The 113,355-nt window shown below is 34.6% G+C and overlaps 13 protein-coding genes across 16 annotated transcripts; 6 read left to right on the plus strand and 7 right to left on the minus strand.

Moving 5' to 3' along the window:
- Positions 1–4,586: 4,586 nt before the first annotated feature.
- Positions 4,587–5,707, plus strand: LOC135141024 (small ribosomal subunit protein uS3A). The gene is made up of 4 exons (XM_064071818.1): positions 4,587–4,698; positions 4,876–5,242; positions 5,288–5,445; positions 5,494–5,707. The coding sequence occupies exons 1-4, from the start codon at positions 4,669–4,671 to the stop codon at positions 5,665–5,667; spliced, it is 729 nt and encodes a 242-aa protein (XP_063927888.1). The 5' UTR covers positions 4,587–4,668; the 3' UTR covers positions 5,668–5,707.
- Positions 5,708–11,521: 5,814 nt separating this feature from the next.
- On the minus strand, positions 11,522–13,373 carry Kr-h2 (Kruppel homolog 2). Its single transcript, XM_064071706.1, has 5 exons — positions 13,023–13,373; positions 12,544–12,725; positions 12,399–12,466; positions 12,215–12,348; positions 11,522–12,166 (listed from the first exon to the last, which is right to left on the minus strand). Exons 1-5 carry the CDS (start codon positions 13,187–13,189, stop codon positions 11,929–11,931), a joined length of 789 nt encoding a protein of 262 aa, XP_063927776.1. The 5' UTR covers positions 13,190–13,373; the 3' UTR covers positions 11,522–11,928.
- A 9,142-nt stretch (positions 13,374–22,515) lies between these two features.
- On the minus strand, positions 22,516–34,757 carry LOC135140809 (ras-related protein Rab-30-like). Its single transcript, XM_064071495.1, is given in 7 exon segments — positions 22,516–24,361; positions 29,938–30,028; positions 33,804–33,955; positions 34,007–34,190; positions 34,242–34,318; positions 34,321–34,475; positions 34,580–34,757. Coding segments are annotated over 6 exon segments (600 nt in total). The 5' UTR covers positions 34,412–34,475; positions 34,580–34,757; the 3' UTR covers positions 22,516–24,356.
- Positions 23,225–29,123, plus strand: LOC135140808 (retinol dehydrogenase 12). Its single transcript, XM_064071493.1, has 5 exons — positions 23,225–23,399; positions 23,454–23,561; positions 23,611–23,784; positions 23,831–24,240; positions 28,806–29,123. The coding sequence occupies exons 1-5, from the start codon at positions 23,225–23,227 to the stop codon at positions 29,010–29,012; spliced, it is 1,074 nt and encodes a 357-aa protein (XP_063927563.1). The 3' UTR covers positions 29,013–29,123.
- An 8,774-nt stretch (positions 34,758–43,531) lies between the features above and the next one.
- LOC135141017 (uncharacterized) lies at positions 43,532–64,145 on the plus strand. 3 transcript variants are annotated; one of them, XM_064071802.1, is made up of 11 exons: positions 43,532–43,722; positions 48,742–48,927; positions 49,344–49,469; positions 50,022–50,156; positions 51,651–52,061; positions 54,577–54,678; positions 54,729–55,669; positions 60,456–60,658; positions 60,708–62,114; positions 62,169–63,380; positions 63,468–64,145. In XM_064071802.1, the coding sequence occupies exons 2-11, from the start codon at positions 48,751–48,753 to the stop codon at positions 63,842–63,844; spliced, it is 5,091 nt and encodes a 1,696-aa protein (XP_063927872.1). In that variant the 5' UTR covers positions 43,532–43,722; positions 48,742–48,750; the 3' UTR covers positions 63,845–64,145. The 3 variants fall into 3 exon arrangements, with proteins under 3 accessions (XP_063927872.1, XP_063927873.1, XP_063927875.1); XM_064071803.1 differs by lacking the exon at positions 50,022–50,156 and having other exon boundaries at positions 51,612–52,061; XM_064071805.1 differs by lacking the exon at positions 50,022–50,156.
- On the plus strand, positions 52,088–54,558 carry LOC135141019 (kinesin-like protein KIF11-A). The gene has a single exon (XM_064071811.1). The coding sequence runs from the start codon at positions 52,100–52,102 to the stop codon at positions 54,506–54,508; it is 2,409 nt and encodes an 802-aa protein (XP_063927881.1). The 5' UTR covers positions 52,088–52,099; the 3' UTR covers positions 54,509–54,558.
- On the minus strand, positions 64,051–65,751 carry LOC135141022 (asparaginyl-tRNA synthetase). Its single transcript, XM_064071816.1, has 2 exons — positions 65,560–65,751; positions 64,051–65,508 (listed from the first exon to the last, which is right to left on the minus strand). The coding sequence occupies exons 1-2, from the start codon at positions 65,686–65,688 to the stop codon at positions 64,228–64,230; spliced, it is 1,410 nt and encodes a 469-aa protein (XP_063927886.1). The 5' UTR covers positions 65,689–65,751; the 3' UTR covers positions 64,051–64,227.
- A 179-nt stretch (positions 65,752–65,930) lies between these two features.
- On the plus strand, positions 65,931–68,089 carry LOC135141020 (nuclear pore complex protein Nup58-like). 2 transcript variants are annotated; one of them, XM_064071814.1, is made up of 5 exons: positions 65,931–66,042; positions 66,089–67,374; positions 67,424–67,765; positions 67,818–67,967; positions 68,067–68,089. In XM_064071814.1, the coding sequence occupies exons 1-5, from the start codon at positions 66,014–66,016 to the stop codon at positions 68,072–68,074; spliced, it is 1,815 nt and encodes a 604-aa protein (XP_063927884.1). In that variant the 5' UTR covers positions 65,931–66,013; the 3' UTR covers positions 68,075–68,089. The 2 variants fall into 2 exon arrangements, with proteins under 2 accessions (XP_063927884.1, XP_063927882.1); XM_064071812.1 differs by lacking the exon at positions 68,067–68,089 and having other exon boundaries at positions 67,818–68,059.
- Positions 68,090–72,333: 4,244 nt separating this feature from the next.
- LOC135141021 (protein FAM114A2) lies at positions 72,334–74,338 on the minus strand. Its single transcript, XM_064071815.1, has 3 exons — positions 72,771–74,338; positions 72,583–72,712; positions 72,334–72,531 (listed from the first exon to the last, which is right to left on the minus strand). The coding sequence occupies exons 1-3, from the start codon at positions 74,243–74,245 to the stop codon at positions 72,457–72,459; spliced, it is 1,680 nt and encodes a 559-aa protein (XP_063927885.1). The 5' UTR covers positions 74,246–74,338; the 3' UTR covers positions 72,334–72,456.
- A 6,685-nt stretch (positions 74,339–81,023) lies between these two features.
- Positions 81,024–82,210, minus strand: LOC135140842 (KRR1 small subunit processome component homolog). The gene is made up of 2 exons (XM_064071554.1): positions 81,347–82,210; positions 81,024–81,292 (listed from the first exon to the last, which is right to left on the minus strand). The coding sequence occupies exons 1-2, from the start codon at positions 82,121–82,123 to the stop codon at positions 81,029–81,031; spliced, it is 1,041 nt and encodes a 346-aa protein (XP_063927624.1). The 5' UTR covers positions 82,124–82,210; the 3' UTR covers positions 81,024–81,028.
- A 90-nt stretch (positions 82,211–82,300) lies between these two features.
- On the minus strand, positions 82,301–83,469 carry Pcmt (Protein-L-isoaspartate (D-aspartate) O-methyltransferase). The gene is made up of 4 exons (XM_064071555.1): positions 83,281–83,469; positions 82,978–83,233; positions 82,718–82,928; positions 82,301–82,644 (listed from the first exon to the last, which is right to left on the minus strand). Exons 1-4 carry the CDS (start codon positions 83,381–83,383, stop codon positions 82,483–82,485), a joined length of 732 nt encoding a protein of 243 aa, XP_063927625.1. The 5' UTR covers positions 83,384–83,469; the 3' UTR covers positions 82,301–82,482.
- A 205-nt stretch (positions 83,470–83,674) lies between these two features.
- LOC135140844 (phosphoserine phosphatase-like) lies at positions 83,675–84,812 on the minus strand. Its single transcript, XM_064071556.1, has 5 exons — positions 84,468–84,812; positions 84,282–84,416; positions 84,079–84,224; positions 83,865–84,026; positions 83,675–83,814 (listed from the first exon to the last, which is right to left on the minus strand). The coding sequence occupies exons 1-5, from the start codon at positions 84,599–84,601 to the stop codon at positions 83,720–83,722; spliced, it is 672 nt and encodes a 223-aa protein (XP_063927626.1). The 5' UTR covers positions 84,602–84,812; the 3' UTR covers positions 83,675–83,719.
- Positions 84,813–89,825: 5,013 nt separating this feature from the next.
- LOC135140855 (voltage-dependent calcium channel subunit alpha-2/delta-3-like) lies at positions 89,826–102,645 on the plus strand. Its single transcript, XM_064071570.1, has 18 exons — positions 89,826–90,142; positions 90,397–90,478; positions 90,527–90,637; positions 90,685–90,867; positions 90,914–91,157; positions 91,206–91,337; positions 91,388–92,256; positions 96,452–96,607; positions 96,657–96,731; positions 96,777–96,881; positions 96,933–97,013; positions 97,066–97,238; positions 97,292–97,510; positions 97,559–97,940; positions 101,659–101,931; positions 101,981–102,222; positions 102,277–102,493; positions 102,542–102,645. Exons 1-18 carry the CDS (start codon positions 90,021–90,023, stop codon positions 102,593–102,595), a joined length of 3,720 nt encoding a protein of 1,239 aa, XP_063927640.1. The 5' UTR covers positions 89,826–90,020; the 3' UTR covers positions 102,596–102,645.
- Positions 102,646–113,355: the final 10,710 nt, after the last annotated feature.

Genomic DNA, 113,355 nt, shown 5'->3' on the forward strand with positions numbered 1-113,355 from the left:
AATCCAGAAAGTGAAAATTAAAAAAACCGGGAAAGTGAAAAATAAAAATCGAGAACTTGAAAAATTGAGGAAACGAAAATTTGAAAATGACAAAAATTAAAAACTGAGAATGTGAAAAATCTAAAAATTGCAAAATTAAAAAATTGAAAAATTTAGAGGTGAAGAAACTAAAATTGAAAAATCAAAAATAAAAAAACGAAAAAGTATATAATGAAAACTTGAAAAATGTCGAAAGTGAAAATCAAACATGAAAATTTGAAGAAACGAAAAAATTCAAAACTGAAATCTTGAAAAACTGAAAAATGGAAAGAAAATTGAAGAATCGGAAAAGTGAAAAAATCCAAAACTGAAACATTGAAAAATCCAGAAATCGAAAAATTGAAAAATCACAATTGAAGAAAGAATTGAAAAATCAAGAAATACAGAAATGGGAAAATCAAAAAATCAGTTAATCGAAAAATTGGAAAATCGAAAAATTTAGAAACGTCAAAAATTGAAAACTGAAAAATAAAAAAAATTAAAAATCGTAAAACTGAAATATCGTAAAGTTAATAAATTGAAAAACTGAAAATTAAAAAAAAAAATCGTATCAAAAACTAAAAATTCAAAAAATCGAGAAATTGAACAATCAAAAAATCAAAACATTGAAATCCCAGTAAGTTGATAAATAGGAAAATTTAAAAAACAAAAATTTTAAAAATCCAAGAATTGAACAACAAAAAAAATCTAAGCCTGAAAACTCAGAAAATTGAAAATTAAAGAAACTGGAAAATCGGAAGACTGGAAATCCAAAAACTGCAAAGTGAAAAATTGAAAAATTGAAAATTGGAAAAATTGAGAAACTGAAAAATTGAAAAATTGAAAAATCGAAAGAAACAATAAGAAATAAAGGAATTGAAAAAATGAATATTTGTGACATAAAATCCAGAAAACGGAAATTAAAAAATTCGGGAAAATGAAAAATAAAAATCGAGAAGTTGAAAAATTGAGGAAACGAAAAATCAAAAATGACAAAAATGAAAAACTGAGAACGTGAAAAATCGAAAAATGAAAAACTGTAATATCGACAAATTGCAAAATTAAAAAATTGCAACTGGAAAAATTAAAAATTTAGAAGTCAAGAAACTGTGAAATTGAAAAATCAAAAAAAAACGAAAAAGTATATAATGAAAACTTGAAAAATGTCAAAAGTGAAAATCAAACTTGAAAATTTGAAGAAACGAAAATTTGAAAAATCGAAAGATTAAAAATTGAAAAACTTAAAATTCGAAAAAGTGAAAAATAAAAAAAAAGAAATATGTATTGTAAAATCAAAATATTGAAAATTAAAGAAATTGAAAAATTGGAAGACTGGAAATCCAAAAACTGCAAATTGAAAAATTTTAAACCTGAAAAATCAAAGCCTGAAAATTTGAAAAATTTAATAATTAAAAAACTGTAAATCGAAAGAAACAACAAAAAATAAAGGAACTGAAAAAATGAAAAATTGTGATATATAATCGAAAAAGTGAGACTTAAAAAATCGGGAAAATGAAAAATAAAAATCGGAAATAAAAACAATTGGAAAAGGGAAAAATTATAAGTTGGGAAACTGAAAAATAGAAAAATGAAAAACTGTAATATTCAAAAATTGCCAAATTGAAAAACTGATACAAACCGAAAAATTGAAAATTTTGGAAGTCGAGAAATTGTAAAATTGAAAAATCAAAAATAAAAAACGAAAAATTACAAAATGAAAACTTGAAAAATCTTAAGAATCGAAAAAATGAAAAATCAAAAAAAAAGGGAAACACGTATTATGAAATTGAAATATTGAAAATTAAAGAAACTCGAAAATCGGAAGACTGGAAATCCAAAAACTGCAAAGTGAAAAATTTAAAAATTGAAAAATGGAAAAATTGAAAAACTGAAAATTCCAAGAATTGAAAAATCGAAAGAAAGAACATGAAAATTTGTGACAAAATCCAGAAAGTGATAATTAAAAAAACCGGGAAAGTGAAAAATAAAAATCGAGAACTTGAAAAATTGAGGAAACGAAAATTTCAAAATGACAAAAATTAAAAACTGAGAATGTGAAAAATCGAAAAATTGCAAAATTAAAAAATTGAAAAATTTAGAGGTGAAGAAACTAAAATTGAAAAATCAAAAATAAAAAAACGAAAAAGTATATAATGAAAACTTGAAAAATGTCAAAAGTGAAAATCAAACATGAAAATTTGAAGAAACGAAAAAATTCAAAACTGAAATCTTGAAAAACTGAAAAATGGAAAGAAAATTGAAGAATCGGAAAAGTGAAAAAATCCAAAACTGAAACATTGAAAAATCCAGAAATCGAAAAATTGAAAAATCACAATTGAAGAAAGAATTGAAAAATCGTATCAAAAACTAAAAATTCAAAAAATTGAGAAATTGAACAATCAAAAAATCAAAACATTGAAATCCCAATAAGTTGATAAATAGGAAAATTTAAAAAACAAAAATTTTTTAAATCCAAGAATTGAACAACAAAAAAAATCTAAGCCTGAAAACTCAGAAAATTGAAAATTAAAGAAACTGGAAAATCGGAAGACTGGAAATCCAAAAACTGCAAAGTGAAAAATTCAAAAATTGAAAATTGAAAAAATTGAGAAACTGAAAATTTGAAAAATCGAAAGACACAACAAGAAATAAAGGAATTGAAAAAATGAATATTTGACATAAAATCCAGAAAATGAAAATTAAAAAATTCGGGAAAATGACAAATAAAAATCGAGAACTTGAAAAATTGAGGAAACGAAAAATTAAAAATGACAAAAATTAAAAACTGAGATTGTGAAAAATCGAAAAATGAAAAACTGTAATATCGAAAAATTGCAAAATTAAAAAATTGCAACTGGAAATATTTAAAAATTTAGAAGTCAAGAAACTGTAAAATTGAAAAACCAAAAAAAAAACGAAAAAGTATATAATGAAAACTTGAAAAATGTCAAAAGTGAAAATCAAACTTGAAAATTTGAAGAAACGAAAATTTGAAATATCGAAAGATTAAAAATTGAAAAACTTAAAATTCGAAAAAGTGAAAAATAAAAAAAAGAAATATGTATTGTAAAATCAAAATATTGAAAATTAAAGAAATTGAAAAATTGAAAGACCAGAAATCCAAAAACTGCAAATTGAAAAATTTTAAACGTGAAAAATCAAAGCCTGAAAATTTGAAAAATTTAATAACTAAAAAATTGTAAATCGAAAGAAACAACAAAAAATAAAGGAAATGAAAAAATGAAAAATTGTGATATAAAATCGAAAAAGTGAGACTTAAAAAATCGGGAAAATGAAAAATAAAAATCGGAAATACAAACAATTGGAAAAGGGAAAAATTATAAATTGGGAAACTGAAAAATAGAAAAACGAAAAACTGTAATATTCAAAAATTGCCAAATTGAAAAACTGATGCAAACCGAAAAATTGAAAATTTTGGAAGTCGAGAAATTGTAAAATTGAAAAATCAAAAATAAAAAACGAAAAATTACAAAATGAAAACTTGAAAAATCTTCAGAATCGAAAAAATGAAAAATCAAAAAAAAGGAAATACGTATTATGAAATTGAAATATTGAAAATTAAAGAAACTGGAAAATCGGAAGACTGGAAATCCAAAAACTGCAAAGTGAAAAATTCAAAAATGGAAAAATTGAGAAACTGAAAATTCGAAGAATTGAAAAATCGAAACAAAGAACATGAAAATTTGTGACAAAATCCAGAACGTGAAAATTAAAAAAACCGGGAAAGTGAAAAATAAAAATCGAGAACTTGAAAAATTGAGGAAACGAAAATTTGAAAATGACAAAAATTAAAAACTGAGAATGTGAAAAATCGAAAAATTGCAAAATTAAAAATTGAAAAATTTAGAGGTGAAGAAACTAAAATTGAAAAATCAAAAATAAAAAAACGAAAAAGTATATAATGAAAACTTGAAAAATGTCAAAAGTGAAAATCAAACATGAAAATTTGAAGAAAGGAAAAAATTCAAAACTGAAACCTTGAAAAATCCAGAAATCGAAAAATTGAAAAATCACAATTGAAGAAAGAATTGAAAAATCAAGAAATAGAGAAATGGGAAAATCGAAAAATCAGTTAATCGAAAAATTGAAAAATCGAAAAATTTAGAAACGTCAAAAATTGAAAACTGAAAAATTAAAAAATTTCAAAATCGTAAAGTTAATAAATTGAAAAACTGAAAATTTTTGAAAAAAAAAATCGTATCAAAAACTAAAAATTCAAAAAATCGAGAAATGAACAATCAAAAAATCAAAACATTGAAATCCCAGTAAGTTGATAAATAGGAAAATTAAAAAACAAAAATTTTAAAAATCCAAGAAATGAACAACAAAAAAAATCTAAGCCTGAAAACTCAGAAAATTGAATGATCGAGAACAAAAAATCTAAAATTTAAAAATTCGACAAATTGAAAAATCATGGAACTGAAAAATCGAAAAGTCGAGATTGTTTATTATGTATTGAGTGTTCTGTGTGTTTATAGTTAGAAAAAAGTACAAATGGACGAAGAATGACAACTGAATTGAATTTCGCGCGGTTCGGTTGAAGCGCCCTCTGCCACATCCGTCTGTCATTCGTACCTCTCTTTCGACCACAGCCACATGTCACAAACCTTTTCCGCTTAGAACGTCAAAATGGCTACTCCAATATCGAAAAAACGCAAGGTAAATACAGCATTTCCTCAATTAATGAAAACAATCCAGTCCCAACATATAATCCAGTCATTTTGTAACATTTTCAAGCTAAAATTCCACCCCAGTACCGTCTATTTACATCCCTCCGGTAACCATAACCTCATTTTCCGCCACACGTGCCCCCTTTTACTCTCGTGTTTGTTCCAGTTCGTAGGCGACGGCGTCTTCAAAGCCGAGTTGAACGAATTCCTGACTCGCGAGTTGTCTGAAGATGGCTACTCCGGAGTGGAAGTCCGAGTCACTCCCACCCGTACAGAAATCATTATTATGGCCACACGTACGGACCGAGTCCTGGGAGAAAAGAATCGCCGCATCCGCGAGTTGACCTCAGTTGTGCAAAAACGGTTCAACTTCCCGGAGAATTCCGTGGTTTTGTATGGAGAAAAGGTCGCCAATAGGGGCTTGTGCGCGATCGCACAAGCCGAGTCGCTTCGGTTCAAGCTGATCGGAGGGTTGGCGGTGCGTCGCGCCTGCTACGGCGTTTTGAGATACATTATGGAGTGCGGGGCTAAAGGTAACTAGTGGTGGGTGTTTGTAAGACGTTAATTGGTTTTTTTAGGGTGTGAAGTTGTGGTCTCCGGGAAACTCCGCGGTCAGAGAGCCAAGTCTATGAAGTTCGTGGATGGTTTGATGATCCATTCGGGAGATCCGTGTAACGATTATGTGGACACTGCCACCAGGCACGTGTTGTTGAGGCAGGGAGTCCTGGGGATTAAAGTGAGTGGGATTTTTGGTGATGAGTGGGGCTATAGTTTTTGTTTTTAGGTTAAGATCATGTTGCCTTGGGATCCTAGTGGCAAGACTGGACCCAAGAGGCCTCTGCCTGATAATGTTTCAGTCGTTGAACCTAAAGAAGAAGTTCTGCCGCTGTTCCCCAGCAGTGAAATTAAAGCAGTTAAACCGGATGCCGCACCAGCTATTCCGATAACTGTAGCTTAAATTTTTATCTATAATTTTCAATAAAAATCGGAAATTATAATTGGCTTTTCTTGGAGTATTTCTAGCGAGACACCAAATTCAGATTCATTAAATGTTTACAGTCGTAAAAGGTATTTAATTTTTTTGATGACGTCAGTGAATAAACGTATTCATTTTCCCGAAATATCGAGACAGAAAAAAAGCACTGAGTGAGATAAGAATGACAAAAAAGTGGTAAAAAATACGTAATTTTCAGACGATGTCATCAAATTGTCTGAAGGAAACGGGCGACCTATTTTTTCCTACTCTGGTTGTTAAGAAACGTCGTTACATATGAAATTTTCTGTTCACCGGACTCGGGAAGTTAAAAAATATATTAAAATCACGTTAATCTAAAATCGAGTTCTCAAAAAATTGAAAAATCGAAAAATAAACAAATTAAAATATACGAGAACTAAAAACTCGAAAAATTCAGAAATCGAAATGTATATAAAACAGTCGAAAATTGAAAAATCTTGAAGAACTGAAAAATCGAAACTTCGAATTCGATAAACGGGAAAATAAAAAAAATACATATATTAATTGAAAAATGGGAAAACTGAAAATTTAGCAACGTCAAAATTTGAAAAATCTGAAGAACTGGAAAATCAAAAAATCCAGAAATCGAAAAATCTAAAATTTAAAACATTGAACAATTGAAATATCGCAAAATTGAAAAATGGAGAAACCCAAACATCAAAGAATCAAAAAAGAAAAATTGGAAAATCTAAAACTTAAAATCGAAAAACTGAAAAATCGACAAATCGAAACTCCAGAATTTAAAAAAATTGAAAAATCGGATAACTAAAAAATCGAAACATCGAGAAATAGAAAAAAAATGAGAAATTGAACAATCAAAACATCCAAACATTTGAATTCGATAAATCGAGAAATAAAAAAAAATTAAAAAAGAAAAATTAAAACATCGAAAAGTTGAAAAAAAATTGAGAAATCGAAGTATAAAACTGTTGAAAATTTGAAAAATCTAAAGTTTAACGAAAAATTGAAAATCCAAAAAGTAAAAAAGGGGTGGAAACCCAAAAACTGCAAATTGAAAAATTGGAAAATCGACGAATTGGAATCGATTGGCCTGAAAATTTGAAAAATTGGAAAATCAAAAGAAACAACAAAAATTAAGGAAATGAAAAAAAAAAAAAAATTGTGATTTAAAATTCAGAAAATGAGAAAATAAAAAATCAGGAAAATGCAAAATAAAAATCGGGGAGTTGAAAAATTGGGGACGAAAAATTAAAAATCGAGAATGTGAAAAATGGAAAAATGAGAAATTGAAAATTCGAAAAATTGAACAATCGAAAGAAACAACAAGAAATGAAGGAATTGTAAAAATTGAAAATTTGTCACATAAAATCCAGAAAATGAAAATTAAAAAAATCGGGAAAATGAAAAATTGCAACTCGAAAAATTGAAAAATTTACAAATCAAGAAACTGTAAAATTGAAAATCAAAAATAAAAAAACGACAAAGTATATACTGAAAACTCGAAAAATGTCAAAAGTGAAAATCAAACATGAAAATTTGAAGAAACGAAAATTTTTAAAATCGAAAGATTAAAAATTGAAAAACTTAAAATCCGAAAAAGTGAAAAATAAAAAAAAAGTATTGTTAAATAAAAATACTGAAAATTAAAGAAATTGAAAAATTTTAAACGTGGAAAATCATGGAATTGAAAAATCAAAGCCTGAAAATTTGAAAAATTGAAGAAATAAAAAATTGTAAATCGAAAGAAACAACAAAAAAATAAAGGAAATGAAAAAACGAAAAATTGTGATGGAATAAAATCGAAAAAGTGAAAATTAAAAAATTTGGAAAATGAAAAATAAAAATCGGAAACAAAAAATTGAAATTGGAAAAGGGAAAAATTAAAAATTGAGAAACTGAAAAATCGAAAAATGAAAAACTGCAATATTGAAAAATTGCCGAATTGGAAAACTGATGCAAACCGAAAAATTGAAAATTATGAAAGTCCAGAAATTGTAAAATTGAAAAATCAAAAATAAAAAACGAAAAATTACAAAATGAAAACTTGAAAAATCTAAAGAATCGAAAACTAAAGAATTTAAAAAAATTAAAAAATCGGATAACTGAAAAATCGAAACATCGAAAAATTAGAAAATCGAAAAACCGAGAAATCCAAAAATCGAAACCGAGAAATAGAAAAAAAATTGAGAAACTGACAAATTGAGAAATTGAACAATCAAAAACCTCCAAACATCTGAATTCGATAAATCGAGAAATAAAAAAAAAATGAAAAATTTTAAAAAAGAAGTTTAACGAAAAATTTAGAATTGAAAAAGTAAAAAAGGGGTGGAAACTCAAAAACTGCAAACAGAAAAATTTAAAAATTGGAAAATCGACGATTGGCTTGAAAATTTGAAAAATTGAATAACGAAAAATTGGAAAATCGAAAGAAACAACAAAAATTAAGGAAATGAAAGAACAAAAAAAAATGTGATTTAAAATTCAGAAAATGAGAAAATAAAAATTCAGGAAAATGCAAAATAAAAATCGGGGAGTTGAAAAATTGGGGACGAAAAATTGAAAAAGGGAAAAATTAAAAATCGAGAATGTGAAAAATGGAAAAATGAGAAATTGTAATATTGAAAAATCAAAAATAAAAAAAAGAGAAAGTGTATAATAAAAACTTGAAAAATGTAAAAAGTGAAAATCAAACATGTAATTTGAAGAAAAATTGAAAAATCTTAAGACTCGAAAAAGTGAAAAATAAAAAAAAAAGGAAATATGTATTATGAAATAGAAATATTGAAAATTAAAGAAATTGGAACATCAGAAGACTGGAAATCCAAAAACTGCAAAGTGAAAAATTTAAAAATTGAAAAATGGAAAAGTCCAGAAAATGAAAATTCGAAAAATTGAACAATCGAAAGAAACTACAAGAAATGAAGGAATTGTAAAAATTGAAAATTTGTGACATAAAATCCAGAAAATGAAAATTAAAAAAATCGGGAAAATGAAAAATTGCAACTCGAAAAATTGAAAAATTTAGAAGTCAAGAAACTGTAAAATTGAAAATCAAAAATAAAAAAACGACAAAGTATATACTGAAAACTCGAAAAATGTCAAAAGTGAAAATCAAACATGAAAATTTGAAGAAACGAAAATTTTAAAAATCGAAAGATTAAAAATTGAAAAACTTCGAAAAAGTGAAAAATAAAAAAAAAGTATTGTAAAATAAAAATACTGAAAATTAAAGAAATTGAAAAATTTTAAACGTGGAAAATCATGGAATTGAAAAATCAAAGCCTGAAAATTTGAAAAATTGAATAAATAAAAAATTGTAAATCGAAAGAAACAACAAAAAAATAAAGGAAATGAGAAAACGAAAAATTGTGATGATATAAAATCGAAAAAGTGAGAATTAAAAAATCGGGAAAATGAAAAATAAAAATCGGAAACAAAAAATTGGAAAAGGGAAAAATTCAAAATTGAGAAACTGAAAAATCGGAAAATGAAAAACTAATATTGAAATCTTGCCAAATTGAAAAACTGATGCAAACCGAAAAATTGAAAATTTTGAAAGTCGAGAAATTGTAAAATTGAAAAATCAAAAAAAAAAAACGAAAAATTACAAAATGAAAACTTGAAAAATCTTAAAAATCGAAAAAGTGAAACATCAAAAAAAAAAAGAAATATGTATTATGAAAATGAAATATTGAAAATTAAAGAAATTGGAAAATCAGAAGACTGGAAATCCAAAAACCGCAAAGTAAAAAATTTAAAAATTGAAAAATGGAAAAATTGAGAAACTGAAAATTCGAAAAGTTGAAAAATGGAAAAAAACAACAAGAAATAAAGGAATTGAAAAAATGAAAATTTGTGACATAAAATCCAGAAAATGAAAATTTAAAAAATCGGGAAAATGAAAAATAAAAATCGAGAACTTGAAATTTTGAGGAAACGAAAAATTGAAAATGACAAAAATTAAAAACTGAGAACGTGAAAAATCGAAAAATAAGAAACTGTAATATCGAAAAATTGAAAAATTTAGAAGTCAAGAAACTGTAAAATTGAAAAATCAAAAATAAAAAAGTATATAATGAAAACTTGAAAAATGTCGAAAGTGAAAATCACACATGAAAATTTGAAGAAACGAAAAGTTGAAAAATCGAAAGATTAAAAATTAAAAAATTTAAAATTCGAAAAAGTAAAAAATAAAAAAAAAAGAAATTTGTATTGTAAAATCAAAATATTGAAAATTAAAGAAATTGAAAAATTGGAAGACTGGAAATTGAAAAATTGCAACGTGGAAAATCATGGAATTGAAAAATCAAAGCCTGAAAATTTGAAAAATTGAATAAATAAAAAATTGTAAATCGAAAGAAACAAGAAAAAAATAAAGGAAATGAAAAAACGAAAAATTATGATGACATAAAATTGAAAAAGTGAGAATTAAAAAATCGGGAAAATGAAAAATAAAAATCGGAAACAAAAAATTGGAAAAGGGAAAAATCAAAAATTGAAAAACTGAAAAAATGAAAAACTGAGATATTGAAAAATTGCCAAATTGAAAAACTGATGCAAACCGAAAAATTGAAAATTTTGGAAGTCGAGAAATTGTAAAATTGAAAAATCAAAAATAAAAAACGAAAAATTACAAAATGAAAACTTGAAAAATCTTAAGAATAGAAAAAATGAAAAATCAAAAAAAAAGAAATACGTATTATGAAATTGAAATATTGAAAATTAAAGAAACTGGAAAATCGGAAGACTGGAAATCCAAAAACTGCAAAGTGAAAAATTCAAAAATGGAAAAACTGAGAAACTGAAAATTCGAAGAATTGAAAAATCGAAACAAAGAACATGAAAATTTGTGACAAAATCCAGAACGTGAAAATTAAAAAAACCGGGAAAGTGAAAAATAAAAATTGAGAACTTGAAAAATTGAGGAAACGAAAATTTGAAAATGACAAAAATTAAAAACTGAGAATGTGAAAAATCGAAAAATTGCAAAATTAAAAAATTGAAAAATTTAGAGGTGAAGAAACTAAAATTGAAAAATCAAAAATAAAAAAACGAAAAAGTATATAATGAAAACTTGAAAAATGTCAAAAGTGAAAATCAAACATGAAAATTCGAAGAAACGAAAATTTGAATAAAAATTGAGAAACTTAAAATCCGAAAAAGTGAAAAATAAAAAAAAAGAAATATGTATTGTAAAATCAAAATATTGAAAATTAAAGAAATTGAAAAATTGGAAGACTGGAAATCCAAAAACTGCAACTTGAAAAATTTTAAACGTGGAAAATCATGAAATTGAAAAATCAAACCCTGAAAATTTAAAACATGCAATAAATAAAAAATTGTAAATCGAAAGAAACAACAAAAAATAAAGGAAATAAAGAAACCAAAAATTGTGATATAAAATCGTGAAACGGCGAGAAAACATTAAATTAGTCATTCGCCAGATCTCTTTACTGCGTTATCAGCAAAAAAATCTCTAAATCGAATCTTACATTTTTTTCCAATTATCTGACAAAACTGATTATGTTATACCAGACTGTTAAGAAAAAAAACTATCGTCCTAAGTCAATTTCTCTCGTTTTCAATTGGGACGAAAACTGTCCCAAACCAAGCCGAGTGATACTGCCTTAAAGTAAACGGTCCAGTAGTTAGAATACCCTTTATTCAATGTTCGTGAATTTACATGACTATAATAAAACATTTTTCTGTATCATGTTCGTCATGAAACGTTAAACTAGTTGCAAATATGTCAGACGCTTCTTACAATAATAGGGTTGGAATAGTTCTTTTAACCACCCCTGGGAAAGGAAGTGGATTTCTGCAAAAACTACACAACCTCTTTCCAGACTTATTTTTTTATTGTGAAATTACAAATTTTACTTACAACATAACAACATGACCACATGGGAAAATGTCTGTGTACAAGTAAAAAGTAACAACCATAGAACATCCATCACGGGTGATTAAAAAAAAAATAATAAAAACCAAAAAACAAAAATTCCCCATGTGCACAATGCTTTGTTACAATATAGAATGTATAACAAGTAACAGAACCATATAACACCACTACTGAATTAAACATAAAATTACTTCATAGTATATAAAAATAAAAAAGTTCATACCATACCTGAACAGTGCCAAAACTTGCATGAAATTTCTTCAACAAGGATGAAACGAGTGCGAAGAAACAATACTAGGCGTTAAAATTACCCATATCACGAACATTTAGGACACACGAAATCTTCACTGAGTACGCTGTTGCGCCTGCGCTATCTGCGGAGGAGCCAACTTCGTGGTGAAGCTAACAATACCCAAGAGAATATTTTTTACGAAGGATGGCATGCTCGGTTTAGCTGCCGTTCGCTCGAACAGGAGTTTGAGTTCATAGAACATGTTTCTGTTGTACGGGTTGCGTCTGGAAGTGTATCGCTGGGTCAAGAAATGATAGTAGATGAACGGAGTCAACAAGCTGGCGCGTCCCCTATAAAAAAACATTCATTATTGTGTCCAAATGCAACCTTTTCCTTACATCAAAACAAAGAATACGGTCAATGGCATCATGATGATTTCTGTGAATGCAATCAGTCGCAAAATATTCAGAGATTGGAATTCCACCAATGAGATTAAGAGACGGGCTCCCCACCACGAGTTCTGGCCAAGGGTCTACAAACAATCAATTTGTTTAGGAGGAACAAATAGTGATCAATATTTACGTCGAGGAGAGTTAGAGAGTAGCTGGCGGCGTGGAGGATGGCGAAGAGGACCACTGGCAGCAGCACCACTGACTCTAGTTAAGGACTTTTTTTTTTATTTTTATTACTGTTTTTTATTATTATCAGTAGTTGTGGTTAAGGATACAAGTTAAGGGCGCCACATACAGGAAAATCATGGAATAGAACAAGTAGTGGCAGCTATCTTCCATTAATAGTTCTGTGAGAAATTCTCGACTGAGTCTGACCCTTCCAAGCCTCTGGTGCAGTCGTAGGGCGTTAATAGCCGCATTCGCAATCAACGCTTTATAGTAGGCATTTTGAGCATTCCTGCAACATAAACAACGTTTCTCTACTGGGTGAAAGTTCAAGCACAGAAAGTGATGTGTGTGCTACTTTTGCCATCTCCTCGTTCGTCGTTAATAAAAAACCAATAAAATATAAACCCGCCATAATTTATTATTTATTGAAAACGTCTGCATAGAATTTGCACTTGTTTACCTTTAAAAGTTGTTTAGCGTCTTTTTTAATTACAAAGTCATTATTTTGATAGAATTTCAAGAATAACCAGTTATCAACCGGCATTGTAATTAATTATCATAAAAGCAAGGCTATCCCAGAACTCACCCAAAAAGTGGTACAAAGTACCCAAAAGTGAAGATTATAGTTAGAATTCGGATCCCCCATAATCCGCAATCGATCTTGTGGGTTAAAACGTGCTGCTTGAGGGCCTCTACGTTGAGCCCCCGTTGTCTCTGCTCCGAGCTGGTCGATGGTCCCGCACCGTCGCTCATTTTCACGATGTACCCTAAATACGCACCGACACTTAATTACTTCGAACGAAAAACGATAATTATCCACTTAACACGACAGTTTTGATACTTGAACGGTCTTTAATCAACTGTACGTGTTCATCACACTTGCCAATAAACACGCAATGACATTGTGGGTTTGTGACATTTGCGTTGCCATGAGAGGCACTTTGACGTGTGAGAGAAGAAACCTGTAATCAGTGGCGGCTCGTCGCTCACCCAGATTGGGAACTGAAGCGAAAAATCGAGAAAGTGACAATGAACATTATTATTATTACTGTTAATTTTTGGCGTTGTAAAATAAATCTGGGGTAAATATTTTGACATTTCAAAAAGGGTTTACAAGTAAAGTACATAGATAACTGAATCCTGCTACGTAATAATGCATTCTGCGCGTGTTTTACTCATTGTAAGTCACGCCATGCTTAAAAGCCTCGTTAAATAAAATAACAGTTGCTTTTACATAAAACATGATTCTCATGTAATTGCAGTGAATTAAGTGGAATAAGATACGCACCTGCGACGCATTAATTACACTGTTTAAATTTACTAAATAGTAATTTAGATTTGCAGTGTGGTGTTCCAGTTTGAAAACGCCACGAATTTGAAAAATAAATTAAGAACAGTTGTTACACATAGGCAATCACGTAACTTCTTCTGGTGTATCGGTGCTAGTATGAGTAGCATGAGGTGACTCGAAAAACGGGATGGGTTTAATATTTTCTTATGGATTTAATAGTTTGTTTCAGGTTAATTATTTTCTTGCTTGAATGCAAACATTTATTCTCGACGGCGCCGCTCCAAGCGGAGCGTTTCCGAGACCAGCTGATTTTGATAGGTAGTATTGAATATGAGTTTTTTTTGTCTGTGATGTAGGGGTTTCGGTCCACGAGGTAATCTGTGGATACGACTTGATATAATATAAAATTGCAATAACACATATTTAAACATCGTGTAAATTCTTTGTTGTTTAAAATTGTTGGTAAAGTGTGGCGTAATTTAACATTATGTACATTCTTTGTTGTACCTCCTACGATAAAACTGAATTTGGCAAATGAGATACTTTCTAGGAAAGCAGAGGGCGGGCGTGTGGGCGAGGCTAACATTTTTGACTTTGTTTTAAATCTTAGATTATTCCGCTTGTCAAAATAGAATTCAATTCCCATTTCACAATAAATAAAACAAGTTAGTTAAATGAGGAAGGAGGTGGGAGGAGCCATGGTACAAGAAGACATCGTATGATTAGTTGTACCATGGACGGAGCGATGTTCACTTTTTTCAATAGACTTATGAGAAAGCAGCAGCCCCACCTACCCACCCACCTTCGTTTCAGTGATTCATTATCTACTCTGATCGAAAGGTGGAACTTACACTAAACAGAAATAAAATTAGTAGTTAGAATTAGAAGAATTCGGGTGGGCGGGGTAAGTACTTGCTATGATAGAACTGATTTTGGCACATGACATACCTTTCAAGAAAATAGACGGCGGGTGGGTGGGTCTAGTACCCGCTACAGTAAGACTGAATTTGGCAAATGACAACTTTCAAGAAAGCAGAGGGCGGGCGTGTGGGTAGAGCTAGCACTTTTGACTTTGTTTTAAATCTTAGATTCTTTCGCTTGTCGAAATAGATTCCACTCCCATTTCACAATAATATAAAAAATAGTTATTCAAATGAATAGAGAGGTGGGTGGAGCTATATTCAGCTTTTTCAATAGACTTATGTACAAGGAGTAGCCCCGCCCACCCACCCACCTTCGTTTCAGTGATTCATTTATCTACTCTGATCGAAAGGTGGAACTTATACTAAACTGAAATAAAATTAGTAGTTAGAATGAGAAGAATCCGGGTGGGCGGGGTAAGTACTTGCTATGATAAAAGTGATTTTGGCAAATGACATATCTTCTAAGAAAATAGAGGGCGAGTGGATGGGGCTACTACCTGCTACGGTAAGACCGAATTTGGCAAATGACAACTTTCAAGAAAGCAGAGGGCGGACGTGTGGGTGGAGTTAGCACTTTTGACTTTGTTTTAAATCTTAGATTCTTCCGCTTGTCGCAATAGATTCCACTCCCATTTCACAATAATAAAAAAAAATAGTTATTCAAATAAGCAAGGAGGTGGGCGGGGCTATATTCAGCTTTTTCAATAGACTTATGATCAAGCAGTAGCCCCGCCCACCCACCCACCTCTGTTTCAGTGATTCATTTATCTACTCTGATCGAAAGGTGGAACTTATACTAAACTGAAATAAAATTAGTAGTTACAATGAGAAGAATCCGGGCGGGCGGAGTTAGTACTTGCTATGATAAGACTGATTTTGGCACATGACATACCTTCCAAAAAAATAGAGGACGGGTGGGTGGGGCTAGTACCTGTTACGGGAAAACTGAATCTGGCAAATGACATACTTTCTAAGAAAGCAGAGGATGGGCGTGTGGGCGGGGCTAACATTTTTGACTTTGTTTTAAATCTTAGATTATTCCACTTGTCAAAATAGAATTCAATTCCTATTTCACAATAAATAAAAGAAGTTAGTCAAATGAGGAAGGAGGTGGGCGGAGTCATCTACAAGAAGACATCGTATGATTAGTTATACCATTGTTAGCTTATAAAAAGTGTTTGGCGATTTTTGTGGGAAAAGGTTGGCAGAAGTGGAGAGAGAGAGAGAGAGAGAGAGAGAGAGAGAGGGAGAGAGAGCGGGAGCGCTGGGAGGTGAGCGTGAGTTTCGGAGGAATAAAGTTTGTTTTTTTTGTGTTTTGCTGGGGTGTTTTTTTTTTAAATTACCAGAGAGAGTGTTTAACACTATGGACAGAGCGATGTTCAGTTTTTTCAATAGACTTATGAGCAAGTAGTAGCCCCGCCCACCCACCCACCTTTATTTAAGTCATTCATTTATCTGCTCTGATCGAAAGGTGGATCTTATACTAAAGAGAAATAAAATTACTAGTTAGAATGAGAAGAATCCGAGTGGGCAGAGTTAGTATTTGCTATGATAAAACTGATTTTGGCACATGACATACCTTCCAAGAAAATAGAGGGCGGGTGGGTGGGGCTAGTACCTGCTACGATAAGACTGAATCTGGCAAATGACATGCCTTCTAAGAAAGCAGAGGGCGGGCGTGTGGGTGGAGCTAGCACTTTTGACTTTGTTTTAAATCTTAAATTCTTTCGCTTGTCGAAATAGATTCCATTCCCATTTCACAATAATAAAAAAAAATAGTTATTCAAATAAGCAAGGAGGTGGGCGGAGCTATATTCAGCTTTTTCAATAGACTTATGAGCAAGCAGTAGCCCCGCCCACCCACCCACCTTTGTTTCAGTGATTCATTTATTTATTCTGATCGAAAGGTGGATCTTATACTAAAGGAGATGGGCGGAGCCATGGTACAAGAAGACATCGAATGATTAGTTGTACCAGGGACAGAGCGATGTTCAGTTTTTTCAAGACTTATAAGCAAGCAGTGGCCCCGCCCACCCACCCATCTTCGTTTCAGTGATTCATTTATCTGCTCTGATCGAAAGGTGGATCTTACACTAAACAGAAATAAAATTAGTAGTTACAATGAGAAGAATCCGAGTGGGCGGAGTTAGTACTTGCTATGATAAGATTGATTTTGGCATATGACATACCTTCCAAGAAAATAGAGGGCGGGTGGGTGGGGCTAGTACCTGCTACGATAAGACTGAATTTGGCAAATAACAACTTTTAAGAAAGCAGAGGGCGGGCGTGTGGGTGGAGCTAGAACTTTTGACTTTGTTTTAAATCTTAGACTCTGGCGCTTGTCAAAATAAATTTCATTGCCATTTCACAATAATAAAAAAATATATTCAAATTAGGAAGGAGGTGGGCGGAGCTATAATCAGCTTTTTCAAAAGACTTATGGAAAAGGAGTAGCCCTGCCCACCCACCCACCTTTGTTTCAGTGATTCATTTATCTACTCTGATCGAAAGGTGGATCTTATACTAAACTGAAATAAAATAAGTAGTTAGAATTAGAAGAATTCGGGTGGGCGGAGTTAGTACTTGCTATGATAAGACTGATTTTGGCACATTACATACCTTCCAAGAAAATAGAGGGCGGGTGGGTGGGGCTAGTACCTGCTACGGTAACACTGAATTTGGCAAATGACGTACCTTCTAAGAAAGCAGAGGGCGGGCGTGTGGGTGGAGCTAGCACTTTTGACTTTGTTTTAAATCTTAGATTCTTCCGCTTGTCCAAATAGATTCCATTCGCATTTCACAGTAATAATACAAAAATAGTTATTCAAATAAGCAAGGAGGTGGGCGGAGCTATATTCAGCTTTTTCAACAGATTTATGGTCAAGGAGTAGCCCCGCCCACCCACCCACCTTCGTTTCAGTGATTCATTTATCTACTCTGATCGAAAGGTGGAACTTATACTAAACTGAAATAAAATTAGTGGTCAGAATCAGAAGAATCCGGGTGGGTGGAGTTAGTACTTGCTATGATAAGACTGATTTTGGCACATGACATACCTTCCAAGAAAATAGAGGGTGGGTGGGTGGGGCTAGTACCTGTTACGATAAGACTGAATCTGGCAAATGACAACTTTTAAGAAAGCAGAGGGCGGGCGTGTGGGTGGAGCTAGAACTTTTGACTTTGTTTTAAATCTTAGACTCTGGCGCTTGTCAAAATAAATTTCATTGCCATTTCACAATAATAAAAAAAAATATTCAAAATAGGAAGGAGGTGGGCGGAGCTATATTCAGTTTTTTCAATAGACTTATGTACAAGGAGTAGCCCCGCCCACCCACCCATCTTCGTTTCAGTGATTCATTTATCTGCTCTGATCGAAAGGTGGATCTTACACTAAACAGAAATAAAATTAGTGGTTACAATGAGAAGAATCCGAGTGGGCGGAGTTAGTACTTGCTATGATAAGATTGATTTTGGCATATGACATACTTTCCAAGAAAATAGAGGGTGGGTGGGTGGGGCTAGTACCTGTTACGATAAGACTGAATCTGGCAAATGACAACTTTTAAGAAAGCAGAGGGCGGGCGTGTGGGTGGAGCTAGAACTTTTGACTTTGTTTTAAATCTTAGACTCTGCCGCTTGTCAAAATAAATTCCATTGCCATTTCACAATAATAAAAAACAATATTCAAAATAGGAAGGAGGTGGGCGGAGCTATATTCAGTATTTTCATTAGACTTATGTACAAGGAGTAGCCCCGCCCACCCACCCATCTTCGTTTCAGTGATTCATTTATCTGCTCTGATCGAAAGGTGGATCTTACACTAAACAGAAATAAAATTAGTAGTTACAATGAGAAGAATCCGAGTGGGCGGAGTTAGTACTTGCTATGATAAGATTGATTTTGGCATATGACATACCTTCCAAGAAAATAGAGGGCGGGTGGGTGGGGCTAGTACCTGCTACGATAAGACTGAATTTGGCAAATGACAACTTTTAAGAAAGTAGAGGGCGGGAGTGTGGGTGAAGCTAGAACTTTTGACTTTGTTTTAAATCTTAGACTCTGGCGCTTGTCAAAATAAATTTCATTGCCATTTCACAATAATAAAAAAAAAATATTCAAATTAGGAAGGAGGGGGGCGGAGCTATAATCAGCTTTTTCAACAGACTTATGGAAAAGGAGTAGCCCCGCCCACCCATCCACCTTTGTTTCAGTGATTCATTTGTCTACTCTGATCGAAAGGTGGATCTTATACTAAACTGAAATAAAATAAGTAGTTAGAATTAGAAGAATTCGGGTGGGCGGAGTTAGTACTTGCTATGATAAGACTGATTTTGGCACATTACATACCTTCCAAGAAAATAGAGGGCGGGTGGGTGGGGCTAGTACCTGCTACGGTAACACTGAATTTGGCAAATGACGTACCTTCTAAGAAAGCAGAGGGCGGGCATGTGGGTGGAGCTAGCACTTTTGACTTTGTTTCAAATCTTAGATTCTTCCGCTTGTCAAAATAGATTCCATTCCCATTTCGCAATAATAAAAAAAAATAGTTATTCAAATTAGAAAGGAAGTGGGCGGAGCTATATTCAGCTTTTTCAATAGACTTATGTAGAAGGGGTAGCCCCGCCCACCCACCCTCCTTCATTTCAGTGATTCATTTACCTACTCTGATCGAAAGGTGGAACTTATACTAAACTGAAATAAAATTAGTAAAGTCGCGATCTTTTCTATAGAACCACTCCCTAGTGTAAATTTTCAAAATTTGTTTGGTGTAAGTGACCTTGACGGGTTTCTGGGGGAAATATATGTGTCAAAAATTTGACAGGTTAGATGGCCCCATTGTCAATGTAGATATTTTATTTTAATAAATAGATGAACAGAACATACAGTCTGTACGGGATACAGTGCGGCATAGCTGAGGGCAACCGAAACATTCGTGTTGTGCTAATTTCGATTGTCATATCAACTTCCGCTACCAACCGCGTTCGGCGTAAAGTACTAGATGACAGGGCTACCAACTTGACTTTTTATCGAGTGGTTCCGTAGAAATGACCGCTACTGTAGTTAGAATTAGAAGAATTCGGGTGGGCGGAGTTAGTACTTACTATGATAAAACTGATTTTGGCATATGACATACCTTCCAAGAAAATAGAGGGTGGGTGGGGCTAGTACTTGCTACGATAAGACTGAATCTGGCAAATGACAACTTTTAAGAAAGCAGAGGGCGGGCGTGTGGGTGGAGCTAGAACTTTTGACTTTGTTTTAAATCTTAGACTCTGGCGCTTGTCAAAATAAATTTCATTGCCATTTCACAATAATAAAAAAAAATATTCAAATTAGGAAGGAGGTGGGCGGAGCTATAATCAGCTTTTTCAAAAGACTTATGGAAAAGGAGTAGCCCCGCCCACCCACCCACCTTTGTTTCAGTGATTCATTTATCTACTCTGATCGAAAGGTGGATCTTATACTAAACTGAAATAAAATAAGTAGTTAGAATTAGAAGAATTCGGGTGGGCGGAGTTAGTACTTGCTATGATAAGACTGATTTTGGCACATTACATACCTTCCAAGAAAATAGAGGGCGGGTGGGTGGGGCTAGTACCTGCTACGGTAACACTGAATTTGGCAAATGACGTACCTTCTAAGAAAGCAGAGGGCGGGCATGTGGGTGGAGCTAGCACTTTTGACTTTGTTTCAAATCTTAGATTCTTCCGCTTGTCAAAATAGATTCCATTCCCATTTCGCAATAATAAAAAAAAAAGTTATTCAAATTAGAAAGGAAGTGGGCGGAGCTATATTCAGCTTTTTCAATAGACTTATGTACAAGGGGTAGCCCCGCCCACCCACCCACCGTCGTTTCAGTAATTCATTTATCTACTCTGATCGAAAGGTGGAACTTACACTAAACTGAAATAAAAAAGTGGTTAGAATTAGAAGAATCCGGGTGGGCGGAGTTAGTACTTACTATGATAAAACTAATTTTGGCACATGACATACCTTCCAAGAAAATAGAGGGCGGGTGGGTGGGGCTAGTACCTGCTACGGTAACACTGAATTTGGCAAATGACGTACCTTCTAAGAAAGCAGAGGGCGGGCATGTGGGTGGAGCTAGCACTTTTGACTTTGTTTCAAATCTTAGATTCTTCCGCTTGTCAAAATAGATTCCATTCCCATTTCGCAATAATAAAAAAAAAAAGTTATTCAAATTAGAAAGGAAGTGGGCGGAGCTATATTCAGCTTTTTCAATAGACTTATGTACAAGGGGTAGCCCCGCCCACCCACCCACCGTCGTTTCAGTAATTCATTTATCTACTCTGATCGAAAGGTGGAACTTACACTAAACTGAAATAAAAAAGTGGTTAGAATTAGAAGAATCCGGGTGGGCGGAGTTAGTACTTACTATGATAAAACTAATTTTGGCACATGACATACCTTCCAAGAAAATAGAGGGCGGGTGGGTGGGGCTAGTACCTGCTACGGTAACACTGAATTTGGCAAATGACGTACCTTCTAAGAAAGCAGAGGGCGGGCATGTGGGTGGAGCTAGCACTTTTGACTTTGTTTCAAATCTTAGATTCTTCCGCTTGTCAAAATAGATTCCATTCCCATTTCGCAATAATAAAAAAAAATAGTTATTCAAATTAGAAAGGAAGTGGGCGGAGCTATATTCAGCTTTTTCAATAGACTTATGTACAAGGGGTAGCCCCGCCCACCCACCCACCTTCATTTCAGTGATTCATTTACCTACTCTAATCGAAAGGTGGAACTTATACTAAACTGAAATAAAATTAGTAGTTAGAATTAGAAGAATTCGGGTGGGCGGAGCTAGTACTTACTATGATAAAACTGATTTTGGCACATGACATACCTTCCAAGAAAATAGAGGGCGGGTGGGTGGGGCTAGTACTTGCTACGGTAAGATTGAATTTGGCAAATGACATATCTTCTAAGAAAGCAGAGGGCGGGCGTGTGGGTGGAGCTAGGACTTTTGACTTTGTTTTAAATTTTAGACTCTGTCGCTTGTCGAAATAGATTCCATTCCCATTTCACAGTAATAATACAAAAATAGTTATTCAAATAAGCAAGGAGGTGGGCGGAGCTATATTCAGCTTTTTCAACAGATTTATGGGCAAGGAGTAGCCCCGCCCACCCACCCACCTTCGTTTCAGTGATTCATTTATCTACTCTGATCGAAAGGTGGAACTTTACTAAACTGAAATAAAATTAGTAGTTACAATGAGAAGAATCCGAGTGGGGGAATTAGTACTTGCTATGATAAGATTGATTTTGGCATATGACATACCTTCCAAGAAAATAGAGGGTGGGTGGGTGGGGCTACTATCTGCTACGGTAAGACTGAATTTGGCAAATGACAACTTCCAAGAAAGCAGAGGGGGGCATGTGGGTGGAGCTAGAACTGTTGACCTTGTTTTATATCTTAGATCCTTCCGCTTGTCAAAATATAGTACAATTCCCATTTCACAGTAAATAGAGAAAAAAGTGAAATATAGAAAGGAGATTGCAAATTCTTGAGTATGACGTAATTAGTGTAAGTAATTTTAATACACATTCAGTCATCGCTATCAATTCGATAGAGATAGAATTTGAGCCTAAGAAGTAACAACAACCTCCATTTGTGTTTGATTTAGGGGCGCTTTTCCAACATCGGGGTTCAATACTTTGCATAACCGCATTCTGGCATAAATAAAAAAAAAACACAGCAGCTAACACCACTTTTACCAAATAAGAAACTGACCACTTTGTAAAAAATAAGTTTCAAATTTAATCAGTTTTAGTTTGACGTCCCACAGACCTGGTCACGGGACGCCACTGTGTACAAGTTACACAAAATGGAATAAAACACACAATAAAACCGTTCCCCGGCAGTTTTATTTCGTACATAAAGACAAACAAATGGGTGATGGTTATTGTAATGTTTACAATTTTTAAGAAGAGAAAAGTTTTTTTGGTTATAACAGAGGGCGCAGTTTTCACCTACACGTCAACGTGACGTCAAGTGTCAACCTAATTGATAGACGATAACCACAAAACTGACACTGTTATATTGTTATTACATGTTTTTACGGCATTCTTTTTTAATAAACGAAACACGATTAGATAGCCAATTTGTAAAACGTGACCTTTCGTCCTATTTCTTCTAAACAATTAAACAGTATATTATCAATACGTAGTACGCTGGCGTAATTTGAGATAATAGATATACACCTAGGATATACACCTGAACCTTGCACTTGTGCAGGTGATGCTTCAGTTACCGCCCGAATTTCATCAGTGGGTGTTCCGAATAATTGTCCATGGTCTGTAGGTAGAGCAAAAAATAGCGGTCTTAGCATTCTCTGCGTCAGTCTGATCAAAGTTCGCAACCTAACACGAACAACCAATTCGGGACTTAGCCCTCCGACTTTTTTCTTTTTCTATTTAACCAACCGACTTCCACTTCCACCTACCTCCGGCTGCCAGTGTACTCCGAACGAGAGAAAGTCACCCGAGAAAGTTCCGCGTTTAGTTTATAGACGTACTTTGCCCGGGTTCCGACAAATTTTATGTTTTTAATCGATGTTTCTCCTAATTGGTTGCGGAATCATCATCGTCGTTACGGCAGTAGCGATATGGAGGTCCAAAAAGCCCCTAAACCAGATCTTGGCTGAGGCTAAGTACGAGTTGGTGTACAATGCACTGGGTTCGAGAGCCGTTTTGGAAGACATGGTAATGAAAAGCAAAAACAAAACAGGTGAGCACTTGTACGACCTTGAAAGACGCACTAGCGCGGTAAATTCATTTCCAGATCTCCCGGTTCTGACCGGGAAAGTGGCCCTAATTACGGGAGGAGCTAGAGGTATTGGGGCCGAGGTGGTGCAAATGTTGCTGCAGTGTGACGTGCACGTCATTATAGGTACATTTGTGGAAGCACGCGATTTTATAATTTGTAAAAACGGGAATAGGTTGCAGGAACGTCCAGGCCGGCGATCAGGTGCTGCAGCGCTGCAGGGACAAGGGAGTGGCCACGGGGGACATAAGTGTGTACAAGCTAGACATAAGTCACATTGAGTCAGTCAAGAGCTTCGCTAAAGTCGTCGCAGAGAAGCACCCCAAAATAAATTACTTAATCAACAATGGTAATGTTTTCTAACTTGTGTGTACACGCTAATTTTGACTCTTCAGCCGGGATTATGTTTGGCCCCTACATTGAAAGCCGCGATGGTTTCGAATCGCAATTTTCCACCAACTACTTAGGGCATTTCCTCCTCACACATCTCCTGTTTCCACAAATCTGTGCCGGGGGCACCGAATCGGCGAACTCGCGAATCGTGAACGTGTCTTCTTGTGCTTACCAAGCCGGAAAAATTAACTTTGAAGATATCAATAATCGGGAGCGCTATATTGCGGCGGAAGCTTACGCCCAGTCAAAATTGGCACAGATACTTTTCACGAATTACGTCGAGAGGATTTGTCGGAAGGAGAAGTTCCTGGTGCAGACTCACTCCGTCCACCCTGGTATAGTCAACACGGAGCTTTTTGATGGGACGTATTTGAAAAACCTGGTCCCTTGGGTGCCGTCACTCGTGTTTAAGGTAGTAGTATGGTACAATCGCACGCAAATGTTTTGAGCCCATGGGCGGATCATTTTTGCCTGTCGTCACCGAAGGAGGCGGTCCAAATTGTCCAAGGGCAGAATTTGTAGGTAGGCTCAAACTACAACGAAATTTACGTGTTGACCAAATTCTTACTCTGAATTAGTTTGAATTTTATAAATACCCTATCTAAAATGTTCAGAATATGATGAGTCTATACTTGTGATTTACCATTCCATTTATATTTTTTGGATTTGTTTATACATACAGGGTGACTCAAAAAAAATAATGACTGAGTCAATTTATTTTATTGAAGAAATCAAGAATTGCAAAACTGAATACTTTGAAATCTTGTCGATTAGTTGTAACCTGAGCCCAATATTTTTTGCAATATCTGTGATGTGCTATTAGTTTTCGTAAGTTATAATATTAGAAAAAAAAACCTATTCTGCTCTAATAAAATCGAGAATATGCTCAAAATCACACTAATATTAGGTCTAATTGTGCCGACCATAGTTATAAAATTCACATTAAAGTAAGTCACGGACATTTTTTGAAGTGTATTACATTTCAAAAAGCAAAAAAAATGTTCAGTTTATAAACTTCATAATTTTGGTTTAAAGTTTATCAATCATATTTGACGCTTTATTTTATCCGTTCCATTTGTTATCCTATAATTTATCACTTCCGACATCTTTTCGGTGACAAATTTAATCTTTGTATACTTCAGCGTAGTTAGTGAACTCGTTGTGACCACTGAAATATACAAAGAGTAAATTTTGAAATGGGACGAAAGTCTAAGAATACTTTCAAAGTCACGATCAAAATGCATTTGCTTATCTTCGCCAAAAAATGCATGACGTCATCGTAAAATTTGATATGATGAGTCTATACCTGTGATTTATCATTGCAGTAATATTTTTTAGATTTACTTATACAGCCTGTCTCAAAAAAAGGTCACTTCGATTTTCGATTTTTCGTTTTTTCGACCAACAGTTTCATCGAATTAGATTTTTCAGTTTCCATTTTTCTATCAACTTTTCGATTTTATTACTTTCCAATTTTCTGATTTTTCAAGTTTGCGGTATTTTGAATTTTCGAGTTTTCAGTTTTTTCGTTTTTCGATTTTTTAATTTTTCGTTTTTTTGATTTTTCGATGTTTCGATTTTTTGATTTGCCATTCTTTCAATTTTCGATTTTTCGTCTTTCCATTTTTAGATTTTTGGATTTTTCTGTTCGTCAGCTTTTAGACTTTGCAATTTTTTTGCATTTTTCGATTATATTTTACTTTCCGATTTTTTTGATTTTTGAATTCTCGATTTTTCAATTTTCCGGTTTTTTAATTCTTCTATTCTCGATTTTTCGATTTTCCATTAATCATTAAATTTTCCATTTTTCGGTTGTTTATTTTTCGACCTTCGATTTTTCAACTTTCGATTATTCGATTTTACATTTTCTGATTTTACGATTTTTCGATTTGCGATTTTTCGATTTTCGTTTTTCCGCTTTGTGGTTTTTAGATTTTTCTGTTTGTTTCAGTTTTTATGGTTCTGCGATTTGTTTTATTTTTCCATTTTTCGATTATTTTACTTTCCGATAGTTTGATTTTTGAATTTTCGGTTTTTCCATTTTTCGATTTGGGATTTTTCAATTTTTCGGTTTTTTAATTTTTCATATTTCGATTTTCGATTTTTCAGATTTGTGGATTTGTGTCCGTTTTTTCGATTTTTAGAATATTGATTAATCGAATTTTCGATTTTTGAGCATTTCGATTTTTCGATTATCATTTTTACGATTTTTCAAAATCTCGATATTCGAGTTTTCGCTTTTCCATTTTTCAAATTTTCAATTTTTAATTTTGCTTTTTTCGATTGTTGCTTTTTAGAATTTTCCCTTCTTCAGCTTTTAGATTTCAATTTTGTTACTTTCCGATTTTCCACTTTTCGATTTTTTATTTTTTTTCGATCGTCGTTTTTTCGATTTTCATTTTTCCGATTTTTTGATTTTTCAATTTTTAGGCCTTGCAATTTTTTTTACTTTTCGCTTTTTCGAGTATTTGTTTCATCGAATTTTCGAGTTTTCGATTTTCGATTTTTCGGTTTTTCCATTTTCTGATTTTCCATTTTTAGATATTTTTCGATTTTTTTTTGATTTTTCGATTTTTCTGTTCGTCAGTTTTGAGACTTTGCAATTTTTACTTTTCCACTTTTCTATTATTTTAGTGTTGGATTATTCGATTTTTGAATTTTGTTTTTTTTTTTCATTTTTCGATTTCCGATTTTTTAATTTTTCGATTTTTCAATTTGTCGATTCTCGATATTCCGATTTTCGATTTTTCGATTTTCCAATCTTCGATTTTTCAATTTCCAGTTTTCGATTTTCGACTTTTTGATTTTACGATTTTTCGATTTTTCTGTTCGTCAGTTTTTAGGCTTTGCAATTTGTTTACTTTCGATTTTTCGATTATTTTACTTTCCAATTTTTTGATTTTTGAATTGTCGACTTTTAGAGTTTTCAATATTATGAATTTTCGAATTTTCGGTTTTCCTATTTTTCGATTTTTGATTTTTCCATTTTTCGGTTTTTTGATTTTTCAATTCTCGGTTTTTCAATCTTGCAAAGTTTCGATTTTTCAGATTTGTGAATTTCCAGTTTTTCGATCGACCTAGGTATTTGATTCATTGAATTTTCGATTTTCGGTTTTTCCATTTTTAGATTTTTGATTTTCCAGTTTTGTATTTTCAGATTTTCTGTTTTTCGCATATCTGATTTATCAAATTTTCGATTTTTCGGCTTTTCGATTTTTCGATATTTGATTTTCGAATTTTCGATTGTTCAGTTTTCCATTTTTCAGCTTTTAGACTTCAGTTTTTTTACTTTTCGATTTTCCAAATTTTCGAGTTTCAATTTTCAGATTTTTGATTTTTCGATTTTCTTTTTAAATCTTTGAATTTTTCGGTTTTGATTTTTCGAATTTTTGATTTTTAATTTTTCCATTCTTCGGTTTTTAGACTTCAATTTTCTTTCTTTTAAATTTTTCGATATTCTATTTTCCGCTTTTCAGAATTTTCGATTTTCAGTTTTCAGACTTTCGATCATTAGAATTTTGGATTTTTCAGTTTTATGATTTTTCGATTTTTAGAAAATTTGACTAGTCGAATTTTCGATTTTTTCAATTCATCGATTTTTCCATGTTCAATTTTTCAATTTAAATTTTGCGATTTTCAATTTGTCCATTGTCGATTTTTATAATTTTCGGTTTTTCAATTTTTCTATTCTCAACTGTTAGACTTCAATTTTGTTACTTCCCGATTTTTTGGTTTTCGATTTTCCAATTTTTAGAATTTCCAAGTTTCTTTATTCAGATTTTCGATTTTCCACTTTTTCGATTTTAGATTTTTCGAATTTTTGTTTTTCCAATTTTTTGCTTTTTCGATTTTTCTGTTCGTTTCAGTTTTTAGGCTTTGCAATTTTTTCTACTTCATATATACTGATTATTTTAATTTCCGATTTTTTTTATTTTTGTTTTTGATTTTTTTAATTTTCAATATTACTTTTCGATTTTTTGGTTTTCCCGTTTTTCAATTTTCGATTTTTCGATTTTTGAGGTTTGTGAATTTCCACTTTTCGATCGACCTAAGTATTTGATTCATTGAATTTTCGATTTTTTAATTGGCCATTTTATTTTTTTGATTTTTACGATTCGTATTTTTCGATTTTCTGTTTTTTGCATTTGTGAATTTCATTTTTTCCGATTTTTGATTTTGCGCATATTAATCAAATTTTCGAAAAAGTTACCATGCTTACAAAAACTTCAAAACATCTACAATATTTCAAAGTATTCAATTTTGCTATTCTTGATTTCTTCAATAAAATAAATTGACTCAGTCATTAACTTTTTTGAGACACCCTGTATAACCAAATCTAAAAAATATTAATGCAGTGATAAATCACAAGTATAAAAACTCATCATATTTTATACATTTAAGATAGGATTTATTCTGCAAAATTTTGAGGTGACGTCATACATTTTTTAGAGCGGACACTCGACAATATCGTTTTTTTTTATTTATTTATTTATTTATTATGAACATTTAAGAGTATTTTATTGGAAAAAGTGATGAAATTTTGTATACGGAACAATTGGTCGAAAGATGTTAGAAAGTCCGGACCATCGTTACTCACGAACGAAAGTGACCATTATTTTATGGGAACAACTACCTGTTAAATCTTCTCCGACAAATTTGAGAGAACTGGTGTGAGCCATAAATACTTCTTACCAAATGTAAATTTCGTTGTAGTTTGAGCCTACCTACAAATTCTGCCCTTGAAGGATTTGGACCGCCTTCTTCGGTGAGGGCAGGCAAAAATGATCCGCCCATAGGCTCAAAACATTTGCGTGCGTGTACCACTGTTAATGTAATGTTTGTGTAATGTATGCATGTAAATATAATGGTTGGGTACGCAATTGCTGTGTCATCAAATTTTACTGAGTGTTTGTGGTGCGCCTGCGCACGAGTTTTATTACTTAAAAATATACATAGTAGTTTTGTACTGTTTTTTAGACGCCCGAACAGGGCGCCGTTCCCATTATTCACTCTTGCGTTTCGCCACGACTCGAGGGGAGAGGAGGTACATACATCCACAACTGCCGAATATTTGCGACAAGTGAAACTGCCAAAAGCGAGGATCTGCAAGAGAAACTGTTCAATTTCACCAAAGACTTGCTTAAGATCGATGATTTTGGGCGACCCCGTGACAACAATAATTAGATACAACAAAAGTGTACGGTTTTATTGTGTTAATAATTTTGTTGCTTTTACATGATTATTCTTTGGCTTATTAATATGAACATGTAAATAAATATTAACTTAAACTCTTAACATTATATATTATTACCTACACCAATGATACAAAACGTAAAAACTCAGTGCTACATCGTGTGAAATCAGTACGGTTATTAAATGCATCAAGTTGCTTGCAGCGCCTTTGTGATGTTCAACAAAAAAAAAAGTGCAACAAGCTTTATAACAAAAGTAAACATCTCTCAAAACATTTGAACTTACAGTATTGCACTAGTCCGCTAAGATAAGTAGAGCACCTTCATCAAAAATTACGTTATACGTCGTAACTAGGTTTTGATTATAGACACAAATTCTCATATAAAAATTGGTTCCGAATTTACTAAGTGATTATTTAATGACTGGAAAACGTTTTACTGTTTCAAGTGTTTTTCTGAAAATCGTTGTATTTGAACTTCTACCTAGTCACTACCTTACGTTACGTCACATTAAAGCTTACAATATATCTACAATACTGATTACGTGATAATACGTAGAAATGAGTGTGCGAAACTATTTCCTACACCACGTTTTGTTATTTCACATACAACAATGTTGATGAAAATGCTCCAATGAGTGTATAATTGCACCAGTTACTAGCATAATTGTTACAAACGATAAACTTGTCATGTTAGGAAGCACATTGGCACATACTAACAATAATTACGCCTCAATCAAGTCCCCTGCTAACCCCAACATAATCTATCAACGTCAATTAACAGTATAAAGTCAATTCAGTAATAAACATTCACAACCAATTACTTATAATTTGTTTGAAATTACGTATTGAACAGAAATAAATAAGTACGAAACCTGAGTCAACTTAGTCAAACGAACTTGGTCTATTGAAACTTACTGCAACAATTTGAATCGCTTACGGTCGACGTACGCCCATTTATACTCGTCGCGCTGGCATCATACCTCGGCAAATCCCTGCTTCGTGCCTGCTATTTAAATTCAAATTCGTTAGAGTCGCACAAAATCGACAGATTTGTGTGTCAAGTTCAACCAGCCCCGTAGCTAGAAAACTTATTCAGGGGGGGCAAGTTTGTCGACAGAGGGGGCTTCATGTAAATATTTATATTTTAATAATACACTCAGATAACTACTTTATTTTTTCTGAGTTTTTATATTTGAAAGAACATTAAAATAATTGGAAACGTCGATTTTTTACGCTAAATTTTCGTAAAAACCTGTCGAAGTCCAAAAAATTAGTAAGGTACTTGGTTAAAATGCTGGTTAAACAGAGAATGTAGATTCACAAACAGCCGTACTGCATCCAAAAATTTGTGTAGTGACCATATAGGTAACATCCAATTTGTTTGAGTTTATTTTTTTGCATGTTTAGTACATATTTTAAAAATCCGACTTCGAAACCAAATATTTCGAAAATTTTGGTACGGAACCATGAACTCGTCATGTTTTTTTAAACTCGTCGAGATGTATATTTCAGAATTTTTTGTCAACTTTAACAAAAGCTCAATTTTTGGAAACCCATATAAAATTTTTGACTTTTCCCAAGCATTTTCGAAAATTACCAAAAGAATTCCTTTGTTCATCTCGATTTCTTCCAAAAATCGTTTTGGATTCAATTTTTTTGAAAATTCTTACATTTTTTGCAGAATCGACGGAAGAAAAATGGCAATTTTTGAGAACCTGTATCAAATTTTTGACTTTTTTCAAGCACATTCGAAATTACCAAAAGGGATTCCTTTATTGATTTCGATCTCCAGAGGTTGTTTTTGGTTGTTTTTTCGAAAATTCGTACAATTTTTCCATAATCGCCAAAAGAAATATGGTAATTTTTGAGAAATTTTGAAAATTCCAGCTCGAAACCGAGTATTTCGAAAATTTTGATCCGGAACCTTGAACCTGTCATGTTTTTTAAGCTCGTCGAAATCAATATTTCAGAATTTTTTGTCAACTTTTACGAAAGTTCAATTTTTGAAAACCCATATAAAATTTTTGGCTTTTCCCAAGCATTTTCGAAAATTACCAAAAGAGATTCCTTTGTTCATCTCGATTTCCAGAAATCGTTTTGGATTCAATTTTTTTGAAAATTCTAACTTTTTTTCCAGAATCGACGGGAGAAATATGGCAATTTTTGAGAACCTGTGTCAAATTTTTGACTTTTTTTTAAGCACGTTCGAGATTACCAAAAGGGATTCCTTTATTGATTTCGATCTCCAGATGTTGTTTTTGGTTGTTTTTTCGAAAATACGTACAATTTTTCCACAATCGCCAAAAGAAATATGGTAATTTTTGAGAAATTTTGAAAATTCGAGCTCGAAACCGAGTATTGCGAAAATTTTGATCCGGAACCATGAACCTGTCATGTTTTTTTAAGCTCGTCCAAATCTATATTTCAGAATTTTTTGTCAACTTTTACGAAAGTTCAATTTTTGAAAACCCATATAAAATTTTTGACTTTTCCCAAGCATTTTTAAAAATCATCAAAAGAGACTGCTTTGTTCATCTCGATTTCCAAAAATCGTTTTGGACTCAATTTTTTTGAAAATTCTTACAATTTTTCCAGAATCGACGGAAGAAATATGGCAATTTTTGAAAACCTGTATCAAATTTTTGACTTTTTTCAAGCACGTTCGAGATTACCAAAAGGGATTCCTTTATTGATTTCGATCTCCAGATGTTGTTTTTGGTTTTATTTGGTTGAAAAGTCGTAAAATTTTTCAGCAATCGCTAAATGAAATGTAATTTTTGAACTTTGAAACCGAATGTTTCGAAAATCTTGATCTGGGACCATATAGACCTTGTGTTTTTTGATTGAGCTCGTCGAGATCAACATTTCAGATTTTTTTGTGGATTTTTAGTCAACTTCAACAAAAGCTAAATTTTTGAAAATCTATAAAATGTTTTTGACTTTTCCCAACCGTTTTCGAAAATTAGCAAAAGGGATCTCTATCGATTTCGATCTCCAAATGTTGTTTTTGGTTTTATTTTCTCGAAAATTTGTACAATTTTTCCAAAGCCGCCAAAAGAAATGTAATTTTTGAGAAATTTTGAAATGTCGACTTTGAAACCGAATTTTTCGAAAATCTTGGTCTGGGACCATCAAGACCTTATGTTTTTGGATTAAGCTCATCGAGATCTACATCTCGGAATTTTTTGTTGATTTTTTGTTAATTTCAACAAAAGCTCAATTTTTGAAAAACCATATACATTCTTTGACTTTTCCCAAGCATCTTCGAAAATTAGCAAAAGGGATCTCTTTATTGATTTCGATCTACAGATGTTATTTTTGTTTTATTTTTTTGATATTTCGTCGAATTTTTCCACAATCACATAAAGAAATAACTTTTTTTTAAGTCACTTTTGAGATTTTTTAGAAATTTTAGGTAGAACCCAATATTTCGTAAATTTTGCTCCGGGAGCATGAACATGTTTTTCGATTAAGCTCATCGAGATCTATATTTCAGAATTTTTTGTCAACTCTAACAAAAGCTCAATTTTTGAAAACTAAATAACTTTTGACTTTTCTTAGCATTTCCAAAAATTACCAAAAGTCATTCTTTTATTTATTTCAATCTTCAGATGTTGTTTTTGGTTTTATTTGTTCGAAAATTTGTAAAATTTTTCTAGAATCGTCAAAAGAAATAGGAGTATAATTTTTGAGAAATTTTAAAAATTCGACTTGGAAACCGAATAGCAGCAAGACCTTATGTTTTTTGACTAAACTCGTCGAGATCTACATCTCAGAATTTTTTGTAGATTTTCAGCCAATTTCAACAAAAGCTCAATTTTTGAAAATCTATAAAAAAAATTTGACTTTTCCCACGCATTTTCGAAAACTAGCAGAAGGGATCTTTTTATTGATTTCGATCTCCAAATGTTTTTTTTTTGGTTTTATTTTTTCGAAAATTCGTACAATTTTTCCAGAGCCGCCAAAAGAAATGTAATTTTTCAGAAATTTTGAAATGTCGACTTTGGAACCGAATTTTTGAAAAATCTTGGTCTGGGACCATCAAGACCTTATGTTTTTTGATTAAGCTCATCGAGATCTACATCTCAGAACTTTTTGTCTATTTTTTGTCCATTTCAATAAAAGCTCAATTTTTAGAAAATCCATATAATATTTTTGACTTTTCTCAAGTACATAGTAGGCTATGGAATAAAATGTGACATGTTCATTTTTTTATACGGTCAACATCAACGGTAGTGTGATATTGCCAAATAATATACCCTGTAAGAAAATAAAGGTGGGGCCAGTTAATATGCTTCGGCAATCAGCATTATATTGAAATTTTATTACTAGTTTGAAATTTATAATGTATAAGTCTTCCAGGAGGGGCAACCACAACTGCTAGGGGGGGCTCAGCCCCCTCTTGCCCCCCCGTAGCTACGGGGCTGAGTTCAACTCATTAAATACACAATTCCCATTGTCTAGCTTTTTTAATTAACACACCATTTAAAAAAAATCAATTGAATCATCCTCAACGGCTACCTTTATTATTAAAACTGTTTTTTTAACTTTAATTACGCACTTTAAAAAATGCGGTTGGCAAGCCTGTTCGCCAAATGTCAATGTCACACCCACCTGTCACAAAATTTTAAACCCAAGTTGCCAACACCAGTTCCCCACATCTGGACTAATCTAAACCCTTATTTTTTTATAAATGGATGAAAATTGAAATTATTTGTTATTTTAGTTCCAAAATGACTGGACACAAAAATCCGTCAATTATCACACAAAAACCGACTTACTTTCATCAAATCCTCTGCAATTTGCATGAAAAGCTTCTCGACGTTCTCTGCCTCTTTAGCAGACGTTTCTAAAAAGTACATGTTGTGCCTTTCTGCAAATTCTTCACCGACGTGAGTGGGTATTTCCCTGTCCTCTCTGTCGATTTTGTTACCTGAAATAGCCCGTCAATGAAAGTCCCCGCACCCCAAAAACGCGTTCTTACCCACTAAAACCCTCAAAACCTTGCTGCTGGCGTACTCCTCGATCTCCCGGAGCCAGTCTGGCAAACAATCGAACGTGGGCTGGCATGAAATGTCATAAACCAAAATGAGGGCATGTGCCGACCTGTAGTAGCTCTGTGTGATGGACCTGAAGCGTTCCTGTCCCGCGGTGTCCCAAATTTGCAGCTGCGTGAAGCCCCATTAGCGCCACCCTCGTAACTCTAGACACAACCTTACCTTAACCTTCTCGTTGTCAACATCGACGGTTTTGATCATGAAATCCACCCCAATGGTGGCGCCCTGGCCCGGGGGAACAGGCCCTGCGTGAACCTCCTTACCAGACAAGTTTTACCGACTCCAGCGTTTCCTACGAGCACCACTTTGAACAAGAACTTGTAGTCGTCCATAATTTTTAATTGACACCCGTTTGTTTCTTACTGTTGAAAAAATAATTCGACATTCTGGTTGCATCTGAAAAAAATTACGTCATACAGGTGTGTGCATATGGGTTTTGTGGATGTCACGTCAGAAATTGAGCGTTTTTTGTAGAACAATGGAGGGTTATTTCATGTTACCTGTTTTCTGTAATAAGCAGAGGCGTAGGTACGATTTAGGATATGTTTCGGGTTTTTTTGTGGGCGATCATCGCTTCAGGGATGACAACCATTTATTTTGAGTTTGACTGATTTGACATATCCCACCACACATGATCCCACCATTCCCAATGGAATATGGAATCCCGGTCGTCCTTTTTCCTCTCCGCACGCCGCTGGTCCGAGAATGACAAGGACAAAGCGCTGGTGGCTAAGGCTCCGCACAAGGCGGATTAATTCGTTGACGAATAAATATTATTTTGGAAATTAAATTTTGGAAAAAAAAGTAAGTAAGTCGTTTTGGAGTTTCAAATAAAATGAAAAACATGGTAAGATTTGTCCGCATCAAAATTTGAGTTGGCGACAATGAATCTTAGAAATTAGACACCACATTCGATTGGTGGATTTTGTGGCGCTGAATTTAAAATATGGGAAAATCAAAAATTTAAACAGTTTAAAAAGTTATCAGAAAAGTAAAAATCATTTGGATCTCCACTCATTACTGACTAAGCTGCAAGGTTGATATTACAATCAACTGTGCCTTTAAATCTTTGTTTTACAGTCTCCATCTTTATTGGTTCAAGGTTAATTAGACATACAACACACAAAAAAGCAACAAAGACGACAAAAAAATAGTGCCAAAAAAATGGTGGGGGAAAAACGACTAGAAAAACGACAAAAAACGCTGCTAAAATTAAGAGACAAAAAAAGAAGAAATGAAAAAAGCGAAAAAGCGGTAAAAAAGCGACATAAAAAACGGAATCAAAAGACCAAAAAAAAAGGAACAAAAAACGATAAAAAAAAAGGCGAAAAGCCAAAAAAATAATAAAAAGCGACACCAAAAAACAAGTAACAACAACCAAATAAGACAAAAAACTAAAAAAAAAAAAACAAAAAAAGAGGGTGTATAGAGAAACGACAAAAAAGACGATAAAAACGACAAAAAAGAGAAAAAGGTACCGAATTCTAACAAAATCAACCAAAGAAAAGGGCGAGAACAAAAAAAGATAAGAAAGACTATAACGGAAAGAAAGAGAGACGATATAAAAAGAGAACAAATAGCGCAACAAAAAAACGCCAAAAACATTTTTTAATAAAAATGCAACAAAAAAAAAAGAATTACAAAAAAAGGCGAAAAAAAAGGGCAACAAGAGACCAACAAACAGATCGACAAAAAATTGTGACAAAAAAAAGACAGAAAAAGAGAGGAAACAAAAGGATAGAGCGAAAGACAATGAAAAAAGAAAGAAGTTGGACGGCAAAAAAGTCAATGAGAACAACAAAAAAAGAGAGAAGGAAAGGCAATAAAAAGAAGAAACAACTCAACAAAAGAAAGAGTGGAGAAAAAAAGACGAAAAAGAAATGAAAATCCTACAAAAACTGCAAAAAAAGCTACAAAAAGGCCACAAAAAGGCCTCAATATAAAAAAGTGGTGAAAAAGAAAGCGAAAAAACAACCAAAAAAAAGACAAAAAAAAACCTCAAAAAAATACAAAAAAAGAGGGTATATAGAAAAACGACAAAAAAGACGATAAAAACGACAAAAAGGAGAAAAAGAGATCAAATTAAAAAAAAAATCAACCAAAAAAAAGAATTACAAAAAAATGCGAAAAAAGGGCAACAAGAGACCAACAAACAGATCGACAAAAAATTGTGACCAAAAAAAAAAAGACAAAAAAAAAACAGGCAACACAAGAATAGAGCGAAAGACAATGAAAAAAGAAAGAAGTTGGACGGCAAAAAATTCAATGAGAACAACAAAAAAAGAGAGAAGGAAATAGAATAAAAATAAGAAACAAATAACGCGACAAAAGAAAGAGCGGAGAAAAAAAGACGAAACAGAAATGAAAATCCTGCAAAAACTACAAAAAAGGCTACAAAAAGGTTACAAAAAGGCCTTAATACAAAAAAGTGGTGACAAAGAAGGCGAAAAAGTAACTAAAAAAAGTCAAAAAAACCTAAAAAAAAATACAAAAAAGAGGGTTTGTACATAGAAAAACGAAAAAAAAAGGGCGATAAAAACGACGAAAAGGAGAGAAAGTGATAAAATTCTAAAAAAAAAATCAACCAAAAAAAAAAAGGCGAGAACAAAAAAAGGCATAAGAACGACAATAAGGGAAAGAAAAAGAGATGATATAAAAAGAGAACAAATAGCGCTACAAAAAAAAACGCCAAAAATGTCAAACATTTTTTAATTAAAATGCAACAAAAAAAAAAGAATTACAAAAAAAGCAACATAAAAACTTAAGAAAAATGCGAAAACAAGGCGAAAACAAGGGCAACAAGAACCCAACAAACAGATCGACAAAAAATTATGACAAAAAAAGACAAAAAAAAAGACGAAAAAGAAATGAAAAACCGTACAAAAACTATAAAAAAGGGTACAAAAAGGTCGCAAAAAAGACCTCAATACCAAAAAGTGGTGAAAAAGAAGGTGAAAAAACGACCAAAAAAAAAGACGAAAAACCTAAAAAAAAAACAAAAAAAGAGGGTATATAGAAAAGCGATAAAAATGACGATAAAAACGACAAAAAAAAAAGAGAAAAAGGGTAGAATTTCTAAAAAAATTAACCAAAAAAAAATACGAGAACACAAAAAGACATAAGAACGACAATAAGGGAAAGAAAGAGAGACGATATAAAAATAGAACAATTAGCGCTACAAAAAAAGAACGCCAAGAATGTCAAACATTCTTTAATAAAAATACAACAAAAAAGAATTACAAAAAAGGCAACATTAAGAACTTTAAAAAAAAAGGCGAAAAAAAGGGCAACAAGAAACCAACAAACAGATCGACAAAAAATTGTGACAAAAAAGACAAAAAAATAGGCAACAAAAGGATAGAGCGAAAGACAATGAAAAAAGGAAGAAGTTGGACGGCAAAAAATCAATGAGAACAACAAAAAAAGAGAAAAGGAAAGACAATAAAAAGAAGAAACAAATAACGCGACAAAAGAAAGAGCCGAGAAAAAAAGACTAAAAAGAAATGAAAATCCTACAAAAACTACAAAAAAGGCTACAAAAACGTCACAAAAAAGGCCTCAATACAAAAAAGTGGTGAAAAAGAAGGCGAAAAAACAACCCAAAAAGGCACAGACCTCAAAAAAATACAAAAAAAAGAGGGTATATAGAAAAACGACAAAAAAGACGACAAAAACGACAAAAAGGAGAAAAAAGGATCAAATTCTAAAAAAATCAACCAAAAAAAAGGGCGAGAACAAAAAAGGAGATAAGAACGACAATAAGGGAGAGAAAGTCTAGAATTTAGACATGTCAAAAATTGAAAAATCGAAAAGTTCATAAAATCAAAAAATTCACGAATCGAGAATTTGGAAAATCTTAAAATTGAAACAACAGATAATCAAGTAATCGAAAATTGAAAAAAATCGGCACATCGAAAAATCCAGAATAGAAAAATTTTAAATTAAAAATTGAAAAATTGAAGTCGAAAAATCTAAAAATTAAAAAGAAGAATTAAAATGGAAATGCTGAGGAATTGAAAAGTTGAAAAACTAAAAAATTTAAACTTATTGTTAAACGAGAAACTGAAAAATCGTAAATTTAGAAACGTCAAAAATTGAAAAATCGAAAAATTGAAAAATCTAAAACAGAGAAGTCGAAAAACCAAAAGATTCAGAAACCAAAGCATTAAAACTGAAAATGTTTATATCTTGAATCGAAAATTGAAAATAAATTATTGAAAAATTCCAAAACTGAAATGACAAAAAATTGGGAAATTGAAAAATCGAAAAACCGAGAACTCAGATCGAAACATCGAAAAATTAAAAAATTTAAACATTGAGAAACGAAACATCAAAAGGTCGACAATTCGGAAAGTCTAAAAGACGAAAAATTCAAATAATTAGAGAATCGAAATATTGAAAATTCCAAAAACTTAAATATCGAAAAATTGAAAATCGACGAAAAATTGAAGCAATGAAAAATCCCAAAACTGAAACACCGAAAAATTGAGAAATAGAAAAAATGAAAAATCGAGAACCGGAAAATACGAAAAATCAAAAACCTAAAAAATCTAAAATAAAAAATGGAAAAATTCAAGAGTTGGAAAACGAAAAACAAAAATTCATCGAGATATCGAGACGTCGAGAAATCGAAACACCGAAAAACTATCGTAAAATTGAAATATCGGAAAATTAAGCAATCGAAAAATGAAAAAATCGGTACATCGAAAATTTGAGAAACCGAAAAATCTAAAACTGAGAAGTCGAAAAATCGAAGCATTAAAAAACTGAACAACTATATCGGAAAATTCTGAAATCGAAAAGTCGAAAAATCGAAAAAGTAAAAAATCGAGAAATCAAAATATCGATAAATCGAAGAAAATTGAAAGAACTAAAATATTGAAAAATTTCGAAACTGATACATTAGAAAATTGGAGAATCGAAGAAAAATTAATGAATCGAAATTTGAAAAATCGAGAAACCAAAATATGTATCAAGAAATTCGAAATTTAAAAATTGATAATTTTAAAATTTAAAGACCGAAAAATTGAAAAATTTAAAAAGTAAAAAATCGAAGACTCGAGAACTCGAAAAGTCGAAAAATTGAAAAATGGAAAAAAAAATTGAAGAATTGAAAAAAAAATCGAAAGACAAAAAATTGAGAAATCGAAAAAAATGAAAAATCGAGAGCTCGAAAATTCTAAAAATCAAAAACCCGAAAAGTGAAAAATTCAAGAGTTGAAAAATAAAAAATCGAGAAATGGAAACGCCGAAAAACTGAAATATCGAAAAAAATCGAAGAATCTAAAAATCTCAAAACTGAAACATCGAAAAATTGAGAAACTGAAAAATTGAAAAACCAAGAAATCGAAAAGGCGAAAAATCAGAAACCCGAAAAATCGAAAAACCGTGAAATCGAAAAGTCGAAAAACCAAAAAGTTGATTAATCTAGAAATTGAGAAATCGACAATTTAGAAACGTCAAAAACTGCAAAATCGAAAAATCGGGAAATCGAGAAACAAGAATGCGATGAAATTAAACATAAAAAAAATTGAAAATTTGAATTACCGAAAAATTGAAGAATTGAAAACTGAAAAATCAATCATTGAAAAATTCCAAAAGTGAAATGACGAAAAATTGGGAAATCGAAAAATCTAAAAACCGAGAACTCAAATCGGAACATCGAAAAATCGAAAAACTGAAACATCGAGAAACGTAACATCAAAAGAAAAATCGAAAAATCAAAAAAACGAAAAATAGAATAATTGGAGAATTGAAACATTGAAAACACCCAAAATTGAAAATGTGGAAAAATTGAAAATTGGAAAAAAATTGAAGAATCAAAAAATTGAAAAATCCCAAAACTGAAACATCGAACAATTGAGAAATTGAAAAAATTAAAACTCGAAAAATTAAAAAGTCGAAAAATGAAAAATTCAAGAGTTGAAAAATAAAAAATCGAGAAATCGAAACGCCGAAAAACTGAAATATCGAAAAAAATCGAAGAATCTAAAAATCTCAAAACTGAAACATCGAAAAATTGAGAAACTGAAAAATTGAAAAACCAAGAAATCGAAAAGGCGAAAAATCAGAAACCCGAAAAATCGAAAAACCGTGAAATCGAGTCGTGAAATCGAAAAGTCGAAAAACCAAAAAGTTGATTAATCTAGAAATTGAGAAATCGACAATTTAGAAACGTCAAAAATTGCAAAATCGAAAAATCGGGAAATCGAGAAACAAGAATGCGACGAATCTAAAATTTAAAAAATTGAAAACTTAAATTACCGAAAAATTGAAGAATTGAAAACTGAAAAATCAATCATTGAAAAATTCCAAAAGTGAAATGACGAAAAATTGGGAAATCGAAAAATCTAAAAACCGAGAACTCAAATCGGAACATCGAAAAATCGAAAAACTGAAACATCGAGAAACGTAACATCAAAAGAAAAATCGAAAAATCAAAAAAACGAAAAATAGAATAATTGGAGAATTGAAACATTGAAAACACCCAAAATTGAAAATGTGGAAAAATTGAAAATTGGAAAAAAATTGAAGAATCAAAAAATTGAAAAATCCCAAAACTGAAACATCGAACAATTGAGAAATTGAAAAAATTAAAACTCGAAAAATTAAAAATCGAAAAATGAAAAATTCAAGAGTTGAAAAATAAAAAATCGAGAAATCGAAACGCCGAAAAACTGAAATATCGAAAAAAATCGAAGAATCTAAAAATCTCAAAACTGAAACATCGAAAAATTGAGAAACTGAAAAATTGAAAAACCAAGAAATCGAAAAGGCGAAAAATCAGAAACCCGAAAAATCGAAAAACCGTGAAATCGAGTCGTGAAATCGAAAAGTCGAAAAACCAAAAAGTTGATTAATCTAGAAATTGAGAAATTGACAATTTAGAAACGTCAAAAATTGCAAAATCGAAAAATCGGGAAATCGAGAAACAAGAATGCGACGAATCTAAAATTTAAAAAATTGAAAACTTGAATTACCGAAAAATTGAAGAATTGAAAACTGAAAAATCAATCATTGAAAAATTCCAAAAGTGAAATGACGAAAAATTGGGAAATCGAAAAATCTAAAAACCGAGAACTCAAATCGGAACATCGAAAAATCGAAAAACTGAAACATCGAGAAACGTAACATCAAAAGAAAAATCGAAAAATCAAAAAAACGAAAAATAGAATAATTGGAGAATTGAAACATTGAAAACACCCAAAATTGAAAATGTGGAAAAATTGAAAATTGGAAAAAAATTGAAGAATCAAAAAATTGAAAAATCCCAAAACTGAAACATCGAACAATTGAGAAATTGAAAAAATTAAAACTCGAAAAATTAAAAAGTCGAAAAATGAAAATTCAAGAGTTGAAAAATAAAAAATCGAGAAATCGAAACGCCGAAAAACTGAAATATCGAAAAAAATCGAAGAATCTAAAAATCTCAAAACTGAAACATCGAAAAATTGAGAAACTGAAAAATTGAAAAACCAAGAAATCGAAAAGGCGAAAAATCAGAAACCCGAAAAATCGAAAAACCGTGAAATCGAGTCGTGAAATCGAAAAGTCGAAAAACCAAAAAGTTGATTAATCTAGAAATTGAGAAATCGACAATTTAGAAACGTCAAAAATTGCAAAATCGAAAAATCGGGAAATCGAGAAACAAGAATGCGACGAATCTAAAATTTAAAAAATTGAAAACTTGAATTACCGAAAAATTGAAGAATTGAAAACTGAAAAATCAATCATTGAAAAATTCCAAAAGTGAAATGACGAAAAATTGGGAAATCGAAAAATCTAAAAACCGATAACTCAAATCGGAACATCGAAAAATCGAAAAACTGAAACATCGAGAAACGTAACATCAAAAGAAAAATCGAAAAATCAAAAAAACGAAAAATAGAATAATTGGAGAATTGAAACATTGAAAACACCCAAAATTGAAAATGTGGAAAAATTGAAAATTGGAAAAAAATTGAAGAATCAAAAAATTGAAAAATCCCAAAACTGAAACATCGAACAATTGAGAAATTGAAAAAATTAAAACTCGAAAAATTAAAAAGTCGAAAAATGAAAAATTCAAGAGTTGAAAAATAAAAAATCGAGAAATCGAAACGCCGAAAAACTGAAATATCGAAAAAAATCGAAGAATCTAAAAATCTCAAAACTGAAACATCGAAAAATTGAGAAACTGAAAAATTGAAAAACCAAGAAATCGAAAAGGCGAAAAATCAGAAACCCGAAAAATCGAAAAACCGTGAAATCGAGTCGTGAAATCGAAAAGTCGAAAAACCAAAAAGTTGATTAATCTAGAAATTGAGAAATCGACAATTTAGAAACGTCAAAAATTGCAAAATCGAAAAATCGGGAAATCGAGAAACAAGAATGCGACGAATCTAAAATTTAAAAAATTGAAAACTTGAATTACCGAAAAATTGAAGAATTGAAAACTGAAAAATCAATCATTGAAAAATTCCAAAAGTGAAATGACGAAAAATTGGGAAATCGAAAAATCTAAAAACCGAGAACTCAAATCGGAACATCGAAAAATCGAAAAACTGAAACATCGAGAAACCTAACATCAAAAGAAAAATCGAAAAATCAAAAAAACGAAAAATAGAATAATTGGAGAATTGAAACATTGAAAACACCCAAAATTGAAAATGTGGAAAAATTGAAAATTGGAAAAAAATTGAAGAATCAAAAAATTGAAAAATCGAACAATTGAGAAATTGAAAAAATTAAAACTCGAAAAATTAAAAAGTCGAAAAATCGAAAGTCCAAACGTCGAAAAATCGAAAAGTTAAAAAAACTGAAATATCGAAATATTGAGACGATATAAAAAGAGAACAAATAGCGCAACAAAAAAAAGAACGCCAAAAATGTCAAACATTTTTTAATAAATATACAGCATAAAAAGAATTACAAAAAAAGCAACATAAAGAAGTTTAAAAAAAAGACGAAAAAACGGGCAACAAGAAAACAACCAGATCGACAAAAAATTGTGACAAAAAAAAAACAAAAAAAAAGGGGGCAACAAAAGGATAGAGCGAAAGACAGTGAAAAAAGGAAGAAGTTGGACGGCAAAAAAGCCAATGATAACAACAAAAAAAGAGAGAAGGAAAGACAATAAAGAGAAGAAACAAATAACGCGACAAAAGAAAGAGCCAAGAAAAAAGACGAAAAAGAAATTAAAAATGCTACAAAAAGGTCACAAGAAAGGCCTCAATACAAAAAAAAGACTAACACAAATGTTTGTTAAACAAATGGGGACCGAAAACAAAAAATAATGCGACATAAACAAGGCGATGAAAAATTCGAAAAAAAAAACACTAGTATTTTTTGGATTTACAATGTTTAAAACCGCGGATTTTCCCTCGCCACCACCGTCGTGCCTCTAGCCACTTCCGTCCGCTAGATCGAATGACGCACCTCCCTACAGCGCATGTTCCTGCGTCATTCGAGCAAAAGCTACGCCACAGTTGGCTGTGCCTCGCTCGAGTAAGTGAAAAGGCAACGTTTCACGTCCGCCATATTTGTTTGAGAGTGTGTGTTGTGTGTTGGTTGGACTTTGACTCCACGCAGATTCCTCAAATTCGCCTTTTACGAACCATTTTTAGATGTGTACTTCAGGAGGACCCCCGTTTTTCTCTTTAAGGTGAGTCCGGCTAGATTTTCTGACAACATCGAACGACAACCTTGACGAAAACGTTGCACACGTAGGGTGGCCAGATGTGTTTTTCGAAATCCGCTAAATTCTTCCTGAAATCGGATATTCGCGAAAAAGTCAATATGTTGCAAACCGTTTGCATCACGAGCCGAACGGGTGTTATGTAAAATGGGTTTTTCAGCGGGCGTAGATGGTCGGAAAGTTCTAGATAAGGAGTCGGATTTTGTGTAATCAGTAGAGGTTGTTCGCAATGTTAACATAGACGCGAATCGGTTGAGAGAGTAAATATGGAAATGGGGCACCGTTGGTGGGTACGTCATGGGGTTTCCGAGAACCAGATTGAGGTAAATATGGCTGGTACCCGCACCGGAGCTTGCGAAAGGTCGTTTTTTGGCAACTAATAATGACTCATGGTAAATTTTCGAAAATGTTACGTCATTGAGTGCTGGGGCACATGGGTATTCCAGACGGAAATACAGGAGTCGGTGGGTTATAATTTTCCAATCGTTATTCTTGGAACTAAAGTAAGAAAAGATCGATTATGTATTATACTGTATCACTGTTGTCCTCGGCACCCTACTAGTTTTTATTTCTGTGGAAAAGCCACGATTCCTTTAAAGCTGTAATTTTGTCATTTGCATTGATAATGAAGTTTTTATAGTTTTATTATCATTGATTATAAACAAAAACGAAGAGAGTTGTTGCTGAGGCGGTTTCATGGACAAAATTTAGAGCCGAATTTTCACTTTCTCGTTCCAACTTAATTTTTTCTTTATAAAAAAAGTCACTGGTTTAATAATGCCAAAGATAATTGTGCTACAAGGTCCAATATGTTTGTAATTGTTGTATAAAGTGCACACACATACGTTACCAACTAGTAATATTTATTTAATTACTGTGTCGACCAAGGTTTTTACTTTGACTTTTCCAACTCGCTCGTCTGTGGACAATCTTAAACTATAGTAGAAACCGCCAAATAATGACCATTGAAAGGGGTCAATAAACTGGTAATCATAATTTACAGCCGAAGGTTTGCCTGAAAGGAACAAAGGTTCAATAATTCGGATTATTGTTGAAAAATTTCGCAAAACCAAACTTTAAAAATTATTAATTCAACTAGTGTAAAGAACTATTCACTACTGACACATGATGTATACATTTGCAAAAAAAGAAGACAAACAAACGCAGAATTAAATTTAAGTTAACAAAATAACAGAAACAGACGACAATTTGAGACACGTCTGCCAAACTTATAAACAAATGATGAAAAACACTGTTTACAACAACATCCCCCTTTATTGTTTTAATTAAGAAAATATCGCACTTGGTCTGCTTCTGTTATTTTGTTAAATTAAATTAAATTCTGCGTTTATGTCTTATTTTTTTGCTCATTTGTACATGTGTGTCAATAGTGAATGGTTCTTTAATAAAATAACGATCACTAGTTTTTTTTGTATTTGATGATGTTATCTTTAGTGTTATTTCCCATTTTACTTAATTTTTTTTGACGTCCTTATGCAAATTTTTTTTGTGTCCCAAAAAGAAGTAAATATTATGACTCAGGCTAAAAGTAAATCATTAGCATTATAATCCCAATCCGTTTATTGGGGGCTTCGGTGTAATTAAGGAGCCAGAGTCGTAAAACCGTCAATCTTTTGTCCCAGTAGTTGTAAATCATACTTGTTATCAACTTTCACGAATTTTTAAGAATTCCTTGACCGCAAAGGGTTGTAAGTCATTACCTGTCCACAACCCTTGAGGAGGAGCGTATACCTGTCCTATTGTATTAAATATGAAGGATTTAAGAAGTCTAATTGACCATAACGGAAGTCGAATCGTTTCTCCGGATAATTTAGCTGAAATTTTAAGCTGCTTGAAGTACTAATTATTGTCCATCTGTACAGAACTTTTCACTTTTCAACCGTTGAAAACCAATTCGTTGGAAACTTCGTAAGTGTGTCGGCTGAATTTAAAATTTAAATTTTTCATTTATTATTTAGGTGACGTAAATGTTTTGCTTGTTTCGCGTACCAGACACATTTAATTTTTCTTGTTTTGCAAAGTCTTCGTTATCAGTTTGTCTATTTAATCCCGAGTTGAATCTTGAATTGTAACGTTAATTGCTAGAAAATTGTCACTCTGTTTATTTAAGCACGAGTGTTTAAAAAACGATTTTTCCACCGGCAAGTTTTATCAATTTGCGAATGCCGTAAAACGTTAATAATGCTATTAAAAAGTGCCATTGAGTTAATTGCTGTGTTTTCATTAGGGGAAAATGGAAAACGGAAACCGAAATTATCAACTACAATGGAAATGGGTTGGCAACCACGGTGTTTATTTATCAAAGGAAGTTATTGATTTCGTTCACCGTTTTGGTGGAATTAATTATACATTGCTACAATTTTATTGAAGTCGACTCTTTAATAACTCCTGACATTATATTTATAATAAATTTAACGAGCTGAAATTGAATAACCAAAAGTAACCAATTTATAAACTGGAAACATTTCGAATTGCGTCTGTGTCTACTTTAAACTAACTAGATTTTAGTAGTGTTGAAAATTTAAATATAAATGGAGAATTTAAGAGAGTCGCTTGTTGTGTTTCAAAATAATCGTTGAGGAGGCAAGACGAGGCGGAGAACAAACTTAACCCTTCTTGGAAATGTGGATGTTATTGTTGTTAAAATTTAAGCCGAGTTCACCCATGCATAAAGTTTAAACTTGTAAGTCTGTACAAATTACGGGTGTTTAAATCACGTATTCAACCCTTAATTTTGGTACTTGATTAATTTCACAGGCCGGCATGAATTTGGGGTTTGAATTCTTGTTAGTATTTTGTGATAAGGATCACATACAATTAATATATCTGTACTTATTTTTTTTCCATCACGTATAGTTCAATTACAAAAAAATATGCTTACATTTTAAGAAAAATTAGCAGTACCGCACAACATTTTATTTTACTATTACTTAACTTTTATTTATTGGAATAATGTTAACGTATAAAAGCATCCTAGTGAGTTGCGAAACTAAAACCATAAATTCCCCTGGAAATGGTCTCTATTTTGCCTCAATTTTGGACATTTAAATCAAATCATTCAATGAAGACGTAAAATGGCTTCTATTAGTTCCCATTCCCACTCTACAAAAGTAGAGATAATAACTAACCCCGCCCACCCACCCCGCCTCTATTTCACTGATTCATTTTATCTAGTCTGAATCAAAACTGGATCTTATACTGAATAGAAATAAGATCGTTAGAATGAGAACAGGGTGGGGGGCGGAGCTAGTCCTTGCTAAGTTAAAACTGATTGTTGCAGATAACATATCTTCTAAGAAAACAGAGGGTGGGTGGGCGGGACTAGTACTTGCTGAGATAAGACTGATTTTGGCAAATGACATACCCTCTAAGAAAACAGAATTCGGGTGGGAGGGGCTAGTATTCGTTGAGATAAAACTAATTGTCGTGAATGACTGAACAATATTAAGAGTAGTCACAAAGGATAAATACATTTCGAATAAATTTCGAAATTTAAAAAGTGGATTTTTATGAAGCCATTTTTTTTGTGTTCATAGTTTTTTCATTTTTAAAAATTTTCAAAAAGTGTCGTTTTGAAATTTTTAAGTTCTTGATACTTGATTTTAAGGTTTTTCAAAATTTTGGGTTTCTTTTAGTATAAATTTTGATTTACTAGATTTTAATTTGGAACCACTTCTGAGATTCTCTTTTCTAAATTTTCTAAATTTCACCGAAAATTGTTCAGTTTTTAAACCGCATTTTGACAAATATTCACATATACTAAAGTGGTAAAAAACGAAAACGTACAATGAGAAAGAAGTTGTAACTTTAAATATCACTAAAATATAATATTATAAATATGTCAATTAAATGAGTTAACATTAAAATAGTATTCATTCTAAGTATTTTTAGTTTTGCCCTGTGGTTTAAAAATCTTACGTGATAGAAAAAAACTGATGATACTTTTGGAATGTGTAGGTCTATACTAAGCATGTCTACCCAAAATTTTTCAAACCCCAACCAAAAATCGAAATTTTGCAGGCCTGTGTTTTTAAAGGAAACGAATTAATTTTTAATTTTAATTAACCCAAGGGCAACTAGTTTTCTTTGTTCGTACGTCTCTCCAGATCTGTTGGAGAGTAACAAAAAAAGGGTTTTTTAAAAGTAGATTTCGGTGGAAATAATCAACACCCACCATTTTTTGGAACAATTGAAACCAATTTTTGTGTGTTATTAATTGGAAAGATGGCTTCAATATACAGCGATTCCATTGTGTATTTTTATGACCACTTAGAATCCTCGCATCATGTGCTTAATCAAAAAAGTTTACGTGTGTATTGTAAAAAAAATATCGTGTTGGCGGAAAATTTAAATGACAGATACGCGGCCAACCATGTGTTGTTTCAACTGTAATTTATTAGAAAGAAATTTTTATGACACACGTGAATAATTTTAGTTTTAACCACTCGTGAAAATTAGTGCACGTTTTCGTGGTAAATTTTCTTAAAACAAATTGTTTTCTCGTGAATTTCAAAAATTGGTGATTAAATAATTGGTTACAAACGGCCCACTGCAGCTGCGCGCGCAGCCTAGAAAGCCAAATGGGCGTACTTTGAATCTCCCCCCACTTTTTGAGATATCGGAGAAATAGTATTTTGTATTTTAGTTGTGAATCTTTTGTTGAAGAAGACGGTTGAACTTTCTGTGGTGCATATTTTGTGTTTTTGTTCAGTGTAGTTGTTGCCGTTTTTGTACATACAAAAAATGGTAAGACTGCAGCAAGAATAATAAAATTTTTGGGCCCCCATTGTTGATTGTAGACATCAATATTTAAATTATAAAATTGTTTTTACGACGTTTGATTGGTTGCAAGTATATATAATCGGGTATGCAGTGTTTGTGTTGCGATCATGTAACAACGCAATTTTTCGGTTTTTTTTGTTTTGCTTAATCTGACTGATGACTGATTGAATTCTTTCTTTGCAGGGTAGTCACATGATTTTGACCGACGCCACGATGAACAGTGACGAGATCAAGGCGGAGTACACCTCCAGCCTCCAGGATCTCACTTTTAACAGCAAGCCGCTAATAAACATGCTGACAATGCTAGCGGAAGAGAATCTGGCGCACGCCCCCTACATCGTAGAGGCGATCGAAGAGCACCTCGATAAGGTTATTTTTTGATTGTTATTTAAGCTAAAATTGGGACAAAATGTACCCAAACATTCCCCAGTCACACATTGTAACGTACCTGACTCAATCTAGTCTCTTTGTGATATATTTTAATAAACAGTTTGAAAGTACGATAATTTATTTTTGCACTGCAAGATACTCTGCGTCTGAGCCGCCGCGGGTTGTCGAACCCTTTTCAGTAATTTCATTTTTTTTTAATATGACGTCCTTCGGGGTTCAGTTGAAGATATTTTTCAACATTTCTCCGTCAAAGTGGTCTAAAATAAAGTGTAAACGATACGAGGCTTACGGGTGGTATTTAGGTAATTATTTGTAAGTGTGTGATATTAGATATAGGTTTATTGGTTACTTCAAAATTGCAAGTGTTACAATGGTGTGAGTTTATTTTCATACAGGTTCAGACCAATGTCAAACTTCCTATTCTGTATCTCATCGACTGTATCGCCAAGAATATTGGACAAACTTACACGACACTCTTCAGCCAAAATATCGTCAAGACTTTCTGCAGCGTTTTTAAAGTGGTAAGTTTTAATGACGCGATAGTGTTGCATTGATTTTTTTTTCTTACGCCATATATACGTAAAAGTAGCGCGTTTTTGACGCACCAAGAGTGGATGCGTTACTGATTTTATTGCGAAGTAATTTAATGCGGATTTTTTTTCGAAAATCGGCAGAAGTGATGTGTATTCGAAAAAAATTCGAAAACCGTACTTAATTGTGTTTTTTATGACACGTTATGTTAATTTTACAATTACCATTTGTTGGGTAGTATATTTTTCAATTGGGGCTCTAATTAAAAAAAAAAATAGATTTTTTCTTGCGAAATCCACCAGGATTTTTCATAGTCCCACATTTGTCCAGTTTTTCTCTCGAAAGTATCCGACTTTGTTTCACTTTTTGATTTCCGTACTGTGAATTGACCTTTCCTTTTTCGTTTGTTTTTTAGTATTGAAATTTAATGTCCGGACGTATAGTAATTTCGTCTTATTTTTACGTAGGATTTATCCAAAGGCTCTGTTTTCATGTCTCAGTCTATCGTATGTAGTTAATCCCTCATGTTTTCTTTTATACAGGGTGTTTTATCTCAAGTGATCGGTGAAAGTTTTTTCAAAACTACCTGTGTAGAAAACAACTCACATATAAAGAATATACAGAAGAAGTCTGTTCAGGAGCATCATAAACTTGAACAGAGAATTTCAGGCGTTGCCGTAAGTGAATATTGATTATCCCTTTTTTAATTTTTTTTAGAAAGTTAATGGTTGACAGTTATACGAAATTTACAGCGCCCAGCAACATTTTTGAGTTTATAATAATATAATATTTGATTCAAAATTTTATGTAATGGAAAACAGGGTAGTTTCATAAAAAAAGACAAATCTATACAATCTAGTTGATAATTCTCTTATATATTTTTTTGTGATTTTTCCGTCGTATTTCCTACACAGGTGGAAGTTTTGAAGTAATATCTCTAGATTAGTTGAAATGAAACACCCTGTATTTTTTCATAACAGAGCGTCTAAAAAAAGTGTAGTCTAGACCGTTCAACTGTCGTTTCCTCATCGATATTTTGTTTCCATCGTATGTCTTACCTTCAGTTTGAAATATTTTTCAAAGACAGCTTTAAACATTGAAAAAGGACGATCTTATCCTTATTCTGTAGACAATTTTAAGTGATCGGTTATTATTAAAGTGATTACAATATAAAGTTAGGCTTGGTAAGTATTTAAATTTGCGAAAACTTTTCATTTTAAGTTTCTGTAAAGTAAGTGCACTTCATTTTATTGTTTTTTTAAGACGCGATTTTTTCGATTTGCTGCAACACGAAACAACTACGCTTTTGATTAGCAGCAGTGTTGGTTGCGGTTTCGACAAAATTTCTAAGGCATCGCAATTTTTACCAAAAAAAGAAAAACGTGTTTATCGTTTTTTTGTAGAGTTCATGTTTGTTCGTAATTTATTGTCATAAGCAAACAGGTTCTTCTCAGAAAATGTTTAGGTTTAAATTGATGACACGGATAATGTTTTAAGGTCAGGCGTTTGTTTAAGTGAAATACTTTCTATAATTCGCAACAGTTAACGACACTCAGGTGACAAAATTCTAGAACAATGTTGTATTTATAGGCACGACATGGTTATATTTATCCCGGGTTATGTTTTGACATAATTTTCTAATTCGGAAGTATTTTTAGACTGCGCTTTTCCTCGAACGCGATTGAAAAAAATTGTTCCAGAATTTTAAAACCTGCGAAATCATTGCTGCATAGAAGTTGCGACCTTTATTATCAAAGTAAATTGCGGCGTTGTTGAACCTTTTATAAACGTACTTACAACACAATTTCCTGGAAAATTGGACTTTGATTGCATATTGTTATTTCATAGAATTTATTATAGCTTGCGCATAAAAAATATGTTTTTTTATCGTTGCTTATTACAAGGTGAAATTAAAATAACATGTAGCTAGTGGTGTGTCAGAAAAAATCGTGAAACTGATAACATTGTATGTGTTGACGGTACATTACTTTTTAATAAATGATAAAAATTTAAAAGCATATTTGATTTTAAAAATTTTTATCATCACGTGAACCGACAATTTAAAATAATCTTAAATGCTGTGTAATCAGAAGTTTTGAACTCGGCAGTCATTTTTTCGTTAAACTTCGCAGTACTTTCGGACCTTCACCATTAACCGCACCACTTTACAGGTGGATGAAGAAACGAGAGCAGAAATGTTCAAACTTCGTCAAACCTGGAACAACATCTTCCCCCAAATGAAATTATATGCTATAGACGTCCAAATCAGCATGTTAGATCCAGCATGGCCCGTGACAGCCCAACCGCCTTCCAACAGCATTCATTTCAATCCCAAATTTCTAAAAACCACCAAACCCAAACCAGAAATAACACCACCCATTGTCCCCGAACCGTCAGCGGCCACCTTGGACATGGAAACATTCACCATGCAGCAAAAACTAATCCAGAAGCAAAAAGAGCTCATCGAGCTCCAGCAGAAAAAGCTGAAACTGGAGTTGTTACAAACGCAAGTCAAGCTCCAGAAGCAGCTGGAGAACAATCCGAATGCCGTCGTCCCCAACAACGCCCCCCCGAGAACACAGGTTAGTAGTAGTAGTTTTAAGTCATAAACGTAGTGCGCATGTGTCACTTGTCAAAAAATCACGAAATGAGTCACGTCGAGAGCGCGAAAAGAAAAAACCAACCGGTGAAAGTCTACATAAGGCAGAGACCATTCAATGACCATGAGGTTTCAATGGGTTATGCGAACGTCACACAATATGTAACCCACAACGAACTCGCACTAAAATCAGGACTTTGCGAGAAAAGGTACTTGTTTGATCAAGTTTTTGGTCCCGAGACGTCACAGAAAGAAATTTATGATGTTGTGGTGTCTCCCTTGATCAGTGGTATTGTATCAGGGTACAACTGCACGGTTTTTGCTTACGGACAAACTGGAACCGGAAAAACTTACACTATGGTGGGGAATCATATCGAAACGCTGGAAGAATCAACCATCGGTTTAATTCCAAGAGCAGCAACTCACGTTTTTCAGGAATTGGACACAATTGGGTCCAAAATCGAATACACGGTACGCATTTCATTTATCGAAATCTACAACGAAGAAGTACGCGATTTGCTCGCAAGTACCGTGGTACCGGTGAAAATTTTTGACGACCCTGAGAATAAAGGTTCGGTGTTGATGAAAGGGGTGAAAGAAGTGACTGTTTTAAATCCGCAAGAAGTCTACGATTGGGTGACTCTTGGAATGACGGAGCGTCAAACGGCTTCGACTAACATGAACCGAAACAGCTCGAGGTCACACTCGATTTTTACCTTATCTGTAGTCACGCGACAGGTGACAGTAGATGGTGACGAGTTAATCAAAATCGGGAAACTGTACCTTGTGGATTTAGCCGGTAGTGAGAATTTAGGGCGCTCTGGAAGCACCGAATTGAGGGCTAGAGAGGCCGCTAATATCAACAAGTCGCTACTAACCCTAGGAAAAGTTATCAAAGCTTTGGCACTGAAAGCCCAACATGTACCCTACAGAGATTCCAAACTGACCCGAATCCTCCAAGACAGTCTAGGTGGCAAAACCAAAACTTGCATGATCGCCACAATTTCCGCCGCCGCTAACGTCTGGGACGAAACTTTGAGCACCCTGGACTACGCCCAAGTGGCCCGAAACGTCTCGAATTGTCCCCAGGTGAACGAAAACCGCAAACAAACAACCCTTTTGAAAAATTTGAAAGACGAGATCGCCCGATTACGAAAAGAACTAGCAATCGCGCGAGCAGGAGAAGGGTTCTATATGAGTCGCGAGCACTACGACAGGTTGTGCGACAATTTAGACGCGTTACGACGCGAAATCAGCGACCACAAGACCCAGTTGACGCAACTAGAGAAAAAAAATACACAGCTGCAACTAGAGAACAGTGTTAAAGACCAAGAGCTGCAAAAACTCGTCAGGTGTTACGACGACGTCAAACGAGACTTGGACGAAAAGAATGACCGTCGCAAACGAGACGAATCCGTGTTGGAGCAACTCGAAAAAAGAGAAAAACAGCTGAGTTTAGCCGCAAACGAGTTACGAAAAATGTGCGAAGTGTCCATCAAGCACGAGATTTTGTTTTCGAAGAAGTACGAAAACCAGTGTCAGATTAGTTTGAAGAATGCTGAAGCTGCGAAGAACGTGTTTAGCGTTTTTGGGGATTCGTTGAAAATGTTTGAAAGTGTTACTAGGGATCATACGGAGCGCCAGAACGATTCTTTGGGTGAAGTTCACGCCAGTGTGGCTTGTTTGAAGGAAAATGCGTGGAAAATGTGTAAGCGCTTGAGTGAGTATTCCAAGGAAATGGAAGACTGCGATAAAGAAAATGTTTGTATTGACGATAACGTGTTGGTTCAGGATTTGGAAAATTTGTTACCGGTTTGTGTTTCGTTTGAAAATCAGAAACGAATGGTTGAAGATTTGGAAAAGTACAACGAAGCGAAGATTGAAGATGTGGAATTGATGACGACACGGTGTGTCAATGCGATTAAGCAAATTTTGAACGACTACATGTTGTGTGTTAAGGACGTAATGAATTGTCAGTCGTCGTTGATCGAAAAATTGAAGAACGGGATAGCCAACGATGAAGCGACTTCGACTCAAGTTTTTGATAATTACAAAGTTGCGACTGGTCAATTTATCAGAAGCTTGGTGGCGAAAATCAACCAGAAGTTTGCGTCTCAAGTGGATAAATCTAAAGAGTTGAAAAAGCGATATTCGCAAGAAATAGAAACAATTAAGTGTCAGTTTACTACAGAATCAGAAAATAAGATTAGTAGTATAGTCGGTGGGCTTATAGCTGCCGAAAACAACCAGACTAAGTTTGTTAACTCCATCAGAGCTTTCTCTGATCGAACACTGGAGAAAGTTAAGCGCGAAATTGATGACAATGTTCGACTTGTGATTCACGGAGGTGACACTCCGGGCAGACCGAACTACGTGTTTCCACAGACTCTGGAAACTAGTTTATCGAAGTCTGTGTTGTTTGATGATTAATTTAGTTTGATTTGTAATTTTATCGTTTTTGATTATACGATTTTGTTTCATTGTGGGTTTCTTTTCAGAATATCCTTCTTAAACCAGAGGTCGCGAAACAGTTAATGCCTGAAGTGGCAAAGCAGTTATTGCCGGCTGCGTCCAGAGAGGCAAAAACCAAACCAAACGTGGTAAGTTTGGGTGTTTATTTTGAGTTTGGAGTTTAATTAGGTGTTTATAGGGTGTCGGTTCGAGAGTGCAAGCCACAACTCGAATAACTCCAGTGAATAGCGCTCTTGTGGCCACCGCGACGAAACCGACCCGAGATCCACGTTTGCTGCGGCAGCACGCCGAAAAATCTAGCAACGGCACGGCCCTCACCAACAGTAGTAGTACTAGTGTTTCATTAGGATCTAAGCCTACAATATTAGATTCTAATAATAAAGTTGTTACAATTACAAAGAGCGTTCGAGACAGCCGTATCGAACCTCGTTTAGTTAATAATAAAGACAATGCCCTTCCATCCCAAGTCAAACTAGACAAATCCAAAACTTTCCCCAAGTCCAGACAGTCTGAACAAAAACCACTCAAACCACCACGCAACAAAAACACAGACACCGACTCGAAATCGTTCTCGGTCAAAAGCTCCCCAAACCTCTCAGACTCTCCAACAAAGAGCAAAAGTGACAAAAACGAATCGAAGTCGCCGACCAAGTCTCCTAGCAGACATAAAAAGAAAGATCACAGCTCGGGTGACAAAAAAAGCTTTAAGGAGCTGAAGCGCGACAGGGACGGCAAAAGCCACAAGAGCGACTCGTCGCCGCCCGCCTTCAAGGGCGTGAAGGGGGCCACGAAGAACCGCAACTACATCCGCAGGAACCGCTCGCCGTCGTACAGCCCGGAGCCCAACCACCAGGACACGGACCTCCGGCTGGCGGGGCCGCCGCCGGAGAAACAGGCGCGCCTCCAGGCCGAGCAAGGCGACGACAAGCGTAAGTTGCCGAGGTCCCCGAAGAGCGCCGAAGTCAATTTCACGGCGGGGGTGTCTCTAGCGGGCAAGGTCGTGAGTCCGCAGGGGATGGACGTGGACCTGAGGCAGCTGAACGAGGTGTCGAAGAAGCGCGTGTCGGGGGATAGTCTGGAGAGCGGCGCCAAGAAGTCCAAGCACGAAGTTCTAGACGCGTAAGTAGGGCGACAGCCAACATGTAAAGAATCTCGGGCATGATTGGGCGGAGTTTTATCGTGATTTGCATTGGTGTTGATTTTTTTAAACACAAGTGATTGGATAAAGCAAATGACATTGGCCAAAGGTGTAACTACTCAGGTAATAGAAACGTTTGTCGAGTTAAAAAATGTCTTGATTGGGAGAAAATAGTGAAAAGGGTTCTAGAATTTCTTTTTTTTTGACGTTTATAACTAGAGTATGAAAAAGTGGGTCTTACGTATATAAATTTTATAAAACAACATACTTTTACATTTGTGGTTTATGAATCTGCCTTTACGGTTTACTGTAGGCGTCCAGATTTTTGTTAAGTATCAAAATGGTACAAAAACATTTTAGAATATAATTTGGAAAATTGAAAATTAAATTTTCTATGAACTTGCAGATGTTGAAGGTTATTCTAATCATGATATGGTAAATCGTGAATCAAAATTTATCTGTTTACTCTAAAAACTTGATGACATCATTGAGGGCTTCTGGTGTTTTGTTTTTGAAAGAGTTCCAATGGATCCTTTTTTTTAGACTATAAAGAATGTGCAAAATCCCTTGTTTTATTGTCGAAAGAATTTGAAAAAAAACCTGGGTTTCTAGTGTTTTATGGATAAAGTAAATGACATTGGCCAAAATTGTAATGCTTTTTGAGTTAAAAAATGTCTTGATTGGGAGAAAATAGTGAAAAGGGTTCTAGAATTTCTTTTTTTTTTTTACCTTTATAACTAGAGTATGAAAAAGTGGGTCTTACGTATATAAATTTTATAAAACAACATACTTTTACATTTGTGGTTTATGAATCTGCCTTTACGGTTTACTTTAGGCGTCCAGATTTTTGTTAAAGTATCAAAATGGTACAAAAACATTTTAGAATATAATTTGGAAAATTGAAAATTAAATTTTCTATGATCTTGCAGATGTTGAAGGTTATTCTAATCATGATATGGTAAATCGTGAATCAAAATTTATCTGTTTACTCTAAAAACTTGATGACGTCATTGAGGGCTTCTGGTGTTTTGTTTTTGAAAGAGTTCTAAAGGATCCTTTTTTTTTAGACTATAAAGAATGTGCAAAATCCCTTGTTTTATTGTCGAAAGAATTTGAAAAAAAACCTGGGTTTCTAGTGTTTTATGGGTAAAGTAAATGACATTGGCCAAAATTGTAATGCTTTTTGAGTTAAAAAATGTCTTGATTGGGAGAAAATAGTGAAAAGGGTTCTAGAATTTCTTTTTTTTTTGACATTTATAACTAGAGTATGAAAAAGTGGGTCTTACGTATATAAATTTTATAAAACAGCATACTTTTACATTTGTGGTTTATGAATCTGCCTTTACGGTTTACTTTAGGCGTCCAGATTTTTGTTAAAGTATCAAAATGGTACAAAAACATTTTAGAATATAATTTGGAAAATTGAAAATTAAATTTTCTATGATCTTGCAGATGTTGAAGGTTATTCTAATCATGATATGGTAAATCGTGAATCAAAATTTATCTGTTTACTCTAAAAACTTGATGACGTCATTGAGGGCTTCTGGTGTTTTGTTTTTGAAAGAGTTCTAAAGGATCCTTTTTTTAGACTATAAAGAATGTGCAAAATCCCTTGTTTTATTGTCGAAAGAATTTGAAAAAAAACCTGGGTTTCTAGTGTTTTATGGATAAAGCAAATGACATTGGCCAAAGTTGTAATGTTTTTTGAGTTAAAAAATGTCTTGATTGGGAGAAAATAGTGAAAAGGGTTTTAGGATTAACGTCAGTTAAAGTCAGTAATTTCTTTTTTTTTGACGTTTATAACTAGAGTATGAAAAAGTGGGTCTTACGTATATAAATTTTATAAAACAACATACTTTTACATTAGTGGTTTATGAATCTGCCTTTACGGTTTACTGTAGGCGTCCAGATTTTTGTTAAAGTATCAAAATGGTACAAAAACATTTTAGAATATAATTTGGAAAATTGAAAATTAAATTTTCTATGATCTTGCAGATGTTGAAGGTTATTCTAATCATGATATGGTAAATCGTGAATCAAAATTTATCTGTTTACTCTAAAAACTTGATGACGTCATTGAGGGCTTCTGGTGTTTTGTTTTTGAAAGAGTTCTAAAGGATCCTTTTTTTTTAGACTATAAAGAATGTGCAAAATCCCTTGTTTTATTGTCGAAAGAATTTGAAAAAAAACCTGGGTTTCTAGTGTTTTATGGATAAAGTAAATGACATTGGCCAAAATTGTAATGCTTTTTGAGTTAAAAAATGTCTTGATTGGGAGAAAATAGTGAAAAGGGTTCTAGAATTTCTTTTTTTTTTTGACATTTATAACTAGAGTATGAAAAAGTGGGTCTTACGTATATAAATTTTATAAAACAACATACTTTTACATTTGTGGTTTATGAATCTGCCTTTACGGTTTACTTTAGGCGTCCAGATTTTTGTTAAAGTATCAAAATGGTACAAAAACATTTTAGAATATAATTTGGAAAATTGAAAATTAAATTTTCTATGATCTTGCAGATGTTGAAGGTTATTCTAATCATGATATGGTAAATCGTGAATCAAAATTTATCTGTTTACTCTAAAAACTTGATGACGTCATTGAGGGCTTCTGGTGTTTTGTTTTTGAAAGAGTTCTAAAGGATCCTTTTTTTAGACTATAAAGAATGTGCAAAATCCCTTGTTTTATTGTCGAAAGAATTTGAAAAAAAACCTGGGTTTCTAGTGTTTTATGGATAAAGCAAATGACATTGGCCAAAGTTGTAATGCTTTTTGAGTTAAAAAATGTCTTGATTGGGAGAAAATAGTGAAAAGGGTTCTAGAATTTCTTTTTTTTTGACATTTATAACTAGAGTATGAAAAAGTGGGTCTTACGTATATAAATTTTATAAAACAACATACTTTTACATTAGTGGTTTATGAATCTGCCTTTACGGTTTACTTTAGGCGTCCAGATTTTTGTTAAAGTATCAAAATGGTACAAAAACATTTTAGAATATAATTTGGAAAATTGAAAATTAAATTTTCTATGATCTTGCAGATGTTGAAGGTTATTCTAATCATGATATGGTAAATCGTGAATCAAAATTTATCTGTTTACTCTAAAAACTTGATGACGTCATTGAGGGCTTCTGGTGTTTTGTTTTTGAAAGAGTTCCAATGGATCCTTTTTTTTAGACTATAAAGAATGTGCAAAATCCCTTGTTTTATTGTCGAAAGAATTTGAAAAAAAACCTGGGTTTCTAGTGTTTTATGGATAAAGTAAATGACATTGGCCAAAATTGTAATGCTTTTTGAGTTAAAAAATGTCTTGATTGGGAGAAAATAGTGAAAAGGGTTCTAGAATTTCTTTTTTTTTTTTTTGACATTTATAACTAGAGTATGAAAAAGTGGGTCTTACGTATATAAATTTTATAAAACAACATACTTTTACATTTGTGGTTTATGAATCTGCCTTTACGGTTTACTGTAGGCGTCCAGATTTTTGTTAAAGTATCAAAATGGTACAAAAACATTTTAGAATATAATTTGGAAAATTGAAAATTAAATTTTCTATGATCTTGCAGATGTTGAAGGTTATTCTAATCATGATATGGTAAATCGTGAATCAAAATTTATCTGTTTACTCTAAAAACTTGATGACGTCATTGAGGGCTTCTGGTGTTTTGTTTTTGAAAGAGTTCTAAAGGATCCTTTTTTTTAGACTATAAAGAATGTGCAAAATCCCTTGTTTTATTGTCGAAAGAATTTGAAAAAAAAACCTGGGTTTCTAGTGTTTTATGGATAAAGCAAATGACATTGGCCAAAGTTGTAATGTTTTTTGAGTTAAAAAATGTCTTGATTGGGAGAAAATAGTGAAAAGGGTTTTAGGATTAACGTCAGTTAAAGTCAGTAATTTCTTTTTTTTTGACGTTTATAACTAGAGTATGAAAACGTGGGTCTTACGTATATAAATTTTATAAAACAACATACTTTTACATTAGTGGTTTATGAATCTGCCTTTCCGGGTTAATGTAGGTGTCCATTAAATTTTTGTTAAAATATCAAAATGGTACAAAAACGTTTTAGAGTATATTTTGGAAACTTAAAAATTAAATTTTCTATGATCTTGCAGATGTTGAAGGTTATTCTAATCATAGTAAGGTAAATCGCGAATCCAAATTTATCTCTTTGTTTCCTCTAAAAAAAAAGAATGTTTTTTTAAGACTATTAAGAATGTGCAAAATCCCTTGTTTTATTTTCGAAAGAATTTGAAAAGAAATCTGGATATTTTGTTTTTGAAAGAATTGTTCGGATTCCTAGTGTCTTTTTTTAAGAATGAAGGGCCCTTGAGGGTTATTTTTGTGAGTTGGAAAAAATCTTTGAGACCTCTTGTATGTTTTTTAAGAATGGACTTAAAAGAGCCTGGATCCCTTGTGTTTTATTTTTGTTGGTTCGTTTTTTAAGTCATCGTAGAGGCCCTTAGTCTTTTTTTCAATGTATGAAAAATTCTTGGGTGTCCCTCTTGTGTTGTTTGAAAAAAAATGCAAAAAAATTGTATAATTTATCCAAGAAGCAGAATTTATTTTATTGGCTATGCTGCGACTAACGCATATTTTCTTTATTTAATGCGAAATTGTTCATCTGTACACCACTGTACATCTCGTAAATGCTTGAAATGAATTATTCCATCACCTGTGGGTCAGTTTCATGCGTTTTTTTTTTTAGTTCTTGCGCATGAGCAGTAGGGGAATTTCAGCGTGTTCACTGCAATTTGAAATTTTTTTAGATTGTTCGGGAACGAAGACACTGATCTTCGGACCGTTCTGCCGGTGGCCCAACCCGAGCGGCCGCCGACGCCGCCGCCGCCCATAATCTCCTACTCCGAGAAGGAGAAGGAGAAGGAGTCGCCGAAGAAAACGTCCGACTTCGACGCCGTCCGCGCGAAGCTGGCCAACGCCACCGGGAGGGACAAAATCATGGCGAAATCTTGTAAGTTGTCGAAAGCGTGTCAATTCCGGTCACTCATGTTGTGTTTCAGTCCGGAAGAAGCGGCCCCAGGAGGACGAGGACCTGCGCGTTCCGCCGATTTCGCCGCGCTCCGCCAACGACAGCATGAAGAAGATCATCATCTCGTCGGACGACGAGCAGTGCATTAAGGCCGGGACGATGACCAAGGAGCAGGAGAAGCAGCTGATGAACAAGATAATCGCCCAGATCGAGCAGCAGAAGTTGCAGGAGGCGCAAATGCGGGACAAGGAGGAGTCGGTGGGGAGCCTGCAGCCGGTCAGCGACGAGGAGTTGGACTTCGGGGACGAGGCCGACGCGAAGTTCGGGGACAAGGACGACAGGGTCAGTTACCACAAGTTTTCGAGGGAGTCGAGGCGGGGCGGGTCGTACTGGAGGGGCAGCAAGCGGCGGCACTGGGAGAACCCGCACATGGGGGCGCACCCGAGGCCGCCGATCAGGCCGTGGCTGCACCAGATGAACGCGTGGAGGCCCATCGGGCCGAACTTCGGCAGGCCGTCGAGCCGTAACGAGTTTAATAACGATTTTGGGAGTGGTCAGGGCGTGGACGGGAAAAAGTCGCCGGAGGTTCCGCCGGAAGTTACCGTAGATTCTGTGAATCAGGACGATATAAAGACTATTAATATCGATAAGGTGCCGCGTGATATACGATATTACGAGGAGACGGCGATCGTTTTCATGAACTGGGACGATCCCAGGGAGATTTCCTTCCAAAATGGAAGCAGACACGTCATTTTTGACGATAAGGAGGTCTACTTGTTGTCCTTCAATGAAGGGTACAAGGAGCTGAGTATAAACGGCGCGATGCACAAAGTGAAACTGGGGGCGCCGACCAGGGAGATTTTCATTGATGGGAAGCCGTATGAGTGCTACTTCGGGAGTCCCGGGATTACGATAGATTTAGATGGGAAAATGACTACGGTCAAGTTAGAGAAACCACCACCAGATGTCCGAATCGGCACCGTGAAAAGAACCGACTTGGTCGCCGGCAAAGTAAATCTGATAATCGATGCGAAAATCCTAGTTCCCGTTTTCTTGGATGCCAAAGTGCAAAAGTTTGTTATTGATGGTGAAACTCATACATTAAAATTTGTAGATGCTTTGAAAACTGTTTTAATAAATGATGTTCCATTTAAAGTTGAATTTGGTGGCCTCCCTAAACCTATTACTGTCCATGATAAGAAACATTTTATCAGATTTTCAGTGTTGCCGAAGGGTATTAAACCGGGGTTAGTGTGTATTAAAGACATGGAGGGCGCGCAGATCGCCGAGACTGACGACAGTCAGGACGGCTCGGCGTTCGCTAGTGTCGATATTAACGAACCTGCTCTGCCCGTCTTCTCCCGCAAGAAAAAGGTGGAAGATGAGCAAGACAGAAACTCCAACTCACCGCACTTCTTCCAGCATTTCATGCAACAAAGTAAGTTTTTTCGCCCCGTTGCACGTACAACTTTTACTACATCTTCGATTACAGACAACCTGGACGTCTTATCGAGCGTTATGACCTCATCGATGACGCCTTCCGCCTCCAGCGGCGGCTACCAAGTCGAGAATCTATTACCCACCTCGGACACCCAAAACAGCCAGTCCATGGACGCCCTTCCTTACGTCAACCCGGCCCCAATCCTACCCCCGAGCCTCAACATCAACGAGCTCTTCCAGAAGCTCGTCGCCACAGGAATCGTGGCCACCAAAGAACCAGAACTACCACCGATCTACCCCATCAAGCCCGCCCGGCGCAACCCCCTCGAACACCTCAAAGTGATCAACTTCAACCGACCCGAAACCCTGAAAATGCGCCAGAACCCTCTCTACGAAGCTTTATACTCCGGGATGCAGTGCAGCAGCTGCGGCATGCGCTTCCCTCCAGAGCAAAGCATGCGCTACAGCCAGCACCTCGACTGGCACTTCCGCCAGAACCGCAAAGGCAAGAAGAACATCCGCGTCGGGGCCACCCGGAGGTGGTTCTACTCGCTCTCCGACTGGATGAACTACATCGAGGTCGAAGACCTCGAAGAAAAGGAGAACTTCTTCGACCAGCAGCAGATGCAAGCGGAAGGCGCCGGCGAGGACGCCGACGAAGAAGTCGAAGTGCCTAGCGTTCCCGCCGACCCCGAAGTCCAAGAAACGCACTGCGACGTGTGCCAGGACAAGTTCGACCAGTTCTTCAACGAAGACAAGGAGGAGTGGCACCTGCGGAACGCGATCCGAGTCGACGACAAGACTTACCACCCGGTGTGCTACGAAGACTACCAGACGTCGCTGCTGGAGCCCGCGGAGGACAGCCGCATCGAGGAGGCCAGTCACGAAGACGTGAAAGAAAAGACTGAGGAACTGAACATCCCCGGCTTGGAGATTATTCTCGACGACGACGACGACGAAGAGCCGAAGGAGGAGGAAGTGGTGATCGACGAAAGCGACGAGTCGAAACCGTCGAACGAAGAGGCGAAGGAGGAGCCGGAGGAGGACGAGGACGATGACGACGACGACGACGTCATCATCCACGAAGTCGTACCTGAAAAAATCGAAGTCGACGACGACAAGGAGTACACGGATAGTTTGCCTTCGGAGCTCCCGATCAAGGTCGAGCAGATCGACGACGGCTTCATGGACGTGGAGGAGGGCTTGATGAAAATCAAGAACGGTGGGGGGCACATTAAAATTAAAAGTGAACCCATCGATCCCGGTAAGTGTTTTTGATTAAATTTGCAACTGTCGACTTTATGTAGTGTGGTTGTAAGGGTGTATTTTGTAATGTTCGTTTTTGATTTAGATGATGTGGCGTTGGTGACGCCCCCGGAGGAACCGGCGTCGTTCGCGGAGCCCAGCCAGCCGACGACCATAATCAGTTCCATCGATGGTAATACCGAGCCCGTTTTGAGCGTCCCGACGACGACGGCGAGTATTGGGAGTAAAATTAAAATTAATATTAGTAAACCTTTACCTGTGATCACTCCTAAAGAACCGAAGGAAATTCCGTGTGATAGTGTACCTAGTTTAGAGCCGGTGATCGATCCGTCGCAGCCTTTGCCCCCCGGGGAGGAGCCCGTTCAGCTGAACATCAAGCCGGCGCTTCGGGGTGTCGAACTGAAGAAATTGCCCCCAGTGCAAAAAGGAAGCGAGTTGACTGGAATGTGCAGTATAATGTGATTGAGTTTAGTGCTCCAGTGTGCGTTTGCGTCAATCAGTCGGACTAAAGGGGACTGTTTTGTATAAAGTTACGTTTATTTGCACTGAATTTATGACTTTTTTACGATTTATTTTAAATCCTGCTGTATCTACTACTGATAGTAAATGATTTGTATTTTTTTGACATTTGAGAAATGTTGAGCCGTTTTATGATTATGTTGTTGTCATTTGTTGAAAATAAATTTATTTTTTAAAAAATCATGTGTATACAACCTTGTATCTAACGTTTTCTTATACACGTTAATAAATGGTTTGAATATAAGTACATGGTATTAATTTCTGATGTATATAGTTACTTAATAAATGTTAGCTTTCATTCCAAACTTGTTTTTTTTTATTATTTTTTACAAACTGCAATTGTGGGGCCACCTTGGAAAAGGGATTGCGTCTTTAATGTTCCCAATACCCAAGAGCGACTGCAAGTACCGTTCAAAACCCAACCCAAAACCTCCAGTTGGAACTGAACCAAACTTCCTCAACTCCAAATACCACTCTAGGTGCGAATTTTCTTCAGGAATTTTTTTCCGTAATTTATCGTAGTCGTTTTCACGCAAACTCCCCCCAACAATTTCTCCCACGTTCGGCCCCAACAAATCAAAAGCAGAAACCAGTCCAGCTTCACTCTCCCTCATGTAAAAAGGTTTCATTTCTTTAGGCCACTCCACCACGAAAACAGGAACATTTCCACAATACTCAACCAAAAACAACTCATGTTCTTTCCCTAATCCCTCCCTGGGATGAACCTTCTCCTTAAACTTATCTCTATTCTTATCCAAAATATCCACAGCCTCTTTATACGCAACCACCGGAAATTTTTTATCAACCCACGTGCACCCCTGCTTTACATCCTGACACCTCTCTACATCTTCCCCCGCCTTATTAACCACTTCAGTTGTGACCTTTTTGATCAAAGTTTCGACGCAACCCGTAACATCTTCAAGTTTATCCACAAAAGCAACCTCCGCTTCTACCATGTAAAATTCGGACAAATGCAGCCGCGACCTCGAGTTTTCCGCTCTAAAGGTGGGCCCGAACGTGTACACTTTGCTCAAGCCATGAGCTGCCGCCTCCAAATGCAGCTGCCCTGACACCGTCAAAAACGCCTTTCTGTTAAAGTACACCTCGTCCTCACTCTGCCCCTCTTTCATCATCGACTTTACTAAATTCGCACTCTCTGGCAACACCCGGAAAACTTCACCCGCGCCCTCGCAATCGTTCGACGTTAAAATCGGGGTGTGCACGTTTACAAAACCCTCCGAGTCGAAATGGTTGTAAATAGCTAGCGTTGCGGCATTCCTCACTCTCAATAACGCGCTAAATTTGTTAGTTCTGGGTCTGAAATGAAGGTACTGACGGATGTACTCGGGGGTGTAGTGTTTTCTGGGTGCGAACGGGTAACCCTCGGTCACTACGCATTTGCCGCAGACTTCAATATTGTTGGCGGATAGTTCGAGCTGTCCTTTGGGTGATAGGGAAAGGGGCCCCGACACTATAATCGACGCACCCGTAGTTAGATTGTGACCAGAATGTTTGGAGACGCATATTTGCAACTTGCGGTCAGTCGAACCGTCGCTCAAGTCGACAAAAATGTGTTCTTTTTGGTTGCGTAACGATTTAATCCACCCCTACGGTTTTATTTGGTTAGAGTTTGACGCGACATTTCGAGGTTATGTTACCTTCACGGTGACGACATCTCCGGTTTTGTGGGTCCCCAGAATGTGAGAAACTGACGACAAGCATTTACTTAAAGGCCAGTTTTTTACAAAATGGGTCACGTTTTTGGTTAATAGGCGAGTTTTAAACATTTTTTAGGTTTAAAATGGGTCGATAAAGTAGATTCCTAGTTGCTTTAGCGACTCAATAACATAACCTCAATTCTTGTGTAACGTAACAATATTAATAAAAAAAGCGAGAAATTCGGACAATTAAGTCGGGCACCGTTATTTACAACAAAACGATTGGCGTATTGTACTTTTTTCACAACCTAATAAAATAATTTAAATTTGATTGTCAATGCGTCGATAATACAGATTTCTAATTTGAATTTTAACTTTCATCAACATAACCTCATCTGTTCTGTAGCTATTTAGTTAAATTTTCTAGTTATATGTTAATAAGTTAAGGCCCAAAATGACTACAGGATTCACCTTCGGTGCCAAGTAAGTACCACCGTTTGAAATAAACCCAATTAACAAACCCTTCCAGAACCACCGCCGCCCCTTCGTTCGGTACAGGTTCCATAACATTCGGGACCCCAGCTACGCAAACCCAGCAGTTCGGCTTCGGCACCCTCTCGTCGTCCGCCCCCAGTTTATTCGGCACCCAGTCCCCCGCCACCACCTCAGCGCTAGGTTTCAAACCCGCCGGTTTCGGCGCCCCCACTACCACTCAACCCGGTGGGTTCTCCTTCGGGACGACCACTCCGGCCTTTGGGGCCCCGGTTTCGACCGCACCAGCTACAGGTTTCTCGTTTGGAACGCCAGCAGCCAGTACTGGTCTATCATTCGGGACCCCGGCTTCCACTGCCGCTACGGGCTTAGGTTTCAAGCCCCCGGCAACCACAGGTTTGGCGTTCGGTACTCCGGCCTCTACGAGTCTGTCTTTCGGGACACCGGCTTCGACTGGGTTGAGTTTTGGGGCGCCGCAGGTGTCTACGGGTTTGAGTTTCGGTGGCCCTGCGTCCACGGGGTTGAGTTTTGGGGGCACGACCACAGCCCCCACTTTCGCTAGTTCGGCGCCGAGTACGGGACTGACGTTTGGAGGAGCCACATCTGCGCCTGCCACGAGTGGGTTGAGTTTTGGGGCTATCACTACTTCCACTCCGAGTTTGGGGTTGAATTTCGGGGCTGCGAGCACCGCTGCGCCGACTTTGAATTTTGGGGCGCCTGCGACGAGTGGGTTTAGTTTCGGGGGGGCCACCGGAGGGTTGGGAGGGGTTGCCACGAGTTCGGTGGGGTTGGGGTTGACGGCGACCACCACCACACAGCAGAGTGTGGGGTTGGGTGGGGTTGCCTTCACACAATCGAAAACTGGTACTAGTACAAGTGCTCAGAAAGAATTGCCTCCGAAGGAACAATTGCTACCGAATGAGTTTTCGCAGTTGGTTGAACAGTTTAAGAATGTCGTTCAAGAGGAGAAAAATCGTAGCTCGGATGTGGCGCGCTGTTCGGTGAAGGAATTCCGGAAAGTCGAGACTGAATTAGATTCGTTAAATCACCAGTTTAATCAAGTTGAGAATCAACTATTGAACAATCGGAATTTAGCTGAGCAGTTGAAGTACGATACAGCGAAAGGTTTGCAGAATATCGAGATGGCTCAGCGCACTCAGGACACCCCTCCGAGTCTGCAGTACGACAATAACGCCCCCCTGCAGTTTTTCCTAGATTTGGCGGATAATTTCGAGCGCGAAATGCAACTACTCAAATTAAAAATCGACAACACGGAGAAGTTCGTCAAGAAATGTAACGAACCGAGTGTGTTAACGTCACAGGGTACTTTGTATTTTTTTTTGTAATTGTGGTAGTAAGTGATGAGTTTCAGATTTAGCCGTAGGTTTGAAACGACTACACGAAACCTTCGTCGCCTTGGCTGGTCGCATGCAATCAGTCCACAGTCAAGTCGAAGCCCAAAAAGAGATGTTTTTAAACTTGCGCAAACAAGTCGTCAAAGACAACACCAACCCGTTCGAAAAAATGGACAAAAACGCTGAAGCGATGAATCTTATAATGAGAAATGCGCTGAGAGCGACGCCTCCGAATCTAGCGTCTGGACCTACCCCCTTTAACAGTATAGCTTTGGGGAGCAATAACATCACTATAGCTGCACAGCAAACACAGCCAGCGCCGTTTCAGACTGCTGTTACCACCAGCGCTCCGACTTTAGGTACTTGGGGTTGGTTTGCCGGTAGAACGCGTGTTTGACCTTGGTGTTTTAGGGTTTGGTCTTGGAACTGCGGCCCCGGGTTTTGGAACAGCGGCAAGTAATACTTCGATTTTCAAGCCTACGGGTTTCGGGAGTACCCCCTTTCAGCTAAACACGAGTTCCAATTTCCAGCTACAAAAACCCCCCACTGGTAGTAAGAGAGGTAAACAATAGTTCAATGGTTGCGCGTTCATGTTCCATCTTTTTTTATAAAACTTAAATTTGTTAACTTAATAAATAATTGAAATTTTTGGATTTGTAGGGTCCTGATTAGCCACACCTGTTTGACAGTTGTTTAACCGAAAGTCCCTAGATTAGTAGTAAATTTTGACGTAGCTGTCAACTGGACAGGAACGGAGCGGCGGTGCCAACATCATTATTTTAAAAATTAATTTCATGGCCGACTAGAGGACTTTTCTTCGACTAAGGTTATTTCATAAACAAAAATAAACCATAAAGTTTAAAAAAACAAACAAATATTTTGAATGATTACACCGACAATACGCAAAAAATCACGGTAATTTAAATATGTAAGCAATGAATAATAATCATAAATATTTATACATCAACATGACGATGAAAGTCGATTTTAACACGGCCAACTGTATTAATACATATGGCCATCCCAATTCGTATAAAAAGTTGATTCTTTGACGTTTCGAAAATCGTTAATCAGGCAACGACATCTGTTGAGTACAATTATGAACTTGGTTGGCAAATAATTGTCAAAATGACGTTTTAAAATATCACGTTTTTCTGAAAGTGTAGATAATGGCACAAGAACATTAATGATATTACTCATATTATTTAGTTTTGAAATAAGATAGATTTTCTTCAACCAGTCTGTTTGTTCCAAACAAATATTATCAATAACTGGTTTCACTGTTGCTCGAATAATTATATCACAAACTCTTGATTTATGTTCCAAGCAACAAAATAATGGATTTTGGTCCAAAGAAGGATGGAGCAGATTACATATTTGTTGACATGTCTTTTTGGAGTTTAAAAACGCCAACATTTTTTGAGTGACATCACTTAACAATTCCGCAGCGGAGGATCTGACGCATTGCATATTCTGCCGCTCTGGCATCCGTTGCATCATTGGAGCCTCCTTTTAATCTCACGTGTGAGAACGTTGCTTCCACCGCATCGGAGCTAAAGGAACGCGTAAGAACATAGTAAAAGCCTGCTTGTTCTAATAAAAACTTAACACACAAATATGTACTTCTGGCAATAAATTTTAAAGCATGTGCAGTCTCTTGAGTGAAACCACGAAAACCGGTGCTAGCAGTATTTGATAAGATAAAACTGATTTTCGCACTTTTGACATTTTCAACTATTTTTCATTTATTTTCGAAAATTAGCGAAAAAAGTGACAACAATTTTTCGTAATTTCCAGAAAATTTTTGTCTGAAACAGTTAAAAGACGATCTGACCCACCGGAAAATATGTAGTTGACTTATAGATAAAATATTTTTTGACGATTTGTCTTCAAATAACTGAGAAATGCGAGGAAAGGACTCCAAAAATCTCCAAAATTTCCAAAAAATTTCAAACCGTTCCAAATGGCTTTATTTCAGAGAAAAACATTGAGTTTCTAGTTTTATAGAATACTAATCGCAAATTTACCATATGAAATACTAGCCCCGCCCACCCACTCACCCTCCATTCTCTTAAAGAGTATGTCGTTTGCCAAAAATTGCCTTATTTAAGCAAGTACTAGCCCCACCCAGCCAACCTGTATTTTCTTAGGGATATGTTATTTACTAAAATCAGTTTTTTTGTTAGCAAATACTAGCCCCGCCCACCCGCCCTTTCTTACCTTGTAGGATATGTCATTTGCCACCGTTAGTCTTACCTTAGCAAGTACTAGCCCCGCCCACCCGCCCTCTAGTTTCTTGGAAGGTATGTGATTTGCCAAAATCAGTATTATCTTAGCAAGTACTATATTGTATATTGAAGTGGCAAAATAAATGATTAAACAATAATTAAATAGTACTTGCTAAGATAATACTGATTTTGGCAAATCACATACCTTCCAAGAAAATAGAGGGTGGGTGGGCGGGGCTAGTATCTGCTAAGATAAAACTGATTTTCGCACTTTTGACATTTTCAACTATTTCAGAAAATTAGTTGAAGACATTTTTTGTAATTTCCAAAAATTTTTTGTCTGTAACAGTTAAAAGACGATCTGATCCAGCGGAAAATAGTTGGCTTATAGATAATTTTTCGCAGATTACGAATCTAAAATATTTTTCACGATTTCTCTTCAAATAACTGAGAAATGCGAGAAAATGAGTCCAAAAATTCCCAACATTTCTAAAAAATTCTAAAACCGTTCCAAATGGCTTTATTTGAGAGGAAAACATTGACTTTCTAGTTTTATAGAATACTAATCGCAAATTTACCTTATGAAATACTAGCCCCGCCCACCCACTCACCCTCCATTTTCTTAAAGAGTATGTCGTTTGCCAAATATTGTCTCATCTTAGCAAGTACTAGCCCCACCCACCCACCCTCTATTTTCTTAGGAATATGTTATTTACTAAAATCAGTTTTTTTGTTAGCAAACACTAGCCCCGCCCACCCGCCCTTTCTTACCTTGTAGGATATGTCATTTGCCACCATTAGTCTTATTTTAGGAAGTACTAGCCCCGCCCACCCGCCCTCTAGTTTCTTGGAAGGTATGTGATTTGCCAAAATCAGTATTATCTTAGCAAGTACTATATTGTATATTGAAGTGGCAAAATAAATGATTAAACAATAATTAAATAGTACTTGCTAAGATAATACTGATTTTGGCAAATCACATACCTTCCAAGAAAATAGAGGGTGGGTGGGCGGGGCTAGTATCTGCTAAGATAAAACTGATTTTCGCACTTTTGACATTTTCAACTATTTCAGAAAATTAGTTGAAGACATTTTTTGTAATTTCCAAAAATTTTTTGTCTGTAACAGTTAAAAGACGATCTGATCCAGCGGAAAATAGTTGGCTTATAGATAATTTTTCGCAGATTACGAATCTAAAATATTTTTCACGATTTCTCTTCAAATAACTGAGAAATGCGAGAAAAGGAGTCCAAAAATTCCCAACATTTCCAAAAAATTCTAAAACCGTTCCAAATGGCTTTATTTGAGAGGAAAACATTGACTTTCTAGTTTTATAGAATACTAATCGCAAATTTACCTTATGAAATACTAGCCCCGCCCACCCACTCACCCTCCATTTTCTTAAAGAGTATGTCGTTTGCCAAATATTGTCTCATCTTAGCAAGTACTAGCCCCACCCACCCACCCTCTATTTTCTTAGGAATATGTTATTTACTAAAATCAGTTTTTTTGTTAGCAAACACTAGCCCCGCCCACCCGCCCTTTCTTACCTTGTAGGATATGTCATTTGCCAAAATCAGTCTTATCTTACCAAGTACTAGCCCCCCCCACCCGCCCTCTAGTTTCTTGGAAGGTATGTGATTTGCCAAAATCAGTATTATCTTAGCAAGTACTATATTGTATATTGAAATGGCAAAATAAATGATTAAACAATAATTAAATAGTACTTGCTAAGATAATACTGATTTTGGCAAATCACATACCTTCCAAGAAAATAGAGGGTGGGCGGGCGGGGCTAGTATTTGATAAGATAAAACTGATTTTCGCACTTTTGACATTTTCAACTATTTTTCAACTATTTCAGAAAATTAGTTGAAGACATTTTTTTGTAATTTCCAAAAATTTTTTGTCTGTAACAGTTAAAAGACGATCTGATCCAGCGGAACATAGTTGGCTTATAGATAATTTTTCGCAGATTACGAATCTAAAATATTTTTCACGATTTGTCTTCAAATAACTGAATCTAAATGTTACCCTTTTTAAAAAACTTTCTAATACCACCGTTTTTAAACTCTAAAAAGACATGTCAACAAATATGTAATCTGCTCCATCCTTCTTTGGACCAAAATCCATTATTTTGTTGCTTGGAACATAAATCAAGAGTTTGTGATATAATTATTCGAGCAACGGTGAAACCAGTTATTGATAATATTTGTTTGGAACAAACAGACTGGTTGAAGAAAATAACGATCTGTAACAAACCTACCAGCAGAAAAGTTTTAAAATTATGAATATGTACCTTCCTTTTTGTTAAATAATTTTCGTTTTGTAAAAATATATCTATCTTATTTCAAAACTAAGTAGGAGTAATATCATTAATGTTCTTGTGCCATTATCTACACTTTCAGAAAAACGTGATATTTTAAAACGTCATTTTGACAATTATTTGCCAACCAAGTTCATAATTGTACTCAACAGATGTCGTTGCCTGATTAACGATTTTGGAAACGTCAAAAAATCAACTTTTTATACGAATTGGGGTGGCCATATGTATTAATACAGTTGGCCGTGATTTTAATATGATTCGTTCTAAAAAATCGGTCGAAGGCTACTATATTTTAAAAGTTATATATTAAATTTCCATTGTATTACAAAACGAAACCTAAAACTCTACTTTGTGTGATAAATAAAAAAACCACTAGTGTCTAAAGTGTTTACTTGGATGAAAAGTACAATAATATAAAAGGAACAATGAATGATTCTTAAGATTTTTATAAATTATATATATGTACACCCACGTTATACGTTATAGATCCTTAAAACTATACTGCACCCACTTGAAGTACCGGTACTAAAAGTTGAAAAGCATCTTGAATATATGAACTGCTATTGGCCGCCTAAAACCAAACGACGATTTCATTGGTCAATATTTAATTGTGATGACTTACCTCAAAAAACACGGTCGTGATTAAACCATTGATGGCTTCCTTATTTTTCGAGTTAGAACTTTTGGCGTTCAATTTTTCGGAAAATTTTGCCGCCACGATGCCGATTAGGGAAGTCAGGGAAGTCGTCAACCTAAGAAAAACAAAAAATTAAAGTTCCTAGTTTTCGATGACGTCATGAATTTACTTACTGTACTAAACTGTCTGCTTCGTCAGCCGTACTTCTGTGCTCTTTCACCAACAACAACTCCCCCGCTTTGTGGAACTGTTCGACAGCCAAAGCCGTTAATTGCGCCAGTGTTTCGACAGCCTGTTGATGCAACTCCCTCTCGTCGCACACTTCCAATTTCAAATGATTCAACCAAACCTCGGTTTCTTCCCAAGTATCAACGAGTTTCTTGTACGAAATCGGGATATTGATTTCAGAAACGGCGGAATTCAATTTTTCTAAAATCTCGCTCCAGCTTGTTTGCTCGTCCTCGTCTTCATCCGGAAGCTCGCACAATTCCTTCACTTGATCCATGGTTTCTTGCATCTCAGTCAAAGATTCACCAGAATACGACTCTAATAACGTCTGTAATTTAATATCACATTGTTTGGAAAGCATTTCTAAGGCTTCTAAATGTACAAGACCTTGATGGTCATCAAACAAAGTCTCGTAATTTTTCGCTTTCTTCGCGAAGTGTTTCTCCTCCAAAACCTTGTTCTCTTCCTCAGCTTTTTCCTTCGCTTCGCGAAGCAGCTGCGACAGAACTGGTTTGTCTTGGTCGATTTTCAAAAAAGCGCGCTTTTTCTTTAAACCGGGGTCCCCCTCTTGCAGAACTTCCATTGTTTTTTTGCCTATGGTCTCCAGAGTGTCGAGGCCGCCAGAAATTACTTTCGTGCTGGTGGTTTCTACTAGTTTGGTCAAGTGAGAGACACCCATCACTAGGTTGTTTAACCCAAAACCTGTGCTTTTATCTTCGGTGTCGGGCGACAGTTCTTTCAACTTTTGCTTTTCGGTTTGGTTTATTCGAGCGAGTTCTTCTGGTTCTGGGACTCCTATTCCCGTTTCTAGAACTGTGGTGATCCCTTGCGTTATGCTTGACACGCTTTGAGTGGCAGTGGTGAGGATGGAAGACACGCCCCAGTTACCCCAAGAGCCCCAAGCTGTGTTACTTTGAGGCACTTTCTCCTCAGGTTGCGAGCTTGGCTCATCAACGGCTTCCCACTCGTCGTTATCCCACATGTTTTCTTCCTCTTTCTCGTGCCCCCAGTCTTCACTTTCATCCCACAGGTTTTCTTCGTTCGAAATTGTGTCCTTACTCGCTGGATTAATATCAGGTTTCCGACTCTCCGCTTCTACAACTTTAATATCGTCATGCTTCTCTACACTGTCACTTTTTTTGCTTAATCTAGTCCCTAATTTCTTCGAAGATTCGTTTCTAGCTTTGGACGTACTCACGTTGTTTTCGTCGTCTTTTCGAACGTTATCTACACTAGATTTGCCGCTGCTTTTATTATCATCTACCCCAATTTCCACATTTTTCAATTGCGTTGTGGCCGATTTTACGCATTTTTCGCTAGTTTCATCATTCGTCACACTCCGAACCGTTTTCGTGTCTTCGTCGTCGGACTGAAAATCCTCGTCCGCACTCTCGAAATATTCACTGTCCGACGTCTCCATTTAAAAAATAAAACTGATTCTTACTCAAAAAGCAGCTGTTTTATAAACATGAGTGAGTTGTCACACTTGACGTCTGTCAATGCGGTTGTCATGAGTGACGTTTGTGACGACGAACATCGACTAATTTTTTCGATGTTTGCCGTGTTCGATGTATCGATAAAATCGATGTTCAATGAGTGTATTTTGACGAGAGAACATCGAGAAGCGTCATAGTTTAAATTAAATGACGGTTGAGGACTCCTCGACTTATGTTGGCAACAGTGTTTGTTTCTAGCTAGTACCTGCTAAGATAAGAGTGATTTTGGCAAATGACTTATCCTTTAAGAAATTTAATTAAATTATTATAAGAAAAGACACTTGAGACTTCAAAGCAGTTTCAAATTCTTTCCAAACAAGAATACTTATCTCCTCACGATTGTATTAAATTTTTCCAAAAAAATCGGGGTCCCAAAATTAACTCAAAAAATGGATATCGAAATTTACAAGAAAATGGTTGAAAATCGTCCAAGAATATTAAAAATGCCAAAATCAGTTTTATCTTATCAAAAACCAACCCCACCCACCCACCCTCTATTTTCTTGGGGAGTATGTGATTTGCAAAAATCTGTCTTATCCTAGCAAATATTAGCCCCACCCACCCACCCCCTCTTCTCATTCTAACGACTAATTTTATTTCTGTTCAGTATAAGATCATTCCATCCATTCAAAGCGGATAAAACCAATCACCGAAATGGAGGCCGGGTGGGTGGGCGGGGCTAATTATATTCTTCTGTTGACTGGGAGTGAAAATTAATAGAATCTAGGATGTGAAAAAAGGAAAAAAAGCGCAATTGGAACCTTTTTTTCGGTCGAATATGTCAAAAGTGCCAAAATCAATCTTATCTTAGCAAATACAAGCCCCGCCCACCCACCCTCTGTTTTCTTGTAGGATATGTCATTTGCAAAAATCTGTCTTATCTTAGCAAATATTAGCCCCACCCACCCACCCCCTCTTCTCATTCTAACGACTAATTTTATTTCTGTTCAGTATAAGATCATTCCATGCATTCAGAGCGGATAAAACCAATCACCGAAATGGAGGCCGGGTGGGTGGGCGGGGCTAATTATGTTCTTCTGTTGTGTAGGAGTTGAAAAAGGATGTGAAAAAGTGCCAAAATCAGTCTTATCTTATCTTAAAATATTGAAAAATCAAAAATCAAAAACCTAAAAAATTGAAAATTTAAAAATTAAAGAAATGAGAAATCGAAAAACAAAAAGTTTATAAAAGTCAAATTTGAAAACTTATTGAAAAAGAGAAATATTTACAAATCGTAGAATTGAAGAAAACAAAAATTTTTAAAACGTAAAAAAAATTAAAAAATTGTAAAATTGAATAATAAATGAACTGAAATTTCGAAAACGAAAGATAAAGTGAAAAATTCCAAAACTTAAATATCCAAAAACTGAGAAAGTTAAAAAATTAAAAAATTGAAAAATCGAAAAATCAAAAAAGTGAAGTCGAAAAATCGAAACCTTAAAAAATTGAGAAATTGAATTGAAAAACTGAAAAATCGAAATAGTCGAAAGTCAAGAAATGGGAAAATCAAAACATCGATTAATTGAAAAATCGAAAAATTGAGAATTTAGAAAAGTCAAAATTAAAAAATCGTAAAATTGAAGAGGAGAAAAATTAGAAAAACGTAAAACTGAAACATCGGAAAAATGAAAATCGAGAAATTGAAAAATTGAGCAATTGTAAAATCCAAAAATTAAATAATCTGAAAAAATTGAAAAAAGAAAAGAAACTGAAGAACGGAAAAACTGAAATATTCAAAAACTGAGACAAATTGGCACTAGATTTATCGATTTAATTTGGGGACTTTTCAGTTTACTCCTATTTATTATTCAATTTTTGGATTTTACAATTTCTCAATTTTTCAATTTCTCGGTTTTCAGTTTTTCTCTTCAATTTTACGATTTTTAAACATTTCGATTTTTCAATTTTTGACTTTTATAAACTCTTTATTTGTCCATTTTTTATATAATTGATTTTTTAGGTTTTTTGGTTTTTCAATTTTTCGATTTTCAACTTCGCTTTTTTGATTTTTCGATTTCTCAATTTTTCAGTTTTTTAATTTCTCACTTTTTGGACATTTCAGTTTTGGGATTTTTCAGTTTACTTGTTATTCAATTTTTCGATCTTTTTTCTAGGATTTTGCATGTTTTTGATTTTTCAATTTTTCCATTTTTTTCAGGTTTCGATATTTCAACTTCACTTTTTTGATTTTTCAATTTCTCAATTTTTCGATTCTTTAGATTCGATAGATAGTTTTTGGATATTTTAGTTTTGGGATTTTTCAGTTTTTCGATTCGTCAGTTTTTCTTTTATTTTTCAGTTTTTCGATATTTTAGTTTTGGGATTTTTCAATATTTCTGTTCAACTTTTCTATTTTTGACTTCTAGATTTTTCGATGTGTCGACTTTTTACTTTTTCGATTTTATAAATTTTAGATTTCTCAATTTTTTGGTATTTTAATTTTTCAATATTTAAAATTTTAGATTTTTCGATTTCTCGATTTTTCATTTCATCTCTTCCATATTTCAATTTTTCAAATGTTTCGATTTCTTAATCTTTCGATTTTTCGACTTGCCGGTTTTAGATTTTCTGTCTTTCAATTGTCGTTTTTTCAATTTTTCGGTTTTTAAATTTTACATTTTTCGATTTCTCGATTTTTCATCAGTTCTTCGATATTTCCGTTTTTCATGTTTTCGAATTTTTCAAATGTTTTGATTTTTTAATCTATCGATTTTTCGATTTCCCGGTTTTAGATTTTCTGTTTTTCAATTGTCGTTGTTTCAGATTTTCGATTTTTCCATTTCTTGACTTTCGAGGGTTTCGATATTCTTGTTCTTCAATTCTTTAATTTTTCGATTTTTCATTTTTTAGTTTTTTTAAGGTTTCGATTTTGCGACTTCACTTTTTCGATTGCTCAATTTTTTGACTTTTTATTAGGCTCTCAGTTTTTGGATATTTCAGTTTTGTCCATTATTTTACTTTTTCGATTTTTAAATTTTTTAAATTTTAGATTTTTGGATTTCTCGATTTTTCAGTTCAGTTCTTCGATATTTGAATTTTTCAAGTGGTCGAATTTTTCAAATGTTTCGATTTCTTAATCTTTTGATTTTTTGACTTCCAGGTTTTAGATTTTCTGTTTTTCAATTGTCATTTTGTCAATTTTTCCATTTTTCAATTAATCGATGTTTTGATTTTCCCATTTCTTGACCTTGGAGTGTTTCGATTTTCCTGTTCTTCATTTCTTTAATTTTTTGTTTTTCAGGTTTTTAATTTTTCAATTTTTCGATTTATTAAGGTTTCTATTTTTCGACTTCACTTTTTTGATTTTTCGATTTTTCACTTTCTAGATATTTCAGTTCTAGGATTTTTCAAGATTTCAATTCTTCGGTTTTTCTATTTTTTTATTCAAAAAGTTGAAAAATCGAAAACTGAAGAACCGAAAAATTAAAAATCTAAAAACTCGAAAAAAGTGGAAAATCGTAAAGTCGAAAAATCGAGAAATTTAAAAATCGAAAGAAAACTCAATGAATCGAAAAACTAGACTGAAGAAAAAACAAATCGAATCGAAATATTGTAACATTGTAAAATGAAAACCTTGAAAGCTCTGAAAACTGAAAATCAAAATCTTGAAAAATTGATGAAACGAAAAATTAAAGAATCAAAAAATTAAAAATTGAGAAACCTAAAAATCGAAAAAGTGCGAAATAAAAAAACAAAATGTATTGTTAAGTCAAAATGTAGAAAATTATAGAAGTTGGAAAATCAGATAAGTGGAAATCCAACAATTGCAAGCTTGAAAAATTACAATTTTGATGATTCCATAATTTTTCGATTTTACAATTTTTGGGTTTTCCAATTTTTCGAATCCATTTGTTATTTCTTCTGTCCAATTTTTCGATTCTTGAGTTTTCTTTGGATTTTTAAATTTTGCGATTTTTGGTTTTTAAATATTTCAATTTTTCGTTTCTTCGATGTTTCGATTTTCCATTTTTTGTTTTTTCAGATTTTTCAGTTTTTAGATTTTTCAACTTTTTCATTAAAAATATTGAAAAATTGTAAAATTGAAAAATCGAAAATGAAGAGACGAAATAGTGTAAAATGAAAATCTTGCAAAAACTGAAAATTGGAAATCAACCTTGAAAAATTGAAGAAACGAAATTTCAAACATCGAAAGATTAAAAATTGAGAAACTTAAAAATCGAAAAAGTGCGAAATCAAAATGATGAAAATTATAGAAATCGGAAAATCGGATATCTGGAAATCCAACAATTGCAAACTTGAAAAATCACGATTTTGACGGTTCCATAATTTTTCGACTTTTTAGGTTCTCAGTTTTTGAATATTTCAGTTTTCGGATTTTTTAGGTTTTCCATTTTTCAGTTTTTCTTTCATTTTTCAGTTTTTCGATATCTCAGTTTTGGGATTTTTCAATATTTCGATTCTTCGACTTTTCGATTTTTGACTCCTGGATTTTTCGATAGATGTGTCGATTATTTTACTTTTTCGATTTTTCAATTTTAGATTTTTTAATTTTTTAAATTTTAGATTTTACGATTTCTCGATTTTTCAGTTCAGTTCTTCGATATTTCAATTTTTCAAGTTTTAGAATTTTTCAAATGTTTCGATCCCTTAATCTTTTGATTTTTCGACTACCCGGTTTTAGATTTTCTGTTTTTCAATCGTCATTTTGTCAAATTTTCGATTTTTTAATTTTTCAAATTTGACTTTTATAAACTCAATTTTTCGATTTTTCAATCAATTGGTTTTGATTTTCCCATTTCTTGACCTTCGAGTGTTTCGATTTTCCTGTTCTTCATTTCTTTAATTTTCAGGTTTTTGATTTTTCAATTTTTCGATTTTTTAAGGTTTCTATTTTTCCACTTCACTTTTTTGATTTTTCGATTTTTCAGTTTTTAGATATTTCAGTTTTAGGATTTTTCAAGATTTCAATTCTTCGGCTCTTCTATTTTTGACTCCTGGAGCTTGAAAAATTACAATTTTGATGATTCCATAATTTTTCGATTGTACAGTTTTTGTGTTTTCCAATTTTTCGAATCCATTTATTTCTTCTGTCCAATTTTTCTTTGGATTTTCAAATTTCGCGATTTTTGGTTTTTAAATATTTCAATTTTTCGTTTCTTCGATTTTTCGATTTTCCATTTTTTAGTTTTTCAGATTTTGAAACTGAAAATTGGAAATCAACCTTGAAAAATTGAAGAAACGAAATTTCAAACATCGAAACATTAAAAATTGAGAAACTTAAAAATCGAAAAAGTGCGAAATCAAAATGCTGAAAATTATAGAAATCGGAAAATCGGATATCTGGAAATCCAACAATTGCAAACTTGAAAAATCACGATTTTGACGGTTCCATAATTTTTCAAGTGTACAATTTTTTGATTTTTCCAATTTTTCGTTCGATTTGTTTTTTTTGTCCAATTTTTCGATTCTTGATTTTTCTTTGCATTTTTAAATGTCCCGATTTTTGGTTTTTCATTGCAGGTTTGTCGGTTTTCAATTTTTCGTTCCTTCGAATTTGCGATTTGCTATTTTTCGATTTCACTTTTTTGATTTTCCGATTTTTCAGTTTTTAGATATTTCAGGTTTAGGATTTTTCTTCTGCTTTTCTATTTTTGACTTCTGGATTTTTCGATGTTTCAATTTTTGGATTTTAAAATTTTAGATCTTTCAGTTTTTTGATATTTAATTTTTCAATATTTTTTAATCTTTCGATTTTTCGACCTCCTGGTTTTAAATGTTCTGTTTTTCAATTTTTCGATTTGTTAATTTTTCATTCCCGATTTATCGAGATTTGATTGTTCAGGTTTTCGATTTATCAGTTTTTCAATTTTTTATTTTGGCCTATTTCGGTTTCACAGTTTTTCCAGTTCTACATTTTTTCGTTTTTTGATTTTTCCCCTTTTCCAATTTTTCAATTTTAACTTTTTGTTTGTCGATTTCTCGTTCTTTTGATCTTTCAATTTTTCGAATTTTTAAGTTTTTCGGTTTCTCAATTGTTCGACTTTTCGACTCCACGATTCCTTCATCTTTTGATTTTTCGATTTCTCGGTTTTTCGATGTTTCGATTTTTCAGTTATCCGATTTTTTTAATTTGGGAGTTTCGATTTCTCGATTTTTCGTTATTCGGTTTTTAAATTTTAGATTTTTGACTTTTACATTTTTTCGATTTTCTGATGTTTCATTTTACGATTTTTCGAGTAGTAGATTTCTCGATTATTTTAATTTTTGATTTTTTTTCTCACTGTTAATATCATACAGTGTATCGAAAACAAGCACAAAAATTGTCACCAAAAAGATTAAAAAATTCATACAAAATAGAACACAGTGTTTCCAAAACGTTTTACCGAAAAAAATCCATTGGGTTATTACGATTTCAACAATATTCTTAGAAATTATAGTCCAAACCAACCAAATCGCTTCTGAACGCTTAGAGTCGACATTGGCTTGAGCGCGCTCTGGTCTGTAGATCAAACAAGTTCTCAGGCGACGAATTGTACTGAAACAAGTTTTTTTTATTGTCATAGACCATTTAAATTTGGCGTTTGAGGACGCCATTGTCAATAAGGGTGGTTTTGCAAAATCAACCTGTATGTCGCATCTATATTAATCTATGTTTTGACTTTGACAGTTCGCAACGACATAACCTCACATAAACACCATCATTTAGTATACTGTAGGTTGTAGAATAATAAAAATCAAAAACAAAATTATTTTTGTTGTTTATTAAACAACTTTGCGCCTTTGCGTGCCTTAGCAATTTTCGCTTTAAGAGCAACAATGTCTACATTAGTGTCAACATTGGACGATTTTTTAGAAGTGGAAGGTTCTTCAGGAGGAACGAATGCCTCATTTCTCCTTTCTTCCCTCTTCTTAGCAGCCGCTGCGTGTTTCTCGTTCTTCTCTTTCTGCTTCTTTTGCCGTTTCTGTTCCTTGTTCAAGAAGTATTCACCAGACGCCAATTCTTTATCAATCTGAAACAATTTAGTAGTGATTGTGATCACAATTTCATACTGTGTAACTCCTACCTTGCTCTCAGTCTGCGGCGGCGGGAACGGCGTGTACGCCTTCTTCTCCTTCTTCTTCTTCGGCTGCTTCCTCTTACTAATATTCTTGTTGACAAACTTCGGCAAAAACCTCTCCCAATTCTCATTCTTCAACCTAGGATCCTTCGCCAACTCCTTCTTAATCATCAACGCTTTAATATTATAAATCGGGTGAATATTCTTCATTGTATCTTCCACGATCTTCCTCACTTGCTGCAACCCCTTATACGGCCCCAACGCCGACACCGTCTGTCCTTGAACCAGCACATAACAACTCGTCAATAATTCAATCGACTTCAACGTGCACCCATTCGGCCCGATTAATCTCTGCCGCCTTTTAACAAACTTCTCTTTGTTACGCGTAATTTTTCCTATTTTAATAATATCGCATCCGGTGTCGTCACCCAAAACACGCTGCGCCTGTTCGTAGGGGACGCTGCGCGACATCAGTTTAATCATGTCCCGGGCTTTAATAATGATGTAGGGGTCCCACGTTTTTCGGGTTGTTCGCACCGACATACTGCCTTCCACTACGTCCAGTTCGGCCTTGATGTGGTGCTCGTTGAGGGTTTTCTGCACGAGGGGCCACACCTGGCGGAGGTATTGTTCGCGGTACTGGGGGAACAGGGTAGCGAAGGAACTTTCCTCGAGAAGACCGTGGGGGTTGTCTTCGGGTTTGAACTCGGGGATTTTCATGGCCCAGGCGTTCTCGACGGGGCCGGAGGGCTTCGGGGACTCGTCGTCGCTGGATTCGGGCATGGTTGTCGTTCACGACACTGAATATAAATAAAACACACGTGCCGATCGATTTTTGACATTTATGTAGGGAATTTGTCGCTAATTTAGTAACTTTGTGATGACATGAGCTGTCCCAGAACCCGTGATCCGAACACAGCCAATCACGTACGAGTATTTAGGCGGCAAATTTAAACCACATTGAACGAAAATAAGTTTATTTAATGATAATTACAGTTTTCCTCAGAGAATATCAATGGACGCGCGAAATAAATAATTTTTGTCAAGAGGAATACAGGATGACTAGAGCAGCATTACGATTTGAAATACTTGTAACAAATCAAAAGTAACGACAGAACGAAAACGGCTCCTACGAATAATTGTCAATGGGAATGAGGCCACTGGTGTGTTTTATCGGTTAGTGGGACGTAGACAACCCCCATGAGAGACTTGCGTTGGACTGAGCCGTCAGGCAGCTTGTCGATCTGTTCGAGTTGTTGGTCGCCCCCTGCTGGACCCACCGGAATAATCAGGCGTCCTCCTACCTATAAAATTAATAAAAACATTGACATAGTAAATATTGTGTATTACAATTGGTGACATTTTCACTGTAAATACCTTCAGCTGATCCACCAGAGGTTGCGGCAACACAGCCGCAGCCGCCCCAACGTGTATAGCGTCATAAGGCCCCAGTTCAGCATGTCCTTTCCGCCCGTCTCCCAAAATCAATCTCAATTGTCCCGACTCCAGCAACTCCGGTTTATCTTTCTGGATATTGCGGACCGACATGTCCACAAGTTCAGGGATATGGTCAATACCGACAGCAATTCTGCAGAATTATGGATATAGTTGATGTCAGTCGAATGGGATTCCTTTACCCTTTCTTTCCGAGCATAATGGCCATGCAGGCTGTCAGATACCCGCTGCCTGAACCCACATCCAGGGCCCTGTCTCCGTTGATCAGTTTCTCTTTGAGTAATTCAAGAGCGTGGGCGTGCATATGAGGAGCACTGATTGTCACTCCGTAGCCGATGCCTTGGGGGGCGTCCATGTACGGGTTATTGCGGGAGTAATTGCCACGGTCGACTGCCATCATCGCGTTTTCCACGGCATCGCTACGGATGATTCCGTTCGCTGGAAATAAAAATGACATAACCTTAAAATTTTTGAGACGGGTTTACCTCGCAAATTCCGGATTAATTCGGCGTTGTTTTTTCCGTGCGACCTCCATGCCATCGTGGCGGAAGTTAGGAAGAAGATGCCAACCACTAACACAATTTGCATCAATTTTAAGAGTTACTGCGGAAATTTTTCATTACGGATAAATTTGACATTTATTACCGGTTATAGCATAACATGTGAGTAGGGAATTTCTATTGCGTAGTTAACAGGTGGTGTGATCTGCGCGGGAAATTCAAATCGTAGACTTAATAAACCTTTGAAGGGGGTTTTGGACGCACACATCACCCGAAAAAACGAAAGTCTAGAAAGAAAATGCTTGAAAACGAACTTTTCCGGGAAATAATGTGACCAGGATGGGGATTTTGCAAAATTCGGTAACTGATGTATAACTGGTTGCATAACGCATTTATAATCTCTTCTTTAATTAACAATATCAGATCAATGGTTTAAAACATCGATTATTTCATTGAAATCAGTAACAAACCACTTCGCTTTCGCTTGAACTATCGGTCTGATAACGTTCCCGCCATAACCTGCGCAAAAACAAATCAACCATTTCAAAAAAATCGTCACAACAAATTACCAATAAATGCGTCAGCTGGGGGCGCAGCTTCCAAGTCCGTGGCTCCATCACCTATAAGAACGACCTTCTGATAATTATATTGCGTCTTGAGAAATTCAATAACGACTGCCTTTCCACCAGTTCTCGACGTCGGCTCGTTTTCGTCAAATCCGGCATACTCCCCTGGCAAAAATCCAAAATAATTTAAACACATCTACAAACAAACGAAAACAACCTGTGTAATAAAATTTCAGCCTGTTTGCAAAAATATGGTCGACGGGAATATTCAATTGTGCGGCAATCGGCGCAATTATCGACTTAAACCCCCCTGAAATGAGAAACACTGGAACGTTGCGACTGTGCAACAAGTTTATCAGTTTTCTGCAATCAATCACAATTAAACAAATAAATCAAATTGACCAAAAAGAGCGACTTTACTTGACCCCTGGTGTAAGAGTTGGAGGTTTGATTTTCACGAAATCCCGTATTTGCGTCAACGTTGGTTGTATAATCCCCAGGCGGACCTTAAGGGACTCTTGGAATGTCATAGACCCCGACATGGCTTTGGCTGTTCTTTGAGAAATAAACAACCATCAGATGATTTATAACGTATACAAAACTTACAAAGCGGCGACTTCCTCGCCTTTGTTGCAAAATTTGGCGAGTTCATCGATGCCTTCTTCTTGTATCACTGTGGAGTCGACGTCGAAGCACACGGCGTCGGCCTGTTTTAGGATTTTTTGTACTTCTGCACTCATTTTGCCTTTGAAACGAAGACACGAGGGTTCTTGTTCGATTACTGTTGCTGTGTACGACTGTAGTACAGCGTGCCTGCCGTAATACGATGAAGGTCAAAGCGATAAGCAATTTAAAATTTATTCCTTAATTGTTGTTTCAAGTAACAATTTAGATAGAACGTTGCCGTTCGTGTGGAACTTTAATCTTTGATTGGTTTGTGGGTTACTGTCCACACGTTTTGTGCTTATTGAGATAAGCTGATAAGCGGGTGGAATGATGGATTTTTAATGAGTAAAATCGGCTTATTGCTGTAATGTAATAAAATGATGGACAATGAGTAATTTTATTTGATTTATGTTGCATGGGTGACCTTTAACTTGTCCTTGCGTTCTTACGGGTCGGGTCAACTTAAAATGGGTTAGTTGGGTTTAGTTTTGTAAGATGGAGTTGTAAGCAAGCGGTCAGTTTAAGTATATAGGGTTGCATACATTGCGCTGATTCAGTTTTCAAACAATTGAGATACCGAGTGACTATTAATGATGAAGTAATTTTTTTGGTTGGTAATTCTGAATTATTAGCATGTCAGTTTACGTCATCAACAAGAATTAGAAAAAAACAAAGATGACTAAAAAAAGAGGCAAAAAAGGTGAAAAAAGAAGTGAAAGGAAGTGTAAAACAAAAAGACGAATAACGAGGACACAAAATGTGGAGCAAAAAGAAACTAAAAAGCCGATATACAACGTCGATAAACAAAAGGTGGCAATAAATCAACTCAAAATGTTGAAAAAAAGGAACAAACAAGGGCAAAAAAGAGGACAAAAAAAGGCACAAAAACCCAAGGAAAAAGAGAGACCAAAAGACGTGACATGAAAAAGGCGACAGAAAAACTACAAAAAGTCGATTAAAAAACTGAAAAAAGACAAAAAAACCGGTTTACACTTCAAAAAATCACCAAAAAAAAAAATGCAAGGAAAAAAGCCGAGAAATAATAAATTACAATATGGGCGATAAAAAAATAGTCAACAAAAAAGGTAGCCACTAAAAAAGAACGGAAAAAAAGTGACAAAAAACGACGAAAAAGAAAATGAAACAAAACAGAGGGAAAAGGAATTTAAAAAAGCCGATTTGAAAAGGGATACAGAAAAAAGAAAGATGAAAAAACTGCGGCAAAAAAAAAGGCGAGCAAAAAAAGAATTAAAAAAGTCGACAAACAAAAGCCGACCAAAAAAAAACTTAGAAAAATTGACAAAAGAAGTGATTAAAAAACGCAAGGAAAAAACAGACCAAGAAAAAAGATGACAAAAAAATGACGACAAAAAAAGGCAACAAAAAATATGACAAAAAGACGAGGAAAAAGGCAAACAAAGGGTGAAAAGGGTGGTAAAAAACAAAGGCAAAGCGACATGAAGAAAAAAGAGACCAAAGCAAGCGAAAAAATAAATGACAGAAGCCACAAAATAGCCAAAAAAGTCGACAAGAATAATAAAGGCGAAAAAAAGAAAAAAATCGACAAAACAAAAAACGAAAAAAACCGGTGACAAAAAGAAGGTTACACAAAAAAGGCAACGACAAAAGAGAGAGCAAAATAACTGGTTTAAAAAAAATACGAGAAAAAAAGCGCCAAAAAAAGATAACAAAAACACAAAAAAAGGAAAGAAGAAATCTAAAGACGTATACAGAAAATACGAGTAAAAAAGAGACCAAAAAACTAATACAAAAAAGGGGCAAGAAAGAAGCAACTTAAAAAAAAGGCGAAAAAAACTATACAAAACGAAGCTAGGAAAAGAGACAAAAAAACCGACAAAAAGGGAACAAAAAATATGACAAAAAGACGAGGAAAATGTGTGGAAAAAAAGACAACCAAAGAGCGAAAAGGGTGGTAAAAAAGAGACGCAAAGAGACATGAAGGAAAAAGAGGCGAAAGCAACCGAAAAAAATTGGTCTAAAGAGTTAGACAGTACTTCCCTCGCTGTCGGAAACGTGACGACTGCATGTCTATTATGTTTTTTTTTTCGCAGTAGATTTCATTATTTTTTTTGAGTCACCCGGTATATGCAAATTCAAAAAATATGAAATAAAAAACGTGATAAATTACAAGCACAGACTCATCATATTTTGTACATTTTATATAGGATTTATTTCGTAAACTTTTGAGCTGACGTCATCAAGTTTTTGAAGGGGATAACCAAATATATTTTGAGTGAAGATTTATGATGCTCTTTATAGCCTTAAAACATCTGCAACATTTCAAAACATTCGGATTAGCAGATTCAAAATTAAATTGCAAAATGTTGTTTTATAATTTTCATTTTTTTCCAAAAATTTGGACGTTTCGGGTAAAAACTCAATTCGGAGTCGTAAACTACATGTTTAGGACTATATTATTTTATACAATTTAAAACCCATTTACTATGTACAATTTTGAAGTGACGTCATCACATTAGTGGTGGGGATGATTAGACAAATTTTGGTTAGCGTGTTACCATCTACATGATATTCCTAATATAACTACAAAAGTTCACAACAATTGGTCCAGTACTTTAGGAGATTATCTGTCTAATAAAAATCCGGGACGGCAGACAGACGGACAAACGGACGGACAGACGGACAGACGGACAGACAGACGGAAATGGGAGACCTATTTCTTCGTCTTCTAGGGGTCATGAAAGATCGAGAAAATGTAAAAGTAGAGAGTCGGTCGACGGACTTGCTTACGGTCGGGAAGTAAAAATCGTAACATTGAAGAAACGAAAAATTGAAACATCAGAACTTAAAAATCAAACTACTAAAAATCGGAATACTAAACATAAAAGTTAATTTATTTTGTTTAGTTTGATTTATGTAATGAACACTTTCGTAAATAAATGGTTGTTATTTAAAAATCTAAAAATTTAAATCGAGAAACTAAAAAATTAAAAATCGAAGAACTAAAAGTTGAAAAATTCCAAAATTCCAAACCACAAAAATTAAAAAATACTTCAAAAATCGGAAAAAATAGGAACATTGAAAAATAAATTAAAAAATCCGAAAGGAAAATCAGAAAGAAAAAACCAAAAGATTGCAAACCACCAAACAAATAAAATCACTAATCACTGATCATTGATCACTGATCACTGATCACTGACCACTGATCACTGATCGTGATTTCGTGATTTCGTGATTCGTGATTCGTGATTCGTGATTAGAATCACGAATCAAGAATCACTAATCACTAATCACTAATTACGAATCACGAATCTCAAATCACGAATCACGAATCACTAATCATTAATCACGAATCACTAATCACTAATTACTAATCACTAACCACTAATCACTAATCACGAATCATTAATCACGAATCACTAATCACGCATCACGAATCATGAATCACTAATCACTAATCACGACTGACGAATCACTAATCACTAATCACGAATCACGAATCACCACTCACAAATCCCGAATCACGAATCACGAATCACTAATCACGGCTCACTAATCACTAATCACGAATCACGAATCATTAATCACGAATCACAAATCACGAATCACTAATCACTAATCACTAATCACGAATCACGAATAACGAATCACGAATCGCTAATCACGAATCACGAATCACTAATCACGAATCACTAATCATTAATCACTAATCACAAATCACTAATCACTAATCACTAATCACGAATCACGAATCACGAATCACTAATCACGAATTACAAATCACTAATCACGATTCGTCGACAAAAATAATGAAGGCGAAAAAAAGACAAAACAAAAAGAAGGCAATACAAAAAGGGTAACGACAAAAGAGAGATCAAAAGAACTGACATGATAAAGACCACAAAAAAGGGACTAGAAAAAAATGAAGAAAAAGCACAAAATAACGATAAAAAGCGAAAAAAAAAAAGATAACAAAAAAGGAGGAAAGAAGAATCTAAATACGAGTAAAGAAGAGACCAATAAAACTGATACAAAAAGGAGCTAGGAAGAAGCGACCCAAAGAAGGCAAAACAAAGATGGAAAAAGAACGTAAAAAAAATACTAGAAAAAAAGGACCAAAAAAATCGACAAAAAAGGCGCAAAAAAAGGAAAAAAGACATGAAGAAAAAGGAAATCAAAGCAATTGAAAAAAAAAACCGTCAAAAAACAGACAAAAATAATGAAAGCGAAAAAAAAAAACAAAACAAAAGACAAAAAAATGGACAAAATGAACGACAAAAAGTAAGACAACGAAAAGAAGGGTATACAAAACAGGCAACAAAAAAGAGAGACCAAAAGAACTTACATAAAAAAGGCTACAAAAAAGGGCGAAAAAAACCGCAAAAAGGGGAAAAAAGGTGTTAACAGAAAAAGGAAAAAAAAAAGAAGAAAAACAGAGATCTAATAACGCACACAGAAAACACGAGTAAAAAAGAAACCAAAAAAGGCAAGAAAGAAGCGACCCAGAAAAAGGCGATAAAAAGTGACAATACAAACAGCGAAAAAAAGGGCAATAAAAAAGAGTACAATAAAAAACGGTAAGGAAAAAGGAACAAGAAAAGTGCCCGAAAAGGACACCAAAAATGCGATAAAAGAAGAAGACAAAAAATGGCATACAAAATACGACTGAAGAAAAGAAGTAAAAGCAGCAAGCACAAAAAAAACGACATAAAAAGGGCTACAAAAAAGCCGGACAGGAAAAATGTCACAAAAAAGGGAGTCGGAAAAAGTAACATAAAAGAAAAAAGAAAGCTTATAAAGAATAAAAAAAGAGCGAACAAAGCCGGTGAAAACTACAAAAATAGCCGAAAAAAGCCACAAAAAAGGAAAAAAGGACACAAAAAGACGCGAGGAAAAAAGACCAAATGAGCTGACAAAAAAAGGCTAGCAAAAAGCGACAAAACAAAGAGAAAGAAGGTGATAAAAAAGACACAAAGAACTCCAGAAAAACACACCAAAAAGGACAAATATCCAATCCCATATTAGTTTCAGTCTAGTGTAGTAGTAGTCTAGTGATTTAACAAATTTCGTCGGTGTATTAATGGCCATCAGGAAAAGTACTTGAAAACAGTGTATTATTTAGCAACTCTGCAAACAAATATAACTCTTTATCACCATTCATGTATCCCGAATATTTCGCCCCATTTTCTTTTTATCTCTCCTATTTTTATTTTCGTGTTTATCACTTCTGATAACTACAAGTGGTGGAACTCACTCCACATTTCACCTCATTATAACTCATGAAAGTAAACAAGATTACAACTAGTCGCGAATAGTGAAACGCTGAAAGCTCAATTTCGTCCAAAATCGTCCGTCCCAACTGTGTTGACAGCTTCTAAACGCCGCGACAAAGACTTCTTACAACTTGTTGCTAACTGAGGCAAAGACATGCGCTGAATTCTTCCGACTCTTGACACACATACATTTAACAATTCAGTACTTTCCGCCAACTAAACTTCAACAATTTACCTCACAATGCCAAAATTCCACATCGCCTTTTTGTGCTTCCTGGTGCTATACAGTGCGAAAAAAAGCGCCCAAGTCAGAGTTGCGACGACTTCGCACTCCACTCCGTCAGTCAATCAAGTGCGAGAATGGTAAGTAAGAAAAATTTTGCCGTTACTTTTGCGAAATTTGTTCCAAAATTTTTGCGCGTAACTATCGCTAATAAAATCATTTTGCACAATTTTTGAAACTAATAAATTGTTCCCGGGCTGTTACTTAATTGCGTAATGGTGTTTTCCCGAATACAATTGGTCCTGGATGATTCTGTGTGGCGCCTCTCAGTCTCCTAGTTATTGATTTTGAATCCAACGGCGCCAGCCAGAATTCAAATCTTAATTTATTGCAGTGTTCGTCAATGGTCAAAGCAGTTGGGGAAGGAACTGTACGAACTAAGCTCGACCATGACCCGAAAAGCGAAACTTCAAAAGGTAACTATGAAACTGATTTAAAATCGCGTTTACACCACGCGCTTCCAGAGCTTCAACAAACTAAAAGACAAAATCCACTACGAAGTGGAGAGAACGCTGCTCAGGACAATAACCCAAAAGCTGAAGAACACGATAAAGAAAAAAGTGGACGCAGTGGCGGTAATCCAGAGTAACACGATTTTTCGAATTTTAGTTTTGGGTTTCAGAATATAGCGGAATACGCTGAGTTCTTGGCTTTTCATAGGAAAACCAACTACAGTGTTGTTAACGGTGTTAACGGGTCGGATTATTTGGACCCTAATGCGTTCTTTTTTTACAACGCTGATAATATAACCAACACGACTTGCGACTGTGATAAAGAAAAAGACCTGGAGGACGAAATCCGGGAGGTAATTTTTGGTTTGTGTTCACGAAATAATACAGTGGGAGTTTCAGATGAAGTGCATTTGGTTTTGCGAACAGAAGGACCTTCCTGACCAGAATCCTTTACCGCATAATAGCTTCACGAAGAAGAAAATCGAAGACATGTTTGGACCGGTTTGCGACTGCTCACAACATATAAGTAAAAGACCGAGCGAAAATTACAATTTGTTGCCTTTGAAACCCCATCCCAATTTCGACACTCCGGTCAATTTTAATCTGAGCGTTGTCAGAATCGTGGCTAACGTTTTCGCGAAAGGTAGAACTTTCAAACTATTTTGACTAACTTATTTTGATTTTTTCCTAGAGCAAGAAGTTATGCAAGGAGCGAAATGGACAGCACCACTCGATATGGTTTTTAAAGAAAATTTAGCCAAAGATCCCACTCTAAAGTACCAGTATTTCGCAAGTCCCCTCGGCTACATGAGACACTTTCCAGGTATACTAACACGTCGACGTTGTTTTCCATTTCTGATTTTTCGATTTTAGCGGTCAAGTGGTCTGACGAACGCTACGCCCAAACTTATGACCCTCGCACCAGATCATGGTACACCGAAGCCATGACTTCCCCAAAAGACATAATCATCCTCCTAGACAGTTCTGGTTCCGTTCTACAACTAAAAAGAAAAGTTGCTGCTCACATTGTCAATAACATTCTCGACACACTTAATGACAATGATTTCGTCAACATTTATCTTTTCGCCAATAGTACAAGACCTCTAGTTCCATGTTTTAAAGACACTTTGGTGCAAGCCAATGAAGAAAATCTGCGCTTGTTACGCGAAACCCTTGACAACTATAAACCGACGTTTCAGGCTGAAATTGAAACCGGACTTGCTAAGGCTTTTACTTTGTTGAAGGAAATGCGTCAGAAAAAAGTAGGTTCTGAGTGCAACCAAGCAATAATGTTGATTACTGAAGAGGCCTTCTTCCGTAAAGACCAAAAGGAGTTCTTTATGAAGTATAACTGGAACGATAGTACACCTGTGAGGGTGTTCACTTATCTCTTGGAGAAAAATGAAGGGGATGCACACTTGTTGGAATGGGTGGCTTGCTCCAATAAGGGTTATTTCGTCAATATATCTCTATCGCAAGAAGCTAGAGAGAAGGTGTTATCTTACCTTAATGTCATGTCCAGACCTCTAAACAAAGCACATAAAGACAACCCCAAAAGAGAGGAATTTATATGGAGCTACCTCTACATAGATTTAGCTGACAGGAGATACACTAATTGGTTGTGGAGGAAAGTCGAAGGCAATAGACAAAGATCGGTGTTCTTAGACCACGCGAAGCGCGAGTTCCACCGACTCAAAAAAGTCCTAGCCAACTATTCGCACTTCCTTCTACAAGAAAACCACGTAAAACTAAATCGCTTGTACAATCGCACGCAAATGTTTTGAGCCTATGGGCGGATCGTTTTTGCCTGCCCTCACCGAAGAAGGCGGTCCAAATCCTTCAAGGGCAGAATTTGTAGGTAGGCTCAAACTACAACGAAATTTACATTTGGTAAGATTTATTTATGGCTCACACCAGTTCTCTCGAATTTGTCGGAGAAGATTTAGCAGGTAGTTGTTCCCATAAAATAATGAATAATCGAATAATTTGAAATCTTGCAGATGTTTTAAAGTCATGATAAACATGATTTAATTAAAATATATTTGCTTATCCCCTCTAAAAAATTTATGACGTCACCTCAAAATTTTGCAGAATAAATCCTATCTTAAATGTATAAAATATGATGAGTTTTATACTTGTGATTTATCACTGCATTAATATTTTTTAGATTTGGTTATACAGGGTGTCTCAAAAAAGTTAATGACTGAGTCAATTTATTTTATTGAAGAAATCAAGAATAGCAAAATTGAATACTTTGAACTATTGTAGATGTTTTGAAGTTTTGGTAAGCATGGTAACTTTTTCGAAAATTTGATTAATATGCGCAAAATCAAAAATCGGAAAAAATGAAATGGCTAATTAAAAAATCGAAAATTCAATGAATCAAATACCTAGGTTGATCGAAAAGTGGAAATTCACAAACCTCAAAAATCGAAAAATCGAAAATTGAAAAACGGGAAAACCAAAAAATCGAAAAGTAATATTGAAAATTCAAAAAATCAAAAACAAAAATTAAAAAAATCGGAAATTAAAATAATCAATATATATATGAAGTAGAAAAAATTGCAAAGCCTAAAAACTGAAACGAACAGAAAAATCGAAAAAGCAAAAAATTGGAAAAACAAAAATTCGAAAAATCTAAAAGCGAAAAAGTGGAAAATCGAAAATCTGAATAAAGAAACTTGGAAATTCTGAAAATTGGAAAATCGAAAACCAAAAAATCGGGAAGTAACAAAATTGAAGTCTAACAGTTGAGAATAGAAAAATTGAAAAACCGAAAATTATAAAAATCGACAATGGGCAAATTGAAAACCGCAAAATTTGAATTGAAAAATTGAAAATGGAAAAATCGATGAATTGAAAAATCGAAAATTCGACTACTCAAATTTTCTAAAAATCGAAAAATCATAAAACTAAAAAATCCAAAATTTTAATGATCGAAAGTCTGAAAACTGAAAATCGAAAATTCTGAAAAGCGGAAAATAGAATATCGAAAAATTTAAAAGAAAGAAAATTGAAGTCTAAAAACCGAAGAATGGAAAAATTAAAAATCAAAAATTCGAAAAATCAAAACCGAAAAATTCAAAGATTTAAAAAGAAAATCGAAAAATCAAAAATCTGAAAATTGAAACTCGAAAATTTGGAAAATCGAAAAGTAAAAAAATTGAAGTCTAAAAGCTGAAAAATGGAAAACTGAACAATCGAAAATTCGAAAATCAAATATCGAAAAATCGAAAAGCCGAAAAATCGAAAATTTGATAAATCAGATATGCGAAAAACAGAAAATCTGAAAATACAAAACTGGAAAATCAAAAATCGAAAAATGGAAAAACCGAAAATCGAAAATTCAATGAATTTAATACGTAGGTCGATCGAAAAACTGGAAATTCACAAATCTGAAAAATCGAAACTTTGCAAGATTGAAAAACCGAGAATTGAAAAATCAAAAAACCGAAAAATGGAAAAATCAAAAATCGAAAAATAGGAAAACCGAAAATTCGAAAATTCATAATATTGAAAACTCTAAAAGTCGACAATTCAAAAATCAAAAAATTGGAAAGTAAAATAATCGAAAAATCGAAAAGTAAACAAATTGCAAAGCCTAAAAACTGACGAACAGAAAAATCGAAAAATCGTAAAATCAAAAAGTGGAAAATCGAAAACTGGAAATTGAAAATTCGAAAATCGGAGTATCGAGAATCGACAAATTGAAAAACCGAAAAATCGAAAAATTAAAAAATCGGAAATCGAAAAATGAAAAAAAAAACAAAATTCAAAAAACGAATAATCCAAAACTAAAATAATAGAAAAGTGGAAAAGTAAAAATTGCAAAGTCTCAAAACTGACGAACAGAAAAATCGAAAAATCAAAAAAATTCGAAAAATATCTAAAAATGGAAAATCAGAAAATGGAAAAACCGAAAAATCGAAAATTCGATGAAACAAATACTCGAAAAAGCGAAAAGTAAAAAAAATTGCAAGGCCTAAAAATTGAAAAATCAAAAAATCGGAAAAATGAAAATCGGAAAAACGACGATCGAAAAAAAATAAAAAAATTGAAAAGTGGAAAATCGGAAAGTAACAAAATTGAAATCTAAAAGCTGAAGAAGGGAAAATTCTAAAAAGCAACAATCGAAAAAATCCAAATTAAAAATTGAAAATTTGAAAAATGGAAAATCGAAAACTCGAATATCGAGATTTTGAAAAATCGTAAAAATGATAATCGAAAAATCGAAATGCTCAAAAATCGAAAATTCGATTAATCAATATTCTAAAAATCGAAAAAACGGACACAAATCTGAAAAATCGAAAATCGAAACATGAAAAATTAAAAAACCGAAAAATTGAAAAATCCCAAATTGAAAAATGGAAAAACCGAAAATTCAAAAATCAAACTATCGGAAAGTAAAATAATCGAAAAATGGAAAAATAAAACAAATCGCAGAACCATAAAAACTGAAACAAACAGAAAAATCTAAAAACCACAAAGCGGAAAAACGAAAATCGAAAAATCGCAAATCGAAAAATCGTAAAATCAGAAAATGTAAAATCGAATAATCGAAAGTTGAAAAATCGAAGGTCGAAAAATAAAACAACCGAAAAATGGAAAATTTAATGATTAATGGAAAATCGAAAAATGGAGAATAGAAGAATTAAAAAACCGGAAAATTGAAAAATCGAGAATTCAAAAATCAAAAAAATCGGAAAGTAAAATATAATCGAAAAATGCAAAAAAATTGCAAAGTCTAAAAGCTGACGAACAGAAAAATCCAAAAATCTAAAAATGGAAAGACGAAAAATCGAAAATTGAAAGAATGGCAAATCAAAAAATCGAAACATCGAAAAATCAAAAAAACGAAAAATTAAAAAATCGAAAAACGAAAAAACTGAAAACTCGAAAATTCAAAATACCGCAAACTTGAAAAATCAGAAAATTGGAAAGTAATAAAATCGAACAGTTGATAGAAAAATGGAAACTGAAAAATCTAATTCGATGAAACTGTTGGTCGAAAAAACGAAAAATCGAAAATCGAAGTGACCTTTTTTTGAGACAGGCTGTATAAGTAAATCTAAAAAATATTACTGCAATGATAAATCACAGGTATAGACTCATCATATCAAATTTTACGATGACGTCATGCATTTTTTGGCGAAGATAAGCAAATACATTTTGATCGTGGCTTTGAAAGTATTCTTCGACTTTCGTTCCATTTCAAAATTTACTCTTTGTATATTTCAGTGGTCACAACGAGTTCACTAACTACGCTGAAGTATACAAAGATTAAATTTGTCACCGAAAAGATGTCGGAAGTGATAAATTATAGGATAACAAATGGAACGGATAAAATAAAGCGTCAAAATGATTGATAAACTTTAAAACAAAATTATGAAGTTTATAAATTGAACATTTTTTTGCTTTTTGAAATGTAATACACTTCAAAAAATGTCCGTGACTTACTTTAATGTGAATTTTATAACTATGGTCGGCACAATTAGACCTAATATTAGTGTGATTTTGAGCATATTCTCGATGTTATTAGAGCAGGACAGGTTTTTTTTCTAACTAACTGACAAGATTTCTATGTATTCAGTTTTGCAATTCTTGATTTCTTCAATAAAATAAATTGACTCAGTCATCATTTTTTTTTGAGTCACCCTGTATGTATAAACAAATCCAAAAAATATTAATGGAATGGTAAATCAAAAAGTATAGACTCATCATATTCTGAACATTTTGGATGGGGTATTTATAAAATTAAAACTAATTTAGGGTAAGAATTTGGTCAACACGTAAATTTCGTTGTAGTTTGAGCCTACCTACAAATTCTGCCCTTGGACGATTTGGACCGCCTCCTTCGGTGACGACCGGCAAAAATGATCCGCCCATAGGCTCAAAACATTTGCGTGCGTACTTCCCCCATACTGAAATTCGTTTCAGGATTACGAAAAATACGGAAACGAAATGAACTACGACTACATGACTACCGTTTCGCTACCTGTGTTCAGTCGGAAGCCTGAAGACGTCGATATTATAGGTGTCGCCGGTGTGGATATCCCCCTTAAGCTCCTCATGTCTTTAATTCCGCATCACACGGTTTAGCGCTAAGTATTTTTCGATTTATGAATATAGCGATGGTTTTCAGATCGGAGTGAACGGATACGCTTTCATTGTAACAAATAACGGCTATATTTTGATGCACCCAGGTCATCGGCGCGAGGTGAGCAGACTTCACACTAGATAGCTTCAACTCGTCCTTTTTTAGTTTAATAACATTCCCAAACCGACGTTCAACAGAGTGGATTTACTTGAAGTGGAAATTTTAGATGATACGAGTAAACCGCGGGAGTTTGGTGAACGGATTGTAGAGGTGACATGTCTCTTTTTATGGTGGCCGATGTGACTTATCGAGGTTTTGTAGATGAGGAAAAATATTGTTCTGCAGAAGCTGAACTCCCTGGCTGATGATGTGTTGAATGTCAAACAGGCCTTGGATGATCATGTAGGTTTTAATTGAGTAGTGTGTGTTTAATTGTGTATGGGTTTCGTTGTAGAAGAGGATAATTTTAACTAGGAGGAGGTATGTGTATATGAAGTTGGTACCGGCGTTTACTGTTGGAATTGCGTTACCAGACAAATATGGGAATATGGTCGTTGATATAAAGAATGTCACAGGATTTGAGAAGAGTCTTTTGAATACCAAAAATTGGACAGTTCATCCAGACTGGTAATGATGCAAAATTCCAGACAATACTATACCATATTACATACATGTTCTAGGGTTTATTGTCCCGATGACAGCGGAGCTGAACCAGAAGAGATTGTGAAGCGCTGCCTACGCCAGAACCAGAAGAACAACACAAGTAATAACCTATTTACAAATCGTTTGACACGATATAACAAATTTTCAATTTCCACAGAGGAACCCCTTCTCAAAGCCCTCCTGTTCGACGCAGAAGAAACCAAGTGGTTCGAAGAGGACATACCAAACGAAGACTTGTGAGTCACGCCCCTTTTAAAAACCGTATCCACCCATGCGTGTTCCAGCTTCGTCAGAAAATTCCTAGTCGACAACGTCTTCATGGCCACCCACTCGGGTCTAGTCAGATGGAAGACTTGCCACCCGGAAAAGTACGAAGACGTGGTGGACGACGACGAAGGCAAAGGCAAGAAGGAGTACTTCAGAGGAAACAGGTCGATAGACGAAGACTGGTACCAAAGAGTCGTCGAAGAAAACATCGACCGAAACGATGACGTCTTCATCTACTCCGTCCCTTTCGAGATCTCCGGCTACGAGTACAACACCATGATAACCAGCACGAACGCGATCTTTGTTACCGCTGAGGGAAAAAAGTCGCCGGTGGCGGCGGTCGGAGTGCAGTTCAACCACCGGAAAATGTCGGTTTTGTACGACGAAATTACAAAAAAGGTTTGATAATGCGTTGAAATTTTCACAACAAGTTAGCATATTTTCGTTAAAAATGTGCATATTGCTCGTTTCGCTCGCATTTTAGAAACTGATTTTTTTAAAGTAATTTCCTTGACGGGGAGACCTCGAGAACTGCTTCAATGAAAACTAAGTAGCCTTGGTGATATTTTAAGTATTCTGTGAATGAAAGAAAACTAAACTAAAATTAAGCCCCACCCATTCACTCCTATCTTAGTTGTGATGAATTTTTCATTTGTTGTCACACCGAGGGGCGGAGCATAATTGCAAAATCGATTTTTCCTAACAAAAATTTACTATTTTAAACATGTTTTAAGCTTCTTGTTTTGAGAAGGAGACCATACATATATATTAAGAAAAAAAAGCCAAAATATCAGCCCCGCCCACCCACCCTATCGCGATTGTGATGATTTTTTTTCATTCGTCGTGAGTCAGAGGGCGGATATTAATTTCAAAATCCTCGTTTCTCTGCATAAAATTACTATGTGAAATATGTTTTTAAGTATCCTGTTGCTGAAAGAAAACTACAAATCAATTATGATGGGTTTCTCATTCGTAATCACACTAAGGGGCGGAGTTTAAGTACAAAATCCATATTTTTTTTAAATCTTACCATTTTAAAAACATATTTCACTTGGTAACTTTTTGTAGAGGAATGAGGATTTTGTAACTAAGCTCCGCCCCTCGGCTCACGATGAATAAAAAATTCATCACAAATGAGAGGGGGTGGGTGGGTGGGGCTCATATTTTGTCCATCTTTGCTTAATATACGAAGTCTTCTTTTCCCAAAAAGAAACTGAAAGCATGTGTATTGAGTAAAACAGAAAGCCAAGGATTAAGCTCCACCTATACCCGCTCCGTTCTCAATTGTGATGAATTTTTCATTCGTTGTCAGACAAAGGGGCGGCACACAATTGCAAAATCCATATTTCTCTGCAAAAATTTACTATTTTGAAAGTATTTTAAGTTTGTTGTTGCGAAAAGAAGATTACTTATATTTAAAAAAAGAGAAATATAATCCCCACCCACCCACCTTATCTCAATCCTGGTAATTTTTTTTTATTCGTCGTGCGCCAGAGGGCGGATCTTAATTTCAAAATCCTCGTTTTTCTTCATAAAATAAATTGCTATGTGAAATGTGTTTTTAAGTATCCTGTTGCTGAAAGACTACTAGATATATATATATAAAAAAACGCTCCTTCTCAATTATGTTGAGTTTCTCATTCGTAATCACATCTAGGGGCGGAGTCTAATTGCAAAAACCCATTTTTGTTTATAAAATTTTACTATTTTAAACACACATTTCACTCGGTAATTTTTTGTCGAGAAATGAGGATTTTGCAACTCAGCTCCGCCCCTCAGCTCACGATGAATAAAAAATTTATCACAAATGAGAGGGGGTGGGTGGGCGGGGCTTATATTTTGTCCATCATTTCTTAACGAATAAAGTCTCCTTTTCCCGACAAGGAACTGAAAACATGTTTGACTAGCGTGCTGTTGAAAGAAAATTCTAGATATTAAGGGAAAAAAAAACAATTTTTAAGACTTTTTTTATTCGTGGTGAGCAGATGAGTGTAGTTTAATTCCAATCCTGATTTTTTTTCAAGAAAATATCGTGAAACATAATCTGAAGTAGATAATCGTGTTCAAAGAAAATATAAGCCCCGCCCACCCACCCCATTTGAATTGTAAAGAATTTTTTATTCGGCGTGGGCCAGAGGGCGGATATTAATTTCAAAATCCTCGTTTCTCTACATAAAATTATTATGTGAAATATGTTTTTAAGTATCCTGTTGCTGAAAGAAAACTACATATATTAAAAAAAATCGCCCAAATCAATTATGATGGGTTTCTCAATCGTAATCACACCAAGGGGCGGAGTTTAATTATAAAATCCATATTTTGTTTAAGTTTTGCCATTTTATAAACATATTTGAGATGGTAATTTTTTGCAGAGAAATGAGGATTTTGTCCCTCGACTCACGATGAATAAAAAAATCATCACAATTGAGACGGGGTGGGTGGGCGGGGCTTATATTTTGTCCATCTTTTCTTAACGAACAAGGTCTTCTTTTTCCGACAAGAAACTGAAAACTTGTTTGATTAGCGTGTTGTTGAAAGAAAATTCTAAATATCAAGGGAAAAAAAATCAATTTTAAAGACTTTTTTATTCGTGGTGAGCAAAGGAGTGTAATTTGATTGCAATCCTCATTTTTCTTCAAGAGAATATAGTGAAACATAATCTTAAGTGGATAATCGTGTTCAAAGAAAATTATATGTTTTGAGTAAAAAAGAAAGCCAAAGAATGTACCTCACCTATGCCCGCTCTAATTTCAATTGTGTTGCATTTTTCATTGGTTATCAGACCGAAGGGCGGAGCGTGAACGCAAAATCCATATTTCCCTACAAACATTTACTCTATTTGAAAATGTTTTAAGTTTGTTGTTGTGAAAAGAAGACTACTTATATTAAAAACAAAAAAATATAAGCCCCGCCCACCCACCCCATTTCATTTGTAAAGAATGTTTTATTCGTCGTGAGTCAGAGGGCGGATATTAATTTCAAAATCCGCGTTTCTCTGCATAAAATTACTATGTGAAATACGTGTGGGTGGGCGGGGCTTATATTTTGTCCGTATTTTCTTAATGAACAAGCAATTGAAAACATGTTTGACTAGCGTGTTGTTGAAAGAAAATTGTATATATTAAGGAAAAAAAAACAATTTTTAAGACTTTTTTATTCGTGGTGAGCAGAGGAGCCTAGTTTAATTCCAATCTTGATTTTTTTTCAAGAAAATATCGTGAAACATAATCTTAAGTAGATAATCGTGTTTAAAGAAAATACAAGCCCCGCCCACCCACCCCATTTCAATTGTAAAGAATTTTTTATTCGTCGTGAGCCAGAGGGCGGATATCAATTTCAAAATCCTCTTTTCTCTACATAAAATTACTATATGAAATATGTTTTTAAGTATCCTGTTGCTGAAAGAAAACTACATATATTAAAAAAAAAATCCCCAAATCAATTATGAGGGGTTTCTCATTCGTAATCACACCAAGGGGCGGAGTTTAATTATAAAATCCATATTTTTTTTAAGTTTTGTCATTTTATAAACATGTTTGACATGGTAATTTTTTGCAGAGAAATGAGGATTTTGTCCCTCGGCTCACGATGAATAAAAAAATCATCACAACTGAGACCGGGTGGGTGGGCGGGGCTTATATTTTGTCCGTCTTTTCTTAATATGCGAAGTCTTCTTTTCCCGACAAGAAACTGAAAACATGTTTGACTAACGTGTTGGTGAAATAAAATTTTATATATTAAGGGAAAACAAAATTTCAATTGTCAAGACTTTTTTTATTTGTGGTAAGCAGAGGAGTGTAGTTTAATTTCAATCCTCATTTCAATTGTGTTGAATTTTTCATTCGTTGTCAGACAGAGGGTCCGCTTGAACGCAAAATCCATATTTCCCTACAAAAATTTACCCTTTTTGAAAATGTTTTAAGTTTGTTGTAGACGACTAGTCATATTAAAAAAAATATTAGCCCCGCCCACCCACCCCATTTCAATTGTAAAGAATTGTTTATTCGTCGTGTAGCTTAATTGTAATCCTCATTTTTCTCCAAGAAATTACCGTTGAACATTTTCTTAAGTAAGTAATTGTGTTGTTCAAAAAAATCATTTTGTATTTTTTTAACAGTGCAAGGGTCCAAACGGGCAGCGGATGTGCGCTTGCAACGCCAACTTCGTCCTATGCTTCATTTTAGACAACAACGCTTACATTATTTTGGGTAGTCAAATCGAGTACACAGGCCGTTTCATCGGAGATGTGAGCCCCATAATCACGCATCAGTTAATTCGAAACGGCGTTTACAAACGAATCGAAATGTACGACTACCAGGCCATTTGTCAGAAACCCCCTGAAGCCAAGAAAAAGAACGCTGGAACGAGAGTCGTGACGTTCGTCCGCACGGTACTATCGAACTTGTTAATTACTTATAACCGATTTTTTGTAATTTTAGCTGCTCGAAAATTTGCTACGCATAACCGACTGGGCGTTTGCTACAATTTTGCTGCTCTTGTCTTCAGTGACCGCCGGTCCGGAGTACCAAAGCGCCAAAAATGAGACTGTATTGTACGAAAAGCTCGAAATTAATAAAACCGTGCCTACTCCTTGCGATAAAGCGATGTGGTTGTTTACGTTGGCTGAGGATTTTAAGCCTTTTGCGTACGCAAATACGAGCTCCAAAGAGGGGTGTAATTGGTGAGTTGGTAGTTTGGATTGTGGTTCGGGTACAGTGATACGTTAAAACGATAGGTACTATGTGGTGGAACGCATCCCTCATAGCAACCTCCTCTTCATGGCTACCAACTACAACTGCGAAGGGGACAACCTCAGCAAGCTTCAGTCCCACAATGAAACCCCCACACCTGTTGAAATTGACTACCCCGACGATCTCCCTTGCCACATCGCCACTCACAACAATTACACTCGCAGATTTTACGGAGATTCATGTTACAACAACACCTCTGATGTAATTTCGCCACTACCGAACCTCCCTTTATTAAATTTCTGCTTCCAGGAGGACAATCTGAATCTCAATCGCTACTACTGTGGCCACACTTGGGAGCCGTAGACACCATAATTCCGTGCCTAAGCTATCTCGAATAAATTCCTCTTGGAAAATCTGGCTTTTAATGATTCCCTCCCCTCGAGTCGATCGCTTCGATAGTGGCGAGATATAGGTAATTTCCTCCACAAAGGTGGCAATTTGCCAAGAATTAGGAATAATTATCGGAAAGCCAACACGCCGAAAAAATCAACGATATCACATTTTTATCGGGACGTCGCGATTCACGCTCGGCAAAGCGTGCGAGACGAAATTGTATTAAAATTCGATGTTTGTTTTTTTGAATAAACACGGATCTGTTTGGCTGGAAAATTGCTGATAAGAGTAATCTGGGGGAGCTAATTGGTCGAATTAGAGTGGCTTTTTGTGCATGTCTTAGTTGGAATTCTGGCCGGATTCTACAGAAAGTAGAAACTTGTTAATTTGATGAAGTGAATCCGGTGCAATGAATAATTTAGATCAAAGATCTTATTATTATTCAAGTAGAAAACCTGACGCAAAATGCCGGTAATCGTATTAAAATTATCCGCTGGCTGACACCGATCCGATTTTTCGATATTCCAGAGCGGCGGGACGTGGGCTTGCATAAAAAAACGCCATTTCCGGCTGAGTCGCTGACCAAAACACCTAATTTATACCCGACCTGCGGCTCTGTCTTATTTTTAAACTCGCGCATTTCTTCGGCACATGATGGACGTTTAATTAGTAAGTAGTCCAGATTTGGATAAGGTCTTGAATAATTGACGGCGAAATCGCTTGCAGGTGATGCCTTGTCAAGAGCTCGGTTCGTCGGATTCCTGAGAACTTTCTAAGGGTTAACCTGATGAATACGATGAATTTACATAAATGGATACACTGCACTACGTTCGAATAAAATATTAACATTCACGTCGTAATTCTCCACAAGGCTCTCTCTGTAATTGAATTTTTTCTAAATATGGCCGCAAATTCAAAAGAGATATAAGCTTGCGTGGAACCGAGAAAATTGCCGATGTTTCTACGGATGAAATTTTAATATCGAACTTTTATTTTGGTGCACAGAAAGGTACAATGGGATTTAACGGGTCGGTCAAACAAATACAGAGGAGAAAGATGCAAGAAACTAGAAGAAGCAAGGTTAATGATAGTTTGTGGAGAATCCTTATAAATTATTGTCCTTGTGAACTCAACTGGCTTTCTGAATGGTATACATCAATTATTATTCTGTCATTCCCATGTCACTTTCACAGAGGTATTACTTATTTACTGTGTTGACAATGACGGATTTGGCTGAATACGTAAAGAGTTATTGCAAGAATATTGATCGTAGATTAAAAACAAATAGGTATCATTTGTCACGTTTTAAAGACACAAATGGATGTAGAGACAAATATCGCAATGTCTAGCACGGATTCTGTGATCATCTAAAAGCTATATCAAACGATAAAACATTTCGTCGACATCGCTTAGGAAGACAGACAATGAACGAGGTTTTAGTGGGAACCCCTGTTTTAAGCCTTTCTGTTCCCAAAATCTTTCACTTGTCTCTCTTTTATATGGTACTCTTCACTGCAAATTTTATTAAGTTGAATTCGAGGAGTGTCTGATATCCAGCAGGTAGTGTGTCAAAAATATGATTTTAATAGGAGAATTTAATATGATGTGCCAAATTGTTATAACAAATTGTTAGATTTATCTTTTTCAAACTTGGAATGCTCTGTTAGTCACGTTGATTCTCCACTAGTTATTGAAGATAAAACATTATTTAATTTTTTTGATAAATTTGTTCTAGAAAAAAAAAAACGAAACATTTAACATTTGAAAAAAACCTTGGAGAATGGCGGTAAAAAACAGAGAAAACAGGCACAAAAAAGAAATTACACAAAAACAGAGGCGCCAAAAAAGCTAAAAAACTACTAAAAAGCAGTAAAAAAGGCGATGAAAAATGACACCAAGAAGCAAGGTACGAAAAAAAATTTAAAAGGCACCAAAAAAGTGACAAAAAAAGGCTCAAATAAAGAGATGGAAAGGGGGCAAAAAAGAACAAAAAACCTAGATGATTAAAAATACAATAAAAAAGAGGAAAAATGGCAACAAAAAAGCGCGAAAAAATATAATCGAACAAAAACGCCATGAAAAGAGTACAAGAACAAAAACGAAAAAAAGGCGACAAAACGGTGGCAAAAACATTTTAAAAAATGATGACAGCGATAAAAAAGAAGACAAAAGAAGAAGGCAAAAGCAGAAGAAACAAAAGATAACAAGAGAAAGGCGATACAAAACTACTAAAAAACGCTAAAAACAACAAAGCGACAGAATAAACGCATAAAAAACGGAAAAGAACGCCAAACAAGAAGATGAAAAGAGGCAAAGAAAACGCGACAAAAAATACGATGAAACAATTGAATAAAAGAGGGAGAAAAAGCATCAAGAAGCATAAAAAAACACGCAGTAAAAGAAGATACAAAAAGGAGTCGACAAAAAAAGCAATGAAAACACCAAAAAAACACAAAAAAAAGACGGCAAAAACCATCAAAAAACGACAAAAGATGGCAGAAAGAACCAAAAGGTTACAAGAAACAGACAAAAAGCGATCAAAAAGTAGACAAAATGGCGAAAAAAAGGCACCAAGAAACTAAAACAAAAACACTCCAAAAGCGCCACAAAAGAGGAACAACAAAAACACAAAAAAGGCGGCAAAAAGCTGACGAAAGACACTAGATAAGGAGATCAAAAAAGGGGCAAACCAACGTATCAAAAAAAGAGATGAATGCATTAAAAAAATGGGAACAGGAAAGCATAGAAAAAATGATATCCAATAAAAACGTGATGAAAAAAATGACAAAAATACGACGACAAGGTAAAAACTATTAGAACGGCAATAAAAAAGCAGCAAAAAAAGGCGACAAAAACTACGGTTTGCCACAAAAAAGAAATTAGACAAAAAGAAAGACGCCAAAAAAGCTAAAAAAAAAGAGATAAAAAAATGACAAAAAAAAGGGTAACCAGAAAAATGCGATAAAAAAACAACTAAAAAGCACTAAAAAAAAGACGAAAAGGCAATGAGAAATGACAACAAGATGAAAAAATGCCCAGAAAACACGCCAATAAAAGACAAAAAATAGATAAAAAGAGGACAAAAAAGGTTTCGAAGTTTCTAGAATTCGAGATTTCTCAAAATTTTTTTAGATTTTTCAAAATGTCTCAAAATTTCTCAAGATTTATCAAGACTTCAAGATTACTCAAGGTTTCTTAAGATTTCCCCGAAATTTCTAGACGTTTTTCGACCCTTCTCAAGATTTTTCAAGATTTCACAGGATTCCTTAAAGTTCACAGGTTACGAGATTTCTCCGAAAATTCCTTTAGATTTCTTGAAGATTGCTCAGGATTTCTTCAAATTTCTGAGTGTCTCAAGATTTCTCAAGACTTCTCTGGATTTCTTAGAATTTCCCAGGGTTTCGTGGTTCGAGATTTCTACATTTTTCAAATTTTTTTACGATTTTTGGAGGTTTTTCAAGATTTTCGAGGTTTCTCAAAATTTTAAGATTTCCAGATTTCGAAATTTCAAGGTCGAAGATTTCTCAAGAGTTCTCGATATTTCTCAATATTTCACAAGATTTCTCAAGATTTCCCCGAAAATTCTCGACGTTTTTCGAGCCTTCTCAAGATTTTTCAAGATTTATTACGATTTCTCATCATTCTCAAGATCCTCAGGATTTTTCAAGATTTCTCAAGGTTTCTATATTTCGAGATTTCTCAAAATTTCTCAAGATTTTTCATAATTTCTCCACAATTCTAAGTATTTCTCATGATTTCTCAAAGTTTATCAAGGTTTATTAAAGTTTCTCAGGGTTTCTCAAGATTTTTCAAGATTTATTACGATTTCTCATCATTCTCAAGATTTTCAGGATTTCTCAAGATTTCTCAACATTTCTCAGGATTTCTCGGGAATTCTCCAGGTTTCTATATTTCGAGATTTCTCAAAATTTCTTAAAATTTCTCAAGATTTTTCAAAATTTCTCAACAATTCTCAGGATTTCTCAAGATTTCTCAAAATTTGTCAAGATTTATTAAAGTTTCTCAGGGTTTTCAAGATTTTTCAACGTTTCAAAGTTTCTAAAGTACGAGATTTCTCAAAATTTTTCTAGATTTTTCATTGTCTCAAAAATTTTCAAGATTTGTCAAGACTTCAAGATTACTCAAGGTTTCTTAACATTTTCCCGAAATTTCTCGACGTTTTTCGAGCCTTCTCAAGTTTGTTCAAGATTTATTATGATTTCTCATCATTTCTCAACAATCCTTAGGATTTTTCAAGATTTCTCAAAATTTATCAAGATTTATTAAATTTTCACAGGGTTTCTCAAGATTTTTCAAGCTTTCGAAGTTTCTAGAGTTCGAGATTTCTCAAAATTTTTCTAGATTTTTCAGTATGTCTCAAAATTCTTCAAGATTTATCAAGACTTCAAGAGAATTTGAAGCAACAATGCATGTGAGTGAACTGCCAAGACCAACTCATTCCACCGTCAGCTGTCGACCCAAAGATAAGATCACAATAAAAAATGGTGATAAACTCACTGCAACGAAACCCAATCCAGTGGCGTCCCACACAGGAAATAAAACTGCCCATCCTGTGAGTAAATCAACTGAAGACGAAAAGAAGAAAGCCACGAAAACGGAGAATACATCACCCACAATTAAATCATCAGCACCAGATGATACAACAAGCGTTAAGTGGGAAACCGTATCACGTAAAAAGATAACCAAAAAGAAAGTAGTGTCTGTAGTAATAGGGAATAAAGAAGATGTTACAAAATCTTCTATTAAGGCTGCCCCCAAAAAAGGATTTATTTTTGTATCACGCCTGGCGCCAAATACAAAACCGACTGAAGTTTGCGAACTACTGAAAGGTGAATTCCCGGAAGTCCAATGTGAACAAGTGGAAACCAAATATCCTATGTTCTACTCTGCTTTCAAAGTAACAATTGACCTACACCGTTTCCAAAATGCAATGAATCCACAAATATGGCCCAATGGCAGCTATGTTACGCGATATTTTCACCGAAGAAGCCGACAGAAAAAATCCACTTAGCTGCCCATAACGCCTATGAGGACAACCCAGGTAAAAGGCTGATGAGCGAAACAGACAACAGCCATACAAGTAGGAAAACCGCACTAGGAGTCAACTGGCTAAACCTTTTTTATCTAAATATACAGTCACTGCGGCGTAAAGTTAATGACTTAGAACTACATTTATCAGACAACCCACCTCATATTGTTTGTTTCAGTGAACACTGGTTAACGGCAGCCGAGGTGGAGATCTTAACACTACTTGACTATAAGGTGGCCAGCAGCTTTTGTCGCAAAAAAGGGTATGGTGGTGCTGCAATATTAATAAGACCAAATGTAAGGTATTCGGAATTAAATTTAGCATCCATATCTAAGCAAACGGTTGCTGAGGTTGCCGGCATCTTTCTAACGGAGTACAGGGTAAATATCATCACCATTTATAGACCTCCAGATGGCGATTTCGAAGAATTTCTGTACTTACTAAACCTACTCTTACTAAAACTAGACGATACGTGCTCCTTTTTAATTGGGGACTTTAATATACTTTTTAATAATCCTGACCATAAAGTCAAATCCTTTTTGGATCTTATAAATAGCTTTCACATGAGAACCTTAATCACAGAAAATACCAGAAAAACGAACTGCCTGGATAATATTGTTACTAACAGTAAAGTACCATATAAAATAAATATAAGTCACACTAGACTTTCTGATCACGATGCAGTCAGCCTTCAGCTGAACTGTATTAGCGTGTACCAGCAGAACGGAAAAACAACTACATACAGGCCCGTTACACAAAGGGGTCTAAATCTGTTCCATAGCCAAATATCAGAAATAAATTGGGACCATATCATAAACATTACAGAGGCAGCAGACCTAGAACATAAATGGGATGAGTTTGTGACTATTCTTTCAAACGCGGCAATAAAATCATTCCCATTAAGAACCTTCAATAGCAACAAGTATTCTACTACCGTGGTGCTAAATAAGAATCCTCAAATAATACGCTTAAAAAACATAGTTGAGTTATTTCACAATTTAAAGTCTCGTTTCCCAAACACTGCATTCTTCAAAACTGCTTTAAAAGACTATAAAAAACTTCTTAACAATAAAATAAATGAAATTAAAATGCACAACTGCGATCAGATCTTGACAAACTCTGTAAACGTACACAAAGCTGCTTGGAAAGTGATTAATGCTAATAGAAATCATGATCATTCCAATGTATATTCGGAAAATCTCAATGCAGAAGGTTTTAATAAATTCTTCATTGATAACATTAATCTACTCAAATCAAAGATACCAAAAAATCACGTGAATCTAAAGGACAAACCATTAAATCATGTTAATGTAAAATTTAATTTTAGTGAAATTACTCCCATTTATCTCAGAGAACTGATAGGCAAAATGAAAAATAAAACTAGTAAAGATTTGTACGAACTCAACATTATAATGATAAAATCTGTTATAAACTCAATCATAAGCCCTCTCACAAAAATGATAAATTACAGCATAAGATATGGTATATTCCCAAATTGTCTAAAAAAATCCAAAATTGTCCCAGTTCACAAAAAAGGTAATGTAGATGATTATAATAATTATCGACCAATTGCGATAATCCCTGTACTATCAAAAATCTTTGAGCAGGTTTTGAACAAACAACTAACTGATTTTCTGGTCAATAACAATATATTATATACATCACAGTTTGGCTTTATAGCAAAGAAGTCGACTTCTATGGCAATTAACGAACTTGTTTCTTTTATCAGCGACGGTTTCGAAAATAAGGAATATGTCGGTATTACATTTTGTGATCTCTCCAAGGCGTTTGATTGTGTTGATCATAGTTTACTTGTCTCAAAACTAAGAAATATAGGTATAGCAAATTCATCTGTAACGCTCTTATCAAACTATCTATCCAAACGCTGTCAAACCACATTATATAATTCTCATTTGTCACAGTGCCAAATAACGACGTATGGCGTTCCACAAGGGTCCATTTTGGGACCCCTACTGTTTATAGTTTATATCAACAATCTACCAGCAGCAGTTGATGATGTTAATCTAATATTATATGCTGATGATACCACCCTAAGCACAGCTAACCGTAGATTAGCGACTGTGACTGGAAAGCTGGCCGCTGCACAATCAAATGCTCAGAACTGGTTTCATCGCAATGGCCTATATTTGAACAAAGACAAAACATCTACAATGATATTTTCCACGCGATATATTGGCATAGACAATCCTAACCACACTAAATTTCTAGGCATAACGTTGGATACAACTCTCTGCTGGGAAGCTCATGTTGATGTCTTAAGCAAGAAACTTGCAAAAACAATTTACCTATTACGTAAACTCAGTAGTATAGTGTCACTTAACATTAAAAAATTAGTATATTTCAGCCTATTCCAGAGCCATTTTGCGTATGCTCTTGCGACTTGGGGACATACAACACATCTTCCCAGAATTTTCAAACTTCAGAGGAAAGCAATTCGTATAATATCTAATGTGAACTATAGAGAAGATGTGAGGCAATATTACGTAGAACATGGAATCTTGACAGTTCCATCGCTCTATGTATACCAATGCTTAGTAAATGTGAAAACGCGCATTGAAAGCTACACGAAAAATCGCGACCACCATTGTTATAACACCAGACAGGGTGATGATATTTGCCTTGACTTTCGGAGAATAAATAAAAGTAGAAACTCCATCAATTACTATGGTCCTCAGTTTTACAACTGCCTACCCGATAATATTGCGTCACTACCAATGCCCCAGTTTCTAATAAAAATTAAAACATTGCTGTTAAAATCTCCACTTTATGATACTGATATAAGGTCAATTAAATCAGTATTTAATAAATAATGTGAAGTGGGTGCTGCTTCTATCTTTTATATTTGCTAAATGTTATGCTGTCCATATACACATGTATGTTTTGTACCACGTGCATATTTATTGTCGATATGACATACTGTCTTGACATTGCTGAAATGTATCATTTCTTAAGGCACAATAAAACCTATTACCTATTACTCAAGGTTTCTTAAGATTTCCACGAAATTTCTCGACGTTTTTCGAGCCTTCTCAAGACTGTTCAAGATTTATCATGATTTCTCATCATTTCTCAACAATCCTCAGGATTCCTCAAGATTTCTCAAAATTTATCAAGATTTATTAAAGTTTCACAGGGTTTCTCAAGATTTTTCAAGCTTTCGAAGTTTCTAGAGTTCGAGATTTCTCAAAATTTTTCTAGACTTTTCAATATGTCTCAAAATTTTTCAAGATTTATCAAGACTTCAAGATTACTCATGGTTTCTCAAGATTTCCCCGAAATTTCTGTACGTTGTTCGAGCCTTCTCAAGATTGTTCAAGATTTCTCAAGATTTCTCAAAATTTATTAAGATTTATTAAAGTTTACAGGGTTTCTCAAGATTTTTCAAGGTTTCGAAATTTCTAGAGTTCGAGATTTCTCAAAATTTTTCTAGATTTTTCAATGTCTCAAAATTTCTCAAGATTTATCAAGACTTCAAGATTACTCAAGGTTTCTCAAGATTTCCCCGAAATTTCTCGACGTTTTTGGAGCCTTCTTAAGATTGTTCAAGATTTATCATGATTTGTCATCATTTCTCAACAATTCTCAGGATTTCTCAAGATTTCTCAAAATTTATCAAGATTTATTAAATTTTCACAGGGTTTCTCAAGATTTTTCAAGCTTTCGAAATTTCTAGAGTTCGAGATTTCTCAAAATTTTTCTGGATTTTTCAATATGTCTCAAAATTTCTCAAGGTTTATCAAGACTTCAAGATTACTCAAGGTTTCTTAAGATTTCCAGAAATTTCTCAACGTTTTTCGAGCCTTCTCAAGATTGTTCAAGATTTATCATCATTTCTCAACAATTCTCAGGATTTCTCAAGATTTCTCAAAATTTATCAAGATTTATTAAAGTTTACAGGGTTTCTCAAGATTTTTCAAGGTTTCGAAGTTTCTAGAGTTCGAGATTTTTCAAAATTTTTCTAGATTTTTCAATGTCTCAAAATTTCTCAAGATTTATCAAGACTTCAAGATTACTCAAGGTTTCTCAAGATTTCCCCGAAATTTCTCCACGTTTTTCGACCCTTTTCAAGATTTTCCAAGGTTTATCATGATTTCTCATCATTTCTCAACAATACTCGGGATTTCTCAAGATTTCTCAAAATTTATCAAGATTTATTAAATTTTCACAGGGTTTCTCAAGATTTTTCAAGCTTTCGAAGTTTCTAGACTTCGAGATATCTCAAAATTTTTCTAGATTTTTCAATGTCTCAAAATTTCTCAAGATTTATCAAGATTTCAAGATTACTCATGGTTTCTCAAGATTTCCCCGAAATTTCTCGACGTTTTTCGACCCTTCTCAAAATTTTTCAAGATTTATCATGATTTCTCATCATTTCTCAACAATTCTCAGGATTTCTCAAGATTTCTCAAAATTTATCAAGATTTATTAAAGTTTCGCAGGGTTCCTCAAGATTTTTCAAGGTTTCGAAGTTTCTAGAGGTCGAGATTTCTCAAAATTTTTCTGGATTTTTCACTATGTCTCAAAATTTCTCAAGATTTATCAAGACTTCAAGATTACTCAGGGTTTCTCAAGATTTTCCCGAAATTTCTCGACGTTTTTTCACCCTTCTCAAGATTTTTCAAGATTTATCATGATTTGTCATCATTTCTCAACAACTCTCAGGATTTTTCAAGATTTCTCAAAATTTATCAAGATTTATTAAATTTTCACAGGATTTCTCAAGATTTTTCAAGGTTTCAAAGTTTCTAGAGTACGAGATTTCTCAAAATTTTTCTGGATTTTTCACTATGTCTCAAAATTTTTCAAGATTTATCAAGACTTCAAGATTACTCATGGTTTCTCAAGATTTCCCCGAAATTTCTTGACGTTTTTCGAGCCTTCTTAAGATTTTTCAAGATTTATCATGATTTGTCATCATTTCTCAACAATTCTCAGTATTTCTCAAGGTTTCTCAAAATTTATCAAAATTTATCAAAAGTTATTAAATTTTCATAGGGTTTCTTAAGATTTTTCAAGCTTTCGAAATTTCTAGAGTTCGAGATTTCTCAAAATTTTTTTAGATTTTTCAATATGTCTCAAAATTTCTCAAGGTTTATCAAGACTTCAAGATTACTCAAGGTTTCTCAAGATTTCCCCGAAATTTCTCGACGTTTTTGGAGCCTTCTTAAGATTGTTCAAGATTTATCATGATTTGTCATCATTTCTCAACAATTCTCAGGATTTCTCAAGATTTCTCAAAATTTATCAAGATTTATTAAATTTTCACAGGGTTTCTCAAGATTTTTCAAGGTTTCGAATTTTCTAGAGTTCGAGATTTCTCAAAATTTTTCTAGATTTTTCAATACGTCTCAAAATTTCTCAAGATTTATCAAGACTTCAAGATTACTCAAGGTTTCTTAAGATTTCCCCGAAATTTCTCGACGTTTTTCGACCCTTCTCAAGATTTATCATAATTTGTCATCATTTCTCAACAATTCTCAGGATTTTTCAGGATTTCTCAAAATTTATCAAGATTTATTAAATTTTCACAGGGTTTTTCAAGATTTTTCCAGCTTTCGAAGTTTCTAGAGTTCGAGATTCCTCAATCTAGATTTTTCAATATGTCTCAAAATTTCTCAAGATTTATCAAGACTTCAAGATTACTCAAGGTTTCTTAAGA

Source organism: Zophobas morio, unplaced genomic scaffold, assembly GCF_036711695.1.
Source record: "Zophobas morio isolate AGI-343-1 ecotype UQ-CSIRO unplaced genomic scaffold, CSIRO_AGI_Zmor_V1 ptg000041l, whole genome shotgun sequence".
In the NCBI taxonomy this organism is placed as follows: domain Eukaryota; kingdom Metazoa; phylum Arthropoda; class Insecta; order Coleoptera; family Tenebrionidae; genus Zophobas; species Zophobas morio.

Excerpts from the sequence above, each read along its gene's own strand:
- LOC135141024 (XM_064071818.1), top strand. The coding sequence starts at position 4,669 with ATGGCTACTCCAATATCGAAAAAACGCAAG. Across the intron at positions 4,699-4,875 it reads CAATATCGAAAAAACGCAAG|TTCGTAGGCGACGGCGTCTT; the intron begins GTAAATACAGCA and ends TGTTTGTTCCAG. Across the intron at positions 5,243-5,287 it reads TATGGAGTGCGGGGCTAAAG|GGTGTGAAGTTGTGGTCTCC; the intron begins GTAACTAGTGGT and ends TGGTTTTTTTAG.
- Kr-h2 (XM_064071706.1), bottom strand. The coding sequence starts at position 13,189 with ATGAGCGACGGTGCGGGACCATCGACCAGCTCGGAGCAGAGACAACGG. Across the intron at positions 12,726-13,022 it reads TACTTTGTACCACTTTTTGG|GAATGCTCAAAATGCCTACT; the intron begins GTGAGTTCTGGG and ends TTTATGTTGCAG. Across the intron at positions 12,167-12,214 it reads ACCGTATTCTTTGTTTTGAT|GGGACGCGCCAGCTTGTTGA; the intron begins GTAAGGAAAAGG and ends GTTTTTTTATAG.
- LOC135140808 (XM_064071493.1), top strand. The coding sequence starts at position 23,225 with ATGTTTCTCCTAATTGGTTGCGGAATCATCATCGTCGTTACGGCAGTA. Across the intron at positions 23,400-23,453 it reads GAAAAGCAAAAACAAAACAG|ATCTCCCGGTTCTGACCGGG; the intron begins GTGAGCACTTGT and ends ATTCATTTCCAG. Across the intron at positions 24,241-28,805 it reads TGCCGTCACTCGTGTTTAAG|ACGCCCGAACAGGGCGCCGT; the intron begins GTAGTAGTATGG and ends ACTGTTTTTTAG.
- LOC135141017 (XM_064071802.1), top strand. The coding sequence starts at position 48,751 with ATGATTTTGACCGACGCCACGATGAACAGTGACGAGATCAAGGCGGAG. Across the intron at positions 52,062-54,576 it reads ACGCCCCCCCGAGAACACAG|AATATCCTTCTTAAACCAGA; the intron begins GTTAGTAGTAGT and ends GTTTCTTTTCAG. Across the intron at positions 55,670-60,455 it reads AAGCACGAAGTTCTAGACGC|ATTGTTCGGGAACGAAGACA; the intron begins GTAAGTAGGGCG and ends AAATTTTTTTAG.
- LOC135141019 (XM_064071811.1), top strand. The coding sequence starts at position 52,100 with ATGTGTCACTTGTCAAAAAATCACGAAATGAGTCACGTCGAGAGCGCG.
- LOC135141022 (XM_064071816.1), bottom strand. The coding sequence starts at position 65,688 with ATGTTTAAAACTCGCCTATTAACCAAAAACGTGACCCATTTTGTAAAA. Across the intron at positions 65,509-65,559 it reads GAGATGTCGTCACCGTGAAG|GGGTGGATTAAATCGTTACG; the intron begins GTAACATAACCT and ends ATAAAACCGTAG.
- LOC135141020 (XM_064071812.1), top strand. The coding sequence starts at position 66,014 with ATGACTACAGGATTCACCTTCGGTGCCAA. Across the intron at positions 67,375-67,423 it reads GAGTGTGTTAACGTCACAGG|ATTTAGCCGTAGGTTTGAAA; the intron begins GTACTTTGTATT and ends GATGAGTTTCAG. Across the intron at positions 67,766-67,817 it reads CACCAGCGCTCCGACTTTAG|GGTTTGGTCTTGGAACTGCG; the intron begins GTACTTGGGGTT and ends TTGGTGTTTTAG.
- LOC135141021 (XM_064071815.1), bottom strand. The coding sequence starts at position 74,245 with ATGGAGACGTCGGACAGTGAATATTTCGAGAGTGCGGACGAGGATTTT. Across the intron at positions 72,713-72,770 it reads GAAGCAGACAGTTTAGTACA|GTTGACGACTTCCCTGACTT; the intron begins GTAAGTAAATTC and ends TGTTTTTCTTAG. Across the intron at positions 72,532-72,582 it reads TCACGACCGTGTTTTTTGAG|GCGGCCAATAGCAGTTCATA; the intron begins GTAAGTCATCAC and ends GTTTGGTTTTAG.
- LOC135140842 (XM_064071554.1), bottom strand. The coding sequence starts at position 82,123 with ATGCCCGAATCCAGCGACGACGAGTCCCCGAAGCCCTCCGGCCCCGTC. Across the intron at positions 81,293-81,346 it reads CGCCGCAGACTGAGAGCAAG|ATTGATAAAGAATTGGCGTC; the intron begins GTAGGAGTTACA and ends AAATTGTTTCAG.
- Pcmt (XM_064071555.1), bottom strand. The coding sequence starts at position 83,383 with ATGCAAATTGTGTTAGTGGTTGGCATCTTCTTCCTAACTTCCGCCACG. Across the intron at positions 82,929-82,977 it reads ATTATGCTCGGAAAGAAAGG|AATTGCTGTCGGTATTGACC; the intron begins GTAAAGGAATCC and ends ATAATTCTGCAG. Across the intron at positions 82,645-82,717 it reads CTCTGGTGGATCAGCTGAAG|GTAGGAGGACGCCTGATTAT; the intron begins GTATTTACAGTG and ends TTAATTTTATAG.
- LOC135140844 (XM_064071556.1), bottom strand. The coding sequence starts at position 84,601 with ATGAGTGCAGAAGTACAAAAAATCCTAAAACAGGCCGACGCCGTGTGC. Across the intron at positions 84,417-84,467 it reads GGCGAGGAAGTCGCCGCTTT|AACAGCCAAAGCCATGTCGG; the intron begins GTAAGTTTTGTA and ends TATTTCTCAAAG. Across the intron at positions 83,815-83,864 it reads CCCAGCTGACGCATTTATTG|GTTATGGCGGGAACGTTATC; the intron begins GTAATTTGTTGT and ends GTTTTTGCGCAG.
- LOC135140855 (XM_064071570.1), top strand. The coding sequence starts at position 90,021 with ATGCCAAAATTCCACATCGCCTTTTTGTGCTTCCTGGTGCTATACAGT. Across the intron at positions 96,608-96,656 it reads CTTTAATTCCGCATCACACG|ATCGGAGTGAACGGATACGC; the intron begins GTTTAGCGCTAA and ends GATGGTTTTCAG. Across the intron at positions 102,223-102,276 it reads TCCAAAGAGGGGTGTAATTG|GTACTATGTGGTGGAACGCA; the intron begins GTGAGTTGGTAG and ends TTAAAACGATAG.